This window comes from Magnolia sinica, chromosome 10 (assembly GCF_029962835.1).
Source record: "Magnolia sinica isolate HGM2019 chromosome 10, MsV1, whole genome shotgun sequence".
NCBI classification, from domain to species: domain Eukaryota; kingdom Viridiplantae; phylum Streptophyta; class Magnoliopsida; order Magnoliales; family Magnoliaceae; genus Magnolia; species Magnolia sinica.
This window is the reverse complement of record NC_080582.1, coordinates 41,377,887-41,522,065: the sequence shown is the minus strand read 5'-3', so window position 1 is coordinate 41,522,065 and position 144,179 is coordinate 41,377,887. Positions and strand designations below refer to the sequence as shown.

The window sequence follows — 144,179 nt, the reverse complement described above, 5'->3', positions numbered from 1 at the left end:
TATAACCCAAGTATACCATGGCCTTGGGGCCATTAACATCAGTTCTAAGCCTATATAAGGGCCTTAACCCACCCCTCTGAACGCCCTGAAATTCGGGGGTCGAGCATAACTCAGCTCTCGAGTTTCAAAACATCACTTATGCAACATATGCAAAGATGGATGTATGTTGTCTGTATGAGTGCATAAGACATGGAGTAGATTAAGACAAACTGCAAACATAATCCAGGGATAGGTGAAATCTGCAAGCGGAAGACTAAAGAAACATATATGTATATCTATATAAGTCCCTGTGATATGTATGCTCTACCAGGTCATAATTACAAGTATTTGTTTTCAAAATATAAGTATCAAAATGAAATCACCCATTACAAAAGAAACCCAGAATTCCCGTAGCTCAGGGCAAGGCTCACATGAACCCGCCTGAGAACTGCATAAAAGAAAACACGTCCTTGTCATCCTCATACTCCTGCGCTGCCTCAGGGGTCGAATCATCATCTGCATCTAAGACAGAGTCTAGTTGGTGTTAAAACATCGTCCCAGAATGTGGGAGTGAGTGATCAACTCAGTGAAACTATACAGTAAAAGTTAACATATTATCAAATCAATCAACAGTAATGATAAGGCAATACAATCAAACAAGTCCAAATTACTCGTGTTAATGCAAAGATGTATGTAGAAATGATGCATGCTCTCGCCTGCACTCCCTCAGCGTCTTCATCTTACGGTATGCATGACAACCTCCTGCAGTGCTCCACGATGCCAAAGCACATGCAATGCGGTGCATGAACATGATTACCAAGTTGTTATTAGTCCTTTTCATACAGCAGGATTGAGAAGCTAAGGTACCTTCCTCATATCAATTCCCAAACGGTGATCTATTCTAGGGTCGTTAGTCCTAGACAATCTCATCCGATCATATAGTTCTAGGTCGCTGCAAAGGGCTCGTCACTAATCAATGCATGCCTAGTCAAACCTTGGTTACTACCCTAAGGCTCGTCTCCTCAACGCAGTATCAAGGTATGGTCGAGGTCACTACAAAGGGCTCATCACCAATCAATGTAGGCCGACAGCGCGAATATAGTGTCCCATACCACCATAATCGGCTCACGAGTCTGGTGTGCTCACTGTCACTACGGGGAGGCTTGTCGCCCCAGCGTAGGCCGACAGCTCAACCACGGTGTCCCATACCACCATGCCCGGCTCATGAGTCTTAGGGGATTAAGGTACAATGGTTAACGGGATTGCATTGGTAAGTTTAGTATCTTAGATTCAAACAATAGCGTCCATACATGGTGCACATCCACCGGGACAATCGGGTAACTTGACGAGCTCGACTAGCATAAGCGCACGTTGAGTTGAACGACATAGAGTGCACAAACACTCCGTGTGGCCAAACCACTGCCAACAACCCTAATACGACTCGAGTTCGTCAAACACGTCCTTCGTGGTGAAAACAACCTCGGCCACGAACTCAAGGTTTGTTACCGATTCCCTGGACTATTTCATAGTCCCAAACACATTCAAGTATAACAGATATTCATACCAGCAATTCAGAACAGTAATGGATCAACAATTCTAATCATACAGTATGTGAGCATTTGATGAATATCAACTTAACATGGATTTACACATAAGTAGTGCCTGAATTTAAACAACAAAGAATGTAAATTACATGTAAGAAATCATATACACCAATAAGATAGTTGAGAATCTCTTCTCAACGCCCGTAAACAGGATAATATATTACACACTTGATCATTCAGACATTTCTACAAACACTTAGACTACATATTCCAACATACATGACGTATGTTGGTGATAACACACATTTGGACAATTCCTTTCGCCAAGGAGTTGATACACATACAACTAGCACAAATGCACGACAATTAATCATGGCAAACACATGTTCGTATTTCATACGTATACGATACTTTCTACATATACAAGGAATACACAAATCTCAATATAGCTCATATATATCAGGAACGCAATACAAACATCGCATTTGGCATGTGAAATTTCACCCACAACAATAATAAACCATTAACCGACATTGAAAGCCTTGAAAACCATAACCTATACGAATATAGTCCGCACCTTAAATCAGAAAGTGCGCAACAAATCTGATTCAGACGATAAGTCTTCGTCAACGGCGACTAGATAACTTAAGGCATGAATGAAATGAGCTACATCAACACTTAGACTATTCTAAGCTCCAAAATAGGCTAGGGTTTGATTGACTTACCCAAGAATGAACTTAGAATCGCTGGAATAACGATTCGGATGCGATGGTTTAGGTACGCAGAGTAACAGGGAAGAATCTCAAGATGATTCACCAACTTCTCTCTCACTTTCTCTCTCTCTCTTAGCTAGGGTTTAGAAAATTCATATGGAGTTGAGAGTGAGGGTTTTAAGGTCTTTATATAGGCCTAATATTGATGAAAATAGCCCCAGGGCGAAGGTATACTTAGGTTATAACGAATTTGGGTCTATTTCGGTCCAACGGAGCACTTCTAGAGGTCCTTTTTTCACGTGCGGTCGGACTTAAGCTCACTGACCATGGATCTTGGTTAGGCTGAGTTTTTGTACTGATCAGATTTACAGATCAGCCGTGGTGGACCAGTTTCAATTCAACGGTCACCGAAACTCGATCAGGTCCACCGGCACTATGACATGTGTGGGCCATCCTTCCTGATCTGAGGGTGAATTTGGGTCAGAATCCAACGGTCAGAATGCTTAAAATCGGCGCGCAAGCGACACGACTCAGATTTCATAAATTCATATTTAATTTCTCACATTTCTCACACTCTTTACTCCGGACTCAAGCAAATCGTCTCAGGACATCATCTGGACTTAATTTTTGAGGTGATTGTCAAGCCCAACAAGGTGATCATAATTGTCTAAGATCATCGCTATCGGACTTTCGACGCGTGGTTCAGGTTCGATACAAAGTTTCTAAGTACTCCCGAGAGCAACTGGATTTAGCGTTGAATCCTAGATTTCAGGGTAACATAGCGCTAACGATTCTACAGGTTTTGGGTCTTGCAGATCAAATTTAAAGTGATTGGTGCTAATTTCACAAGTAATCGAGTTTAGTGCTAGTTAACCCACATTTAACTTCTAAAGAATTTGAGGTAGTACTCGGGTCTTTGCATGAAATTTTTCAGGTCATTACAATCTACCCCCCTTAAAGAAAAATTTCATTCTCGAAATTCATACCTTCTCATACTCCTCAAGGATTGAGGGTAGTTCTTTCTGACATCAGCTTCAGTCTCCCAAGTAGCCTCTTCTTCACTGTGATGCGTCCACAGTACTTTCACAAGATGGATGACCTTGCTACGCAATACCTGCTCCTTCCTATCTAGGATACGCATCGGTCGAAGTACATATATGGCATCCTCGCTCAACTACACCTGCTCCCAACTGATAATATAAGAAGGATCAGGAACGTATTTCTTCAGCATAGAAACATGAAATACGTTATGCACGCCCGCAAGTGGTGTGGGCAAAGCAAGGCGGTACGCTACCGCTCCGACTCGATCCAGTATTTGAAATGGACCAATAAATCTCGGCGTGGGCTTCCCCTTTTTACCAAACCGCAAGACTCCCTTCATAGGAAAAACCTTAAGAAATACATGGTCTCTAACCTCGAACTCAAGCGGTCGCCGCCTCGTATCAGCATAACTCTTCTGCCTACTCTGGACTGTCAGCAGCCGGCGTCGAATAATGTCAACTTTCTCTGAAGTTGCCTGTACCAACTCTGGGCCAATCAAACTACACTCGCCAACTTCTGCCCAGCAATGCGGTACTCTACACGGGCAACCATACAATGCCTCGTAGGGAGCCATGCCAATACTCGCCTGGAAGCTGTTGTTATACGTGAACTCTGCATAAGAGAGACAGTCATCCCAACTATCCTTGAAATCCAAAACATAAGATCGCAACATGTCCTCTAGAATCTGATTCACACGTTCCGTTCCCCTGTCTGTCTGCAGATGAAACGCGGTGCTGAACTTCAATTTCACACCCATCGCTTCCTAGATACGAGTCCAGAAGATAAATGTGAATCGCATGTCTTTGTCAGACACAATCTCCAAGGGAACTCCGTGCAGACGTACAATCTCCTTGATGTATAACCTAGCCAACTCATCTGCAGAGTTCGTGACTCTGATCGGTAAGAAATGAGTCGATTTCGTCAATCGGTCGACGATCACCCAAATGGAGTCATGTCCCTTCCTCGTTTTCGGTAGCCCTGAAATAAAATCTATAGAGATGAAGTCCCACTTCCATTCTGCTATGGGCATGGGCTGAAGCAGTCCAGGAGGTCGGCGATGCTCTGCCTTGACCTGCTGGCACGTGAGACAACGAGATACAAACTCAGCAATGTGAACCTTCATGTTGTCCCACCAATAGGATCTCCTCATATCTTGATACATCTTCATGCTACCAGGATGCATTGCAAGCTTTGAATTATGGGCTGACTCGAGAACCTCTCGTCTCAAGTCAGGAATGTCTGGGACATATACGCGGCCACGATATCGTAGGCCCCCATCTGAACCAACACTCCACTCGGAGTCCTCATCTGTACGAACCTGCTCTCTCATCTTTGCCAATAGCTCATCATCTGCCTGAGCTGCAATGATCCTTTCGTCAATGAGGGGCTGTACTCGAATGTGTGCGATAACCTCATACGGCTCTTCCACCGTGAGTTTCTACTCAAAGTCTCGCACAAACTCCATCATGTCCCATTCTGCTATCATTAGCGGAGCCGCAAACTCTACAACCTTCTTGTGACTCAACATGTCTGCCACAAGATTTACCTTGCCCGGATGGTAAGAGACATCAAACTTAAAGTCCTTCAATGTTTCCATCCATCGGCGTTGCCTCATATTCAAGTCACGCTGAGTGAAGATATACTTAAGGCTCTTGTGGTCGCAAAAGAGCTCGAACTCCTCTCCATAGAGGTAATGTCTCCAGAGCTTTAATACGAAAATGACAGCTGCCAACTCCAGGTCGTGTGTAGGGTAATTCTCTTTGTGTTTCTTCAACTGTCTCGAGGCATATGCGATCACCCTGTCCTTCTGCATAAGGACACAACGCAGACCAATGCGATAGACATCAGTATATATCGTATACTTAACCCCTTGCTCTGGCAATACTAGCACAGGGGCGGACGTCAACTTGTCCTTCAGCTCCTGAAAAGCTATTTCCACCTTCTGATTCCAAGCAAACTACAAGTCTTTCTATGTCAACTGAGACAACGATCTGGCTATCTTCGAGAAGTCTCGTATGAAGCGTCGATAATAGCCTGCTAGACCTAGAAAGATTCTCACCTCAGTAACCGAACCAGGTTGCTTCCAGTCCTGAACTGTAGCTACCTTAGCGAGGTCGACAACTATCCCTTCCTTGGACACCACATGTCGAAGGAACTTGACTTCCTCCTTCCAGAAGTCACATTCTTGTACTGCGCAAAAAGCTGATTCTTCCTGAGAGCATCCAAGACCGCTTTTAGGTGATCCTTGTGCTCTCCCCGACTCGTAGAGTATATCAAAATGTCATCGATAAAGACTGACGAATCGGAACAAAAATGACCGAAACACCCTGTTCATCAGATCCATGAAACCGGCTGGTGCGTTCGTAAGACCGAACGACATCACAAGGAACTCATAATGGCCAAAACTAGTTCTGAATGCGGTCTTCTGCACGTCCTCATCCTTGACGCGCAACTGATGATACCCTGACTGCAGATCAATCTTCGAAAAGTACCGTGCCCCCTTCAACTGATCAAACAGATCATCGATCCTGGGCAAGGGATACTTGTTCTTCACTGTCACCTGATTTAACCTGCGATAATCTATACATAATCGCAAGGAACCATCCTTCTTCTTGGCAAATAGAACAGGTGCTCCTCAAGGGGACACACTAGGTCGAATAAAGCCCAACTTCAACAAGCCATCTATTTGCTTCCTCAATTTCTGTATTTCACTCGGAGGCATGCGATAGGTGGGTAATGAAATAGGTGTCGCACCAAGCATGAGATCGATACTAAAATCTATCTCGCACCGAGGGGGTAATCCAGGAATTGACTCGAATACATCTTCAAAATTCCGAACTACTGGCGTACTTTCAAGCGCCGAACCAATAATACTCTCCAACAGAGAAGTATAATAACCAAAACGGAAAGGGTAACTGACCTGAACAGGGAAAGTAAACGTCTCGCCCTCAGGTCCATGGACTGTCACCAGTCTAGCTTCACAATCAATCTCTGCTCGCATCCTCGTGAGCCAATCCATGCCCAAAATGACGATGTAATGATATAAAGGTGCGACAAACAGATCAACTAGAATCGATCTGCTCCCTAGATCAATCAAACAACCCATACAAATCTTGGTAATATCAGAGGAGGTCCCTATAGCGGCAATGAGTGTCACTCCCTTCATAGTAACAGTACCCAAACTCAGGCGTTTCACTGCCGCATACGATATAATAGAGGTAGTAGACCCGGTATCTACCAACAAGGAGACGGGAATACCTTGAATGTGAGCTGTAACCTCAAAAGATCTCGGTGCCAAGTCAGCCTCAGGCGCTTCAGCTGTAAGCGCGTGAACTCGAGCCTGCTGTAGGTAATTTGGCGGTGGTATTATGGGCCGTTGAGGTGGCCTGAAATGAGGTACAGAAGGCTTGAAGGATGGGTGAGCTGGCGCTGAACGAAGGGGTGGAGTTGATATGACCTGAGGCATCGGACGGCTGATCCTCTGCGGCAGCGTAAATCCACTGTCCCGCATTCACGTGAAGCAATTACGATCTGAATGCCCGATTTTTCCACAGTATGAACAGCGCAAGTCAGAACGCATCGGCTGAGCCGGCGACGCTACACGTCTCGGAGGAGAATCTGCCCGTGGCCTCTTGCCGAGAAATGGTGTACTCAGAAAGTCAGGTCGCGGTCTAGGAACAATAGGTGCTCACATATGGGGTGACTTGTCCCCATCCTGCTCAGCTCGCAGGGATATGCTCACCAACTCAGCATAAGAAGATATGCTAGCATAGCACATCTTCGATCGAATCTCAGGCCTCAGCCCCTCAGAAAAATGCCGCATTCGCATCGGCTGATCACCCAGAAGCAATGAAGCATATCTACCCAGCTCAGTAAAATGGTTCTCATACTCTATCACCGACATCCCTCCCTGATGGAGGTGAAGGAACTCACTCTCTTTCTTGTGTCAGTAAGTGACCGGAAAATACTTCTCATGGAAGCGAGCCTCAAATGCCTGCCACGTCTACTTAAAACCCTCCGCAACTGTGTGGAGAACACTGTCCCACCATAAACTGGCCTCCTTCTCAAACATGAAGGAGGCAAGCTCGACTTGCTCAACCTTAGAATAGTGAAGCGGCCTCAGCATCTTAGAGATGCGGTCAATCCAGTACTCGGCCTCCTCGGGTCTATGAGAACCCGCAAATGTGGGAGGTCGTAAGTGTTGGAATCGCTCAAATGTGCCGCTAGCACTAGTGTTCCCAGATGAGTGCATAAGTGAAGCAGGTGGAGTCGCCCCCATCGACTGAGCAAAGATACTAACCATGGAAGATAAAAACTACTGCTGGTGCTGCTGCTGGTGCTACTGCTGCTGGATCTGCTACTGCTGCATCAACAGCATCATCTGCTCAAGCCTATCATGAGGCAGAGAGGACGAAGATGCATAAGGCGTCGACGCAGATGCACGGTTTGGCTCAGGAACCGAAGGTATGACTGGTGGAGCCATGGGTGGTATCACAGGAGTCGGCCCAGTAGCGGGGCCAGTAGCTGGCTAAGAATCTGACCCACCACCAAAATGAGACGGGCCCGATTGTGGATCCGTCTGGCTATCACCTAGGGGGAAATCCCGGCAAGCGACTCGCCCAAAGAGAGACGAGCCGAAGTCTTCGGGCCCTTAGGAGGCATACCCTACATTCAACAGAGGATGCAACCTGTGAGATTCAACATCCACATAATCCACCCACACAGCATTTACATCACAACTTATGGAAAGACAACATGCATTTCATTTAACAAAATTGTCGCAATACAAGAAGTGCAGCATTACATGGATCGCGATAGAGAAAGCATGCGAGCTAATACATCTTAAGCTTTGAACCACAAAATAACTTCTAAACTACTACGCCTATAACGGCTACACATAATAACAAGCAACAAAACAGAGCAAGGGACGACTACATCTGTAACTACTCGTCGAAATCAGGAGATGGAGGAGGGGCACCCTTATCCTGCAGGCAACATAGGATAGACTTTAAAGTGCGAGACACCTTCTTGAACTTATGTTTTATGAGGCCCCGAAGATCCATAATGTCCTGCCGTAGAACAGCCTGACCCTCCTCAAGTCGAGCTATACGGGCATCCCTGGCAGCCTGATCTGAGCCCTGCTCTGGTGCCGCAGGAAGGGAACTCTCACTCGTGTCCTGGGCCTCCACTTCTTCCTCATCCTGCTCTTCTTCTTCTTCTATTTTAGCTCCACCTTCGCCATTACTCTCTTCCTCATCGCTCTCAGTCTCATCCTCACTTTCTTCAAGTAAGGCTTGTCGTCGACGAGGCCCGATATCCATCTGATTAAGAGTCGTCTCATTGATGTAACGGACAGGTACTGGCTTTTTCACCCCGAGTCTGTAGCCAAACTCATGTGCAATCTTACAGATGAGTCAGCCAAATGGGAGCGATTCGGTCCTCCTATTCGAACGAGCGATAAGGACAATCTGACGCAAGATGTACGTTGGCACACACAACTTCTCTCCTTGCCCCACCTAATACAGGAAATCTACCATCAGGCACGTACACTCACTGCGGATGCTCCACCTTGGATAAACATTGAATGTGCAGATGTGGTGAAGTAAGCGGAAGTCGTCCATCATGTTGGCCGCTAAGAGGCTTCTATTGGGCTGCCATTCAACCAAATGACCACACAGGAACCGCGTGCGGTGATCCCTTTCATGTGCACTACTCAGATTCTTCTCACTTGCATGAACCTTGCCAAGCGGCACGTTCAGAAGTTGGGATACTAAAGCGACGTTGATTGTGGCTCCCAATCTCTTCTGCAAGGGATCTTGAACTGCAATGGCTCCAGCGAAGGTTCTCAAATGTGGGCATAGAAAGCTCAGACAGTACCCACATTGGCGCGGTATTCGCCCTCGAATAGCGGACACCAATCGGCCCCTTCCAGGCGCTCAAATAAGAGATATTCTCCAAATAGCCACGGATCTACATGAGTTTCAAAAAGGACCCTATGACCCTCATAAACTCCATGAGATAGCTCCGCCAACAAAGTTCTTCCAATGGGAGACTGAGGATCGAGATCCCGCTTTGTCTGAAACTCTTGAGTGGCGGTCGTGCTCGCGGCGGCACCTCTCGGCCTCCGTGCACGGGTTGGGCGGTTAGGCCCGGCTTCATCAACGAGAGCTCTTTTCTTCCCTATGAAAGAGAGAATGGTGGAAATGGAAAATATGGCCGTGATAAGCTCAAATAGGGCCATGAAAAATGAGAGAAAAGAGGAGAAATGGGAGGAATGGTGAGGCTTCCACGAATTTGAGACTCAAAGGAAGGATTTGAGTACTCAAATGGAAAGAAAAGAGAGGGAAAACAGCAATGGAGGTAGGTTTTGAGATGGTTAGAATGGGGATGCACGAAAATGGAAGAAGAAAGGGTTTGGGAAGGGATTTTTGTGGGGTTTTAAGAGAAATTTTCAAAAAAGGGAAGCTTGGTGGGTAGCTTTGTGAAGGAAGGAGGGTTTTAGGGGATTTAAAAATGTACAACCGTGGAGGAGTGGGCCACACTAGTCCCCACATGCGTCGGCCCGAGCCGGCCCTCCCGGCCAGGCCCGCTGGGCGGCGAGGGCTCACCGAACCGGCGAGGTCATCGTCGGTCTCTGGACATTTCGGTGAGGACTCGCCATTTACGCAAGGTCCTCCTGCCCTCTAGGTCAGCAATTGATGTGGGTCCCACCCTAGGTCCCCCAATAAATGCCCCAATTGGGCCCTTAGCCCGATTCGACTCTTATCGGGTCACTTTGAATAGAATCTGGTACATATTCACCTTTACCAGATTTCTAATGGCTGGAAAGAGATGATACATAGTCTAAACCAGTCAATGGACGGTCTAGAAGAGATTTGGGGTCGCTGTGTGTGATCAAGAGTGTGCACGGACTCAATCTCGGCGATCATTTTCAGTCAACTTTTGTCGATAAGAGCAACTGGAAAACCTACACAAATTCTAGGTTAATCTTGCACCCTCCTACACTAAGGTGGTGTCAGCGTGCGTTGTGTGACCATAACCCAGGTCCGGTTTAATCCAAATCATGCTCTGATACCAACTTGTAACGCCCTGAAATTCGGGGATCGAGCATAACTCAGCTCCCGAGTTTCAAACCATCACTTATGCAACATATGCAAAGATAGATGTATGTTGTCTGTATGAGTGAATAAGACATGGAGTAGATTAAGCCAAACTACAAACATAATCCAGGGATAGGTGAAATATGCAAGCGGAAGACTGAAGAAACATATATGTATATCTATATAAGTCCCTGTGATATGTATGCTATGTCAGGTCATAATTACAAGTGTTTGTTTTCAAAATATAAGTATCAAAATGAAATCACCCATTACAAAAGAAACCCATAATCCCCGTAACTCAGGGCACGGCTCACATGAACCCGCCTGAGAACTGCATAAAAGAAAATGCGTCATCGTCATCCTCATACTCCTGCTCTGCCTCGGGGGTCGAATCATCATCTGCATCTAAGACAGAGTCTGGTTGGTGTTAAAACACCGTCCCAGAATGTGGGAGTGAGTGATCAACTCAGTGGAACTATATAGTAAAAGTTAACATATTATCAAATCAATCAAGCAGTAATGATAAGACAATACAATCAAACACATCCTAATTACTCTTGTTAATGCAAATATATATGTAGAAATGATGCATGCTCTCGCCTGCACTCCCTCAGCGTCTTCATCTTACGGTATGCATGACAACCTCCCGCAGTGCTCCACGACGCTAAAGCACATGCAATGCGGTGCATGAACATGATTACCAAGTTGTTATTAGTCCTTTTCATACAGCAGGATTGGGAAGCTAAGGTACCTTCCTCATATCAATTCCCAAACGGTGATCCATTCTTAGGTCATCAGTCCTAGACAATCTCATACGATCATATGGTTCTAGGTCGCTGCAAAGGGCTCGTCACTAATCAATGCATGCCTAGTCATACCTTAGTTACTATCCTAAGGCTCGTCGCCTCAACGCAGTATCAAGGTATGCTCGAGGTCACTACAAAGGGCTCGTCACTAATCAATGTGGGCCGATAACACGAATATAGTGTCCCATACCACCATAATCGGTTCACGAGTCTGTTGTGCTCACTGGTCACTACGGGGAGGCTTGTCACCCCAGCGTAGGCCGACAGCTCGACCACGGTGTCCCATACCACCATGCCCGGCTCATGAGTCTTAACGGATCAAGGTACAATGGTTAACAGGATTGTATTGGTAAGTTTGGTATCCTAGATTCAAACAATAGCGTCCATATATGGTGCACATCCATCGAGATAATCGGGTTACTTGACGAGCTCGAGAAGCACGAGCGCACGTTGAGTTGAACGACATAGAGTGCGCAAATACTCCGTGTGGCCAAACCACTGCCGACAACCCTAATACGACTCAGGTTCGTCAAACACGTCCTTCGTGGTAAAAACAACCTCGGCCACGAACTCAAGGTTTGTTATCGATTCCCTGGACTATTTCATAGTCTCAAACACATTCAAGTATAACAGATATTCATACCAGCAATTCAGAACAGTAATGGATCAACAATTCTAATCATACAGTATGTGAGCATTTGATGAATATCAACTTAACATGGATTTACACATAAGTAGTGCCTGAATTTAAACAACAAAGAATGTAAATTGCATGTAGGAAATCATATAAAGATAGTTGAGAATCTCTTCTCAACGCCCGTAAACAGGATAATATATTATACACTTGATTATTCAGACATTTCTACAAACACTTAGACTACATATTCCAACATACATGACGTATGTTGGTGATAACACACATTTGGACAATTCCTTTCGCCAAGGAGTTGATACACATACAACTAGCACAAATGCACGACAATTAATCATGGCAAACACATGTTCGTATTTCATATATATACGATACTTTCTACACAAACAAGGAATACACAAATCTCAATATAGCTCATATATATCAGGAACGCAATACAAACATCGCATTTGGCTTGTGAAATTTCACCCACAACAATAATAAACCATTAACCGACATTGAAAGCCTTGAAAACCATAACCTATACGAATATAGTCCGCACCTTAAATCAGAAAGTGCGCAACAAATCTGATTCAGACGATAAGTCTTCGTCAACGGCGACTAGATAACTTAAGGCATGAATGAAATGAGCTACATCAACACTTAGACTATTCTAAGCTCCAAAATAGGCTAGGGTTTAATTGACTTACCCAAGAATGAACTTAGAATCGCCAGAATAACGATTCGGATGCGATGGTTTAGGTACGCAAAGTAACAGGGAAGAATCTCAAGATGATTCACCAACTTCTCTCTCACTTTCTCTCTCTCTCTCTCTTAGCTAGGGTTTAGAAAATTCGTATGGAGTTGAGAGTGAGGGTTTTAAGGTCTTTATATAGGCCTAATATTGATGAAAATAGCCCCAGGGCCAAGGTATACTTAGGTTATAACCAATTTGGGTCTATTTCAGTCCAACGGAGCACTTCTGGAGGTCCTTTTTCCACGTGCGGTCGGACTTAAGCTCACTGACCATGGATCTAGGTCCGGATGAGTTTTTGTACTGATCGGATTTACAGATCAGTCGTGGCAGACCAGTTTTAATTCAACGGTCACTGAAACTCGATCAGGTCCACCGGCACTTTGACATGTGTGGGCCATCTTTCCTGATCTGAGGGTGAATTTGGGTCAGAATCCAATGGTTAGAATGCTTAAAATCGGCGCACAAGCGACACGACTCAGATTTCATAAATTCATATTTAATTTCTCACCTTTCTCACACTCTTTACTCCGGACTCAAGCAAATCGTCTCAGGACATCATCTGGACTTAATTTTTGAGGTGATTGTCAAGCCCAACAAGGTGATCATAATTGTCTAAGATCATCGCTATCAAACTTTCGACACGCGGTCCAGGTCCTATACCAAGTTTCCAAGTACTCCTGAGAGCAACTAGATTTAGCGTTGAATCCTAGATTTCAGGGTAACATAGCGCTAACGATTCTACAGGTTTTGGGTCTTGCAGATCAAATTTAAAGTGATTGGTGCTAATTTCACAAGTAATCGAGTTTAACGCTAGTTAACCCATATTTAACTTCTAAAGAATTTGAGGTAGTACTCGGGTCTTTGCATGAAATTTTTCAGGTCATTATACCCTCTCTCATTCCATACGAATTTCCTAACCCTAGGAGAGAGAAGAGAGAAGAGAAGGAAAGAGAGAGGAGAAGTGAGAGATAGTCGTGGTCTGTTGCTGGGATTCATACCCGCCACTCCACGTGCTAAATCACCTCTTCCGTGTCGCTATTTCGGTGATTTCGACTCCACTTTTGGGTAAGGAATCCTAGCCCTAATCTGCTTTAGGTATCCAGATAGGTAGATCGGTGAAATAGCTAACCTATTTCATGTTATAGGTTGCCGTTGTGCCATAGACAAAGGTGTACGATTCAAACTGAGTTCGATACGAGTATACCGACAGAAGGTGCGGACTATAAATGTTTAGGTTATGGTTTTCAAGGCTTTCAATGTCAGTAATGATTTATGACTAACTTGATTACTATCACATATGCTTAGATGCGATGTTTTCCCCGTATTACATATATATATGAATTATGTTGAAATTAATGCACTCCATGTGTTTATTAAAATGTTTGTATGAATATAGAATTATGATTTGTGCTTACCATGATCATTGTTTGGGAATACATGATTGTTGTACGTGTGGCAACTCCCTTGTGAAAGGATTTGCTATAATATACGTTATAACTATTTTATTACATGTATGTTGATATGTGTAGTCTAAGTGTTTGATAAAATGCCTAAATGAGAAAATGCTTGTTAAAATATATTTAATGATGGTGTTGAGATAGAATTCTCAATTACCTTATCTATAGCTACAGTTTCCTTTATGTAACCTCTCTTACTATTATGTGGTTTATGGATGAAATGCTTATGTATAGTAACATGTGCACTATGTGTTTGTTGAAAGTCTCAAATGAGATTTATATTTAAATTGGTTGTCACATGATGCTTGGACTATCACATATGATGCCTATTGTGTTTGAATATGATTGGGACTATTGCGTAGTCCAGGCAATCGGTAATGATTCCCGAACTAGTGGCCGAGGTCGTTTCACCATGCAAGACACGTTCGATGAATCTGAGTCGTACGTCGTTTGTTGATAGTGGTTAGGCCATGCGAAGTGCTTACGCGCTCCATGTCGATTAATTCAACGTACGCTCGTACTAGTTGAGCTTGTCAAGTAACCCGATTAGCCTAATGTATGTTCACCATGTATGGATGCTACTGTTTGAATCTAAGGTACCGCTTACAATTGAAAAACCTATTTAACCTTGGTACCACGATCCGCTAAGACTCATGAGCCGGGTATGGTGGTATGGGACATCGTGGTCGAGCTGTCGGCATACGCTGGGGTGACGACTTCCCCGTAGTGTCCAGTGAGCAAACCAAACTCGTGAGCCGAATACGGTGGTATGGGACACTGTATTCAAGCTATCGGCTTACGCTAAGGTGACGAGCCTTTGCCGTAGTAACCTCGAGTATAAAATAGGCCTATGACCGGGTGACGATCCCCTCGTAGTGACCTCGAGTGTGAATTAAGCCTACGCTGAGGTGACGAGCCTCCCGTAGCAACATATAGTATAAACTCGCGAACTTTCCTATCGTATGTGATTAACTAGGATTGACAACCCTAGATGGATCATTGTTTGGGTAAATGATATAAGGGGAGGTACCTTAGCTTCCCAAATCTGCTGTATGAATAGGTCTAATTAAGAACTTGGCTAACACGACCATGCATCGCATTGCATGTGCCTTTGGTGTGGGTGTTGAGCACAGTGGGAGTTTAGGATGCACGACCGTAGATGATGTCGCAGAGGGAGTGCAGGTAAGGGCATGTATCATTAATACATATCATCCTCGCATTAACCAGAGTACTTAGGAATGCTTGTTGTATTGCTTTATCATTACTGCTTGACTGAATTGATAACATTTTAACTTTTGCCTTATAACTCCACTGAGTTGATCACTCACTCCCACTCTGGGACGGTGTTTTAAAACACCAACTAGACTCTGTTGTAGTTTCAGATGATGGCGAGGCTTACGAGTTGGAGCCAACATTCTACGACGACAAGGAGGAGTTCTCTTACATGCAACTCTCTTGCGGGTCTATGTAGACCTGGAGTTGCGTCACCGGGGCTACAGGGATATGGATTAGATGACATTACACTTTATTATTTTGTACATTTTGGAACTATACATGTAATTATTTAACCTGGTATCATGTTCATAATCTGGGGACCTACAACCACTTATATGCTTTATATACTTATCATAGTCTTCCGCTTGTGTAATCTAATTGTCTCTGGAGTATGAGATGCTGATTTAGTGTAATCCCATTCATGTTTAATGTACTAATACGGACAACATTTAATCATCATTATCTATTTTGCATAAGTGATGCGTTGGAACTCAGGAGCCGAGCTTATGCTCAACCCCCAATTTTCAAGGCATTACAGCTGGGCTGATTAGAATACCAGGACGAACTTCCCAAGTTGATGAGGCACCAATAGTGAGACGAGCCCTGGGCCGACCCTGAGATGACTTACTTAAGGGTAGGTGTTCACAACCCCAAGTGTAGGGTCGTGATGTAGTAATAACTCGGTGAGACCGAGGTCAAATCCACAGGTACTAAACTTGTACGTATTTTGAAAATAACTAGAGCTAGAACTAGAAGAAGATCTAAACCTAAATCTGAAATAAAAGAGGATAATTGTGAATGGGATTTCTATAATCAAAAGGGAATTAGGGTGCTAAGGATCTACTTGTAGCTATCAAGATGTTACCTTGCTTGATTCCAGAGACACAATTGGAATTGGAGTCATATCCTGTCCAATTGGAAGATAAAGCAATTAAATCAAATATGAACTTTTCATTAACCTATCCACACATGAAGGACTATTGTGAGAGTTGGAAGGGATTCCATCACCCTACCATGCCCAAGAGACGATGGTGAACAACAGGATTTACCAATCTCACAATCTCAAAATAGGGAAAGAGGATATTCAAAGCTATCACAACATATTTTATAAGTTGAGTCACAATAAATCATAGAAAACTGAAAATATTCCTTTAATATCAAACTAAAAATCAATAAAGTTCAACAAGAACAAGAATCAAAGCAAAAAAATCATCCCAACATGCTACAAGCTTTACCTTTTAGCCCTAGCTAAGAGGTTTAGCCAACCATAGACATGATTGGATCTAAAACCATACAAGAAAACGTTAAAACTAGGAAAGAAAAGAAGAAAAACTCTTGGGAGGTTGCTCCACCCTTTTTCTCTGCTTCTCAAAACTATTCCCCCCTACAACTCCTAGGAAAACCCATATTTATAGCCTTGTCAATCTAAAATTGAAAAACTGCCTCAAATTTACATAGTCCGCGTAACTCTGCGTAACGCCTTCAATGTCATCGAACATAACTTGAATCCGGAAGTCGTGCCTTTTTTCACTGCCTAACGCCTTTCGCATTGCGTAACTTTTCATGTCACCGAAGGGTGTTCGATCCATCGAGAATGTGTCCAGAGTATTCTAGTGAGTTGCTCCAAAAATCTGCAAAAAGTTTGATGTCATCGAACAGGTCATCGAGCAATCGAACAGGGCTTCGATGTCATCGAGAACTGCATCCAATTAGTCCAGCAACCAAACTTGATTTTCTGTAATTCTTCGATGTCATCGAACTGCCTTCGATGTCATCGAGGACTGGCTTCGATGTCATCGAACAACCTTTAATGACATAGACAATGTGAATTGCTGCACTTTGCGTATTCTAAAAATAGCTAGAGCTAGAACTAGAAGAAGATCTAAACTTGTACGTATTATGAAAATAACTAGAGCTAGAACTAGAAGAAGATTTAAACTTAAATCTGGAATAAAAGAGGGTAAATGTGAATGGGATTTCAATAATCAAAAGGAAACTAGGGTGCCAAGGATCCACTTGTAGCTATCAAGATGCTACCTTACTTGATTCAAGAGACACAATTGGAATTGGAGTCCTTCCTATCCAATTGGAAGATAAAGTAATTAAATCAAATCTGAACTTTTCATTGACCTAGCCACACATGAAGGAGTATTTTGAGGGTTGGAAGGGATTTCATTATCCTACAATGCCCAGGAGACGATGGTGAACAACAAGATTTACCAATTTCACAATCTCAAAATAGGAAAAGAAGATATTCAAAGCTATCATAGCATCTATAATAATTTGAGTCACAATAAATCATAGAAAACTGAAAATATTCCTTTAATATCAAACTAAAAATTAATAAAGTTTAATAAGAATAAGAATCAAAGCAAGAAAATCATCCCAACATACTACAAGGTTCACCTCTTAGCCCTAGATAAGAGGTTTAGCCAATCATAAACATGATTGGATCTAAAACCATAAAAGAAAACATTAAAAGTAGGAAAGAAAAGAAGAAAAACTCTTGGGAGGCTGCTCCACCCTTTGGCGCTGCTTCTTAAAACCTAAATCATATTTAGAACTCCTCAAAGAACCCATATTTATAGCCTTTGTCCGACCATCTTTAAAAACCACCTCAAATTTATGCACTATACATAACGCTTTCAATGTCATCGAACATAACTTAAATCCAGAAGTCGCGCCTTTTCTCACCGCGTAATGCCTTCCGCACTGCGTAACTCTTCATGTCATCAAACATACCTTCGATGTCATCGAACTACCTTCGATAAATCGAGAATGTGCCCAGAGTGTTTCAACGAGTTGTTCCAAAAATCCACAAAAATCTCGATGTCATCGAATTGCCTTCGATGTCATCGAGCAGGTCTTCGAGCAATTGAAAAGGTCTTCGATGTCATCGAGAACTGCATCCAATTTATCTAGCAACCAACTTGATTTTTCTATAATTCTTCAATGTCATCGAACACTAACTTCGATGTCATCGACCAGTGGTCGATGACATAGACAACGAAGTTCAGATTCTCTGAATTTCTGCACTTTGCACTTTCGACTTCCTTCTCCACTTGGTTTCCTTGGATCTTGGGGTCTTGAAATCTTCAATCTTGGTCTCCTAAGATCTATTCCTTGCCTTGGTGATTCTTGAGTATCAAATCCATGCTTTTAACATTCTATTCCATCCAAGCTCTCAGATTCACCTTGCAATACAAACATGTATAAAATATACCCATTAAGTGTCATCATGTTCATAAAATCAAGAAATAAATTGGGGGAAATATGTAATATTTGACACTCAATAGCAGGGTTCAGTAATGGGGCTGACCTCTCGAGCCGTGAGCAGATCGACCCCGATCTGAGAGGTGAAAAACCTTGAGAGAATTCCACCTCGAACAAAGAAATGAAAGATTTGGCGCGATGCTAACTGAAGATCATGCTGACCGAGGTGGGCTCGACAATACTTTCAGAAGTAGATCCCCATCCAAATGCCCTCTAGCGAATCCAGCATATCCCACCAAGATATGCAAGTCCAAAAGCCACCTAAGAATACTATAAATACACCCACTGCCATTAGAGAAAGGTAAGCACCAAAAACCTTAACTCAAGTCCCACTTCTACTTTTAGACTGCTCGCCTGACTTAGGCATTAGAGGGTCCTCGGCCATAACTACCACCCCTATTGTCCTTTACATATTGTGAATATAGCTGGTGTACGTACGTAAGCACTTCTACTTAAGGACCCTCTAGCAAATCCAACATATCCTATCAAGATACGCAAGTCAAAAAGCTGTCTAAGCATATGATGAATACACCCACTACCATTAGAGAAACGTAATCACCAAAAACCCTAACTCAAGTCCCACTTATACTTTCAGACTGCTCACCTGACTTAGGCATCGGAGGGTCCCAGGCTACAATTGCCACCTCTGTTGTCCTTTACATATTGTGGATATAGTAGGTGTACGTATGTCTACAGGCGTGTCACTCGTCCATCCAGATTCAAGCAACAATAGTTTGACGCCGTCTATGAGAACAATAACAAAGCCATTAAGTTCCTATCAACATCAATGTGGCTCTCCATTCTTCTCCTCTTCTCCCTCAATGGCTAAAAAGAAGGGAAGGGCATTGATTGCATCCGAGCCCGTCCATGGGGAGCAGCCTGAGAACCTCCAGCTTTCACAGTGAGCCCCCTAGTCTCAGCCACCATCACCAATAATAGCATAAAGATCTTAAAACTGGGGAAGCCGACTTGTCTCCCTCGAAAACCAAGTGGGAGCATTGAATGGCAACATTGACCACATTATAAGACTGTGAGAAAGGCAACATGCACTCCCTGTTGATCAACACATAGAGTTAGAAACAACAACTAAACAATCCCGCCCAATACCTATGCACCTTGAGCTGCACGCCGCGAAGGCCCAACTAAGAGGAAGTATGCATGTTCCAACACAAACCCTGGGAACTACTGAGCTCGCCGATTTAGATTTGCGGTATACATTAGAAAAAAGAAGGCGAGCTTGGGGAAAGGCCCCAGAGATCACGACTAAAAATGAAGTTCCCTAGGGGGTAGAAATGAAAGAAATTCGGGATCAGTTCGAGGATATTTAACAAGCCTGTCGAGCAAAATTCCTCGCCTCCATCGACGCCTTTCTTGAAAAAATAAAACCACCATTTACAGATGACATCATGCAAGCCCAATTACTATCCAAATTTCGGATGCCTCAAATATCATCCTATTTAGGTTTGAGGGATCTGGCCGAACATTTGGAATCCTTTAGAGCATGAATGGAGCTTCATGGTGCCTTTAGACCTGTGATGTGCAGGGCGTTCTCCCTTATGCTAATTGGAGCTGCTCGGAAGTGGTACATGCACTTGAAGCTAAAATCCATTGGTTCATTAACCCAACTTAGTAGGGCGTTCGTTAACCAATTCATTGGGGGGAAAAGACACAAGGAAACCCTTGACCCACCTCCTTATGATAAACACAAAGAGAGGACGAACTCCTAAAAGATTATATTGTTTGATTCAATGCTGAGGCTGTCCAAGTAAATGACTACTCTGACCAAGTCATTCTCACAATTATGATGGCCGGTCTCAAGCGAGGGAAGTTCCTTTTTTCGATTGGGAAGAATCCCCCAACAACTCTTGTCGACCTCCTCAATCAAGCTTAAAAGTATTCTAATGCAGAGGAGTTATTCAGGGCGCGCAAAACTACTTAAGGTGAGAATAACTTGGCAAGAGACTGGAAAAGAAATGAAGGAAGGAGGCACCCAACATGAGCTCCAAAAGGGAAAGGACGGCGACTAGAGTAGTGTCCCCCGATCTAGCTGGCCCCCAGAAAGTCGGTTCTGCAGATATACCCCATTGAATACCACACCAAAACAAGTACTCATGGAAGTTAGAGACAAGAGGATTCTGATGTGGCCAAATAAGATGAGGGATGACCCAGAAAAGAGTGACAAGAAGAAATATTGCAATTTTTACTAGGATCATGGTCATAATACGACTGAATATTTCAACCTCAAGGAGGAGATCGAATCCCTCATTCGGAAGGGGTATTTACGTGAGTTTGTTGATAGAGGCAGAGAGGATCAACTAGCTAGGCAACAAAAACGACGTGACGAGCAGACTAACTACGAACCAATAGCCGAAATATGCACCATCTTTGGGGGACTTGCAGGGGGTGGAGATTCAAATCGTGTGAGTCGAGCTCATGCGCAAAATGCGAACGATATTGGAGAAGAGCATCAGGTAAACCTCGTCAAGCGACCTAGGAAGGAACCCAAGATGGATTCATGCAACGTTACCTTTACTGTAAAAGACGCACGAAGGATTCGACATCCCCATGCGTTGTCATGACCATTGCTAACCACAGAGTGCATCAGATATTGGTCGACATCGGAAGCTCGACGAACATTCTATTCGCGACCGCCTTCAATAAAATGGGAGTCAGGAGGTCAATATTACAATCTGTACGAATCCCTTTGCTCGGCTTCTGAAGGTGTTGTGCGGGTTCTGAAAGTGTTGTATGGGTTTTGAAGGAGTTGTATGAGTTCTAAAGGTGTTGTGCCGATTCTGAAGGTGTTGTGAGACCGCACAAAAAGGCAGTATTGTGTGACCACACATTAAGGCAGTGTTGTGCATTTGCATAAAGGAAAGTTGTGCAACCGTGCAATAGTTTTAATTCAAGGATGTTTTGTGCGACCACGCAACAAGATTGAGTTATGCAAAAATAGAGTGCCACACGTGCGGATGCCAATAAATACCCCCTCCCCCTCTCATTTGCAGACAAAGAATATTTGAGAGCTCTTGGAGTAGAAAAATCACAGAATGCAGCTATTGAGAAGTTTGTGAAGTCAAGGAAGAAAGAGAGAGGAGAAGTGTAGGAATTGACCTTGTTGTGCGACCGCGCAATAGGGCTGCCTTGCATGACCGTGCAACAGAGCTTCCTTGCGTGACCACACAGCAGTGGTCCCGTACAAATCATTCATCAAAGTCATTGTTGGTCGCGTAATCAAGGCTATGGATTATCAATTCAAGTCTTTTAGCTCGCGTCTTAGTATGAAGCTAGGGTTTCAAACCTACCCAACTCTTCTGTCATTTCAACGGACACTTTGTACGGTCGTAATGCTGTCAAAATTACTATTCTTAATTACCACTTAATGTTGTAAAATTAACTATATCATATTTTAGAATAAAGGGCAATGTAAGGAATGTAATAAGAACTCAGATTAACAAAATCCTAGATGATGAGCATTCTTTCATTTGATCTTTCTTAGTTATGTTAGAATATAGATATTCCAACTTCAAAAACAAAATAAAACAACATTTTATTTTAACAGTAGCTATGACATTATTATTAGACATGAATGTTCTAAAGAGTTTTGTAGGTGGTACCGTTTTAGCTGCATGTTATCTTATAAATCAGATGCCCTCTTCTGTATTAGGAGGTCAAAGTCCTTTGTCTGTCTTATATCCCCAGTGTCCTTCATTTTCTCTTCCACTTAAATTTTTGGATACGTATGTTTTGTACATCAATTTGATCATGTCTCCGATAAGTTTGAACCTAAATTTGTAAAGTGTGTATTTATGAGGTACTCAATTGCTCGGCATGGCTACAAATGTTATAATCCTATCACTCATAGAAGATATGTGTCTATGGATGTCACTTTTTTTTAAACTACTCCATATTTCTCATATAATGGGAAGACATTGTAATATTCTAAAAACTCTACAACCCTTCTTGTGATGACAGACACAAATTTACCTGGAAAGTAAGTCATAGAGTCGCATCCAAATTCTCACCACTGCAAGTCTATTCCAAATGTTCTAAGAGAGGTATTGAAGTGCCTAGAAATGTGCCCTCCACGAGTTCTATCAATCCGTTTGAAGATTCTCCTAATAACAAGCATCCAACAAACTTGTTAAATGAAGTTGATCAACTTATTGTTTTCGAAATGTTGTATGTTCTTGTACTCTTCATTTTATTTTTATTTTTATTTCCTTGAATGATTTATCACCTTCATTTCGACAATTTGCTTTGTCCTTGTCCTTCTGTGCCTATCCCTCAATTGTTTTAGGAAGCTCTATGTTCTGATGGGTGGAAAAGAGCTATGGAAGAAGAAATGATTGCGCTTCATAAAAATCAAACTTGAACTTTGGCTAACTTGCACGCAGGAAAATGTGCAACAGGATGTAGATGGGTATATACCATGAAGTACAAGTCTAATGGCATTATGGATCATTTAAAGGCCCATTTGGTGGCGAGGGGATATACTCAAACTTTTAAAGTTGACTACCCTAAAACATTTTCCCTGGTAGCCAAGTTTCATTCAATTCATGTGGTGATCTCTATTGCTGTAAATTTGGATTGGCCCCTATATCAACTGGATGTAAATAACGTGTTTCTTCATAGTGATTTACTTGAAGAAGTGTACATGGAGCAACCGCCTGGCTTTGTTGCTCAAGGGGAGTTTGATAAAGTCTACCGGCTAAGAAAATTGATTTATGGGTTAAAGCAGCTACACGTGCATGGTTTGACAAATTTAGTACAATAATAATGCAATTTGGGATGAAGCACACAGTCATGTTGATCACCCGATCTTTGTTAGGCAGAGTGCGACTGACACTCTAGTTCTTGTTGTTTACATAAATGATATCATCATTACTGGAAAGATAATAAAGGCATATCTGAGTTGAAGAAGTTTTTGCAGCAACACTTATGTACAAGGATTTAGGCTATCTTCGATACTTTCTGAGTATTGAGTTAGCTCAATTAAAGTTGGGAATTAATTTGTCGCAAAGGAAATATGTTATGGACTTGTTACAAGAGACATGTTTACTGGGGACTAAGCCGGTTACAACTTCCATGGTCGCAAACTCTAGGTTAGGTACATGTGGAGGAGACTTGTTTGATGATCTAGGCAGATATCGCCATTTGGTTGGTTAATTGATCTATTTAACTATTACATGACCGGATATTACTTATCCAGTTAGTGTAGTTAGTCAGTTTATGCAAGCCCCTCGTGTATCTCATATAGAAGTTTTGGTTTACATACTTGAAATTTTGAAGGGCGCCCCAAGCCATTGAATTCTCTACAAGAGAAATGGACATCTCATAGTGGAAGGATTCTCTGATGTAGACTGGGTTGGATTTCCTTAAAATAGGCGATCCACCACAGGTTATTGTACCTTTGTAGGAGGTAATCTTGTTACTTGGAAAAACAAGAATTAACAAATTGTCGCCCATTCTAGTGTAGAAGTAGAGTATAAGGCCATGGCCCATACCACGTGTGAACTTGTGCGACTGAAGACATTGATGTGTTAGTTATATTTTTTGGTTGATACTCCCATGAATTTATATTATGATAATCAAGTTGTGTCACATATCACCAATAATCCAATTTATCATGAGAGGACCAAGCATATTGAACCGGATTGTCACTTCATCAAAGAGAAGGTCGCAAACAAGGAAATATCCACATCGTTCACCTGAAGATCATGTTATGACATAGTCACAAAAGCTTTAAGTTGAGCTCATCTTGACATGTTTTTTGACAAGTTGGGCATTTATAATATATACGCTCTCTAGCTTGAGGGGGAGTGTTAGAATGGTCACACATGTGACGTGATGATACGTGTGTGATGTGTCCATACGTGTGACATGGCCATCTTGTTGGGATTCAGTCCTTACGCTTCCAGTATTGACTGTGCCCCTTATGTACCTGAGGATCAACTTAACAACATTCCAATGCTCCTTTCCTGTATTCGCCATGTACCCGTTGATCACATTGACTACCTATGAGATGTATGGCCTCATGCAAACCATTGCATACATCAGACTCCCTACTGCACTAGCATATGACACCCGTGACATTTCTGAAATCTTTTCTTCTATACTTGGACACGACCTGGGTGACAACTTGAAGTGACCCGCTAGAGGTGTGCTAACTGGCTTTGTACTTTTCATGTAAAACCTCCTAACACCTTCTGCACATAACCCTTTTGAGAAAACCATAGTTTCCCAGGCTCTCTGTCTTTGCTAATCTCCATGCTTAGGATCTTCTTCACAATGCCCAAATCCTTCATGCCAAACTCCTTGCTTAATAGATATTTAAGCAAGTGTATCTCTGTCTTGTCTTTTGTAGCAATCAGCATGTCATCTATGTAAAGTATCAGAAGAACGTAGGGTCCGTCCTTAAGTACCCTGTAGTATACGCACAATAATCATACTCGCACCTCGTTTACCCAATCTCAACCATGTAGGAATCGAACCGCTTGTACCACTGCCTTAAAGACTGCTTAAGCCTATACAATGACTTCTTCAGCCAGCACACGTATCATTCCTTACCACACTCAGGCTGCCTCATGTAAATGACTTCCTTCAAGTTCCTATGAACAAATGCCGTCTTCACATCGAGCTGCTCCAATTCCAAATTGGATTCTGCTATCATTGCCAATAGCACCTTGATTGAGGTATGTTTCACAACCGGAGAGAAAACTTCATTGTAATCTACTCATTCCCTTTGTGAGTACCCCTTTGCTTCGAGCCTTGCCTTGTAATTTTCACCATCCTTTTCTGTTAATGCTTCTTTCTTCCTGTGGACCCATTTGCACCCTATAGCCCTCTGACCTTTAGAAAGTTCCACCAACTCCCATGTTTGATTCCTGTAGAACGATTCTATTTCCTTTGCCATGGTCGACAACCACTTGTCGCCATCCTTTCTAGATTTTACTTATTGAAAGGTGGAGGGATCTCCACTCCCTATGAACAAGGCAAAAGAGAACACGTTCTCTAACCTGTATCGAACCGGGGCTCTAATGGTTCATTTCTCCCTATTCCCAACTATACTTTCCTATGAATCGTACTGTTTATTTTGCTCAGTGTTTTGCTCCTGCTGATTTTGACCTTTAGTAACCTGCTCAACTGGATGCACCTGCACTGACAATCTCTCGATCTCATTTGACTTCTCGACTACAACTTCCTTATTGGTTCTCAACATTAACGCCTTATTGAAGATGCCATCTCTTCTAATAATCATATTCTGAGTAATTAGATCTCAAAGTTTATAGCCCTTCACACCTTTCTCATACCCAACAAAGATACACTTCCTAGACTTTAGATCAAATTTCGTCCTCTGCCATTCTGCACGTGGACATATGCTAGACATCCAAAGATTCTCAGTCATCAGTAAGCGATGTCCTTGCCTATCCAAACTTCCTCTGTAACCTTAGAGTCTAGCACTATAGATGATGATTGATTTACTACATAGCATGCCATATTCACCACTTCAGCCCAGAAGCTTTTAGGCAGCCGTGCATATAACCGCATACTTCTCACCCTCTCCAACAAAATTTTATTCATCTTCTCTGTCACCCCATTCTGCCGTGGGGTCCCTGGAATTGAGAAGTGCCTTGTGATGCCTTGATCCTTGCAAAATTCCATGAATTCCGCTTCAATGTACTCTGCGCCATCGTCTGACCTGAAACACTTGACCTATCTCTCGGTTTGCTTCTCTACTTCTGCCTTCCATTGCTTGAACCTGGCGAATACTTCAGTCTTGTGCCACTCTCTTAGACGGTTCTGTCACTGGCCCCTAGACATCAGAATGAATATAGTCGAGCACCTCGCTGCTAGTGTGTGTAGCAATTTTGAACCTTACTCACACTGCTTGCCTAGGATGCAATGCTTACAAAAATCCATCTTACATGCCTTAAATCCTTTCAATAGTTTTCATTTATGGAGTTCCTTTCTGCCCATCTCGTTCATATGCCTAACCGCATATGCCATAAATTTGTATCATCTGTGCTGGATTCTGCATGTGAGGTGGTAGCGGCCTCAACCATAACCGTGCTCCCGACCAACTTGTATAAATTTCTAACCTTATGTCTATTCATCAACACCATTGCACCTCTGGTTACCTTTAATACACCGTCAGATGCGGTGAATGTGCAACCATTTGTATAGAAAACTCCCATGGATATTAATTTTTTTCTTCAGATATAGGACATGCTTAACATCACCAAGAGTCCAAATGACTCCCTCAAACATCCATACCTTGGTGGTTCCTATTCTGATGGTCTTGCATGCTGCATCATTTCTCATCAGAACACTTTTACCATCATAGGACTTGTAGGATTTGAACCGAGTCCTATCCGGACACATGTGATACAAACATTCTGAGTTTAGAATTCAAGTGTCTGAGAGACGACTCGCACCTGAAGAGACTGAGAGAAGGTCTCCTTCTAAGTTCTCTTCTGCTACACTCGTTGATTCATGTGTGTTCCATTTTTCTTTGCTTTTGCTTTCCATGTCATCCTTCCGTTTCTGGTAGTATCTCTTAAAATACCCCTTAATGCTGTAATAAAAGCATCCGTCCTTTGCCTTCAACTTCAATTTGGATTTTTATTCTTATTTGACCAAGATCGCTCCACAAATTGCCCACATCCTTGACTCCCTTTCATGAATAGCCCATCAGCCTAAGAATCCTTATCACTTGACTTCTTCCTCAACTCGTTGGAAATAAGCACCATAGTGATTTCTCCAAGCTTCATTGTATTCTTCCCATACAACGGAGTAGTGATGAGATGGTCGTATGACAAGGGAAGCGATGCTAGAAGTAACACCACTTTGTCTTCTTCCTTGACCGTCTCTTCAAGCCTTACTAACTCACTATATAGCTTTGTAAACAAGTTCATGTGCTCCAAGAGATTTGATCATTCCTTCAATTTTAGCATGAAAAGTTGTTTCTTCACAAACAACTTATTTATGAGGGACTTCAACATGTATAGGTCTTCTAGCTTCTTCCACATCATCAGGGATGATTCCTCATCCAGGATGTTGTACATAATGTCATCTGATAGATAAACGAATGGTGCTCATAGCTTTCTCATCGAGATCGCTCCAGTCATCATCCGACATCTTCTCCGATTTTGTTTCCAACAGTGCCTTGCTCAACCCTTGTGAAACTAAAATGTCATTGACCTTTTGTTGCAATAAACTGAAATTGTTCTTCCCATCAAACTTTTGTATATCAAATTTTAATCCTGACATCTTCGTTCAAACCCAAACGTCCAATCTGACTCTCTGATACCACTTTGTTGCGAATGAACCTGCTCTATATCACACCACAATGATGTAAACCTAAGCCAACAACAAACTCGAATCAAACCCTAAATGTTATAAATTCGGATCTAACACTACTGTCAATCTGTGTGCTTTGCAGAAGCACGATAAACGAAGATAGAACAATATAATGATGCTGAATAATGAAACTAAAAGTAAACAATAACAAATATGGTGATTTTTTATGTGGAAAAACCTTTGCGGGAAAAAAACATGGCACAAAGCGACAAAGATCCACTATAATCAAAACCTTAGAGTTGTACAGACTCATTTTCTTTGATTACAGATGCACCCGATCTCCTTTTGCGATGCGCACCTCTAGGACACTCCTAAATCCCTTAAGAAATCCTTCCCAAATCCCTTTACGAGTGTAGAAAACCCTCTCCCTTCATAGCCCATTGAGAAAACGCTTGTATTAGCTTTTAATAAACCGGGCTTAAATACCTTGTTTCACTCAAAATTGTGAAACCCAATGGTCGCACCCACGATCGACCATGAACCATTACAGAGAGTCATGGTCAACCGTGGGATTCCACGGTCGACTGTGAACATCACAGTGAGTTACTATCGACCGCAAATCCTCACGGTGAACTTTGACCTGACCTGCAGAATGCAAGGCAGCTGCGCAACATGTTTGACAAAATTTTGAGAGTATTTCATGCAAAGGCAGAAAAAGTCGGAAACGCTCCAACTTTCATTTTTCTGCTGCGCTGTCTTCTAAAGGATGTTTGTCATGTTTATTCACATGGATATGGTGCAATAGAGTGTTTTCCAACTAAGAAACAACTTTCGTGACTTGGATAGATTTAACAGAGAGATGAAGATTTTTTTTTTTTTTTTGTATGGTCCTATTTTGGGGATCACTCTGCTGATTTTGTGGATTTCAGTACTTGGATGTGAAAATGTGTGATGGATTGTATGTAAGCTCATTCTTGGAGTGGTGTAGATTGAATTGGTGCATGCACGGGTAGCAGTGCATGTTTATCTGGTATGCGCTGAGTGTTGTTTAGTGTAGAATAGACACGTAGCATTGAAGTTTATAATCTGTAGTGCTCTACTAAAATAACTGCGGATTTTTTACATGCATGGTGATAGTGGTGATTGTATTTGGTAATTCCCTTGTAGGTGTTGAAGACAAGCTTGCTTGCATTCACTGAGGTCAACCTAGGCATATGAGAAAGATGTGTTAGAATCTATCCGCTCATCCTCAAAAGAAAGATGTCTATTCTACCAATGCAGGTATTGAGAGACAAATTTGCATGCTATTGATTCTTCAGGTGTTTCTCATATATGAAATTTCTCAACTCAATAATCAGTTGCTTCATCTCTCCACCCTGCCCCAGATCAGTCAGGTATCTCTCTGCTGATCAAATGTCCAAATGTTTTCTACTATTTCATCCATCATGGATCATTGATTCAATAAAGGGCATATGTTGACTGACAACAAAAACAGAGTTTCGCATAGCCAAGAATTGGCACAAAATAGCATAACGCCATCTAGCACTAACAGCCAAGAGCTGGTGCGACACCACATCTTCAGCAACATTCTTTAGAGAATGGACTACGTCCTGTCCGCCTAGTGCCACAGTTAGAGTGGAGCAGGATCATCTTCGACCTAGCATGCGACCATGCTTTCCATCTCACTCTGGCGCAAGATGACCCTCCCCAGTCTTCTTCAAGGGCACTCAGAACCAATCAAGTACCAAAGCTGGCATGAGATGCCAGCTCATGTTCATATCACTATTTGAGCAGGAATAACTGCCTAACTGTCATTTGGGTGGGATAGAACGTCTACTGACTTTTGGTGGGGATCCAAGACTCCCAAGGCTATCTAACTACTCCATTGGGTCCTCATTTCCAACATCACTCCCGTTTCCCTCTCTCTTGCTGCAAGCACCGAGACAGGTAAAATCAGCAGTTCATGGCCTCAATTCTAAGGATTCATTCCTTCCCCTTCTCAAGAGTGACGTCACACCTCCAGTAGCTCAGCTTCATGCCAACTGTTGTGTGGATGAAAGGCTTTAAATCTGCAGGGGTGTGCATTTACTTATCTTTTAGTAAAAAGAAAAAGAAAAGAAAGAGAGAGAGAGAGAGAGAGAGAGAGAGAGAGAGAGAGAGAGAGATTGAAATCCATCAAATACACCTCACAGGTGCAGCAGCTTATCCACTGTACAGGTAGAATGAATGAATGCCAATTGAGACAATCCTAACCATCCAATTGCTGACCAGAAAATGGATGGTTTGAAAGTGAACAGTTGGTGGTCCAAATTCAATGGGCCAGGCCAAACATTAGTATCAACAATGAAGTCCAAAAAACAATGAAGTCAAACCAAATCTAAAATACTTGAAAAGATAAGCTATCACAAACTGAAAACAGTCATCTTACTCTTCTCAACATATCTATGATTAATTTTGAGTTTCTAAGCTCATGGTTTTCTTGCAAATCTGTCCTTTGTCGAACAAAATCCACATTCTTGTATGTCCCATCACAATCCCTCCCCCTTTCCTGGGGTGCCGCTCTCACCTCCATTGATGTCGATTTCAATCTCTTCTGATTCTTATTACCAAGAGATGCAACATCAACACACTCAATATGATTATAGCTATCTTGCATGAATTCTACTCTCTTTAAGTTCCTTTTCTGTGATCTATGCAGCACATCAAGGGCTCTTCCAACTGCAGAATTAACGTTATGTCCACTATCATCCAAAGAAGATGGTGAGTTTGCCCGGTGGAATCTTATCCTTCCTTCCCTTGATAGCTTGTCTAGGACTGGAAGCAAGCACTGTGGGTATAATAACGTAATCTGTGCACCATATGAAGACTTCCAGAATGAAATGGTGGCATCTGCAATGGGCAAGTATGGGTGATCAAGCGTTGTTTGTAGGAGGGGTGCTTGGATGCCAAGGAAGGAGGAATCAAAGCTGAGAGGCGGCTGGATCCGCCTCAAACAGTCGAGTGTTTGGGTCCACAAGAATCCAAGTTGGTAAATGATGTCTCCTTCCAGTATTTCTTGGGATAAGGAAAGCCAATGAACCAGTGGGTTGGAGATTTTCTGCAAGAAACGGAATATATGCCATCAGAAATGAACTGCCCATTCATGCATCTAGTTGTGGAGTTGTGTTCATAAATGTGAAATTATGCATCAACTCTGCCAAAATGAATTACAATTAATTACCAGTACATTATGAACATGAATAATTGGAGAATGGAAATGCTATTTATGCAATTCATAGACGTTCTGTGATGTCCATTCTCACCAATTATACCATGATACTTGTATACCCCCAATGTATCATGTGGGCGTGACATAATGACGATACCAATATTGGATACACATATGGTACTTGTGGGATATGATTTGACTGAGTCCTAATTTATTAGATTGATTAATTTTGAAATCCTGACAATGTTCTTGCATTCCTATCCTAGCATATGTATGCACGTGTGTGCGCACATGGGCATGTATTTCAAATAGACACATTGTTTAAAAAAGCTACATATTAATGGAGAAAGCTAGAGTAAGTCCAATAGTTCCTGCAAAACACCATAGACTATATATGAATATAATGTTATAAATGTGATACCTTTATTGGTTTCCGCCCTTCACCCTTGAGAAATGTAGTACCCATTCTCATATCAATGTCCATATTAGCAGTGTTCGAAATATTGGCATCATGTTACATATCACATCCTTGGGATACAGATACGTATCAGTTATTGCATGTGATATATCGTTTGTATTAGGTAATTTATCGCATCTTTTGGGAAACATGGGGAAACATTGGGGAAATGGTTGAATTTTTCAATGAAACTTCAGGGGATTGTTAAAAAAGACCTTAATGCACACTTTTAAATCATAACATCTCAAAAAAGAAGTGCACATAGCAAGTTTCCTTTGTATTGGGTCCTGAGCTATGCGATGTCTGATTGAACTAATGCAATATTCAAATTGAACGCATAACATTTAGAGTGTATGTGATGATCATTTCATCAAGCACTTCTAAATACTTCAAAATTTGTCTCAATTGACAGTTGGTGTAAGGGAAATTTCGAAAAAAAATTAATATTTTAATAAAAATTTTATTAATTTTAGTTAAAAATGAATTTTAATTTTCAAAAATTGACAAGGACTTAACAAATTAGTAGATCAGCCCTCATACATGCTTGATTTCATGTTTGGAGTACAACATTGTAAGCAATTTGGAAGAAATTGGGGAAATTTAGAATTTTCCCCAAGTGGCACCGCCTACACTCAAATTTCGAAATTAGAGTGTATGCGATGACAATTTCATCAAATACTCCAAGATACTTCAAAATTTGTCTCAATTGATAGCTGGTTGAAGGAAAATTTTGTAAAAAACATAGAGAACGTGAATAACCAATGGATATCGAAATCAAAGCTCTAACTCCATGATTTTTCATGTCAAACATGAAGAACCAATGGATTTATAACCATTTGACACTGATTTAACATAATTACAAAAAATAAAAATAAAAAATGCTCACCGGATCAAACATTTGGTATATATCGGCACTACCTGTGTGTTTCGTATCGCACAGGTGGGATACAAGATATATCGTGGGATATATCGGCCGATATTGTCGATAATTAAAACATTGCATATTAGTATCTATAGTCTCTAAGTATCATCGATTCCACGTAACATGTCGTGAACAAATGGTGATCATCAATGTAGCTGAAATGGGGATTTGAGGAAGGTTAAAATTTGAAACAAATGAGTTCGAGGGAGCCTAGGTGTAGCGCCAATAGGTAATAAGATAAGGGAAAGTAGACTTAGATGGAGGCCAATAACTCTGATGGTCAGAAGAAGTGAATTGATTCAATTTGAGAGCTATAAAAAGGGCTAAAGAAAAAGGATCCAGGGGAAAGAAGTAAGTTTATTCAAATTGAAAGCTATAAAAGGGCAAAGGGAAGTCCCGAAAATACGTAGGGGAAGGTAGTAAGAATATACTAAATGACCTATGGTTTACCTGAGGATATGGTCCTCGATTGAGTGGAATGGTGGAACAGGATTCATATAGACGAACCCAAGTAGTTGGGAGAAGGCTCAGATGATGATGACTATTGATATGCAAGGCCACTACTTGGTCAGGGTATAGCCTAAAATTGTAGTGATTGGAGAACTGCAACCATCCAATTGGATTTATTAATATAATGTGGATTGTTACTCATAATTTATCTATCCCCTATTCAGCCTTTTTGACTGTATGGCTACTACAACTGGATTGCCTACTTTTTTGGTAACATGACCCATCAACATGTTAGCCTGCCAAAGCAATGTCCAATGATTGTACATAACTGCCACATGTAAAATATAGATTTTTTGGTGCCATGCCATGGAACTCCTGTAGATGTGTGTCATAGTAGCATTCCTCAACAAATCAAGATATACCCATATTCTGTTTCTTCCATAAAATAGGAATTAAGTGAATCAAAATACGAACCTCCATGAACAAAAGCACATCTTGCTTCACGAAAAGATGCTCTAAAAAGCAGGCCACAGCTGCAAAGACCCTGCAACTCATCCACACAATTGAAATAAATATGCAACACACTCAGACTGTCATTGTGCATATACAGAACACGGCCATAAATACCCACAAATACAGCATGGACGTCTAGGTGGACAGATACACGGAATGACATAGAAGAAGAATTACAATTGAGCAACTAACCTTGAAACCATAGAAAGCTCAGCCTGAAGGTTTGTTTTCGCACTTGTCACAGACAGCTCCAGAAATCTGCAAGATATTACAGAACGAAACCTGAGCAAGGCTACCTAGAAAGCAGGACACAAATAAAGAAAAAGAAGAAGAAGAGAACACCAAAAAGATGAAAGTTAATGAAGAATCAAAACCCGTGTATGAATTTTATCTCGCACAATATCCACACCTTGCGACAAGCTCCAAGATATGCTCCATATCGCTGCATTCTTTGTAATTGCCATCCTCTTGGTTAGACCTTGCTCTTGATTGTAAATCCTCAACAGCTGAAAACTTTATCTGTTTCAATAGATTTATAGCAACTTCGCCAAACACAAAGAGGAACTCGAAGTTCAGTTTGTTCTCCTTCAAACCGGAAATGATGTTCTTGCCAAACATTGTAATTAAAAGTTCAGACAGACCCTCACTGAAACTATTCATGTGGGAGCACCATAACTTCGAGGTACGATTTGCAGAATCATAAAGTAACTTCCACACTTCTATAACAAGTTCAAGCTCGACTACTGTGTGTGATAAGACCAAACATATTCCTGTAAAGCCACTAGTTGTCATTGCTGGCGTTGATAGCCTCTGTGAAGAATAACAAATAAAAAATGGATAGCACAAGAACCAGTAGACCATTACATGACCAGTGCTATCAGACTCAGTTTTTAGAAAGTTCAGACTGCTTACAGCATCTATGCGCTCTTTCAGGCCCACCGAGACCACTTTCCATATCTTCAACCAGTAAAATCCCTCATGAATGAGTCTCTTCCCATGCATATACAATAAAGAGATGGCAGCATGCAGATTTTCCGAAGAGTCACTTAAGGAAAAGATAAATTTTGAGTACTGCATTTCAAATGGAATTCTCTGTGCTTTTGACAAAAATAGGACAGACTGGGCCACCACATATAGATATATTGTGGTTAAGTAAACCATTGGACAAACCATATCCATGCGAGCAGGAAAGCTGATGCCCAGTACAATCAGATATTCAATATCATTGGCAGATTGCAAGTCGTCAATGTACTTGAGGTCTAAAAGAACCCTATAAAGAGGGGATGCCAGTATTGAAGGTTCTAATTCATCTTTGACAGCCTCCACGAACTGGAGGGCAGTAAATAGCAAGTCGTCAGTGCCAACCGTAATGAATTTCGAAGTCATCTCTTCAGAAGCCCACCTTACGAACTCCAAAACTGTGTTTATACAAAGAAAAATCTCATTGAAACCATTGGATGCCGTTGTCAACTCAACTTGAACACCCTCCAAAACAGCTACGAATATCCTCAAAGAAGCATCAAGTGCTAATTTTCTGATTTCAGGGCTTGCAGTTGTTGTCAACCCTTGAGTGACGAGAAAGCGGACCATCCTTAGATGGAAGTCTAATTTATGAAGATCCCAAGGCAACCATCTAATGCGATAGTCCTTCCATGAGCCATTATAAATAGCGGGCCCAAGGGAAGTGGTTTTAGTTGGCATGTTATCTGAACTCACCTGGTCTTGAACTTTTGATGAAATAAACTCATGAAGCAGATCTACACAGGAGTTCCATATTCCAATGCACTTATCATTGGGTCCCAATCGGAAGATTACTTCAAGGATAGGCTCCAGCACAGTCTTTACAACAGAAGCATAATTAACTGAGAGATGAAGCTTATGTAACAAATAACGCCATGTATTCAAGCATGATGAACGGACAGATATATCACATTTACTCGAGATGACTCCTAAAATGGGCACCATTATGAGCTTTAATCTTTTTGAAAGGCCATTGACTTGTTTTTCACAATTTCCTGCAGGCATGGCAGACAAGAAAGGTCCATTTTGTTGAATACAATGCCCATGGGCTGTATTTGCTCCGAGAACAAGTAGTTGAGGTTGAGTAAGTGCATCAATCAAACCTTCCCAGGCAACCTGCATTTTCAAGGTCCAAAATCATTTTATTATTCTGGAAATAAAATAGATAATACTTACACCAGATGCCAATTGTCTCTTTAGGTAGCACTTGATTTTACATCCGCATCCCAGTTGGTGGGACTTCGATGCATACCTAATGTGCTCAGCATTTGGGAGACTCCCACTTTTCTGCCCAAATTATGGTTGAGACAAGAACGGGACCTTCCTGTTCTTGTCTCAGCAAATGATCTGGCTGTAGTGCAACCTGTTGATCTTGGGAACAGCCAAACACCTAAACATTCCCTAATAGAATATCACGCATGACATGGTCTTTTAAAAAAATACGCATTAGAATTAAATTAGTTTCATAGGAACTGAAATTAAATACCTGTGTTGCAATCTGGACTTGTGGGTCAGGATCAGAAAATGTCTGCTCCGGGATTTTCAACATCTCATTAACCAAATGTCTGTTTTTTACAGCAATCAGCCCAAGTAAGCGAATATACCACCCCCATGCTTGGATAGCATGAAGCTTCTTCCCATGGCCTTGTAGTATGTATTTCATCCTTGGAAGTAGTGTTTTCTTAAGGTCCACAGCAAGTGCCTGTTCAAGAATAATAAAAGCATTCCTAGAGCTCAAAGATAATTCAAGAATCTAGTGAATTATATTTCTTATTTTCTTCAACCCAAAGGTGGGTTTAAATAACCACACTACAAGGCTATACAAGGAAGCTTATTTAGAGCTTCTCTATACATGGTATTTTACACCTAATAACCCATATATACAATATTCTAGTTACTCATATACATGATATTCACGTCCCCCCTCAAACTGATGTACGATAATGAACCAACATCAGTTTGCCACGAAGTAACCTATGACGAGATGAGGTCATAGTTTTGGTAAATAAATCAGCAAGTTGCAGCTCTGATGTCACACGAGGAAGAGAAATGATTCCAGTTGTGTATTTTTCTCTCACAAAGTGGCAGTCAACTTCAATGTGTTTAGTGCGCTCATGAAATACTGGATTCAAAGCCAACTGAATTGCACTAAAATTGTCAACATAATGGAGTCGCCACAGACAAATGGATCCCAAGTTCTGTCAACAATCCCCGGAACCAAGTAATTTCACTACATGCCTCTGCCATTGCACGGTATTCGGCTTCTGTGTTGGATTTAGATACCGTGGTTTGCTTCTTACACTTCCAGCTAACCAATGATTGTCCCAAGAAAACACAATAACCAGTGGTGGACCATCAGGAAACGGGACAACCTGCCCAATCTGCATCAGAGTAAGCAGATAATTGTAGATCATGCGATGATGGAAAGAGAAGCGCCTGGTTGAGGGTACCTCGAAGGTATTGAACAATGCGATGAACTGCTGTCATACGCAATGTGCAAGGTGCCTCAACAAACTGGCTAACAACATGAACTGCATATGAGATATCGGGACGAGACACAATGAGATAGACTAATCTCCCCACTAGTTGCCTATAGGATGTAACATTGGAGAGAAGGTCTCCATCATCTTTCCCATACTTGATATTCAATTCCAGAGGAGTCTCATGGGTCTTGTTATCTATAAGGTTTGCTAACTTGATAAAATCACAGGTATACTTCCGTTGACTCATGAGATAACCTTGAGTATTACGAGAAATTTCAAGACCCAAAAAATATGTTAACGGCCCCATATCCTTCATATGAAATGAGGAGTGAAGTAATGATTTGAGATCGGCAATTCCTTGAGCATCACTTCCTGTGATGAGAATATCATCAACATAGACCAATAAAGCAACAAGACCTGAATCAGACTTGAGAATAAACAGTGAGGAGTCATATTGGCTTTGAGAATAGCCCGCCGTGGTTAACACCCCATGGAATTTTTCAAACTATGCTCTTGGTGCTTGTTTGAGTCCATATAAAGCTTTAGATAGCTTGCAAACTAAGCGTGGATCCTTGGATTTGTAACCGGGAGGTTGCTTCAAGTAAACTTCTTCTTTGAGATTTTCATGGAGGAAAGCATTTTTGACATCGAGTTGACTGAGTTGCCAAGCTTTAGAAGCACTTATAGCGATCAAGGAACGGATCGTTTTCATTTTTCCCACTAGAGCGAATGTCTCATCATAATCAACTCCATACTCTTGTTTATAGCCCTGGGCCACGAGCTTAGCTTTGTATCAATCTAAGCTCCCATTAGATTTTAATTTCACAGTAAATACCCATTTACTTCCTATCACTTGCTTCCCCTTAGGTAATGGAACCAGCGTCCAGGTAGCATTCTCCTCGAGTGCCTGAATCTCATCATCCATGGCCTTTACCCAACATGGTTGTGTATATGCCTGAGAATAAGAAGCAGGGACAACCAAAGAATCTAATCCAGAAAACAAGGCATGATGAGGGACAAAAAGATTTAATTGACAAGGAGGAACAGACGGACGATTGGAACGACGTAATTGGATCTCAATGGAAGATGGGACAGTTACTTGCACTATAGGAGAAGAAGACACCTGATCGAAAGCAGGAGCAGCTAAGGGAGAGGACCCAAGAGAGATAGGCTTCACATGGCGTTGGTAAACTTGCAAAGGAGGAGTGGGAGAAGGAAGCATAGAATGATTTTCTTCAAAGGACGACATATGAGAAATGGAAGATGAAACAATGGTAATGGAAGGAGATGCATGGACAACTTTGTAGTATATTAAATTTTCAAAGAATGTGACATGTCTAGACACACAAACACGATGAGAAAATGGATCATAACAATGATACCCTTTCTAATGCTCCCCATATCCAAGACATACACATTTAGCTGCCCTGGGACTAAGTTTATCCCGTTCTCGTTCTGGAGGATGAACAAAAGCAATGCATACAAACACTCGTAATCGACTATAATCTGGATCTTTATCATGAAGGAAGAACGTGGGAGTTTTCTGGTTGGCCAAAACACTGGAAGGTAATCGATTGATCAAATACATAGCTGTTGATTTTGCTTCAGCCCAAAGAAATTTTGGAATACTTGCATACTCCATCATGGTGGTTGCTACCTCAGTAATGTGCCGATTCTTTCGTTCTGCGACTCCATTTTGCTCCGGTGTGTGAGGACACGTTCACTGATGTATAGTTCCATTTGAACTTAGAAAAGTCTCAAACTCGGAAGACATATATTCTCCCCCAGAGTCAGACCGCAGAACTTTAATTTTCTTTGCAAATTGGGTCTCCACATATGATGAAAATTGTCTGTAACATGAAAATGCTTCAGACTTGTGTTTCATGAAATAAATCCAAGTGTGTCTTGAAAAGTCATCCACAAAGATGATGTAATATGAACCACCAGGAGCCATGATGGGAGATGGACCCCAAACATCAGTGTGAACGAGATCAAACAGATTTTGAGTATGAGTGTTACTCAACGAAAAAAGGGCAATGCAGTAGATTTACACACTTTGCAACTAACACGGTTCATATAAATGGAAATGGGACTAATATTGATTTCATCATTCAAAAGACCAGATCTAAATAAGAAGAGCATGTTTTTAGAATTTGGATGCCCTAAACGACTATGCCAAAGTTTCCAGCATTTATTAGCACAAGAAATATCATGAGAAGATGGAAGAAAAAAACAACGCGATGAGACAACTCCAGGATCGATCTCCAAAGTAAATAACCTTCCTCTCTTATGGCCCTTCCCAATCAGCTTCCCTGTTTTCAGATCCTGTATGAAACAACCAGACCGCGAAAAGAAAACCAAACAATTATTCTCCACTAGTTGAGCAACCCAAATCAAGTTGGCAGATAGTTTAGGAACATAAAACACTTTGCGAAGGAAGAAATTGCGAGATGATAAAGGTGAGACTTTCAAGGACCCGATATGAGAGAGGTAAATGGTTCCCATCCGCAGTGCTGATGGAATCCACTCCTCTAGATGGAACACAATCAGTTAGACAAGAAAGATCCCCAGTCATATGATTAGATATACCAAAGATTTCTAGGATCAATATTACCTATCGAACCTGAAGAACCCATCGCGTGAAGGATTTGTTGAATTTGTTATGGGGAAAGTAGATTAGGCTGCACCGATGGGGCCATAGATGATGAGTCAGGCTTCTCAACAGAGGAAGCCAGAAATGCACGTCCACGTCGCTGGTGGTGAGGAGGTAGAGGAGGGCGAGTCGGGCAATTGGCTATATCATGTCCTTCTTGTTTGCAGTATCGACAAATCATAGTACTTGGTCCAGAGGAATTCATATTTGCTTTCTTGTTAGGATAACGAGCAGCCACATGACCAAATCCATTACACTCAAAACATTTAACTTTCGACATGTCTCGTGACTTTCCTAAAAAATTGCGAGTAATTAAGGCAACATCAGGAACAACCTCTCTCACGGAAGCAAGGGTTTTCAAACGTGTTTCTTCTGCCATCAAATCAGATAGAGTTGCCTCAAGAGATGGAAGTTGAGGCCGGTTCATCAGAGCGGCTCGGGTTGGTTCAAACTCCGGATGGAGTTTATACAGAAATTGCATCAATTTACTTGTGTCGCGAAGTATTTTTACTGTCTCGACCACCGCAGCGGGAATAACTGGATCCATAAGTTGAATCTCATGCCAAAGGGAGGTAAGTTTAGAATAGAAATCTTGTATACTCAGAGCTCCTTGTTCTAATTTTGACAGCTCATACTCTACTTGATAGCGCCGGGCATGATTCGATTGTTGATAACACATTTTTAAGTAAGCCCATATTTCAAATGCAGTCTCGAATGACGTAAGGTTATTTGCAATGTTGCTCTCAACACTGTTAAGGATCCATGTGACCACCTTCAAATTATTTGTGGTCCAAGATAGTTCTTTTTCATCATTTGGTTTGCCCATCGAACCATCCACATAGCCGTAGAGGCTCTTTCATGCTAAAAAAATGCTTGAATTGAAACTGCCACGGGGAAAAATTTTTCCCATCCAACCTAACATGAATAGTTTCGATCTTATCGGAGGGATTCATGGATGCCATAAGAAAGAAAAACCACGAAGAAGAAATGTACCACTGATTTTTGGGTGAGCAGGACTGGATCTGACGAGTAGGACCAAATTGTCAATGGAGAGGTAGAGACACTCTGATGGGTTGATGATGGGTTGGTGTAATCTGATGCGGATCTAGAGGTTTTTGGGGTCGTGCGGCAGGTATGGGCCGCCGGATCTGGAGATGGCAAAGACTGGCAGCAACGACCGCTGGATCTGGAGATTGTAGAGACTGGTCGCCAAATCTGGAGATGGGTTTTGACGGCGAGCACGTTGACAGAGCTTTGGGATAGAGCACGCTAACAGAGCATGATGGAGGAGATGGCAGCAATTAGAACAAAACAGAGCTTTGGGGCAGCATGCTCTGTTTTTAGGCAGCAATCGATTTGGGCAGATTGTTACAGAGATTTGGGATCTAAGGAAGATCGGTAGTGATGGTAGCAGCGAGAGGAGATCTCTGGACTTGCTGCTACAATGAGGACTGTGATGGCAGAGGACTGAAGGATCGATGCTCAAAGTTGCAGCTCTGATACCATGATAATTCAAGAATCTAGTGAATTACTCCTTTTGTATTTCTTATTTTCTTCAACCCAAAGGTGGGTTTAATTAACCACACCACAAGGCTATACAAGGAAGCTTATTTAGAGCTTCTTTATACATGGTATTTTACACCTAATAACCCATATATACAATATTCTAGTAACTCATATACATGATATTCACACTCAAGACTTATGAAATGAACATATTGCATGTAAATGCAGCAGCAAGATCATTTGAGGCAGAAATCAAGCAAGAAAACTATTATGAGTTTATTGCAAAAATATACCACTTGTTACTAGATTTTCTGAATCAAGGAATGAAGTGTTTCACTTTTTCTTTTTATTTTTTCTCCAGTCCAAAAAATGAAAAACAACTAATACTTTAAAGAACGACTTTCTTATGGAGCATGGCAAACAAAGTAACTCATATTTTAAATTCCATCACTAGATAATACAACTCGTCCATGCAATTAGCATGTGGAGATCCTAAACCGTCAATTGGCCCATTACTTGCTTTTGGGAACAAGGGAGGTTGCTCCGGGGTGACTTTTATGGGCTTTCTTCCTCCTATAAATTACCACAAAAAGAAGAAAATCATACAAGAAATTAATACCCCTTTTTGAGAAAATTGGGTGCAATAGACCAAAAGAAAGGAACTACTTGATTAAGTACATATAGATTGTATTTTTTGTCTTTGATACTTAACTCTACACAAATCCGATTACAAATTTTACAAGGGTTTGACTATATCAGCAACTTGGTTACTAGGATTTTATTTATTTATTTTTTGGTTAAGGTTTCTAGGACTTCAATGGTGGCCTGCTGCTTGAATAGAAGGCTCAGCAGAGTGTCAGAAAAATTGGTGTATATAGAGGTTGATTGGCCTGATTGTGGGCAGCCAACTATCGCATGTTCTTGAATGTAATAAACACGGATAACCGCATTTTGGTGAGTGCAACTGGCAAGTTGGTTCAACAGAATTGGTCGTGGGACCAGGGCTGGCCGTGCCTGTGTACAGTTTCATTGCAACACCGCGAAAAGAAAACCAAACAATTATTCTCCACTAGTTGAGCAACCCAAATCAAGTTGGCAGATAGTTTAGGAACATAAAACACTTTGCGAAGGAAGAAATTGCGAGATGATAAAGGTGAGACTTTCAAGGACCCGATATGAGAGAGGTAAATGGTTCCCATCCGCAGTGCAGATGGAATCCACTCCTCTAGATGGAACACAATCAGTTAGACAAGAAAGATCCCCAGTCATATGATTAGATATACCAAAGATTTCTAGGATCAATATTACCTATCGAACCTGAAGAACCCATCGCTTGAAGGATTTGCTGAATTTGTTCTGGGGAAAGTAGATTAGGCTGCACTGATGGGGCCATAGATGATGAGTCAGGCTTCTCAGCAGAGGAAGCCAGAAATGCACGTCCACGTCGCTGGTAGTGAGGAGGTAGAAGAGGGCGAGTCGGGCAATTGGCTATATCATGTCCTTCTTGTTTGCGGAATCGACAAAACAGAGTACTTGGTCAAGAGGAATTCATATTTGCTTTCTTGTTGGGACAACGAGCAGCCACATGACCAAATCCATTACACTCAAAACATTTAACTTTCGACATGTCTCGTGACTTTCCTGAAAAATTGCGAGTAATAAAGGCAGCATCATGAACAACCTCTCTCATGGAAGCAAGGGTTTTCAAACGTGTTTCTTCTGCCATCAAATAAGATAGAGCTGCCTCAATAGATGGAAGTTGAGGCCGGTTCATCAGAGCGGCTCGGGTTGGTTCAAACTCCGGATGGAGTTTATACAGAAATTGCATCAATTTACTTGTGTCGAGAAGTATTTTTACTGTCTCAACCACCGCAGCGGGAATAACTGGATCCATAAGTTGAATCTCATGCCAAAGGGAGGTAAGTTTAGAATAGAAATCTTGTATACTCAGAGCTCCTTGTTCTCATACTCTACTTGATAGCGCCGGGCATGATTCGATTGTTGATAACACATTTTTAAGTAAGCCCATATTTCAGATGTAGTCTCGAATGACGTAAGGTTATTTGCAATGTTGCTCTCAACACTGCTAAGGATCCATGTGACCACCTTCAAATTATTTGTGGTCCAAGATAGTTCTTTTTCATCATTTGGTTTGCCCATCGAACCATCCACATAGCCGTAGAGGCTCTTTCATGCTAAAAAAATGCTTGAATTGAAACTGCCACGGGGAAAAAATTTTCCCATCCAACCTAACATGAATAGTTTCGATCTTATCGGAGGGATTCATGGATGCCATAAGAAAGAAAAACCACGAAGAAGAAATGTACCACTGATTTCTGGGCGAGCAGGACCGGATCTGACGAGTAGGACCAAATTGTCAATGGAGAGGTAGAGACACTCTGATGGGTTGATGATGGGTTGGTGTAATCTGATGCGGATCTGGAGGTTTTTGGGGTCGTGCGGCAGGTATGGGCCGCCGGATCTGGAGATGGCAAAGACTGGCAGCAACGACCGCTGGATCTGGAGATTGTAGAGACTGGTCGCCAGATCTGGAGATGGGTTTTGACGGCGAGCACGTTGACAAAGCTTTGGGATAGAGCACGCTAACAGAGCATGATGGAGGAGATGGCAGCAATTAGAACAAAACAGAGCTTTGGGGCAGCATGCTCTGTTTTTAGGCAGCAATCGATTTGGGCAGATTGTTACAGAGATTTGGGATCTACGGAAGATCGGTAGAGATGGTAGCAGCGAGAGGAGATCTCTGGACTTGCTGCTACAATGAGGACTGTGATGGCAGAGGACTGAAGGATCGATGCTCAAAGTTGCAGCTCTGATACCATGATAATTCAAGAATCTAGTGAATTACTCCTTTTGTATTTCTTATTTTCTTCAACCCAAAGGTGGGTTTAATTAACCACACCACAAGGCTATACAAGGAAGCTTATTTAGAGCTTCTTTATACATTGTATTTTACACCTAATAACCCATATATACAATATTCTAGTAACTCATATACATGATATTCACACTCAAGACTTATGAAATGAACATATTGCATGTAAATGCAGCAGCAAGATCATTTGAGGCAGAAATCAAGCAAGAAAACTATTATGAGTTTATTGCAAAAATATACCACTTGTTACTAGATTTTCTGAATCAAGGAATGAAGTGTTTCACTTTTTCTTTTCATTTTTTCTCCAGTCCAAAAAATGAAAAACAACTAATACTTTAAAGAACGACTTTCTTAAGGAGCATGGTGAACAAAGTAACTTATATTTTAAATACCATCACTAGATAATACAACTCATCCATGCAATTAGCATGTGGAGATCCTTAACTGTCAACTGGCCCATTACTTGGTTTTGGGAACAAGGGAGGTTGCTCCAAGGTGACTTTTATGGACTTTCTTCCTCCTATAAATTACCACAAAAAGAAGAAAATCATACAAGAAATTAATATCCCTTTTCCAGAAAATTGGGTGCAATAGACCAAAAGAAAGGAACTACTTGATTAAGTACATATAGATTGTATTTTTTGTCTTTGATACTTTACACAAATCCGATTACAAATTTTACAAGGATTTGAGTACATCAGCAACTTGGTTACTAGGATTTTATTTTTTTTATTTTTTGGTTAAGGTTTCTAGGACTTCAATGGTGGCCTGCTGCTTGAATAGAAGGCTTAGCAGAGTGTCAGAAAAATTGGTGTATATAGAGGTTGATTGGCATGATTGTGGGCAGCCAACTATGGCATGTTCTTAAATGTAATAAACACGGATAACCGCATTTTGGTGAGTGCAACTGGCAAGTTGGTTCAACAGAATTGGTCGTGGGACCAGGGCTGGCCGTGCCTGTGTACAGTTTCATTGCAACCATTGTTTCAAGTGTCAAACAATCTTAAAATTTTAGGAAATTAGGTCATTTGAAAGCTCATTGTGTTATCCTTACACAAAACCCAGGATCGTGCCATTTGTACTTCAAATGACCAAGTTATGGCCAGTTTAGCGGGAGGGTATCAGGCTGGCTGGGGTTGAGAGTTGAGGGCTAGGCCGCAAGGCTGTTACAATACAATCGACACCAACTTTTACAGCCTAAAATGATATCGTAATTCCAAGAAATAAATCTTATATGAAAGCTCACCATGTTAGATTTATAACAAGCCCAAGATCACGAAATTTGGACATGAGCATGTTATGGAAGATTTAGTGAAAGGCTATCAGCTTCGAAACTGGTTGCATGGACTTTGGTTGGGAGATCAAATATGGTTTGCCTGGCCAATTTTAGTACTGTTTGGAGTTTGATCATCCTCCAAGAGCCATCAGAAGATGATTACTGCATGCGAGCGCTGCCATATGCCCTTGTGTGTAGATATGTATCTGCAGAGATGATATTGTTGCCTAAAGTTGACTTTGACCTTCCATTGACTTGATCAGCTGCCTTCAGGGGAGATCCACTGCTGAAATCTTCAGATAGCCCATGCTTTGATCTGTTGTGGTCCTTGTTGTACTTTAGAACCATAGGATTGACTATTTGGGCAGCGCATACATTAGGATGGCATTGAGGATTCTGACTACATCTTTAGCCGTGAGATTCTTGTAGGATCGTCTGGGATGATCCAAACCTTTCAGAGGGTCGGGGTAGCTATTTTGATGTACTTTTAGCGACCATGACAGGTATTGATCTTAATATAAGATGTTGGTCACTTCTTAGCTGAATATTCCAATGAGGTCACAGGAAAACGATATCATTGTAGTAAGGATTCAATAAATTGCAAGAACAATACGAGAGGTGATAGACCGGATGACTGAAAATGTATTAACAATACATGATGATCATACTTTGTAACTGAACTGTAATTCAGCTACCACAGAATCTTGTTTATCACGCTTGAACTAAACAACTTGAGGTAGCAATGCATCTTTGGCAAACACAATAGCTTAAGAAATCAACCATATGATGTAAACGGAGTAGATTCTCCAAATGATCAAAACAAGCTATACAATTGAAGATGCAGAACTGTTGGAATGCTCCAAATAATCTAGCAAGTACGCTAAATGACATCACTCATGCTAAAAATCCAAGCAACTACACGCGCTGGAAATTTTATATATATAAAAAAACCTCTCACAATAATCAACCTGATGCAAACATGAAAATTAAATAAGATATGCAAGATCTCAAGCTTTAGATCATACCAATTTTAAACAATCACAATATTCTATGCCCCACATATGTTCAAACATTCAACAAGGGGAATCTATGGGGTCCAAGCCTACACATGTTTAGGGCTGGATCAAGTAAAATTATAAACCAAACAATGCCCAAAGGAGTGTAAGATTCATCCATCCTTGCAAAGGATTGTTCCCCAATTCAAGAGATTCACCATGTTTCAATTTGGGGAAAATCTAGGGTTTGAAAAAGTTGGAAAAACTTGGAATTGGGATTATCTAGGGTTAGGGTTATGGATTTAAGGCGGGAGAGGAGAGGAAATAGAAGAAAACCTGAACCCAAGATGTTCCGCGCGTACAGACAGCAGCCCGGCCCAGACGCACATGTGTGGGGCCCGCGAAACTGGAAAAGGTCAACTAGGGCTTGGTCGACCAGGGGAGGTCCACTCTCACGCCAATTTACATGTCGATCTGCGGTCCGGTGTGTGCATGGTGCTCCACTGAAGTTTCGGCCCCCTGGTGGGGCAGAATCTAAAAATCTGTTGTAGAGGAGAATTTGGGTGCAAAGAAAAGATAAATCTGAAGATGGGAAGGCTTTGGGAGATGATGGATGTGGGGTGTAGGAGGTGGGGACGATTTGGGATGGTTGTGGCTTCGCACCACGGTAGTTAGCCCTTCGAGAAAGGGAGGGTTTCGCACCCAATTAGATTCTTCAACTCCGAGGAATAGAAAAGAAAAAACGCAAAATTTTATTTAAAAACTTCAATGGAAAAAAAAAAACTACATGGGTTTGCCTATTTAGAAGAAAAACCCTAAACCCCAAAAGCCGCGCCATGTGCGCACACTATTACTTAGAGACGAAGTAACAAAAATAACAACTAATCAACGCAATCAAAACCGTTCATAATGTTTCTAATAATGATAATAACCAAACCTGAAAATCCTCGATCATCTAGGGTAGTGGGCCACAATCATGAGATCCAATGGTGGAATCTCTATGATGATCGGGTCCACTCCAATGCTCCATAGCACAGCCCCCTAACTAAAGAGGTCTTCCATAGATGTCGTCGTTGATCTGGATCAATAGTGGGGTCTTCCTCCTCCTCGAGTAGGTGCGTAGGGTGAGGGCGTGCGCGTGCGCATGATGTCCCCATCAACTCTCCTCGACTATGAAGATTTCGCCACTGGCGAAACAAAACTCCTGAACCGCTCCAAGAAGTCAGGATCAAGTCTCTGAAGCTCCTCTTAGTGAGCCACACACTGCCTGAAGTTGGGCGTGACTTCCGCTTTCCCAGGAACTTTTGAAATCCGTCGTCTGACGTCGATACTATCTGATGGTTCAGAATATCTTCTATCGCCTCTCTGGGTGTAGGAAGGGTAGGTATGGGAGGTAGAGGCTGGGAACATGGGTCGGGAAGAAGCCATGAATCAAGGGAAAGGTCTGGGGAATCAGGATGTTCGGTGCAAGGCTGGACAATGTATCGGTGGTCCCCTGAAATGCAACTAAATCCTCCATATTGAATGTGGAACTAATTCCCATGGAAGGTGGAAGATCTACAACATACGCATTGAAACCGTTTCGTTTTATAATTTTGAATGGTCCAGCGCTATTCACGTGTAATTTACGAATGGCTCTCTGAAGGTACCGCTCTGGCCTGATGTGGACCATCACAGAGTCCCCTAATTGAATTCCTTGAATCGTTTATGTTAGTCTGCAGAAATTTTGTAATGTTCATTACTAGTATTGATCTTTCGCCTGAGTTCTTGATGCAATGAATGAATGTGATGTGCAAGGGACTCTGTACCTAAACGCTGTTTTTGGTACATCATCCAAGGCTATATATATTTGATTATACCTTAAATGCCTGTTCAAGAATTGACACAATCCCGTGCCCAGCAGCTAGATCAATTAATTGGTCGGCCATAGGCATAGGATACTCGTCTTTGGGAGTGGCTAGATTTAAATTTCTGAAATCTACACACACTCTTATCTTACCGGTCCTCTTCATTACTGGGACCTCATTTGACATCCATTCTGCATATTTGATCAGTCGGATAAACCCAGCTTTCAAAAGCCGTTCGATTTCTTCTTTGACATTGAGAGTGACTTCGGCCATCATCCTCCTTAGGGGCTGTTTATGCGGCCGATATCCTTCCTTGGTTGGTAACTTGTGCTTAACCAAAGATCTGTCTAATACTGGCATGTCGTGATAGTCCCATACAAAACGGTCTATGAATTCTTGGAATAACTTTATTATCTTGTCCCGCTCGGGCTTTCGTAATAGGTTGCTTATGAACACAAGCCTCGGATCTTAATCTGTCCCTAGATTTACTTCATCCAGCGGGTCTTGGACCTACGGTCAACGTTCTTTTACTTCCTCTAGTAAATCTTTTATATCAAAACCATCTTCCTTGGTCAATCTATCCAATTCGACCAAGTTCATAAAAATTCCCTCATCGCTTTTTTACAGGCTCTCTTCGAGCCTTTTTATCCTGCCCATGAAATCAGCCAGGCACACCACACCATCAGTTGTCACGATCATGGTAACTCTTTGATGATGCAACTTGCTGCCGGCCGATAGAGGGTTAGGCCCCTTTGATGGGTTTCGTCTTCTTGGACTGTCATAGCCTGAATTATACTGCCTAAGTTCTTTTTTACTGAAATACCCGTCAGTTGTCCATACTTATTCCTTCCAATGAACCCGATGGGCCCTATTTCCTCACCATAGTAATAAGCTTCATTGCCGTTTGATGTGGCCAAAAAGGGCTTATTATCGACTAACACGAGCTCGGCCCTATTCTGATTCCAAAAGATGACAAACTAGTGAAGAGAGGAGGGAATGCATGCAAAAGAATGAATACAATCTCTCCCTAACAGGGCATTGTAGCTTGACTAAGTGTCAACTACAAAGAACGGTAATAAAACAGACTTGGTGCCTACTATAAGATCGACCAGTATAACACCATGTGTGTTGGTAACATGGTCGGCGAAATTGCTAGCAGTTACCTTGGAAGGGATCAAATCAGCTGCAGTCTTCCCCAATTTAGCCATCATTCTCTTTGGCAACAAGTTCACCATGGCCTCGTTGTCCACTAAAATTCTGGCAACAGGACATCCATCTAAATGAGCTAAAATATATAATGGCTTAAGGTGTCGCGTCATATCAATGGTTGGTCTATCGATAATTACTCCGTCAGCAGCCCCATCGGTCGCTACGGTGACCGTGTTGGTGTGTAATACCTTGCCTTGTTTCCCTTCGTTGTAAGGGAAAGAAGCGTACTGAATAACAACATGGGAAACATGTTCTTCCACATCGCCTGGTATTGTGTTTGGTTGAGTAGCTCTTGCCTGAAAATCGGACGGCAAAGTAAGTACTATATTACAATGAAATACCGTCACTGGCAGTGAACCAAACACAATACTACTACTGAAACCTTGCCCCCCTAGTGTATCAGACTTGATCTCATCGGTCTAATTAGGGGTTCTATTCTTAGTGGGGCCAGTTGGCGAATCGGTTATCACATCCCCTGGCTTATTCGCAGTAGTCGTGAATTCACCAGGCAACCATTCTTCTGTTGGGAAGAAATCTTCGCTAAGAAAATCCGACAAGTTGTCGGTATTGTCTTCTTCTTTAAATTCACCCGATGCTTCGGCATTTTTAAGAATAGTTCTGCTCTCCTGATCGACAGGTAGAGCAATTGCTTCGACCGCATTTACCGCTATATGTTCCTCTGACGGAGGAACTTGCCAAAATGGACAGGGCAGCTTGGGTTCTAGTCGAAGAAGATCTTTGTTCTCTTCCTTTCCCCTTCTCATTGCGGCCCTATTCCTCTGCCGATGGTGTTTCTGAGTTATGGTCAGATTTTCCGGTACCGTGGAGAATTTTGGATGCATAAGCCACTTCCATACCCCTTCTCATGTAGTGGGTGGCTTAACCATTCAAGTCGAGGGCAATCTCCAATGCGGCTAGCAGTTAGACATTAACTACTCCAGCCGCTGGTGATCTCGACTATTGTCACGATTGTGATTTTCGGGACGGTCTTTAAGACGGCAAGTAAGCTTTCGGGCACAACGATCGCATAACTGATGGTTCTTATGCTCATATGTGTCCTGATACTGCGGTGTCCACTATTGTTTAGGTACGTATCGGCCACTCGTCCTGTGCAAACTTCCTAAACCGAGTTCTACTTTCGATCGAGGACGATCCCTCAAGTCGGCTACAATCGTATTTATCTGCAGGCTAGCCGGAAATAGGTCGGATCGAAAGCCAGCTGATGTTCTTCTTCCCATAAAAATTCGCCCCCCTGCTTTAATATTAACAATGGAGAGAAAATGTTAGTCTTACCGGCACAATTAGATATGAATCGCTGTAAGAAATTAAGATGGCCTAAAAACTTTTGTAACTCGGCCTTATTCCTTGGTGGCCTTGCATTGATCACGGCTTGAGCTTTATTTTGATTGATTTTGATTCCTCTCTAATGTACGGGGAATCCTAAAAAATTACCGGTCGACACCCCAAAGGCACATTTCATTGGGTTCATTTTTAATTTATGGGCTCGCGTTCGCTCAAACGATTTACATAAATGGGCCAAATGATCTTCCACATCGACCGACTTAACTACCACATCATCAATGTAGACTTCCATAAATTGGCTAATTATATCATGAAAGATGGCGTTCATCGCTCTTTGATATGTTGCTCTAGCGGTTTTCAAGCCGAAGGGAATGACTACCCAGCAATAAGTATCCAAGGGTCCTGGGCACCTAAACGCTGTTTTTGGTACATCATCCAAGGCTATATATATTTGATTATACCTTAAATGCCTGTCCAAGAATTGACACAATCCCGTGCCCAGCAGCTCGATCAATTAATTGGTCGGCCATAGGCATAGGATACTCGTCTTTGGGAGTGGCTAGATTTAAATTTCTGAAATCTACACACACTCTTATCTTACCGGTCCTCTTCATTACTGGGACCACATTTGACATCCATTCTGCATATTTGATCAGTCGGATAAACCCAGCTTTCAAAAGCCGTTCGATTTCTTCTTTGACATTGAGAGTGACTTCGGCCATCATCCTCCTTAGGGGCTGTTTATGCGGCCGATATCCTTCCTTGGTTGGTAACTTGTGCTTAACCAAAGATCTGTCTAATACTGGCATGTCGTGATAGTCCCATACAAAACGGTCTATGAATTCTTGGAATAACTTTATTATCTTGTCCCGCTCGGGCTTTCGTAATAGGTTGCTTATGAACACAGGCCTCGGATCTTAATCTGTCCCTAGATTTACTTCATCCAGCGGGTCTTGGACCTACGGTCAACGTTCTTTTACTTCCTGTAGTAAATCTTTTATATCAAAACCATCTTCCTTGGTCAATCTATCCAATTCGACCAAGTTCATAAAAATTCCCTCATCGCTTTTTTATAGGCTCTCTTCGAGCCTTTTTATCCTGCCCATGAAATCAGCCAGGCACACCACACCATCAGTTGTCACGATCATGGTAACTCTTTGATGATGCAACTTGCTGCCGGCCGATAGAGGGTTAGGCCCCTTTGATGGGTTTCGTCTTCTTGGACTGTCATAGATTATACTGCCTAAGTTCTTTTTTACTGAAATACCCGTCAGTTGTCCATACTTATTCCTTCCAATGAACCCGATGGGTCCTATTTCCTCACCATAGTAATAAGCTTCATTGCCGTTTGATGTGGCCAAAAAGGGCTTATTATCGGCTAACACGAGCTCGGCCCTATTCTGATTCCAAAAGATGACAAACTAGTGAAGAGAGGAGGGAATGCATGCAAAAGAATGAATACAATCTCTCCCTAACAGGGCATTGTAGCTTGACTAAGTGTCAACTACAAAGAACGGTAATAAAACAGACTTGGTGCCTACTATAAGATCGACCAGTATAACACCATGTGTGTTGGTAACATGGTCGGCGAAATTGCTAGCAGTTACCTTGGAAGGGATCAAATCAGCTGCAATCTTCCCCAATTTAGCCATCATTCTCTTTGGCAACAAGTTCACCATGGCCTCGTTGTCCACTAAAATTCTGGCAACAGGACATCCATCTAAATGAGCTAAAATATATAATGGCTTAAGGTGTCGTGTCATATCAATGGTTGGTCTATCGATAATTACTCCGTCAGCAGCCCCATCGGTCGCTACGGTGACCGTGTTGGTGTGTAATACCTTGCCTTGTTTCCCTTCATTGTAAGGGAAAGAAGCGTACTGAATAACAACATGGGAAACATGTTCTTCCACATTGCCTGGTATTGTGTTTGGTTGAGTAGCTCTTGCCTGAAAATCGGACGGCAAAGTAAGTACCATATTACAATGAAATACCGTCAGTGGCAGTGAACCAAACACAATACTACTACTGAAACCTTGCCCCCCTAGTGTATCAGACTTGATCTCATCGGTCTAATTAGGGGTTCTATTCTTAGTGGGGCCAGTTGGCGAATCGGTTATCACATCCCCTGGCTTATTCGCAGTAGTCGTGAATTCACCAGGCAACCATTCTTCTGTTGGGAAGAAATCTTCGCTAAGATAATCCGACAAGTTGTCGGTATTGTCTTCTTCTTTAAATTCACCCGATGCTTCGGCATTTTTAAGAATAGTTCTGCTCTCCTGATCGACAGGTAGAGCAATTGCTTCGACCGCATTTACGGCTATATGTTCCTCTGACGGAGGAACTTGCCAAAATGGACAGGGCAGCTTGGGTTCTAGTCGAAGAAGATCTTTGTTCTCTTCCTTTCCCCTTCTCATTGCGGCCCTATTCCTCTGCCGATGGTGTTTCTGAGTTATGGTCAGATTTTCCGGTACCGTGGAGAATTTTGGATGCATAAGCCACTTCCATACCCCTTCTCATGTAGTGGGTGGCTTGACCATTCAAGTCGAGGGCAATCTCCAATGCGGCTGGCAGTTAGACATTAACTACTCCAGCTGCTGGTGATCTCGACTATTGTCACGACTGTGATTTTCGGGACGGTCTTTAAGACGGCAAGTAAGCTTTCGGGCACAACGATCGCATAACCGATGGTTCTTATGCTCGTATGTGTCCTGATACTGCGGTGTCCACTATTGTTTAGGTACGTATCGGCCGCTCGTCCTGTGCAAACTTCCTAAACCGAGTTCTACTTTCGATCGAGGATGATCCCTCAAGTCGGCTGCAATCGTATTTATCTGCAGGCTAGCCGGAAATAGGTCGGTATCAATCAACATGACTTTTCTTTTTCTGAAAATTTCAACAATCCGCGGTTGATGTATTCCTGAATTAGATTCCTGAAAATGACGCATTTGTTAGTGAAATGGGAATGAGATCCATGCCATTTACAATAGTCAACCTTCTTGAGTTCTTCGACTAAAGGTATCCTGTGATTAATAGGAACTTTGATGAACTTTGTTTCTAACATGAAGTCAAAAATTTCCTCGGCCCAAGTAATATCAAAGGTGTATACTTTCTGAGTCTTTCGGGTCGTTGGAGTGGCTGACTCTGCCTTAACCAACGCGGAGCAAACTAGTGGTTTCTTAGCCACTACTTCAACGATTGCAATTTCGGAATTAGGATCATTGTAATATGTTCCAATAGACGAGTTTGCTTGCCTAGCCCCTTCTTGAAGCAATTCTTCATATCGAGAGACCTTAGTGAGGTTGTATAAATCAGCAAACTCCGTGCTTACAAACTTTTTGCGGACTTTGTACTCCAAACCGTCTTGTGCGAGTTGCACAAATTCAGTTTCGGTCACAACCACCTTATAGCAGCTCTTTGCTCGCTTAAATCGCATGATATAGCTTTCGCAGGATTCGCCGGGCAACTGTCGGAATCGTGCGAGATCGGCCATAGTGATGTCTCTATTTTTAGAGAATAATTGAGCATGAAACCTTTCTTCCAATTCTTGCCAGTTATGTATTGAATCTGGTAACAAATTGGAATACCATGTGAAGGCCGCAGTGGTTAGCGAGTAACCGAATAACTGCAATTTATAATAATCATTATTGGCTAGTTCACCACATTGCATGGTGAATCGGCCAACATGTTAGATAGTCGATTAACTGTGTTCCCCTAAGAACAGGGTGAAATCTAGTCGATAATTTATCAGCAACACTACCCATTCTAGTTAAGGTTTATGATAAGTAGGAATGGCATTGTGGCCCAACACCTAGCCCGCAACCTCTTGCACGAGTTGCAATATCTAGTCACGATCAATCCGTGGAGGTTCCATGGCTGGCGGATGATCTGAACCAAATCTATTAAAATTCTCTTAAAACCTAAGACCTTGTGAAGGGTAGAATCCCATTGGCGGTCCTTGATTACTATTATCATAATTTCTAGCATCCTACTCCGGTCATCTAACCTCTGCAGGAGGCGGGATATTTTTGACCTCTTGAGGAGTAGGCAGCGTATTACACTGCAATGGTGGCGTCGGCGGAAAAGGGACAGCATTACTAACCAAATTACCATTATTTTGTTGCGCAGGTTGCGTTCGCTCCGTTAAAACGGCTAATAATCATTTCATGGCCTCGGTCTGACTGGCCATATAACGATTAGTGCTCTCGGCCTGCTGATGAAGTTGTTCCATTTGAATTCTTGCATTTTCTTGCACCTACTGGATGCTTGTATGTACATCCCTTAATACCATTAATACCTCATTTGGCAGAATAAGGCGAGCCGTTGACGGGCTTGCTTGGTTTCTGGTCGGGTTAACATTCAAATTAATTTCACTTGGAGGTGCCTGAACCTGCACGTCATCCACTAGGGGTGGTGCGGTTGGCGTTACGAGTTCGTTCCCAACAATTCTACCACTCCTCCGTTGCATTCTGGCAATAACTAATTCGGTGACTTGCAATAGAGTCCCACCGGGCATGCCAGGAAATTGTTCGCCATTGTTTTGATGTTCCTTTCTCCAGCACGAGTGACAAGTGCGTTGGCGTGCTAGAATTGGGATTACGGTTCCAATTTAAACCGAACGGCACCTACCTAAACAGTTTTTAGGTGATACTCTTCTAATTGCTACTTTTCTTATTAATCATATACCCTCACGTATCCTGTCTTACAAATGTTCATTTACTATATCGTATTCTCATGATAATCTATTTCCTCTACCACCTAAAGTTTTTGGTTGCACATGCTTTGTTCAAATTTTGGATGGAAGTAATGATAAACTTAGCCCCAAGGCAATTAAATGTGTCTTCTTAGGGTACACTCGGAGTTAGAAAGGGTATAAATGTAATGACCCCTTGACTCGCAAGAAATGTCTCTGCTGATGTAACCTTCTTTGAGGATATTTCTTTTTCTTCAACTCCAAGTCAATCTCTCTATGATCCTCTTGTGAGTCAGGGGGAGCATGACTCTTATCCTCTTTCTCTTTCCACTAGTGACCACGGTGAGACTCCTCTCTCCTTCGTTCAGCATCCTGTTGGTGATTTGGGTGACCCTAAGCCTCTACGAGTGTATCATCGTCGAGATAAATCTTCACACGCTCAGCCATCCACCCTTCCCCTCACTTTGGATGTTGGCTCGGGTGACTCTCATACCTCAAGTTTAGATCTCCCCATTGCCTTGTGCAAAGGGTCATGATCTTGTACTCAATACCCCATTGGTAATTTTCTTTCATATGATCATCTTTCACCGTCTTTTCAGTCGTTTGCAGCTTCCCTTATATCACATATTATTCCTCAGTCTCTCTCACATGCTCTTCAAAGTCCTAATTGGATGAAAGTGATGATAGACGAAATGTCTACTCTTGAGAAGAATCATACTTGAGAGCTTGTCTCTTCCTTTAGGGCATAAATATGTTGGATGTCGATGGGATTATACGATCAAGTTTCTTCCAGACGGCTCCATTGATCGCTATAAAGCTCATCTTGTTGCTAAGGGTTACACAGACTCATGGTGTGGATTATTTCGAGACATTCTCTCCAATGGATAAGCTAAATTTGACTCGCGTTGTGATATCCTTGGTCGTTAATTTATCATGGCTCTTGTTTCAACTTAATGTTAAGAATGCATTTATCCATGGGGACCTTGCAGAGGAAGTCTATATGCATCAACCTCCTGGCTTTGTTGCTTCCCACAACCCTATGCTTGTATGTCAGTTGAAGAAGGCTCTTTATAGACTCAAACAATCCCCGCGTGCATGGTTCGAAAAATTTAGTCTGGCTCTCTTGGAGTTCGGCTTTGTTCGTAGTCATGTCGATCATTCCCTCTTTATATGTATCAATCGACGGGCATCATGGTTCTCATTGTGTATGCGGATGATATTGTTCCGTCTGGTAGTTATTCGGTTGGAATGTGGGAGGTCAAAGAATTCTTGAAGACAGAATTTGAGATTAAGGATCTTGGTCCTCTTCAATACTTCCTAAGAATTGAAGTTGGTCGCTCCTCAACCCGGTTGGTCTTGTCACAACGAAAATATGCGCTTGATCTTCTCATGGAGACTGGCATGTTAGGGTGCAAATCCGCTAGTACCCCATGGATACTTCGCAAAAGCTTCGACCAGATGATGGTGCTCTCTTTTTTTTTTTTATCCCGGGATGTATGGACGACTTGTAGGCCAGCTTATTTACCTGACTATTACTCGCCCAGATCTCTCCTTTGCGGTGGGTATTGTTAGCCAATTCATGCAAGCTCCTCGTGCTTCAAATCTCACGGTTGTATTCCGCATTCTTTGGTATCTAAAATCAGCCCCGAATCTTGGCCTCAGCTTTCAGTCGCACGGTCATTTTCATCTTTCTGGCTATTCTGATGTTGATTGTGCAGGTAATACTTAAGATCGCTGCTTTACATCCGGCTTTTGTACCTTCTTAGGTGGCCATCTTTCACATGGAAGAGCAAGAAGCAACCAGTTGTTGCTCAGTCCTTGCCTGAAGCAGAATATCGTGCTATGGCTCATGCGACGTGTGAGCTCGTGTGGCTTCACAACCTTCTTGAAGAACTTGGCTATCCTCCTTCACCTCCTATTCCCTCTTCATTGTGACAACCAAACTGCCATCCATGTTGCTCGTAACCTGGTTTTCCACGAGCGAACAAAGCATATTGAGGTCGACTGTCACTTTATTCGAGAGAGAGTAGCCTCTTAGGAAATCATCACCCCTTTTGTTCGATCTGAGGATCAGCTTGCAGATGTTCTTACAAAGTCCTTGAGCCGACATGCTCTTCATCGTGTTCGTGACAAGTTAGGCATGATCAACATCTATGATCCAACTTGTGGGGGAGTCTAGAGAGTGTAGATGTATAGTGTGTGTGGTTAGTGTGTGGTTAGTGGCTCTTTTAATGTAAGTGCATGTGCACACTTTCCTCCTCCTGCAGTGTACTAAATGCTCTATTCTAATAAAACATTATGTGTTAAGGCATGTTGGCTAACACAACATTTCCCCAAACTCTCACCTTTCTTCTTCTCTCTCACTCCTCTTTTCTCCACACTATAATCATCAAATCATCTTCTACTAGTGATACATTGCCGATACCTAGAATTTCTAATACTACTGGTGTTATCGGTATCGCTGAGCTGGAGATACAGATAATATTGGGTATATTTCAATAATATCGGAGATCCTCCGAACAATGCTCACAATTGATGGAGTTAAATTTATGTTGCATCATAAAGAAGCACCAAGTCCTACTCAAATCAAGTTAAGGACGTTAAGTTCTGCAAGAAAAATATAGAAGAGAATAAAATGTCACACTGCCTTATACCTCAAAGTAGTACATATCTACACGAGTTGAATATGTCATAGTTGAATTTTTTCTAACCGGGAAACGATGATTTTTACAATCTGAATAACAAGAAAGTTTGAAGTTGAAACAATCCCATAATCAAATAGATTCGAAAGTTTGAGACGAGTTCAGAAAATAAAAGGTACAAAGGGGGCTGTAGTCAACCATTGGTCAAATCAGGTAAACAAATGGTCAATGCCAATAGTAGGGCTGAAATATAGTTTACTGAGGTCATGGGAAGGTGCATAAGATGACAGCATAATTGAGGAAATGTTGGGTTGAAAGGCAACGACAGATGTCATCTGAGGGGCGCACACACCCAGGGATTCCACGAAGGATAACATTGAACAGTGATTGTCCATTTGGGCCAATCAGTAGCTTGTTCTGAGGATCTCTTCAAGGTCTACAATGGCTATTTCTACACATTTTACAAGACATCATTGTTTCCTGACTAAGAAATGACCATGAAAATTAGTGAAAATTTTCTGTATTTTTGTATTTTCAAGGCTCTTTTGGACATCATCAAAAATTTAATGGTTAGGAATCTTAGGATTGTAGATGATAGCAAAACTTGGGGTGTTTAACATAAACATTTCAGGACAAAATTTTGAATCATGCCCATGGTCAAAATGAGAGATTGAATCCAAAATAAATAAGTCTCAAGAAATGATGAGGATCTACGGGGACTGTTAAGAGTGCACATGTGCGAGTGTCACACAAGCGTGTGAGATCCAGACAACTCATCAGGTGGGCTAATTGTGAATATCCCCTCAGTATGTTACTCATTGGGTAGCACTTACATGCATGTTTGGTGTACATTGTTGGTCATCCTTTTTCTAGTTGTCCATTTCCGTCATACATGCGGACCACCTAATGAGTTGTCTGGACTGATCTCAGGTTAGACCTTGTTCACAGAAAGCCCATGAAGGGCCCAATCTAGCACATAGTAACAGAACACATGCCATGTTTGCATTTAATCTCTCAAATTCTGTTACCGCTTCTTTTCTGTGGATCCTCATCCATCCCTTGCCCTGTGTGGAAAGTGCATGCCACCTTATAACTACATTATTAGTTTAATAATCAGTGATTGAGATATTGTAAGTTCTTTGGATTATGTGAATGTCGGTAGGTTCTGTGCCAAAGTGAAGAAACACTCTTTTATTATTCCTTTCACTCTATATTTTGTGTGAATTTTTTTCGAAAGAATCATCTGTCCTTCTTGCTAATCAGGTTTGTTGGAGTCAGATTCACACTCCATCGAGCTACATTTTGTTTAATATTCAAAACCAAAAGTTCTTGACTGATTGTAGCAGCAATCTCCAATCAAAATATAAATACTGAGCACTGTTCCACAGATATCAGATCAATCAACTACAAAACATGTTTCTTTGTGACATTCTCAAATGAGAATAGAAATCCCAAATTTCAGAAGTACCTTAGAAAGATTCAGGGTTGGAGGAAATATACTTGACTTTATCTTCAAAAGGCATCTTTCTGACATATCCCTCTCTTTCTTGTCAGTGCTAAGAAGTCTTCTATATAATGGAGGAGCCCAAACATTTGACATATCTCTCATCATTTCGCTAAGCTGAACTCCGAGCTTCATTATAGCCTGTGAAAGTTACATAACAATAGTTAAAAGGGAAGCCAAGGCTGTCCAAATCACAATAAACATTATCTAGAAATCTACTAATTTTAGTGACACAAACATCAAATGATTAAAACAGCTTGGTTGATCATCAAAATGCGATAGGAGAGTAGTAGTATTTAGAAAATGCTCAAAGCAATAGAAACATGGAAGACTATGTTCCTTGACAAAGATAATGTCAAAATGAACATATTGCTAGTCACGTACATTTGAACATGCCAATTTCAATGAAATTTAGTTGTTCCCACATTTCATATGATGATTATTGACCCAATGCGCAAAGTACCAGTATCACACTCTGTATCATACCCTTGGGATACAGATATAGTGGGAAACATTGGGAAATATCACCTGACTTGTGTAATGTATGACAAAGTCGTGTACATTTCATGCCTGTTTTAATGAAACTTAGTTGTTTCCACATGTCAAATGTTGATGATTGATGTATCACAGAGCCATGTACACTAGAGCATGCCTATTTCAAACAAGGATATACCGTGGGAAACATGGGGAAACATCACGTGAATACTATCATGTATCACAGAGTCATGTACACTTGAGCATGTCTATTTCAATGAAGTAGTTCCCACATTTGGAATGATGATGATGTAAGTATTGTGTGCCCTGGAAAGCCAATGTTTTATGTATGACCTCAATTATTCATTAATGGAATGTTTTTCTTTTGCCTCAATTAATTGTGTGTAGAATTGATGAAAAATGTGGATATTTTATGGGTTAAAGGAGAGGGTTTCCTTTGATGTCCTGGGGAAGATGAGTTTAGAAACAATGGCTGCTGGACAAGGGAGAGTTGTGTTTCATGGATCACAATACCCTAAATTTTTTTCTAATTTTTTTAAATATCCAAAAAAATGGAAAATATAAGTATATTATATTTTATTATAAGAAAAAAAAAAGATTAAAACACTCATCAATCATTGGCCATTCAGAGCTCTGTCAAAATCAAATTGCCACAACTTCTCTCTCTTCTTCTATTGCAAACAACGTTCATCTAGGAAATCAGTTTCTAAGGGAGAAGGCAAAGGGTGGCCAGCTAAGTGATCTGTGCTTGACCTTTCATTTAATTAATGGCTTTCTAGGTTACATAGGAAATCTCAAACTCTGAAAAATTCAAAGCAATTGTCAAGGTCAATGCTGGCTTCTCAAATAGTCCCATCAACATGTACCAATAAAAGTAATACCTATCATGATATTATCAGCTAAGAAAATGTATATGGTACACATATCATGATGGTAAAAGATTCTCGTCTCTTTCCTTCTTTTTTTTCCCTTTTGTTGTCTTTCAAAAAAGTTTACCTTACAACATACAAGTGTCCTTTGATAATTATGTTCTTTTGTACATTCTTGAGTGTAGAATGATGTTAGGAAAAAAAAAATGGCATTCAATTCCATTGAGTAAATAAAAAGACATCTTGATTTCGTTGATTTAGGTTTTCGAATATCAAAATCCCCAAACTCCTATTTCCTCTCTCAAAAGAAACAATTAGGATAATTTTAATATGGGAGTGTCTTGTTCATGTTTTATAAGCAAAAGGGTAAACAGGTGGGCTGCGCCGATTTTCCTGTGGCTAGGCGAATACCTGTGATCGTGCTGAAGACCCCATGTGCATGTGCGAGCATCTGGAAGACCCCACACTGGGAAGATACACATGGGTTGCTTTATGGAGTGATCCAGACCGTTGGATAGGAGGGACGCGACAATCGGGCCATTGGATCACATGATCGGGCCATTGATCATTGATCGTCCACATCAGTTCTAGACTTTATCATATTTTAGGATTTAGTTTTTTTTTAATTTTATATTTTGACACATTATGAGTGTTTTAGTTGATTTTATTTAGACTATAGCTATTTTCGTTAAAGTTTACAAGACAGGGATTTTTGTAATTTTTAAAACTTCTTGGATCTATAAAAAGAGCAGGGCGTGTGACCTCTCTCTCAATGAATTTCGTGATTAGAGAGAGAGAGAGAGAGAGAGGCTCTTGTTTTCTTCTCTCCCATCTTCATGCGATTTGAAGATACTTACATGTGATTTGTAAGGAAGATTGGTGCGAGGCTAATCTTCATCAACGGAGGTGTGAGGCCTCCATCTATCCACACACCATCTTTTCTTTTCTCCGCCATCCAAGTATTTTCTTCAGGTTTTTAATTCTCTCATTCCAGATCTTCGTCTTCTACCAAATCCAACTTTCCCATACCCATTCACAATCCAAATCCTAACTAACCTAAACCCATCCTGCCACGCCACACGTGTGACCGTACGGCCACACGAGTGAATCCCACCTACCCCTTTTGGTTTCCCACCATCATTATCAAAACCCCTTTCTTCCATCCCCGAAACCCTAAACCTAAACCTAAACTTCCTAATTTTCCTACTTTCCCAAATTACTCAAACCCTAATTTTCACCCTAGGTTGTATTAGGTTTCCTATTTTGAAATAGACTATACCCTATGCTAATTGGATGTCCTTACATCCATTAGATCCTAGTTTCTTTTTATTTAATGATTTTGTGTTACGATGTTGGTAGCTTAGGTAAGGATTATGCATGACTCTCTTTTGATTTTCATGATATGTGTGATGACTATAGCGATGTTTGTTTTTTTTTATTAAATACTTAATTCGGTTATTTGATCTCACATATTACTTAGTTCATGCATCGATCCTGCATCAAAGGGTTTAAGAAGGCAGAAGGCAGCTCCGACCAAATCCCATCCTTAGATTCTAGGCGAGGCAACTCTTCGAAAATACTCGGTTTTTCTATAATATAGCTAGTGTAAGAGTGAGATGCAACATAATTATTTTAGGGGAGTGGGAAGAATGCCAGCTCTCGAGAGTGAAAGATCGCCAACTCCTGAGCAGTATTCACAATATCAATACTATTGGCCCATATTATCGATATCGTGGTCTAGCGATACAAAACTGCCCAGGAGTATCTCAAAAAAAAAAATTCCCTGATATTGCACGATATATGGACGATCTCGCAATTTATTGGCGATATATCGCACGATGTCGTGCATTTTTCTTTGTTTATGATCCAGATATCAATCGATATCTTCGCCTCTTCGGCGACACTCCTCTCTATCATTCTAGAAATTCGAAAAACACAAATATATATATATATATATGAAAAAAAAAATAAAATCACTTACCTTGTTATTCAAGATCTACCTGGATTTCGTGGGCCAATCGCGATCAACAACATCAGATCATGTAAGAAAACCTAAAACCCTTTTTTTTCTTTGAAGAGAATTGAGAAACCAGATTTCCACCAAGGCTTATGGGGATTTGGGCTAGGTTTTGAAAAGAAGATGAAATTAGGGAGAGATTTTTGGGATTTTAACAGATTTGAATTCTCAAGATGAGGCATGAGGGCTTGTGAGTTTGCAGCTTTAACGGAGACGATAAAAGTAAGAGTTTCGAAGAACTCTCTCACTCTTTGCCTTAATTAAGGGAGTGGATTTGGTGCGACTCACATTAATGTATGTATTGTATATCCATGTCATTCATACGTTTCGTTAGATCATTCTATAACATGAGATAAAAAAATGAATTAGATCCAAATCTTAGGTGGATCATACTCTAAGAGAGTGGTATTTGAACCTCCACCACTAAAAACTTGGTAAGGCCCACCGTAATGTTTATTTGTCATCCAACCTGTTGATAAGGTCACAGAAACGTGGATTAAGGGAAAATAACGAATATGAGGTCGATCCAAAACTTTAGTGACCCATTTGCAAGTTTCAATGAGTAATCACCATTGTTTCCTACGGTATGGTCCACCTGAGATTTGAATTTGCTTCATTTTTGGGCACATGCCCTAAAATGATTTGTAAAAATGTATGGACCACTACGATATACAATAAATATACCAAGGTAGGCCCCACCATAAGTGTCGAACCGTCTTAGATCGGGCTAGGGCCGCACCTAATTCTCTCCCTTCAAAGGTAATCAAATGACATCACCAAGTTCTATGCAATGTTCGAATTATCTCCGATATTATCTTTATCTCCAGCTCAGTGATACCGATAACACAGGTAGCGATACCGAGAACACTGGTAGTATCAGAAATTTCAGGTATTAGTAATGTATAGCTAAGTATCGCCAACGTATCAATATCGCTAATGTAATTGTTAATATTTCCAACCATGTAAATTCTAGGTGTTGCTTGTATTGCCAATGCATCAATATTGCCAATGTATCGCCAATATTTTCTACTATGTAAATTAATGCTTGTTATAGAGAATGTTAGTGTATAATAGTGGCCCTCGGCCCTTTTAGTGTAAGTTCATTTGCACACTTTCCTCTTCTCCTGCGGTGTACTATATGCTCTATTATAATAAAATATTGTGTTAGGGCAAGCAAGCCTAACACAACATCTTTCCCAAACTCTCCGCATTCTCTCTCAATATTCTCGTCTTTTCTTCAATTATAATCATCAAACCATTCTTTACTTGGTATCAGAGCATAGATCCAGGCATTCTGCATCCAACAGATTGAGACGTGACATGTCACCTAGCTGACGTCAGCAGCTGTACGGCTGATGTTAGCATTGTATGAACGCATGGACTCCATTTGAGCTAAAAGTTTTGGGGTTTGATAGATCTTAATTTTAGAAGATTTGTCATGATTATTTCAGAATTTTTTGGACCTCCTTTCGTGGTCTTTTGGGCGAAATAGAGAAATTCGAAAATCGGGCCCATCTTCTGTTTTTCTTCGATTTATCTCAAATCGGTAAGCTTTTCTTTGGTTTCTTTGCTCAAGATGGACCGAAATCTTCCTCCCAAGCTACCCATGGAGGATTTTTCACCTAAGATCCATGTTTGAGAGGGTTTTCACCTCAAATGGACGTGCGGCTGGGCCGTTTTTCACTCGGTTGGGTCGTTTTTTTACTGAGTTTCGTGTTATTTTGGATGATTGCTATTTGTTTGAGGTTTATCTCTTATTACCTTGAAGGATTGAGTGAGATAGATTTGTTTGAATCAATCCTTCTGAGCATAGGGTCTCTCTTTGCATAGGTTTATCTCTCTTGGACTCTCCTATGGCTGACAAAGGGCCCTCATCTCTTGGCATAGGGTCTCTTGAATCCAACCCCTTGCAGATTACCTCCACTAAGTTGAATGGTGATAACTATCTTCAATGGGCACAATCTATAAAAGTGTTCTTAGGAGCCCGTGAGAAGTAGTCGTATATTTTGGATGATCCCTCCAAGCTTTACAGATGTAACCTACATGTCTTGGACAAAGGAGAATTATCAAGTTATTGCATGGTTGTTGAATAGTATGGATTCCTTGATTAGCCACTTAGTGATGTTTTTATCCTCGGCTAAAGGCATTTGGAATACTCTCCATGATATGTTCTCGGAATCTCAGAATTTTTCACGAGTAGTCGATTCCAACAAAACTCAAGATCATTAAAAGATTATTATTCAACGCTTCGAGGTATGTCGGATGAGCTAGACCTGTATCAGCCTCTTCCTTCCAAATGTAAAGAGGATCATGAACATGCCCATAGGCAGCAGGATGATACTTGTATCATATAGTTCCTAGCTAGGATGAATTTCGATTATTTTTGTGTTCGAGATCAGGTTGTTGTGCAAGATCATCTTCCCCCATTGATGACAATCTATGCTCTGTGTTAGAGCACTACTGTCTCTACTCTTCCTTCTCAATCATTTGTATCACCAGAGCGTTCGGCACATGTTGCTGGCGATCAGTCTTCTTTTGGCCTTCGGGTACCATCCTTGAGTTCAAGGTGCATTTCTGGTTTTGGTGGTCGTGGTAGAGGCAGCGAGGGCAATCGCAGTCATGGCGGTGTAGTCTTCGTGGTCGTGGTGGACATGGACGAGGACGTGATGGTTTCCGCATTTGTTCACATTGTGGTGGAACTAATTACACCGTTGATTATTGCTGGCAGCTCCATGGTCGTCCTACGTATGCTGCTGCTTCTGTTGCATCCACAGTTGCTCCTAAGACAGTCTTCCACCTCGACAGTTGAGCAGTCTACTTCAGGGGAGTCTCTCATCATTTCTCCAGCTGCATATGATGCCCTTATGCGGCTTCACATTCGTGATATTCCTGAGCCATCTTACGCAGCTTTGGCCCAATCAGGTACTGCTCTTCTTGCGTCATCCTCTCCTACCTCCTGGGTCATAGACTCTAGAGCTTCCTCCCATATGAGTGGTAAGTCTCAATTCTTTTCCTCTTATTCTCCTTCTCTTCACACTCAGTATGTCATAGTCGCAGATGGAACCCAAACTCCCATCTCTAGGATTGGTTCCATCCCCCTTTCTTCTTCCTTGTCTCTGTCCTTAGTCTTGCATGTGCCTCGTTTTCCATTAAACTTATTATCTGCTAGCTCTCTTACTAAATCATTACATTGTTCCATTACCTTCTTCCCTTCTTATTGTTTGTTTCAGGACGTACAGACGAAGAGAGTGATTGATGGGGGGCATGAGCGAGGAGGCGTTTATCTTCTCGATGATACACCCGTTGCTGCTTCTAGTACCCTTTCTCTGGATCGAGAATCCATGACTCGATGGCACTGCCGCCAGTGTTTTAAATAGCGGTAGCGTGTTGTGTAGTGTTCAACCCTCCGTAGCGTGTAGCGAAATAGTGTAGCGTGTAGCGTGTAGCGTAAGCTACACAATACTTCTATTTTTTAATTTTAAAAAAAATATATATGATAAATATTAAATAGTAAGAAAAAAGCAAAATATATAAATGTCACATTCTTCAAAATAAAAATCCCAAAGTTAAGAGCATTAAGTACAATACAAATGTCACATTCCTCAAAATCAACATATCAAATTCTCAATAATTAGTCTCTAGAATCTAGTGTCTAAACTCTAAAGGTCATCTATATCTAATAGGTCATCGTCGTTGTCGTCATCCTCATTCACTTCGTCACCAGGTCTAGGCCTTTCATCATCAGCATCAGCACCTACATCTGCATGTACATCATCCACACCATGAACACTCGTTCCTATATCTCCTTCCTCTCTTATAGGAGTAAGAAATCTTCCCATGGGACCACCTACACATTTAAAAAAAAAAAAAGAGATTCATTGGTCTTTTACTTTCTTTGTTAAAAATGTTCATGTAACTTAGTCTATAACTATAAACACTTACTTAAAGTAGTTGCCTTTCCTTTCTTTGAGGAAGGTGGGGGGCAAACCCCTTCAGAAATATTAGATGTTGATGGTGCATTGCTGTCAACTGGATCATCAGACTCCGGAATAGTTGTAATGGCACTAATATCAAAGGCCATATTTTGATCTTTGAGCCACGATGGATCAGTTGGGAGAACAGGGCCTTCTTTCTCAGCAATCCATTCATCATCTGATTCAATGTGGTCCACCAATATTGGATCCATTGCCACCCTTCTCTTCATGCTTCTTTCTCTCAGTTTCATATTATACATCACATATATTAGAGAGTTGAGTTTTTGTTGCTCTAGCCGATTTCTCTTCTTTGTGTGGATCTGATCATGTGATGATCTATGTCAGTCAATTATCAAAGACTTGCTAATCTACTAAATAAAAATTAGCCAATTTAGAATATTGAATAGTACAAAAGTCACCTGCTCAAAAGTACTCCAATTTCTCTCACAGCCAAAAGCACTGCATGTGAGGCTTAAAACTCGTACTGCAAACTTCGTAAGCTGTGGAGTTCTATCTCCAAAGCATTCCCACCAATCAGCTACATAAATTAGTTATAATTTATAAATTAATTAAATACTTTCACCAATTATAAAAATATAATTTACATAACAATGAAAATATCAAAATATAAAATTATAAATTACCTGGGGAATGCTTTGTCATGGTTTCGAGTGCAAGGCGAGAGCCAAAATCCCCTCTTCTCTTGTCATATTCATCCAACTGAATATCAGCATCAGCATGCTCTTCATGGGGGATCATCCTATCCATGCACTCAAACAACCCCCTATTTATCTCAGGGTGTGTAGAGAACTTATCTGAGTACCGTATTTGAGGATTCAAATAGTACCCGGCTGCATGTAGAGGACGATGAAGCTGAGGAGTCCATCTTTCATCTATTTTGTTCCAAATTGGAACATATCTATTTTTTACATCTTGCAATTAAATGCAATTTTCTCCTTCGCTGAGTCCATCAATTCATAAATGAACCCCATTGCTGGCCTCTCTTCCGAATCTACTTCTCTTAAAACGCTTACCAATGGCATGGTGCTCTTAACACATAAGGCAACATGAGGCCAAAACTTCGGATCAAACATTATAATAGCCCGTGCCTTTATTCCTTCAGGGTTTTTAGCCCAAGAACATGAGCACCATTGTTCCGATGCAAACATGGCTACAAGACCATTCTTTTGCTTGTAAATACTTCGAAGGGTGAGGTATGATGTTGCAAAGCGTGTTACTGCCGGCCGTAGAAGCTCATGGTTATTCGTAAAGCTTCTCATCATGCTCAATACAATTCCATGCCCATAAATAAACTTGGTCACTGTCCTTGCCTTTTCAAGCGTTTCAGAATATATTTTCATTTTTCCAATATCCTCCAACATCAGATCTATGCAATGTGCAGCACACGGAGTCCAATATATCCTTTTCCTCTTATCCATCAACTTCTTCCCAGCACTCACATAGCTTGAATGGTTATCCGTGATAACCTGGACCACATTTTCTTCCCCAATTTCTTCCACAATTTCATCAAGATATTTGAATAACAAATTCTCATCTTTTATTGAATTGGAAGCATCAACAGATTTGTAAAACATTGTTCCGATCGGAGAATTAATCAAAAAATTAATGATGCTTCTATTCTTTCCATCCGTCCAACCATCAGACATAATTGAACATCCATAAGTTTTCCAGGAAGCTTTGTATGCTTTCATTAAACTATCAGTATTAGCAACCTCTTCTTTTAGTATCCATGTTCTCATCTCATGCATGGATGGTGGCTTCAATCCCAGTCCAAACTTGCCAATAGCCTCACACAATGCTGAAAAGTATGGGCTATTACACAAGTTGAATGACAAAGCATTCTCAAAAAAAAATCTTCCTATCACCCTGCATACTTCTTTTCTTTCTTCCTTCTTCCACCTTGAATTCAATGTGGATTGACGTTGCTCACTACTAACAAATTGATCCATAGGATCCCTTGCTCTTGCCATTGGTTGATTACCAGAAGATCCACTACCAAGTTGGCTGCCAATGAAAGCATCATTACCCACACTAGCGCTATCACTTGCAGAGCCAGAACCAGAAAGATATGTCGATCCTCCTCTCCCAATATCTTGAAACACCTCATTTCTTTTATTTTTTCCATCATGATATTCCTTTAAAGCCTTTCTACACTCCTCCTTGGCTTCTTCCGTCACTTTTGGGCACGGCTTTATCCCATTGTGGGTTCCGGCCAATTGATGCTTTAGGCGAGTCACGCCTCTCGTACATCTTTGACCGCAAAATTTGCATAGCACATAATTTCTATGAGATTGTCCAAGTGGATTATCAGCCACATATTTCCATGCAAAATCTCTCTCTCTCTCTCTCTCTCTCTCTCTCTCTCTTTTTCTTCAAACATTCTTCTCTCTTTAGTTCACTACTTGACCAAAAAAAAAAACACGTCACAAATAAATCAGTGAATCACAAAAATCAACATACGCATACCACTTACACTCACACGCACATCGCAGTGGGCCCACCATACAAAATAATGCAAATCCACCCCTTCACGCACCTCAGTGGGCCCCACGTGGGCCACACCATAGAAAATAATGCACATCCCACCCCTTCACGCACCTCAGTGGAAAAAAAGTATAAAAACAAAAAACCGACAGCAACTAGCATTTTAAAAGGGAAAAAATGAAAAAAAAAAACTGAAAATACCAAGTTATTTTCATTTTACATCGAAAAAATTCAAAAAAAAGGAGCGTACCTATTTTTGTTTCAAGATGAGATTGAATTAGTGAAAACTGCAAATGTTGAAGCTCCACAGCAATCGGTTCGTGACTGGTAGCAGTTTTTCCAACGCAAGATTGAAAAGTGGGGAGAGGAGCAACGTCAGTAGCGTCGGTTTGCGCCTGGAAACAGATTTTCGACTTCAACGTTGAAGGGTGGAGAGAGGACCAGCGTCGGATTGGGCCTGTGAGATGATTTTTGGCCTCCAAATGGAAAGGTGGGGAGAGCAGCTGTGTCGGCTGCTTCGGTTTGGGTGGGGAAGCCCTTTGAGATAGGGTTTTTTCTTTTTTAACTTATGTTTGGCTTGTGGTGTGAGTTCACCACTATTTCCTGCACTGGAAAAAAAAATACCACGCAGGTAGTGTACGCTACTTGCGCTACGCACTACGAAGCCGTAGCGTACACTACAACCCCTGTAGTGGGGATTTACGCTACCTGATGCGCTACGTAGCGTACGCTACGAGTGCTACTGAAAACACTGACTGCCGCTTAGGCCACCCATCAATAGCTAGATTGAGAATTGTGTTTCCCTCTTTATCTGTCACTAAACCGTTATGCTATGATATTTGTGAATTGTCTAAACATCATCGTGCTACGTTTCCTCCTAGCTCTTTTGGAAGGAAATCTCAACCTTTTGTTTAGGTTCACTCGGATGTCTGGGGACCAGATTCGGCTACCTCCACTTTTGGATTTAGATATTTTGTTACCTTTATTGATGATTATTCACACATGACTTGGATTTATCTTTTGAAATCTAAAAGTGAAGTGTTTGATGTAATTAAAGTGTTTTATCATGAAGTGTGCACTCAATTTCAATGTTCCATCAAAAGCCTCCACTCTGATAATGGGGGAATACACGTCTACTGCCTTTCTGTCCTTCTTGTAGGAACATGGTATTTTGTTTAGGACATCGTGCGCTCACACACCTCAACAAAATGGTATTGCAGAACGAAAGAATTGTTATCTTCTTGAAATTGCTCGCACCCTTCTGCTTGGTATGCACCTCCCTAAACATTTTTGGGGTGATGCTCTTCTGACTACTACTTTTCTTATTAATCATGTATCCTCCCGTATCCTGTCTTACAAATCTTCATTTACTATATTGTATCCTCATGATAATCTATTTCCTCCACCACTTAAAGTTTTTGGTTGCACATGCTTTGTTCAAATTTTGGATTGAAGTAATGATAAACTTAGCCCCGAGGTAATTAAATGTGTCTTTCTAGGGTATACTCGAAATCAGAAAGGGTATAAATGTTTTGACCCATTGACTCAAAAGAAATATGTCTCTGCCGATGTAACCTTCTTTGAGAATATTTCTTTTTTCTCAGCTCCAGGCCGATCCCTCTGTGATCCTCTTGCGAGTCAGGGGGAGTATGACTTATATCCTCTTCCTCTTTCCACTAGTGAACACGGGGAAACTCCTCTCCCCTCCGTTCATCATCCTGTTGGTGATTTAGGTGACCCTAAGCCTCTGCGGGTGTGTCATCGTCGAGATAAATCTTTACACGCTTAGCCATCCACCCTTCCCCTCACTTTGGATGTTGGCTCAGGTGACTCTCCTACCTCGAGTTTAGATCTCCTCATTGCCTTGCGCAAAGGGTCACAATCTTGTACTTAATACCTCATTAGTAATTTCATTTCATATGATCATCTTTCTCCGTCTTTTCAGTCGTTTGCAGCTTCCCTTTCATCACAGACTATTCATTGGTCTCTCTTACATGCTCTTCAAAGTCCTGACTGGACGAAGGCGATGATAGAAGAAATGTCTGCTCTTGAGAAGAATCATACTTGGGACCAAGTACCACTTCCTTTAAGGCATAAACCTGTTGGATGTCAATGGGTTTATATGATCAAATTTCTTCCAGACAGCTCCATTGATCATTATAAAGCCCGTCTTGTTGCTAAAGGTTATACCCAGACTCATGGTGTGGATTACTTCGAGACATTCTCTCCAATGGCTAAGCTTAATTCGATTCGCGTTGTGATCTCATTGGCTGTTAATTTATCATGGCCCTTGTTTAAACTTGATGTTAAGAATGCATTTCTCCATGGGGACCTTGCAGAGGAAGTCTACATGCATCAACCTCCTAGCTTTGTTGCTTCTTACAACCCTACGCTTGTTTGTCGATTGAAGAAGGCTCGTTATGGACTCAAACAATCCCCACGTGCATGGTTCGAAAAATTTAGTCAGACTCTCTTGGAGTTTCGCTTTGTTCATAGTCATGCCAATCATTCTCTTTATATGTCATCGATCGACAGGCATAATGGTTCTCATTGTCTATGTGGATGATATTATTCTGTCCGGTAGTGATTCTGTTGGAATGAGGGAGGTCAAAGTATTTTTGAAGATCAAGTTTGAGATCAAGGATCTTGGTCCTCTTCACTACTTCCTCGGAATTGAAGTTGGTCACTCATCATCCGGATTGGTCTTGTCACAACAAAAATATGGGCTCAATCTTCTCATGGAGATTGGCATGTTAGGGTACGAGCGCACTACCACTCCCATAGATATTTCGCAGAAGCTTCAACTAGATGATGGTGCTCTCCTTACTGATCCCGGGATGTATCGACAGCTTGTAGGCCGGCTTATTTACCTAACGATTACTCGCCCAGATCTCTCATTTGCGGTGGGCGTTGTTAGCCAATTCATGCAAGCTCCCCATACTTCCCATCTCACGGCTGTCTATTGCATACTTCGGTATCTAAAATCAGCCCCGGGTCTTAGCCTCCTCTTTCAGTTACATGGTCATCTTCATCTTTCTGGCTATTCTGATGTTGATTGTGCAGGTAATACTTATGATCGCCGCTCTACATCCGGCTTCTGTACCTTCCTAGGTGGCAATCTTATAACATGGAAGAGCAAAAAGCAACCAGTTGTTGCTCGGTCCTTGGCTGAAGCAGAATATCGTGTTATGGCTCATGCAACGTGTGAGCTCATGTGGCTTCGCGACCTTCTTGAATAACTTGGCTATCCTCCTTCGGATCCTGTTCCTCTTCACTGTGACAACCAAGCGGCCATCCATATTGCTCGTAACCCAGTTTTCCACAAGCGAACCAAGCATATTGAAGTCGACTGTCACTTTATTCGAGAAAAAGTAGCTTCTAAGGAAATCGCCACCCCTTTTGTTCGATCTGGGGATCAACTTGGTAATGTTCTTATAAAGTCCTTGAGTCGAGATGCTCTTCATCGTGTTCGTGACAAGCAAGGTGTCCCATATCGGTATCGGTTGGCGTAACGGTGCCCTCCGAAACCGATACGGATATGGGGGCGTAACGGCGATACGGAGGCGTAACGGCCCGTAACGGCGCAAATTTTTTTTTTTTTGCCAAAAAAATATGAAAAAATATTGATTAAATCCGGAATATTCTAAGCATTCCAAATATGCATTCATTTATAAATTGGAACATGTTTATGGTGGTGTAACGGTCCACTCTTTGGTGAGAAGTTGTATCGGACTGTCTGATTAATTTTTTAACCAGGTAACTTGAATTTGACTACAAAATTCATATATTTAATTTTTTTTAAATATGTAATTTATATACTTAACAACTTGATATTATTTCTCCCAATAGTTCTTTTTAAAAAAATGAAATTAAATTCAGGTAGATGGCGTTACCAATTTGGGGCTGACTTGGAGGACCAATCTATTCTCCAAATCAGCCTCAAATTCATGTCATTTATTGTCATTATCCCACTTATAAATTGGTGGACATTTATTGGATAGTGAATCATAAAAAAAATAAAATCAAATCAAAAGGCCCTATTTTAAAAAATAAAAACTCACAAATTAATAATTAAAACTATTTAAGTAATTTGATTTTGGCATTGTGAGTTAGCAATTGCAGTCCATAATTTAATTGTCAAATTTTAAGTTAATATATGTCTCGTGTACAATTTTTTAAGGCTTGAATTAGGAGGGACTCAGATGTAAAGTGCAACACGTGTCAAAGTTTTTTGGGCCCCACCCGTGATGAATGTGTTATATCCATAACGTCCATTCATTTTGCCAAATAATTTTAGGGCATGAGCCCAAAAATGAGGCACATCCAAAGCTCAGGTGGATTGCACCATAAAAAACAACAATAATTAAATGTTCACCGTTAAAAATTTATTGGGGGCTAGAAAAGTTTTAGATCAAGCTGACATGTGTGTTTTCCCTTCATTTACGTCAATGTGACCCAATTAATAGGTTAGATTGAAAATAAACATTACAGTGGACTTTAAGAAAATTTTAATAGTGAGCATTCTATAACCATTTTTTCCTATGGTGTGGTCCACCTAAGATTTGGATATTACTAATTTTTTGAATTCTGACCTAAAATGATGTGGCAAAATGGATGGACGATATGGATAGAAAATATACATCATAGTGGGCCCACTCGGGTCTGATCACATTGGATGGAAAATAAACGTTATTGTGCGCCTACGAATTATTTAACGTGAAAATCATTATCTTTGTTGCTATTTTTGGTGTGGTCCAGATGATCTCTGAATATAAGTCATTTTTTGGGTGGTGCTCTAAAATGATCTCTGAAAATAGACGAACGGTGTAGATGTAATAAATACATCACTGTGGAGCCCATATAACTTTGATCTCCTTTGAACCGTTCGTACAACTCGGAGCTCGAGGAGTGTCAGCGCTCGTCTTTGCGTGACACGTACCTACGGCAGTATTTAAAAAAAAATGGGGAGAGAGGGAAACGAAAAGAAAAAAAGAGGTAAAGAAGAGAAAAGAAAAAAAGAGGGAAAGGGGGAGAGAATAGATTGAGAGAGAGAGAGAGTGAGTGAGAGAGAGAGAGGAAGAAGAAGAAGAAGAGGAAGAAGCAGCCGCAGCCGCAGCTGCTCGAGAAGAAGAAGAAGAAGAAGAAGAAGAAGAAAGAGAAGAAGAAGAAGAAAAGAGAGGAAAAAAGGGTGAGTTTTTTTGTTTGTTTTTTGTTTTTTTGTTTTGACCCCGTATCGGGTAACGGGTCCCACCGTTACCGTTACGTATCGGCCGTTACGGCCGATACGTAACCGATTTGGGATACCCTGGTGACAAGTTGGGCATGATCAACATCTATGCTCCAACTTGAGGGGGAGAATAAAGAATGTTAGTGTATAGTATTTGCCCTCAACCCTTTTAGTGTAAGTGCATTTACACACTTTCCTCTTCTCCTGCGGTGTACTATATGCTCTATTATAATAAAATAGTGTGTTTGGGCACGCAAGCCTAACACAACATCTTTACCAAACTCTCTTCCTCCTCCTCTCTCAATCTTCTCCTCTTTTCTTCACATTATAATCATCAAACCATTCTCTACTCTGTATCAAAAGTGTATCAATGATATTTCAATAATATCGTGAACGTATTGATATCATCAAAATTTTGTTTATTAGAAAAAATTTTAATTTAAATTTTTTTTTTCATGGGCACATGGTTGTATGCAGTGTTCAATTTGTTATTGATAAGATCTCAATATTATCGATATTGCAACATGTGCGATATTAAGACCACAATCTTTCATTTCCTTACCAATTATTGATGATTTCTTGGTGAAATATCATGTGTTGTTGATATTTTGCAATATCGATGGATGTTTGGATGGAACATTAGATGGTTAAATAGGCCGTATGGAATGGTTGGACTGATTTCTGACAACAGCACATGCTTTTAAAGCCCCATTAAATGGAAACTTGTTATATATGCATTCTTTTTGCAATTCTTTTATTTCTAAATATGCAAATATGTGCATTTTAACATTTCTTGAAGTTTCATTGAAAATTCCACTGTTTTTCCCATGTTTCCCCGCATTTCCAGTTATCAGCGATATTACCAACGATATCGATATTGTTTCCGTTTCCCTGGCCAACAAAACTTGTAGCGATACCGATACTTCCAACACTGGTTCTATGGGCCCCACCATGGTGTATGTGTTGTATCCACACCATCCATCCATTTGGAGAGATCATCTTAGGGCATGAGCCAAAGAATGAGGTAGATCCAAAGCTCTAAGTGAACCCCACCACAGAAAACAGTGGGGATTAAATGCCTACCATTAAAATTTTCTTGGGGGCCACAGAAGTTTTTGATCTAGCTGATATTTGTGTTTTCCCTTCATCCATATATGTGAGTTTATGAACATGTTGGATCTCAAATAAACATCATGGTTAGCATTTTGAAGGGCTTTCTTTATTCGTCCAAAGGGCCAGATTTGGTCCTGAAAAGGTGCAGGAGAAAGGTTTTAAGAAGGCGTAAGTCAACTCCGACCAAATCCCATCCTCAGATTCTAGGCGAGGCAGCTCTCTAAAATTTATGAAGAATTGAAGATTGATTTGAAGGTTGTTAGACCCTTGCAGTGGGAAAAGGGATTGGGTATCCAGGAGGATGGAATCTCTCCTAAGGATAGTTCGAGTAAGAAGGGCAATGAGATAAGCGCAGGGGTGGCATCATTTCATGATGTTCTCGTTAAGGAAAAGGGGGAGAAACGATTAGGTAAGGAGACCGAAACACCTAGGGTAGAGATTCCGACTGATCCTACAAATCAGTGGCGTGGGGAGAGGGATCGAAGGAGAATCCCATGATCTGATTCCATCGGATGATTCTAGAGAATGCTAGGGAAGTCCTAAAATGGTGTTGGGTGGCCACGGTCTACAAAGGTTCTTACTAAGAGGATCTTAGGGGATGTCTGCTTACTTCATCTAAGACTAGCAGATATTAATATTGAAAGCATGAAAGCGCTGGATGAAGACAAATTCTGGTTTGCGATCTCGTCTCAGGAGGATTTTGACAGACTGCTCTCCTTAGGCATGAATGCATTGGGTGGACCTCTGCTAGGGCTGGTAAGATGCTCCGAGTGCTCCTCATTCGCAGTAGAGGAATGCTGGATTCATATTAAAGGAGTTCCCATCCATCTATGGTTTCCAGATACATTCAAGCTTATTGGAAAGTGTGATGCAGGACAACTAACCACTTGCTCTAAAAGCTTGAACTGATAGAGCATGGCGAATCAATCCCTTTATCTCATAGCCCAAGCCCCACATCCCATGGGTTAGATCCTCGGCCGAACCCCCCTCGTGGGCCCCACATCACATGGGTTCTGCCTCACACGAGCCACCCGCCTCAAACGGGCCACCCACCCCAAGTGTGCCCCTACATCCCATAGGCCACTTCACTCGAGCCCGGTGTGAAAATGCCCTTGCATTAATCACCCCGGTGAGGAGTCTCAAACACTAGACCTCCTGCTCTGATACCACTTTGATGCATGACAACTAACCACTTGCTCAAAAAGAGTGCCTAGGGAAGTGGTTCTTATCGACCCCGATACAGCTGCAGGTTCTAAGATTCGTTGGGGCCGCATATGTATTAGGAAAAGTTGTAGATAGTGGATCCCAGAGAAGATTACCCTCGCAGTCGGGGTAGAATCGGTGGAGGTTCGAGTTTATTTTGAGAAGTCGGAGCCTAGTGGTAGAGACATCAACACATCTTCTCTAGCCACTCTCGACCCTTCGGCCATGGCAGTTCACGAAGTGTTAGATGAAGGCTCTCTATTTCCATGCTCATGTGTTCCATGAAAAGAGAGAATGGCTAGATCTAAATAAGAAAAGCATGTTTTTAGAATTTGGATGCCCTAAATGACTATGCCAAAGTTTCCAGCATTTATTAGCAAAAGAAATATCATGAGAAGATGGAAGAAAAAACAACGCGATGAGACAACTCCGGGATCGAACTCCAAAGTGAACAACCTTCCTCTCTTATGGCCCTTCCCAATCAGCTTCCCTGTTTCCAGATCCTGTATGAAACAACCAGACCAAGAAAACAAAACCAAACAGTTATTTTTCCACTAGTTGAGCAACTGAAACCAAGTTGGCAGATAATTTAGGAATATAAAACACTTTGCGAAGGAAGAAATTGCGAGATGATAAAGGTGAGACTTTCAAGGCCCGATATGAGAGATAGATAAATGGTTCCCATCCGCAATGTAGATGGAACCCACTCCTCTATAGGGGACACAATCAATCAGACAAGAAAGGTCACCAGTCATATGATTAGATGCCCCTGAGTCAATATACCAAAGATTTCTAGGATCAATATTACCTATCGAACCTGAAGAACCCATCGCTTGGAGGATTTGCTGAATTTGTTCGAGGGAAAGTAGATTAGGCTGCACCGATAAGGCCATAGATGATGAGTTAGGCTTCTCAGCAGAGGAAGCCAGAAATGTACGTCCACGTCACTGGTAATGAGGGGGTAGAGGAGGGCTAGTTGGGCAATTGGCTATATCATGTCCTTCTTGTTTGCAGTATCGACAAAACAAAGTACTTGGTCCAGAGGATTTCAGACTTGCTTTCTTGTTGGGACAATGAGTAGCCACATGACCAAATCCATTACACTTTAACACATTTAACTTTCGACATGTCTCGTGACTTTCCTAAAAAATTACAAGTAATGAGGGCAGCATCAAGAACGACCTCTCTCAAGGAAGCAAGAGTTTTCAAACGTGTCTCTTCTACCATCAAATCAGATAGAGCTGCCTCAAGAGATGAAAGTTGAGGCTGGTTCATCAGAGCTGCTCGGGTTGGCTCAAACTCCGGATAGAGTTTATATAGAAATTGCATCAATTTACTTGTGTCACCAAGTATCTTCACTGTTTCTACTGCTGCAGTGGGAATAATTGGATCCATAAGTTGAATCTCATGCCAAAGGGAGGTAAGTTTAGAATAGAAATCTTGTATACTCAAAGCTCCTTATTCTAATTTTGACAGCTCATACTCTACTTGATAGCGATGGACATGATTTGATTATTGATAACACATTTTCAAGTAAACCCATAATTCGGATGCTGTCTCGAATGATGTGAGGTTAATTGCAATGTTGCTCTCAACACTGTTAAGGATCCACGTGACCAACTTCGAATTATTGGTGGTCCAAGGTAGGAGTTCCTTTTCATCATTTGGTTTGCTCATAGAACCATCCACATAGCTGTAGAGGCTCTTTCCTGCTAGAAAATGTTTGAATTGAAATTGCCATAGGGAAAAAAATTTCCCATCCAACCTAACATGGATAGTTTCGATCTTATCGGAGGGATTCATGGATGCCATAAAAAAACCGCGGAGAAGAAGTGTACCGCTGATTTCTGGTGATGCAAAGATGGGTGCAGGACGGGATCTGGCGAGCAGAGGTAGTGTGTGCAACGGTTGAGTTGTTGAAATTTCTTGTTGCAGATGATTGCTGGAAACAAGGGCAGATTAGGAGGTTGTCGGCGACAGGTACGCCTACAGTGGCAAGGATAGTGACGCCGGATCGGGACGCTTGTTGGTCAAATCCTTCTATTCGCTTATCTGTGAGAATGCTACCCATTATGGGGGAGGGGCAACTCCTTGTGTGTGGCGTTATCAAGCTCTGCCTAAATTTGTGGCGTTTGGGTGGCTTGTGGGTAGAAAGAGTGTGTTGACCATTGATAACCTCCATAATAGGGGCATGGTGTTGCCCAACATGTGCCTGACGTGCATGCATGAAGAGGAATTGGTTTATCACCTCTTTGTGATATGTCCATTTGCGGGGTTGATTTAGGCTGATCTCTCGAGTCATTTTAGCATCTTCTGGACTTCACCAAGGTGTGTTGCCACCTTCATGCATGCTTGGCACAGGTGAGGGCTAATCATGTCAAGACGAGGCTTTGGAGGTTGGCTTTGCTTGCCAGTTGGCGGGCAATTTGGGAAGAGAGGAATGCTAGTAACTCGGAAGGTCAAGTTGCTAAAAGAGCAAGGTTGCTTATTATCGAATGGGCCTCTTGTGTTTCTAACTTGAAGGATTGTAATTTGGAATTCCTTGGGTAGTGGTTGGGTCGCCCCCTTGGCTTCCCCCTATATCCTTTCCTTTTTTGTTTAATAAAATTTTCATCATCTTTCAAAAAAAAAAAAAAAAAGAAGGAAAAGGATGTTAGAAAAGGATAAGGTGTATGAAGTGATCATCAATTTCTACCAAATCTTGCTTAAAAGAGATAAAAGGCCAAGATTGGGTCTAGATTATTTGGATTTTCCTCAAATATCGGCAATGGATGTTGATTATCTTGAACAGTCGTTTCTAGAGGAGGAGATTAAGGTAGTTGTAGATTCTTTGGGTAGGGACAAGGCACCGGGGCCTGCTAGCTTTCCTATGGCATTTTTTTCAAAAATTTGGGCCTCTTATCAAATTTTATATAATTGAATTCTTCATTGAATTTTATGAGAGGTTGCCTTTCTCATGAGTTGGGTGTTTCATTCATTGCTTTAATCCCTAAGAAAGTAGGCGTGAAGGACCATAAGGACTTCAGACCCATTGGTCTCATTGAGGGACCCAACAAAATCCTTTCCAAAGCTCTAGCTCGACGATTTCAGAATGTTTTATCAAGCATCATCTCTGAAAAGCAAGGTGCCTTCACTTAAGGCAGTCATATTCTTGACAATGCTCTCATTGCTCACGAGTGTATCGACTTCAGACACAAAGATGGCAAGGGCGGGATAGTGTTCAAGCTGGATATGGAGAAGGCATACGATCATGTGGATTGGGCTTTCCTTGATTATATGTTGAGAAGATTGGGTTGTGGTCAGAAATGGAAGGGTTGGGTGCAAGCTTGCATCGATTCAGAGGCTTTTTCAATTTTGGTTAACGGATCACCAAAAGGATTCTTCAAATCCTCTGGGGGCATAAGACAAGGAGATCCCCTATCTCCTTACCTTTTCGTGATAGTAGTTGGGGCTCTCAACAAGATGTTGAAAAAACGTAAGGAGGGGTTAATCTCAAGATTTCAAGTCAAAGAAGCAGGTCTGAAGGTCAGTCATCTACAATATGCGGATGACACGTTATTATTTTGTGATGCAATTAAAGAGGAGGTCAATAATCTTCGTAGATTATTTCTTGTTTTGAGTTGGTCTCCGATCTGAAGATAAATTTAGAAAAAATTGAAATCCTTGGAATCGGGTTAAGTGGCCAGGAGGTGGGTGATTTGGCGCGAGTGTTTGGTTGCAAAGTGAGATTGTTTCCTTCAAAGTATCTAGGGTTACCTCTGTGCATCGGGAAACCACCCAAACATCTTTGGGATAGGGTGGCGGAGAGAATTGAAAGAACTGTCAATTTGGAGAAGCCTCCGTCCGTCTTTGAGAGGTCGAATCACCCTCATCAAAATTGCCTTCTCCAACATGTTGTTGTATTTCATTTCTCTTTTCAAATGTCCAAAGTCGATGTTGGCCAAGCTGGAAAGGCTAAGAAGAGACTTCCTTAGTAGGGAGCAGAAAATAAGCATAAGTGTCATTTACTCAAGTGATCATAGGTGTGGAAGCTGGTTAAAGACGATGGGGTGGGAATAAGGGTTTTGGAGTTGATGAATCTAGCTATTTTGGGTAAATGGTTGTGGCGGTTTGGCGCCGAAGAAGGTAGGTTGTGGAGAGAGCTCGTTGTGTGCAAGTATGGCACCAATACAGGACGATGGAAGATAAAGAGGTCATCAATCTATCGTGCATCTTTGATATGGAAAGCGGTGGATTCAGTGGCAACCTCACTTAATGAGGGTGTCTCTTTTGCGTTAGGTGATGTAACCCATATTTGTTTCAGGGAAGATCCATTGTGCGGGGGAAGAATACTTGGCGACGCTTTCCTAAGGGTGGCCAATGTAGCTACAAAAAGGGTATCATGGTGGCTAGGTGCTTCTCCTGCACCGGCATTTCTAGCGTGTGGCTTCCTCCATGTGGAAGGTATCTTTTGGATGAGGAAATACTAGAGTTAGAGTCATTGTTAGATAGTCTTCGGCTTCTCTCCATCTCTTGGGGAAAGTGACTATTTAATGAAACACGCACACACTTCCGGCCGCTTCTGTGTGCAGTCTTTTTATAGCATACTTTATGAATTGTTTTTGGCAACTAGTTCTCCCTTTCCCTCCCAATTCTGGTCTTACGGGGCTTCTCCAAGAGTAATGGCTTTTGTTTGGTTGTTGGATAGGAAAAGGATGCTAACAATTGATAACCTTCAGAAGAGATCCATAATCATCCCTAATATTTGTATCATGCGCATAGCTAATGCAGAATCAATAGATCACCTCTTCATCCATTGTACTTCCGCTCGAAAGGTTTGGGATTTCTTCCTGAAGATTTTTAGTATGGAAAGGATCATGCATAAATTGGTGGATAGCTTGCTTTGGGCTTGGCACAAACAGGTCCCCAGTAAAGAAGTCAGAGTTTTATGGCAATTACTGATGGTTGAGGTTTTGTGGGGCATTTGGGGGAAAGGAACGGTGGTTGCTTTCACAATAGATGCTCAATTGAGGCGGTTAGGAAATTTTCCTTTTTAGTGAGAGATTGGGCCTCCAATGTTATGGGGCAAGATTTGCCTCCCTATTTGCGCTTTTTTTTTTCTTAGCTACAATTGCCTTGCTCTCTTAGTAGCCATCTAATAAAAATTCTTGTTATCTCTATAAAAATAAAAAATAAAAAAATAAAAAATAAAAAAAATCATACAATTAAATGGTACACCCAAATCACAAATCTTAAATAATCATTCAATTATCGTATTAATCGTATGATAATCGCATCGAATCGTACGATAATCATAGACTATAAAAATGGTCAAAAAATACTTTAAAAAATAATAATTTTTATCAATATTTTCTAATAATTTTTATCAATATTTTCTTTTTTCCTTTTACCCTTCTGCTTATAAAACATGAAAAGCAACTCCCCTATTAACATTATCCTCATTTTTTTCTTTTGAGAGAGAATAGGAGATTTAGGGATTTTTTATATTCAAAAACCCAACCAATGAAATCACATCTTTTTATTCACGCGATGGAATCGAATGTCATTTTTCTAACATGTTTCTACACTTAATAAATGTACATAAGAACAAAATTATTAAAGAACATGTTTTTGAGGTAAAAATTTTTGAAAGACAACAAAAGAAAACAAGGGAAAAAGACAATAATCCTTTGCTATTGATAAATATGTCAAATTATATAGTGATTGTGTGTGGAGTGTTATTAGGCCTTATTGTATGGGTTTTAGTGGTGTTTGGGCCCATTGCTTAAGACTTAGAAGTCATTATTTAAGAAAAAGAGGCATACTTGTAATTTTACTCGTTATTTTGTGAAGCCCTAATAAAAGAATGGAGAGGGGTACGTGTGGAGGCTCTCAATAGTCCAGCCATCCATAACTCTTCTTTCTCCTTTTCCTTTCTCTTTTCTTTCCTTTCCTCTTATTCTCTCATCTCTCTTCTGTATTTTCTTTAATAATCTTTCTCTTTAGACTGTTCACATGGTATAAAAGCATGTTTGGGAGTGATTTGGGTGAGATTTGAAGACCCCTAAACCCTAGAGTGATTCGTGTTGAAAACATGTTTTCTGCATTGTTCGTCAAGTAAAAGGGAGCATAGAAGCTTCATCATGAAGATGAAGACTTGCTAATTTTTCTGCTAAGGTGATGTTAAGTTGCTTTTCCTTCCATTACTTTGTGTTGGAAGCAGTTTTTTGATATTTTCATATATCCGTTATATTATGTGGAATGAATGAATGACGTAGAAGTGGATACTAGTTGATGAGAGGATGGGAATTTCTATGTGGTATATTTAAATAGTGTGGTTGTGTATGAATCAAGTTATAGATCAATGTTTTTTAGTATAAATTGAAGTAAATCAGTTCCAAGGTGGCCATGGAGCCGAAAAGTGTGATTAGTGGTCCCTCATCACTAGGAGAAGTGTCCAGACCGTTGCTTAAATCGTCCATAACATCCATGAAGTTAAATGGGAAGAACTATCTTCGTTGGGCTAAATCAGTTGAAGTATTCTCTTAGCTCGAAAAAGAAAAAGGATCAATTCCTCACGGAGTCTCACCCAGAGGAATATGATTCAAGATATAAATAGTGGATGTGATGATGGCTAGATCAGATCATCGCTATGGAATAGCATGGAACCCAAGGTGAGCTCTAATTTGGTGTTCTTAAACACAACAAAAGATGTTTGGGATACCGTAAAAAGGATGCACTCCTCGAAGAAGAATATCTCAGGGGTCTATCGGTTGTATGAGGAGATTTTCTCATTCCAAGAGAGATAAGTCCCTCGATGAATATTTCGCTAAACTAACTAGCATGTGGGAAGAACTCTCAATATAAAATCCCATCACCTTAGATGTTTCTCTAATAAAGATGCGGTGGGAGGATATGAAGGTAGTGAAACTTTTGTGAGGCTTGCCAAAAGAATATCAGTCCACTAAAGATCAAATTTTGAGTGGTGTATCAATCCCATTGGTGGTTGAAGTCTATGCTAGGCTTCAAAGAGTCTCTCTTGCAAATGACTCTAACAGTGTTCCTGGGAATGTGTCCGATAAAGCTGCATTGGCTTCTTCATCTATTTTCATTGGTATGCATGGAGGTTGTGGTGGTCGGTCAGATCGTGGTATGTATCGTGTTGGCAGAAGTGGTACGTTGACGGGAGAGGTACAGGTGGCCATGATAGTAGAGGAGATGGCATATGCACTTACTGCAGTTTAACGAATCACATCGTGGACTGTTATTGGGATCTTTATGGAAAGAATCTGAAAGCTAATCAAGCTCTTGTGGTGGAAGATGTTTCTACTAATAGTGGACCCACTACTTTTATTGCATCAAATGTTGGCGGTGATCAAATTAGTGTCACACTATCACAAGAAGAATATGCACAGTTTCTCTCTTTCAATGGCTCGATGTCCAACAATGCTCCTTCCACTTTTACAACCATGTTAGGTCAATCAAGTAAAACATGCCTCTTGTCATATCATCCTTCTCCCTGGATCATCAACTTTGGTGAATCCGATCATATCTCTGGTAATCGCAATTCCTTTCCTTCTTTTGATCATGTCTTGTCAAATATGCATGTTACTTTAGTGGATGGGACCTTGTCTAATGTTGTTAGACAGGGTACTGTTCAACCTAATGCGTTTGTGTCCTTATCTTCTGTCTTATATGCCTTAAAATTTCTTTTCAATATGTTGTCTATAAGTAAACTAACAAAGTCTCTAAATTGTTCCGTCTCTTTATTTCCTTCCGTGTTTTTCAAGACCTCAAGACGGGCATGAAGATTGGTGGAAATCGTGAGAGGAATGGTTTATATTATTTGTGGAGGGAATTAGTAGGTGCTATAGTGCTCCCTAAGGATCAACCAATCCAGTGGCATCATCATTTGGGTCATCCATCTCTCTAGAAACTGCAGACTCTTCCATCCCTTCAGAAGATGTTAAATTTAGAATATGAATCATGCCGTCTGAAGTCGATATTAGAAGTGATTCCATTTAAATAAGTTCATTGTGATAGGTGGGGACGAGCTCGAGTCCCCAATTTATTAGGTTTTAAGTACTTTATTCTCTTTTATTGATGAATTTTCTAGAATGATGCAGTTATTTCTCATGACACAAGTCAAAACTCTTTCATGTATTCTATGATTTTCATAATGAAATAAAAACAATGTTGGTTCAAATTTGTGTATGCATAGTGTTAAAATGGTCACACATGTGGACACATGTGACATGTCCACACGTGTATTCACACGTGTGATCATGGGTTGAGTATACATGAGCTTTTGAATCTATGGTATATTTATATGTATATGTGTGTGTGTGCACGTGTGTGTGTGTACATGTATATGTACATGTACACACACACACACACACACAGCTCTATGGGCCCTATTGTGATGTGTGACGGACATCCATCCTATTAATCAGATGCATCCTTCCATAGTGAGCCATGGTCCTAAAAATCAGGCCAATCCTAAAAATCAGGCCAATCCATGATTTAGACGGGCCACACCACACACAATAGTTGAGAGTGGATGCCTGCCCATTTAAACCTTCCTTATTGCATATAGGGCCATTGAGATGTGGTTTAGACATCCAGCCCATCCATTATGTGTGTCCCAATTGGATGAGGTGTCATACCATTTTAGCCCATTCCAAAACTCAAGTGGCCCCCACCAAAAGCTTTTAGAAGTTTTAGGCATAATTTCCCATGATTTCAGATGGTGTGGCCCACTTGAGTTCCGGATACGGCTGATTTTTGGCACATCCCATAACCTAGAGGGGAGCTACCAAATGCACGGCTCGGATGTCCATCACACATTACAGCGGGGCCCATAGAGCTCGACCTCATAGTAGCATTCCCCCACGCACATATATATAAACACGCGCGCGCGCGCACACAACAGAGGTCTACAATCATATAAGTACACAACCACTCATAACACAAAGGACTAGTAAAGTACATCAAATACAATAACCACTAGCTGTTTAGGAGAAAACAACCAAACTAGAGAGTGATGATGAGAGGCCAGACTAGATATGATTGATTAAGTAAATGAAAAGTTAGCAAGAATGGAACAGCTATGAGCAAGTAATAATACCTGAATTGCCTCAAATGTTGTGGATAGAGAGCCAAGATGATTGTCGAGGGCATGAATAAGAGCCCTCAATAAAGAATGCAAGTTGGTAGCTATAAAGGATGCTTTGAATTGCTGAATAGAAATACACCACACTCCTAAATTACAAATGACCTGCAAGAAAGAAATCTGATCACTCAGGATAAAGAAAATAGTTGGTATAAGGAAAACCCCATAATTAAAATAGAATGCAATTAAATGACGCTCACCTTCATTTCTGTTGTTGTAATTAGTTTCACCAAGCATTCCATAACCAAATTAGCAAGACCCTCTACAGTGTCCAGCAAAAAAACAAAATCTTAATTTTACATCCACTCATATTTTACTTTGAGAGCAATATACCACATTTAGACATTTGTACATCTTCTAAAATTAAATGATCTAAGTTGACCCTTCTATAAGATGCTGAGATGACAATTCAACAGCAGGATGCCTGAAACTTGAGATGATGAAATCTATAAGATGCCCAAGTCATCTGTCTTTTTTTTCTTTTTTTTTAATATCAATAGCAGCTTTATTAATCAAAGAATAGTATCTAAGATATCATTTTTATGAGCATGAAAGTGATACATGCCAAAGAATCAATAGTTACCGAGCCGAAATATCATTTTTTACCAACAGACACTAATGTGGGTGGGATCAGCTGAATGTTAAGTAAAATGAGACCATGTCGTCAATTGGTGATGTTAGTGACAACACGAGGACAGCTAGTGTACCTCCGTCACATGAGATGGAGGAGAGCTTTTCAGCACACAGCCAATGTGGCACACATGTGAGAGATCCAAGACATTCGTTGGCTGGTTGACCATGAAAATTTGCTGCTGAAAATTGACAATCATCCACTTGAATATGGGTGTTTCGTGATTTCCTTCTAACCATTCAGTTCCCATATAGATTCGTGGCCCATTTGATAATTGGACCAGCCTGATTTTCAGCCCAAGGAATGCTCAAAGTGGGGCCCACCTGATGAATGGTCCTGGCATCAAAAAGGTGTGCCACATTGCCACGTGCTGTGAAGTGCCCCCTCCATCTCAAGCGAGAGGTTGCTTCAAGCATTCTCATCTGACAGGAAACAAGAGCAGGAAACCAAAAACATGGGTACCACTCACTGATGCCATGAAATAGATGCAAGTAGAATGTGAACATACAAATGCAAGAGAAGAAAGAACATTCACAAAAGATAACAAATGAACTTACAAAACTGATACGAGGTTGAAGCACTCTTGGTATAATTCACAGGTACAGAAAATTTGATTTTGTAGCTCCCCCAAGAAGAGCTGGGAATAGGGGTGCCAACGGGTAGGGTTTGGGTCAGGACAGGGTCAGCCCTAACCTGAGCCCAAGCCGTTTACTAAACAAGCCAAGAATTCTGATGCAAACCAAATCGACAAACCATAACCCTCCGGCCCAACCCGACACACTTAAAATTTAGCAAGCCCAAGCACAAACAGATCCGACCTATTTAATTGTAATAGAGTTGGGCTCAACCAACTCAGCACGACTGCACTCCAGTTTTAAATGGAACAAGGCACTAAAAATATACCCAGCCCTGCTGAAGTTGTGGATACATACAAAAATACATGCATCAGATGTATGTCTCTCTACTCATCATCTATTAATTTGTTTTGGGTTTTGGGCCGGGTTGGGTTGAATCGTCTGGCCCTACTCATTGATAAGCTATATGGGCAGATCAGGTTGGGTAGGGCTCAACTCACTACCCATTAAGCCTGACCTAAACCTGATTAAAAGTAGGTCAGGCTAGTTGACCCATGGGGCAACCCAACCCTTTTCATTGCAAGCTCCTGTTGTCATGTTTAGACCCATCTGTTTTCAGTTAGGTTGTGGCCTATGCAATGCCTAGTAAGGTCACATCACTTCGCAGGAGGTTCCCACCACTTGGTGCACTTCAGCCAATAGGATACTTTAATATGGTGCACAATGGAAGCCAAAAGCACTAGTAATGAAATGGCCAGATCAAATATCATCTAGAACAATATTTCCATTTACCATTATCTCAATAAGGAATATCTTGGTGCCCTCTCTCGTGTCGCACTGGTGGGCAAAGTGACCAAACCCCTAACACTTAAAACACCCAGTTGCCCCACTTTCATGCGAGCTAGACCCGACAATTTCTTTACCCTTATCATCCTTGGGCCTGGGCTAAAAACTATTGGAAGGTTTGTTTTAGTACCCAGTGTTAGGTTTAGCCCCAGAGGGGTTGGCCTTAGTACTAGAATCGCGAAAGTTAAGCCGCCTTCCCGCAAATGCTTTGAGGTATTGTTCGACGTCTAACTATACTTGATACAACTGTTCCATATTGTCTATGTCTTTGGCGAGCAATTCTCTCCTAATGTGAGAACAGAGGCCCGTTTTAAAACGAGCAAGGGTGAGTACGGGGTCCTCATCAACCTCGCAACGGGTCAAGTACTCTTCGAACTTCTAAATATATTCAACAACACTCATGGAACCTTGTCGAAGAGACTGTCATTCCTCAATTAACCGTAAGCGATAAGAGAAAGAGAGGTACTTCTTCTTAAGCGTTTCTTTCATTTCTCCCCAATGGACTATTGGGAGCCCCTTCGTTCTTTCTTTCTTTCGTTTTACCGTCGTCCAAAACCTCTTTGCTTGGCCCACAAGCTTCATCTTGGCGAATCGGACTCGACGAGCATCCGACATGTCATACCATTCAAAATAGTGGTCTATATCCGCCAACCAATCTAAAAAGGCTTTAAGATCCAAGTGGCCATCAAATGTAGGGGCATCTACTCTAACTCCCTTGAGGAGTTGTGCATCTGGGTCATATTGATCATGATGTCCCTCGCAGGGTGGGTGCACAAGTGTGTGCCCATGACCAATTCATTGGCCACCTCCATTCTTTGGTTTAACCTCCTGACCACCTACCTGAGATTGAGCATCTTCCCCAATGGTGGGGTTTGCCCCGAGGGAGGTCTTTAGTTGGGTAACGCGCACATTAAACAGCTTAAGGCGTCGGTCCATACGTTGTTCCACGCGCTTACCCAAAGACTCGAACTGCTAGGTCAACTTGTTCACTGATTCTCGCAATTGCTTCATGTTTAGTGTAGGATACAAGTCAAAACCACGACCCGTACATGTGGGCATACAACTACTAACTCAACCTAAGGACCTTCTACTACGACTATATGCGTCTAAATGAGACTAAATGATCCTATGAGACTCTATATGAGGGAAACTGCCCAACGCTACCAAAATTCAGCAATATAGCTATCAAAATAAAGGGTTAACAGAAAATTTCAGCAATGTGAATTGCTAACTTTCTGATAACAGAAATTTCAGCAGCTTATATCAGGAATTATGGACCTCTAAATAGCTATATATGATGAGACTTGATACATAATGGACATAGAGAAACTAAACCCTAAACATGTAATGCATTCCCCTATAAGAACCCTAAGCTCTGATACCAAATTTGATGCAGGACATGAAATTCAAATATGATGTGCAAGATTTTCAGGCTTAAGATCATGTTAGTTCAGAAACAATTACACAAATTTCTTATCCCGCACAAACGTTCAAACATTCAATCAAGGGGAATCTATGCGAGTCCAGACCTACACATGTTAGGGTTGCATCAATAAAAATTATGGACCAAATGATACTCAAAGGGAAGTAAATTCATCCACACAAGCACAACAATATGTCCCTAATCCAAGGGATTCACAGGTTTCAGTTCAGAGAACCTTAGGATTAGAAAAGGGGGGCAAACAAATTGAAAATAACGCAATCTAGGGTTAGGGTTATGGAAAGTAAGTACGAGATGGATAAAAGAGGTGGAAAACTGAACCTGGAGACAATCCACACGCGCGGACAGCGGGCTAGACCTGAAGCACGTGCGCAGGGGCCTAGCCGCACGTGCAAGGGGGCCCCGAACCCAGAAACCAACTCCTTGAGTCTGGTCGGCCAGGGGTGGGCTCCAAAACCCCTGATTTTCGGGTCGATCCGATATGCGGTCTATGCGTGGTGCACCGCCAAAGTTTCAGCCCTCCTGCAGGGCCAGATTCTAGAATTCTGCTGTAGAGAGAAAAATTGCTGCAATAGAGGACGGATTTGAAGCGTAGATGATTGTAGGAGAAGAGGATTATGGATGGTAGAAGATGGGAGCGAATCGAGATAGGTGTGGCTTCGCACCATGGTATTCAACCCTTTGAGGAAAGGAGGGTTTCACACCCAATTGGATTTCCACAACTCAGAAACTAAAAGGAGTAGAAACGCAGAAATTTTTATTAATCTTCAATGAATCAAAAAGACTACAAAGGGTGCCTACTTATAATAAAACTATATACCCCAAAACTCGCACCATGTGCGCAACCTGTTACTTGGCGATGACGTAATAAAAAATAACAACTAATTAGAGTAATCTAAACCGTCCATGATACTCTTAATAACAATAATAAGCAAAACCTAAAATACGAGATTAATTAGAATAGTGGGCCACAATCATGAGAACCCACTCTAACAAACCAAAACGCAGTCCTCTAACTAGGAGGCCCTCCCTGGACGTCGTCATTGATCCAAATCGATGGTGGGGCCCTCCTCCTTACGTACGTGCGTAGGGGGGGTGTGCGTGTGCGCATGATGTCCCCATCATGTGGGTCCATGCTAAGTATATTAGCACAAATTCCATTTGGTGCATCAAATTCCCCCAAACGCACCATGGTCATGGCGAAGTATTCTCAATGTTCACGACATTGCTACGAATCATACCAGATTTCTTGTAGGAAATGGTCAACATACTAACTTTCGGAATGATCCATAATATAGCCTATACGAGCGTTTTGGAACTCAACCTATCCAAGATCTTGGCTTAGGTGCAAACATTACTGTTAGTACTCTGATCCAAGATATTGAGTGGTGGTTCCCTTATCCAAATTTTCCAACTTTAGCTGGAATCTTTCAGGAAATTAGGAAGCGCCAAATTATTCCGATTAATGATGAAATAGTTTGGGCTCTTTACCCCATGGGATCTCTTTACTTTGCTTCGGCCTTAGGGCTTGCAGGATTGCAGGCAGGATCTGCCTTGCATTGACCTTGGTTGTTTTGAAGGGTCTATCACTAGGCATTCCACCATTGCTTGGATAATCTTCCCGGGGCGCCTTAAAACAAAGGACATGCTTTATAATCTTTATATTATTAATGATACTAGCTGCATCTTTTGCTCGCATAAGATTGAAACTTGACCATCTCTTTTTCTCTTGTAGGTTTATTTATTAGATCTGGGAGAATCTACACTCTGAACTCTTTATCCCTTTTGTTTCTTTTCCCTTTATTTGTCAATTGGTCAATTATAAATTCTACAAATCAAGTTCCTAAAATCCTTAATAGGCTTTCTTTCCCAACCCTTACATGGCATATATGGACCGCATCTTTAATTCCAAATTCCTTCCAAAGGAAGTCATCTCTAGACATTATCTTTAGACTTGAGAGCTAGAATCATCGTACTTTATCCCAATTATTGCAGCCAAGGCCTCCAGTTCTCTTTCCGCAGCTTGGGACCTCCGTACATCATATTCCACAGCTTCTCCTCTAGCTCCTCGGATTTATCAATCCATTGTAGCTGAGCCGCGTTGACCTCTTTCCTGTGCTAAAATTAGTGCCTCCGGAATTGGCCTCCTTTGTTTTCCTCCTTCCTCTAAAGCCGTCTGAGGAATTATCTCTAAAGTTGGCATGCATGGGCCAAGGTATACATGCCTCCAAACTCTCTTTCTTGGCACTTCTAAGCTTAACTTGCCCATATTCAGGTGCTAGCGTCCAAATCCACAATGGCGAGAGCCTTTCCGGCTTATCAGATCCTTCTTCTTCCTAGGAGATGTGCCTTTATGCCCTTGGTTTGCACGCTTTCATCATCCGATCCAAGAGCCATGACAGTGTTGTCTCGAGGCATTATAAAGGCCTTCTCTTAAAGTTGGCTAATGCTTCATTGAGTACTCCATCTCGCCTTATCTCTACAACCAAGCTAGCCTCGCTCCTTTGATGCTTGGCCTAGGTTGTGGGTTTTATCTAGCCCATGGTCCAATGTTGGGCAGCTTTTCTTCTTTTATTTTCTTTTCTTCTATTCCCTCAGGCCCAAGTGTGGGCTCCTCTTCTTCTTTTTTCAGATAAGCACTCTTTATGTGTGAGGACCATCTATCAGTGTACAGGTTCTAGATTGTGCACATGGAGAACACCAATGTGGGTAGACATTGAAAGAAAAGAATGCTCCAGCCAAACATTTGACTAATGAACTTTTTCATATTCCATATGAACCATCCACTCCATTTCCTTTCTAACCATCCACTTGCAAGCTAGAAGTCAAATCACCGGGATTGTCTAAAAGATTAGTTTCACAACATAGCCTATTGACTGTACAGCTCCACAAATGAGTTTGGTTTATAGAAAAAGTTAGACCCACTAGAACAAAATGTTGATAACCCAAATATGGACCAACTCGTAAAGACACAACCATGAAAATGGGGAGATGCAGGATATAAAATTAAATATGACATGCAAGATTTCAAGCTTTAGATCATACCAACTTTAAACAATCACAAAATTCCACGTCCCACATACGATCAAACATTCAACAAGGGGAATCTATGGAGGTCCAAGCCTATACAAGTTTAAGGCTGGATCAAATAAAATTATAAACCAAACAATGCCCAAAGGAGTGTAAGATTCATCCATTCTTGTAAAGAATTGTTCCCCAATTCAAGAGATTCACCATGTTTCAATTTGAGGGAAAATCTAGGGTTTGCAAATTTGGGAATACTTGGGATTTGGGATTATCTAGGGTTAAGGCCTTGGATTTAAGGCGAGAGAGGAGAGATTGAGGAAAGATGGAACCTGAGGCGATCCACGCGCGTGGACAGCAACCAGGCGTGGGTGCACGTGCATGATTCCTTGTCCGCACGTGTGTGGGGCCCACGAAATCAGAAAATGATTCCTAGGGTAGGATCGGCCAGGGGAGGCCCACTTCCATACCAAATTTTGTGTCGATCCGCTGTCCAGTTTGTGCGTGGTGCTCCACCGAAGTTTCAGCCCCTCTGATGGGCCAAAATCTGAAAATTTGTTGTGAAAGAGAACTTGGGTATTAGAAAGGGTGAATCTAAAGATGAGAGGGATGTAGAAGATGATGGATGTGGGGTGAAGTGGGGATGATTTGGGATGGTTGTGGCTTCGCACCACGGTAGTTAGCCCTTCGAAGAAGGGAAGGTTTTGCACATAATTCGATTCTTCAACTCAGAGAGAGAGAAGAAGAAAAATGCATAATTTTATTCATAAACTTCATAGAAAAAAAATACCTACATGGGGTTGCTTATTTATAAGAAAACCCTAAACCCCAAAAGCCAATTTTATCCTCACCCCATGTGTGCAAACTAATACTTAGAGATGAAGTAACTAAAATAATAACTAATCTACGCAATCAAAACCGTTCATGATGTTTCTAATAACGATAATAGCCAAAATTCAAAATCCTAGATCATCTAAGGCAGTGGGCCATGATCATGAGATCCAATGGTGGAATCCATATGATGATCGGGTCCACCCCAATGATCCATAGCACAGCCCCCTAACTAAGAGCTCCATAGATGTCATCGTCGTTCCAGATCGATAGTGGGGCCCTCCTCCTTGAGTACGTGCATAGGGTGGGGGGCATGCGCATGCACCTGATGTCCCCATCAACTCTCCTCGGCTGTGAAGGTTTCGCCACTGGCGAAACAAAACTCTTGAACCGCTCCAAGATATCAGGATCAAATCTCTGAAGCTCCTCCTCAGTGAGCCACGTACTGTCTGAAGCTGGGCGTGACTTCCACTTGACAAGGAACTTTTGAAAGCCACCGTCCGACGTCGATACTATCTGATGGTCCAAAATATCCTCTATCTCCTCTCTGGGTGTGGGAAGGATAGGTATGGGAGGTAGAGACTGGGAAGATGGGTCCGGAAGGGGCGATAGATAAAGGGAAAGGTCTAAGGAATCAGGACGGTTAGGTGAAAGGCTGAACAATGTATCAGTGGTCCCCTGAAATGCAACTAGATCTTCCACATTGAATGTGGAACTAATTCCCATGGAAGGTGAAAGATCTACCACATACACATTAAGATCGTTTCGTTTTATAATTTTGAATGGTCCAGCGCTACGCGCGTGTAATTTACGAACGGCTCCCTGAGGGTACCGCTCTATCCTGATGTGGACCATCACAGAGTCCCCTTACATTGAATTCCTTGAATTGTTTATGTTGATCTGCAGAAATTTTGTAATTTTCATTACTAGTATTGATCATTCGCCTGATTTCTTAATACAATGAATGAATGTGATATGCAAAGGACTCTGCAGACTCTGATGGCCTATGGGACAGGGACATAGGGACAAGATCAATAGGCTTCCTAGGTTTATAAGTAGTAACAACTTCAAAAGGACTTAAACCTATGGATCTATTGACAGAACTATTAAATGCAAACTCAACGATAGGTAGTGCAGTGTCCCACGTCCCAATGTGCTCCCCCACTAAACACCTGAGCAAATTTCCTAGGCTCCTATTGACCACCTCAGTCTAACCATCGGTCTAAGGGTGGTAGGCAGAAGAAAATTAGAGCCTAATACTCATTATATGCCAAATGTCTTCCAAAAATAACTCATGAATTGCATGTCACAGTCAGACACTATGGTTTTGGGTAATCCATGAAGTTTGACAACCTCACTAAAGAACAACTTGGCAACATGAGATGCATCAGAGGTCTTCGAACAAGGAATGAAGTGGGCCATTTTAGAAAAACGGTCCACGACAACAAATATGGAATTGTGTTTCTGAGTAGTCTTGGGGAGCCCAAGCATGAAGTCCATACCGATGTCCTGTCAAGGGGCGAATGGAACTGGCAAAGGTGTGTATAGCCCCGTATTCTGCCTTTTCTGCTTTGCCAGTTGACAAGTACGACACTGTCCTATAATTTTGGTCACGTCTCACTTGAGGCTTGGCTAATAGAATCTATCCTCCACTAGGGCAATGGTCTTGTCTCGACCAAAATGACCTGCGACCCCTCCTGAATGTAACTCCCAGACAAGAAAATCGCGTAAGGAGTTGCGAGGTATGCACAAACGGTCACTCCTAAAAATCCGTCCAATATCAAATAATCACTGCTAGCCCCTGACGGACTCTCTAACGATGATACGTACACAACTCCAAAATCTAGGTACTCGGAATAATCCTCTCTGACACGCTCTAGCCTTGTGACTTTGACACTCATGGAATTGAGTAACGCGACTCGACAACTTAACGCGTCGGCAGGCTTATTCTTTACACCGACCTTGTGCTTAAACACAAAAGTATTCTCTTGAAGGAACTGGACCCACTTGGCATGCCCAGGGTTTAATTTCTTCTAAGAGTTCAGATATCTTAAGGCCTCGTGATCTAAGAACAAGACAAATTCTTATGGCAAAAGATAATGACGCCAGTAGCGCAACGATTACACTACCGCATAGAACTCTGTCATGGTGGAGTATTTTTGCTTCGCCTCATTCAATTTCTCACTAAAGAAGGCGACAGGGTGCCCTTCCTGACTAAGTACTCCTATGCCAACTCCTGACGCGTCGCAAGCGACTTCAAAAACTTTCAAAAATCCGGAAGTCACGTGACTGGAGCTTCGATGATCTTGACCTTTATCTCCTTGAAGGCCTTCGAGGCTGCCTTCGTCCATTGAAACTCTTTTTTTTTTTTATGCAATCCGTGATGGGAGCCATAATGGAACTGAAGCCTCGAATGAACCGTCTATAGAAAGTGGCCAAGCCGTGAAAGTTGCGCACCTCATGAATACTACGCGGTTCAGGCCAATTGATGATGGTCTTGACCTTCTTGGGATCCGCTGACACACTCTCAACTGACATAACAAAACTTAAGAAGATAACACTGCTAGACATAAACGCATACTTCTTTAGGTTGGCGTACAATTTTTCAGCTCTAAGGATCCCACAAACCTGCCTCAAATGGTTGAAGTGTTGTTCCTTGGTCATGCTAAAAATCAGGATATTATCAAATTAAACGACCAGGAACTTCCCCATGAAGGGCCTCAACACTTGGGTCATCACACGCATGAAGGTACTTGGGGCATTAGTCAGCCCAAAAGGCATGACTAGCCACTCATATAGCCCATCCTTCGTCTTGAAGGCCATCTTCCACTCGTCGCCATGGTGTACACAGATTTGGTGATAACCACTTTTGAGGTCAATTTTCAAGAAGATATTAGCGTTGGCCATCATATCTAACATGTCATCAAGACGCGGTATGGAAAACCAATACTTGATTGTGATTTTGTTGATGGCCCTACTATCAATAGACATCCTCCATGTGTCATCCTTCTTAGGTGTAAGAAGGGCGGGCACGGCACACGGGCTCATGCTCTCTCGAATGAAACCCTTTTCTAGGAGCTCATCAACCTGCCTCTTCAACTCTGCATGCTCCTTTGGATTCATTCTATAATGAGGGAGGTTTGGTAGAGTCGCCACAAGGACTAAATCAATGACATGTTGTATATCCCTCATAGGGGGAAGATCATCCGGTAGATCATCAGAAAAGACATCACGAAACTCATCCACTACCGGAATGGCCTCAGTGGGTAAACTCTACACTAGACTCTAGTGCACTCTCCCTAACCACAAGGGCATACACCATCGAGTCCGACTCAGTCTCTCGCTCAAAGTCTTTGGCATTTAGAATATGGAGAGGCTTAGACTTGGACTTCGATTCCTTCAATTCCTTTGAGCCGCTCACACCACTCTTTGTGATGAACTCCTTTCCGGTCGTGTTCTTGGGTGGGAGAGGATTTAGCTTGACTTTCGTGCCCTCAAACCAGAATGTACACACAATCGAACCACCAAATATAGTGACATCCCTGTCATAGAGTCAGGGCCTACCCAAAATGATATGACCAACATCCATGGGAACAACATCACACCAAACTGTCTTTATATGATCCAAACTAAATAGGAACAAGACAATGGTGTGAGACTGGAATGAAAGTCTCATCAACCTAAGACACTTAATAGGGTTGAGGATAGGCTTCAAGTTTCAAGCCCAAACGGCTCACAGTGCCAGTTGATATTACGTTGGCATAACTACCACTATCCCCGATCATCTTGCAACACTTATCACCATATTTTGCGTAAGTATAGAAGATCGTATTGTGACGCCAATCATCGGTGTTCTTTGATTGTGCAAACGCACAACGCACAACCGCAAGGGCCGCAAACTCTTGCGCTCCCTCTTCCTCATCACTAGGGATTTCTGCTAGCTCATATTCTTCCTCCTCACCGTCACTTTCTGGGGGCTCTACTTCTACTTGCCCATCAATAAGGAATACCTTGGTGCCCTCTTTCGTGTCACAGTGGAGGGGAAAGTGACCAAACCCCTGACATCTAAAACACCTAGTCGCATCGCTTCTGCGCGAGCTAGACCCAAAAACTCCTTTACCCTGATCATCATTGGGCCTAAATTGAGAACTACTAGAAGGCTTGTATTGATATCCAGTGCCAGGCTTAGCCCCAGAAGGGTTAGACTTAGCGCCAGAATCACGAGACTCAAACCGCCTTCCCACAGATGCTTTGAGGTATTGCTCAACCTCCAACACTACTTGATATATCTGTTCAAGAGTGTCCATGTCCTTGGCGAGCAACTCTCTCCTAATATCAGAACGGAGGCCCGTCTTAAATCGAGCAAGAGTGACTACAGGATCCTCTTCAACTTCACACCGAGTCAAATACTCTTCAAACTTCTCAATGTATTCAGCCACACTCATGGAACCTTGTCAAAGAGACTGCCAATCTTCAACCAACCTCAAGTGATAAGAGAAAGCGAGGTACTTCTCCTTTAGAATTTCTTTCATTTCTCCCCAATGGACTATTGGGGGCTCCTTCAACCTTTCTTTCTTTCGCTTCATAGTAGCCCAAAACCTCTTTACTTGGCCCACGAGCTTCATCTTATCAAATTGGACTCGATAAACATCCGACATGTCATCCGACTCAAAATAATGGTCCATGTCCGCCAACAAATCTAGAAAAGCTTTAGGGTTCAAGTGGTCATTAAATGTAGGGGCCTCTACTCTAACTCCCTTGAGGAGTTGCGCATCTAGGTCGTAATGATCATGATGCCCCTCGTGGGGTAGGTGCACGGGTGCGCGCCTATGACCATTTCCTTAGTCACCCCCATTCCCTTGTCTATCCTTTTGACTACCTGCCTGAGATTGGGCATCTTCCCCAATGGCGGGGTTTGCCCGGGTGGAGGTCTCTAGTTGGGTAACGTGCATATTAAGTTGATCCAAGTGTTGGTTAATACATTGTTCCAAGCGCCTACCCAAAGACTCAAACTGCTAGGTTATGTTGTTCATAGACTCTTGTAATTGCTCCATATTTAGCATAGGGTACAAACCAAAACCACGACCAGTACGTGTGGGCATACAACCACTCACTCAACTCAAAAACCCTCTAATGCAACTATATACGTCTAAATGAGACTAAATGATCCTATAGGACCATATGAAGGAAATTACAAAATGCTACTAAAATTTCAGCTATATAACTGCCCAAATAATTTGTTAACGGAAAATTCAGCCATAAAATTTGTGGATTTTCTGACAACAGAAAATTCAGCAGCCCATATTGTGAATTATGGGTCCTAAACAGCCCTATATGAGAAGACTTGATGCATAATGGACATAAATAAACTGAACCCTAAACATGCAATGCATTCCCCTATAAAAACATAAGCTTTGATACCAAATTTGATGCAGGACATGAAATTAAATATAACATGCAAGATTTCAAGCTTTAAATCATACCAATTTTAAACAATCACAAAATTCCATGTCCCACATACGTTCAAACATTCAACAAGGGGAATCTATGGGGCTTCAAGCCTACACAAGTTTAGGGCTGGATCAAATAAAATTATAAACCAAACAATGCCTAAAGGAGTGAAAGATTCATCCATTCTTGCAATGAATTGTTCCCCAATTCAAGAGATTCACCATGTTTCAATTCGGGAGAAAATCTAGGGTTTGCAAATTTGGGAATACTTGGGATTTGGGATTATCTAGGGTTAAGGCCTTGGATTTAAGGCGAGAGAGGAGAGAAATTGAGGAAAGATCGAACCTGAGGCGATCCACGCGCGTGGACAGCAACTAGGCCTAGGTGCACGTGCGTGATTCCTTGTCCGCACGTGTGTGGGGCCAATGAAATCGAAAAACGATTCCTAAGGTAGGATCGGCCAGGGGAGGCCCACTTCCATACCAAATTTTGTGTCGATCCGCTGTTCAATTTGTGCGTGGTGCTCCGCCGAAGTTTCAGCCCCTCTAATGGGCCAGAATCTGAAAATCTGCTGTAAAAGAGAACTTGGGTATTAGAAATGGTGAATCTGAAGATGGGAGGGATGTAGAAGATGATGGATGTGGGGTGTAAGAAGTGGGGATGATTTAAGAAGGTTGCGGCTTCGTACCACGGTAGTTAGCCCTTCGAGGAAAGGAGGGTTTTGCACCCAATTCGATTCTTCAACTCAGAGAGATAGAGAAAAAGAAAAACGCAAAATTTTATTCATAAACTTAATTGGAAAAAAAAATACCTACATGGGGTTGCTTATTTATAAGAAAACCCTAAACCCTAAAAGCCAATTTTATCCTCGCGCCATGTGCGCACACTAATACTTAGAGATGAAGTAACTAAAATAATAACTAATCTACACAATCAAAACCGTTCATGATGTTTTCAATAACGATAATAGCCAAAACTCAAAATCCTAGATCATCTAGGATAGTGGGCCACGATCATGAGATCCAATAGTGGAATCCATATGATGATCGGGTCCACCCCAATGCTCTATAGCACAGCCCCCTAACTAAGAGGTCCTCCATAGATGCCGTCGTCGATCCAGATTGATAGTGGAGCCCTCCTCCTCCCTGAGTACGTGCGTAGGGTGGGGGGCGTGCGCGTGCGCATGATGTCCCCATTATGGGGTTTATGAATTATTAGAACTCATCGACTCACATTTTACCAAGATCTTCGGTTTCTATTCCGAAGCAAGTAATGGGAAACCTTATATATACTACAGGAATTTTCTATGAATGATGTACCAATCCGACATAGATCCAAGATATTTCATCGAATCATGTGATGAAGGATTCAACTCGTACCCTGAACCGAATTCTTATAGGAAAAAAAAAAAATAGAAAGAAAGAAAGAAACAGCAAACCTTGAATGGAAGAGACCAGAGAAGGGTGATAGATCATGAAGCCTAGACACTTCAATGCCTGAGCAGCTCTGCGAGAAAAGGGGGGGGAAAGGATTAAATAGAAATGTACCATAATAGGGAAAGGATCCAATGCTAACTCCAATATCCAAATATATGTGGCAGTGTGTTCGAGATCTGGACAAATCATGATTGGGCCCTATCGTGGATGGAGTAATATGCCGAAAACCACATAGCTGATTATTCTACTAAAATGAACATAGACCTTTGCTTGAACTTCTTTTCTAACTGTTCAGCTGTCATACTCATAAGTCAGAAAACCAGTGGGTAGGATTACCTGATTTGTGAGTTTCATGAACACCCCATACACAGTAGAGACCAATAACTGAGTAGTCTGAACCTCATACATGCTCACCCCAGGTACAAAGGTTGATACTTGATAGCTAACATTAATGATGTAGCATGGAAAACCTCTTAATTAAGGTTCTCTTGATTAATCAAGAAAACCAATCTTATAAACTAGGGTGAGATTCCCAAATGGGACAGAGAAGAAGGATTCTCTTGCAATGCCAATTTAGCTGGTAACATGAATGCGCGATCATGCATTAAGGGCCCGATGCACGTGTGCTAAAGGACACCTCAGGCATGAAACGGCTTTCTTTCTTGCATGAGGTGGCATGCTCATGGACCAGAATCCCCTACAACACCTGTTTTACGGGTGTGGAAAGCTGAATCTCTTTGAGGGCGCAAAGTGTTGCATATGTGAAATCAACTGTCCATGAAGTGCAGCTCTTGATGCTAGTCCCTGGACTAAAAGTCAGACAGCTCAACAACTCAGGTGGGCCACACCACAGGGAACACTGGGGATGGGACAATAACCACAGGTTCTTGAGTGGGGCCACCATGGTATCTTTCATTAAACCTGTTCATCAGGTATGACTCTTGAGGGTTAAGGGAAGATACAGAAATCGACCTGATCCAAAACTCAGGAGGCCACAACTTGTTAACTTAGAGGTTTTAGGTGCAATTTTACATGGTTTCCATTGGAATGGACCATCTGAGCTTTTTATTGGGTTGATCTTTTGTACGTACAGTGAACATGAGGATTCTGACCCGTTGGAAGGAGTGGATTTCACATAGAGACTATGGTGGGGACCAAAGTTCATGGGTTTTTACACGGCATCACGCTGCTTTAGGTGTTATAGACAATTCCATTGCCATGCAAATGCATGAAACGGCATGCTTATGCTTATAAGTATGAGGTGTATCCTTGCATGTGTGAGAATGTGATCTCATAGAATGAGAATGCTATCAAGAATGTTATATCATAAAGTGAAAGTGCTAGCTCTAATCCTCTAAACAGGTGTCTCTTTTATGTACTCTCTCACGCTATCCATGCGGGTGCTCCGAATGTGAAAATAAAAACAAATAAATGAAAAGGAGCATCTCCTCTCTTGCTTGAGAACTTCACAGATAGCTATCTCTATCATAAGGGATTTGTCTCTCTAATCTTGTTTAATTAAGGAAAACATTAATTAAGAGATCTACTACTCTACAAGCATTATCAGATCCCTATCTACCGGGAATTATCCACACTATGATTCAGAAATGTTGTGCTATGTTGGGATTAACGAACATACTGTTGACAAAGCAGATCACAATGCTACCAGTGGATAGTGTTGACTGACCACTTTTTAGTGTGACATTGGTAGAAGTGGATATAGTATCAACATATCCACAAATCAGTTTGGGGACGAGAAGCAAGTAGGGTCACACAATTTCGTGTTCACGGAAAGTGCAATAGCTCATTGTGTTTGTCAAGTCTCGATTGGAAAATTGAGACCCATGTACTCGATTAGGGATCATCATGTGTCACTGGTTCAGTGATAAGGGAGCCTCAATTGTTGACCTGCTTCAAGGAGAGAATCTAAAGTGAATATTGCAAATAGCTGTTCTGGATAGTTTGTTGAGCAAGATTGGAAAAATCAGCAAAAGTAGCATGGTTACAGGAATCCCATATGGATTCTTATCTCCAAGGCCAAGAACTACAGAAAACCATCACTGGTTAGATGCCAATCCACCAGAAAACACTCCGACAAATGCAGCACTATGGAAGTGGAAAATGGAAGGCCATGTTTATCATCAAAGAATCATTACAAAAGTTTTTAGAGGACATTTAGATATTTAGGAAGCTATGATGCTCCGTGCTCGGGACCAATCTGTTGTAATGTTCTAACAAGAAAATGATGCATATAGGTAGATCCTACAAAAAAAGATTGGCACAATAATGTGGGTTCAAGCTGTAGCTCAATGGAAGCTGTTGATGCAGTTTTCCGGCAGACCCTTCGCGGTTGACCCTCCTAAACCTGCACAGGTGCAAAAGAGAAACAAAGGAAACCCTGGCTAGTGCAAGGGACTCTCCGATGCCTAAGTCAGGAACGGGGTCTTTTTTGTAGGGTAGGGTCTTCAGAAAAGAGACACCAGTCGAGTGCTAAGGTAAGAATAAGCGTACCTCCTCTCACTGTTGAGGGAAAAACTGACAAGTCGATAAGTCGGTTTATAGAATGGACCAACTCCACTTAACCAGCACGGGCCCAGTAAAACCCGAGCTTGATAAAGCGTCTACGTCCAAAAACAAGCCGACCTTCAAGGAGGTCGATGTAGCTGTAAGGACACACAAAGAACACGACTACGAGCCCATTCGAATAAACCATGTTCTGACCTAATAGGTCGATTACAGATCGACCATAGGTCGGTCATAGGTCGGATATAGGTCGACCATAGATCGACCCCAGATCGGTTACTACCCGGGCATAGCTCAGTCATAGCTCGGCCATTGGACGGCCATAGATCGGCCAACGTCCGGTTACAGGTCGGCGACATCCCGTGACAAGGTCAAAGACCATTAGCGTCCAGCTGAAGGGAAAACGGATCCCCTGACCCAACCATTGGTCAAAGATGATGAATGTTGATCTGTCAAGAAGATCGGAGTCGCTTATTCCCGAGTCGTCACCCGCCTATGGGAGCCAACCTAAATCCGAGCTAGAGATTCGAGGAATCTCCTAACATCCCAAAGATCTCTCCCCAGATCTTCGGGGGATAAGATCAGATCCCGATAATTTCGGAAGCCGGTAATCTCGCAAAAATCCCGGATCCGGACGGATCTCCAAGATATCAGAACGAGTCCTCGTGCAATTGGACTCCCTTCCCTATATATATAGGGGTATCCCCAGCCATCAGAGGTATGCTTATTCTTACTCTAGCACTCGATTGGTCTCTTTTCTAAAGACCCTACCCTAGAAAAAAGACCCCGTTCCTGACTAAGGCATCGGAGAGTCCCCTACACTAGCCAGGGTCTCCTATGTTTCTCTTTTGCACCTGTGCGGGTTCAGGAGGGTCAACCGCAGAGGGTCTACCGGAAAACTGCATCAACAGAAGCCATGGCATGTTTTAACATTGAGGTCTCAGGTTTAAGTTGAGCTTGCATGTCAAAAAAGAAAGAAAGAAAGAAAGACAGATCAGGACACAAACACGAGAAAGTATGCCGATCTTAATGAAGGTGGCAAATATCTACAATGAAATATCCCACTTTGTATGACGGGTCCAAGATCTGAGAAACTTGGATAATCATCACCACCACCACCAGCATCATCTAAGCCCTATCCTAACTACTTAAGGTCAGCATCAGTGAAACCCGGATGCATAGGATAATCAACCGAGGATCAAGGCATTTAGTGGCTTCATGACAGTTGTTGGTTGGACATAACCTACACCTAGAATTAGACCCTTAATCAGACCAAGCAGATGGTTGGACTCTCAATTAAGTAGAATGGGGATATTTTCTCTACAAAACAGAAGAAGCCCAACATCAATTAGTAGAAACAATTAGACTATAAGGCCGGAAATAGTGGCCCAGAAAAAAGAATATTCGGGCATTACCACAAAATAGATCGTGAACACCACCGTGTTAAAGGTATGAGTAGCCAAGTAACTTCACCCACAATTGTAGAGTGAATATTTCCTAAATAAATGTTACAGAGCATAGTTATCATGTTCGAAGAAGAAAATGGCAAGGACAAGAATGTAGACATCTCATTCACAGACAAGGATTTAAGTAGCAGTTTTCAAGTGCGACTTGCGAGGGGACTAAAACTGATACGACTTGCACTGTATCAGTTCATTTCAGTCTTATTTCAATTGCATATTGTATGGTGACTCATTTCATTTCGGACTAGAATGAATACATCTCGGATGATCCCGTATCATAGAGTCATATCGGATTATATTTAGAATCGTGTTCACAACTATGTCTTCTGTCAAAAATGCCAAGCACATTGCCTTGACAGCCTGTTTGGATAGTGGTTAAAGAAAAGGAAAGGTAGGAAATGAAAAGGGTTTTTCCATTGATGTGACTTTTGTGCTGTTTGGATAGGGGAAAAAAAGTGGATTGACAAAGCAAGCGCCTTTTCCATAGTCAAGATTCTATAGCACAAGATATGAGGTGATTATTGTGAGACATATGATATTTAAACGTGCCATGTAATCCATGGGAATCTATATTTCAAGTACTAATGGATATAATCATTGGATAAAACTATTACTATCTATTTTCTTTTCCCTTGGATTCCACATCCAAACAGGCCATGATGTCACATGTTCAAAGTGGTTCCTCCGGTAAAGAAGGAATCGGCGCATATCTAGCGTCTACATTCACTCTGAGAGGTGACACGAGTACGCAGAAGATCAACTATAGCATAGATAGGATAGTCGATATGGGTGTTCACATCACTCTGACAGGTGACATGAGTAAGTTCGTGAAACTGTATAAGTACCAAAAAATCACACGGTTGTGATGGTAGATAATTCAGTGAACCCCATGAAGCAAGTGGGTGATCTCACAATCTTACTCATCAAAAGGAATTCAAAAGTCTTAGAGAATGTGCAGCATGTTTCAGGACTAAAAAAGAACATAGCATCAATGCCTCAGACTACATAGATAAGACCGGTCAACATGAGATGAAAGATCTTCGGCATGCACAGGTGGGCTTGTGTCAACTCTGAAGACTGATGGTGATGATGTAAAAAAGAAATGGTTCATGCTCTCCCTTTCCTAGAAATGTGATAAGGAACCATTTGTGTTGGTTGTTAGTTTGGTAAGGTGCACATGCCGCCTTTTAAAGTATTAGAGGTATAGAGAGTGCAAGTGATGTATTTATAGTGATGTACTTTTATGTGCTTTTTGGTGTGTGCTTGTACAGTGTTGGATGCTCCTGTGGAGCATGTTTTTATATCTCTAGTATTGTAATAAAAGGTGTGTGTGTGTGTGTGTGTGTGTGTGTGTGTGTGTGTGGGTGGGTGGGGAGGGGGGGATTGTAGCCCTAACACACAACGAAGCTACTTTCTCAAATCTCTCTCTCTCCTCTCACACTTCTCCTTCTCTTTTCTTTTTCCCTTTCTCTTCCTTCCACTTCCTAAACTCACCCAAACCTACTTGAAATCAAAGCCTACACACTCACGTTGAAGTCTGTTGCAGAATTTTGCTAACATCAGCAACCGTACAGCCAATGTCAGCAAATGTCCCCTTTGTATGGATAGAACTAGATCGGGAAAGGCATGGTTTAATAGAGCATAATTTTAGAAGCTTTATCATATGTTTTGGGGAATTTTTAGAAAAGAGTTGAGGTGTGTTTGGACCCCTTCTTTCTTTTGGCCGTAAAACCCTTTAAAAAAACTCATTTTTGAGATTTCTCCCAACTCGAATGATTTTTCTCAGATTTGACTCTGTAGGTAGGGTCAGTTTTACCCTATCAAGCTATCCATAGCCTTATTTCTGGTTGTTTAGGGGTGTCAACAATCTATCAATGAGGTTTGTGGACTAGGAGTGCCTTTTTTTTGGGTCCTAGGGTCTGATTATACACTGGAGCTCTTGGTGTATGGGCCGGTGGCTGATCTTCCTTGTGAGGGGCTTGATTCAAGTCCTCCTTGCCCTCGGTTGCTGGATTTACCTTCTGTAGTGGTTTCTAGACCCCCCAAGCCATCATCTAGAACCCAAATTTACATAAATCCGGTGTTTCTTCCTATTGTGTGTACACTTCTTTGAGTTGTTTGTTGCTTAGGGTTTGTGTTTGTGGCCCCTTGTGGAGGACAAAATCCCGTCTGGATCTGGTGTGGGATCTTTGGAATCCTTTGTTGATGACAATTGTTAAGTTGAATGGTAACAATTATTTATGATGTGCTCAATCAGTTAAGTTGTTTTTAGGAGGAAGAGACAAACTCTCCTATATATTGGATAAAGCCATGGATCTTACAAATGGAAATTTCAAGACTTGGACCAAGGAGAACTACCAAGTCATAGCTTAGCTACTTAACAATATGGATTCTACTGTGACTAATTCCATCATGTTTCTGACGTCTACCAAAAGGATATGGGACACCCTTCATAATATCTATTCAGAAGCCCAAAATGTATCCAAAATTTTCCAGTTGATCTCTGATATCGGGAAATTTCAACAAAATTCAAAATCCCTGAAGGAGTTTTTTTTTTTTTAGCTCTTCAAGGTATGTGAGATGATTTGGATCTGTCTCCTCCCCTCCCCTCCCATTGTAAAATGGACTATGAACATGCATTGAAGCAGCGTGAAGAAACTAGAATTATGCAATTTCTCTCAAGCCTCAACTCTGAGTATTACGGTGTTCGAAAACATATTATAGTCAAGGACCTTCATCCTTTAACAGTTATCAATGCCATATGTCAAAGGGTCTATACATCATCCACCTCTACTTCTGTTTCGTTTGATCAATTTGCATATGCTCCTTGGGATCGGCATTCCTTTAGCCATGGTTCTAAAGCTCCAGTTTGGAGTGCTCAGGAACGTCGATATGATAGTGGATTAAGTAACCAAGGCAGGGTCGTGACACTGATCGCGATGACCATGGGAGTTGTGGCCACAGTGGATGAAGATGTGGACGTGATGACGTGATGGACCTCGCCTCTGTACACATTGTTGGGGCAAAAATCACTCTGCTAATAGATGTTGGGATCTTTTTGCACATCTATCTTGGGTCGGTGTATCTGAGTAGTGCCTTTACTAGTTTCGAGAAGACTTCATAGCCGACTGGAATAAAGAAGTCCTCCTCAGGCGATTTTGTTCTTTTGTCTCATGAAGCCTATTGTTGAGTGTGAAATATTGTATACTTCCCCCTTATTGTGCATTGGTTTTATAAGCATATATGTGTTTAATTGATCTAATTACATATGTTTTGCTATGCAAGGTGATTTGGAGAGCTAAGATGAAAAGAATGATTAAAAAGAAGATTTAATGCTCAAAGAATGAGCAAGCGAAGAATTGGAGATTTAGAGGTCATTAATGAAGAATTCAAGTGCCAAAGATCAAAGAAAACCAAATACAAAATAGAGAGAGAAGACTGAAAAAATCACAAAGTACATCAACAGAAATAACAAATTGTTCAGTCCCACCTAAGGTTGGTTCGGTCCGACAAAATGTGCATAGAATAGTCCAACGATAAATTGTAATTTTCAAAGATAATTCGGCTTGACACTTAGGTCCGACCGAAGACATGTTCGATGCCATCGAAGGAGTGTTCAGTGTGACCTAAGGGAGACATAGACTTCAGGCATACTTTGGAGAAATTAGGCTATAGCCGAAGAAATATTCTGTTGGACTCGGTGCAATTTCATTGCAACCGAAGGCTATCGTCGGTGCAATCGAAGCGTAACATAAGTTTGTATAATTAAAGTCGGTTCCAAGTCAGTGCGAATTTTTCCTATTTAAAGGGGTGTTCTAAACCATCCTAGATCCAAATTAGACCAGATGAGAGAAAGCAAGGAATTGCAAAGCTTTTACAGAGTCCTTCTTCAATCCTTCGGTTCTTCTTCGATTTTTATGTTTTTGTTTGAGTTTAGTTCAATCATGCCTATGGTTGGCTAAATCTCTTAGCTAGAGCTAAGAAGTGAAGCTTGTAGTTGTTTTTAATGTCTTAATTTATTTTGATTCAAGTATTTGGTTTAATTGTTGAACAATTCATTGATATTAGTTTGAATGAAGATTTATTTTTAGTTTACTTTGAACCATTGTTAACTCCGACCAGATTGGATGCTTAGGAAGGCTAAGAGTGATTGCTTATCTATTTTGCAAGGGATTGATCTGTAAAATCCATTGATCAAATCTATTTTGGTTTGTGAATGATGATTTAACCGCTCTATTATCCAGCTAGATAGGATAGGACTTCGATTCCAGTTGAATAATCTAATTGAATCAAATGAATTAGATATTAAAAATGGCTATAAGTGGATCCTTAGTGCTCTAGTGCTTTGCTTTATTGAATTTTCCTTTAAATTATCTAACTTTCAATCATACTTCTTTCTTAAAAGCCATTCTCATACTTAGTTTTAGTTCCAATTCTAATTCTAAAGTATTCTATAAAACGCACAAATATAAGTCATTGTGGGTTCGACCTCAGTCTCATCGAGTAAAACTACATCACAGCCCTGCACTTGGGGTTTGCATCGATCACCTATGATGCATTGATGCAACTTCATGTTATGAGGTTCCTGACACTTCCAGAGTTACTATAGCCCAGTCAAGTACTGATCTCCATGTGTCCTCTTCTCCTTCTTCCTGAGTCATGGACTCAGGAGTCACCTCTCATATGACTGGTAAGGCTCATCTTTTTAGTCCTTATCTTTCTTTTAGTCAGTCACATTTTGCCACTGTTGCGGATGGAAACCAAACTCCTGTATCTGGAACTGGTTCCATCGAGCTTCCTTCCTCCTTAGATTTGTCGTCAATTCTACATGTTAGTTCTATTATTTGTTAGATCTCTTACGAAATAATTAAATTGTTTAGTAACATTCTTTCCTTCTTATTGTGTGTTTCAGGACCTCCAGACAAAACAGCTGATTGGTGGAGGCCATGAACATGAAAGCATTTACTTCTTAGATGATGCACTTGTGATAGGAACTAGTGCCTTGTCCTTAGATAAGGAGTCAAGTGTCTAAATGGTATAGACGCTTAGAGCACCCATCCTTGTCTAGGTTAAAACCCTTATTTCCTTCATTTTTTGTATTTAAATCTTTATGTAATGAAATTTGTAAGTTCTTCAAACATCGCCAGACCATCTTTCCTCCTAGTTCATCTGAGAGGAAACCCAGACCATTCGAGCTAGTCCACTCTAATGTTGGGGGTCCTACTCCTGGTATCTCTCTTTTTTTTTAATCAATATTTGTTACCTTTATTAATGATTGCATTCGAATGACATGGGTTTATCTTCTAAAATCTAAGCATGAAATGTTTGATTATGTTTAAAATATTTTATGAGGTAGTTATCCAATTTCAATGTCCTAACAAAGTTTTGCATTCTAACAATGGGGGCGAATACCTGTCACATGCATTTCTGTCCTTTTTGTAGGAGCATGGTATTTTATCCTATATTTCATGTCCACAAACCCCTCAACAAAACAGTGTGCCTGAACGAAAGAACTGTCACCTTCTTGAAGTCACCCATGCCATCTTACTTGGTATGAAATCTTCCTAAATATTTTTTGGATGATGCCTTACAACAATATTTCTAATTAATCACATTCCACCTCGAATATTGTCACAAAAGTCTTCATCTAAAATTTTGCATCCGCACGATAAATATTTTTCTTTATTTTTGGATGTACATATTTTGTTCAAATCCTTAATGGTAGTAATGAAGAGTTGAGTCCATGGACCACAAAGTGTGTCTTCTTAGGTTACTCTAAATCACAAAAGGGGTATGAATGTTATAACCCTTTGACCAATAGGAGACATGTATTCGTCGTCATCAATGTGACCTTCGTTGAAGACATTCCTCACTTTTCTGGTGAATGGAGATCTTTACATAATTCGCTTATGAGTCAGGGGGGCATGTGCAATCTAACTCTACACCCCTAACAATCTCGTCTTAGTGATGCTCTCACTCCTGTCTAAAAGCCCATCCTTGTGTATCATCAACGAACTAAATCCTCTACTGATAAACCGCTCCTCATTTCATTTGCTTCTGCTGGTGGTTCAGGTATAAGCTCTATATCTCCTAATGATCTTTCCATTGCCTTACACAAGCCTCCTCGCTCATGAACTAAGTATCCCATTAACAATTTTGTTTCATATCACCATCTTTCACCTTCATTCCAGTCTTTTGCAGCCAATGTTCTAATTATCTCCGATATTATCTTTATCTCCAGCTCAGCGATACCGATAACACTGGTAGCATCAAAAATTCTAAGTATTAGCAATGTATCGCTAAGAATCGACAACGTATCAATATCGCTAATGTAATCGTCAATATTTTCAACTATATAAATTCTAGGTGTCGCTTGTATTGCCAATGCATCAATATCGCCAATGTATCGTCAATATTTTCGACAATGTAATTTCTAGGTAATGCTTGTATCATAAGTGTATTGATGATATTTCAATAATATCGCCAACGTATTGATATCATCAAAATTTTGTTTATTAGAAAAAAATTTATTTCAAATTTTTTTCGTGGGCACATGTATGTGGTGTTCAATTTGTCATTGATAATATTGATAATATCTCAATATTATCGATATCGCAACATGCGAGATATTGAGATCACAATCTTTCATTTCATTTCCAATTGTTGATGATTTCTTGGTGAAATATGATGTGTTGTTGATATTTTCCAATATCGATGGACGTTTAGATGGAAGGATGGATGGTTAAATAGGCCGGAGGGGATGGTTGGACTAATTTCTTACAACAAAACGTGATATTAAGGCCTCATTAAATGAAAACTTGTTATGTACGGAGTCTTTTTGCAATTTTTTTATTTCTAAATATGCGAATATGTACATTTTAACATCTCCTGAAGTTTTGCTGAAAATTCCACCATTTTTCCCATGTTTCCCCGCATTTCCAGTTATTAGCGATATTATCAACGATATCGATATTGTTTCCGTATCCCTGGCCACCGAAACCTGTAGCGATACCGATACTTTGAACACTGTTTGCAGCTTTCATATCCTCCTCGGTTACCCCACATAATTTGAAAGAAGCTATGAGTAGTCCTGAGTGGACTAAGGCTATGATGGACGAAATGTAGGCACTGGAGAAGAACAATACCTGAGATTTAGTTCCCTTACCTGAAGGCAAACAAACTATTGGATGTCAATGGATTTATACCATTGCGTATCTTCCAAATAGTTCTATTGATCATTATAACACACAGTTAATTCCAAAGGGTCATACTCAAATATATGGCGCAGACTACTTTGAGACTTTCTCTTGTGGTTAAGTTTAACTATGTTCAGGTAGTTATATCCATGGCGGTAAATTTCTCTTGGCCCTTATTTCAACTAGATGTGAAAAATGCGTTCTTACATGGTGATCTTGCCGAGGAGCTTTATGTGGCTCAGCCCCCAAGTTTTTTTATGCCTCTTAACTCACGCCTTGTTTGTCATTTAAAGAACATTTACCATCTCAAATAGTTCCCACGTGCCTAGTTTGATAAATTTACTTGTGCTCTTCTAGATTTTGGATTTGTTCGCAACCAAGCCGATCGCTCACCATTCATCTGTCGTCAGCCTACAGGGATTATGGTGTTGATTATCTATGTGGATGACATTGTATTATCATGTGATGATACTGAGGGAATGGTGCAAATTAAATCTTTTCTCAAAACTCGATTTGAGATCAAAGATCGTGGGACTCTTCGGTATTTTTGGGGTATTGAAGTTGCTCAGTCTAAATTTAGAGTTATGCTCTCTCAAAGGAAATATGCCCTTGATCTTCTCTCCAATACTGGAAAGCTAGGATGTAAGTCTTCTACCACACCTATGGATATTATTTACAAAATCAGTCATGATGATGGTGAGCTCCTCTCTGATCCTTAGATGTATCGGTGGTTGATTGGCCAATTTATCTATTCACTATTACTCGGCCAAATCTTTCGTATGTTGTGGGTGTTGTGAGTAAATTCATACATGCCCCTCACACCGCACACCTGGCAGTAGTGTATTTGTGGGATCTTGGTCCTTTATAACACCGCTTGTGCACACATGTGTCCAACCCGCTTCGTTGATTGACTGTTCACCACATCCTGGTGTACCTAACAACCCCACCCAAGTGATTTGTGTAGGATGCCTTCAAAGCCCCTGTCATGTTGACCATGTTGTCTCTACAGTTGCAACAGTGAAAACCATGCGTTAATTCGACGCTCCGTTAGTGAGATATGACCCGTTTAATCCACAGCCCAAATTATGTATCTTGTAAGACAAGCAAACTTCATTGTGCTAAGCCCATGTGGGCCTAAAGCCCACTTTCTAGAATATATAAATTATTACAAGATAGGACAATCACTACATGACAAATGAAGAGCCAGCACATACGAGACAATGCACTACAAGACAAAAATGGGTTCTACCCTAAAATCCATCATTAGCCCTCTCCCCATGCCTAAGAAACTAATCATGGCCCATGTCCACCTCATCCTATATGTGTATTTAATGCATGCCTTGTTTTGTATCACATCACTTCAAACAACCAATTGAAACACTCCACTCAATCATCCACTATGCATTACCTACAACCCGCAATCCTTATCCATCCACTAGCCAATGCATGCCTAGATTTCATCCACCTTAGCCAATGCATGCTTAGCTCCATCCACCTCATCCATCCACTACCCACAACATACACCACCTTCCACCTCACTTTTAGCACCAATAATTTGCTGCATCATCTTGCCACCTCAACCCCCATTCTTTATAAAAGAGTATAGCCTCTCTTACACATACTTCTGTTGCACTTAGAAATTTCTGGAATTTTGAAAAAGAGTGAGAGAGAGTGGGGCCAAGGTGTGGCTAACCATCAAACCTAGAGGGAGTGGATCACTCATCATCATCCAGCCATCCATCCATTTGAGGTGAGTATACACCCCCTCCTCCCATCCTCCTCTTTCCTTCTTCCTTTTGTATTTTCTTGATGTGTGTGGGGCCCACTGGTGTGGAGCCCCTATGTGCATGTATGGCTGGCAATGGTGGTCAATAAAGTAGCCCACGTTAGTATGGTCCACCAGGATGAATGTTATATCCACACCTTTCACATGTAATCCCATTTTTCTATCTGGACAGCCAATTTTAAAAATTGTATAAAATCAATCGTGTTAAGATCTGAAGTGAAACTTGGTGGTAGTATGTATCACACTATGAGGTAACTCTGGACCAAATTTTGTGGCAATCTGACGATCCAATCTCCCATAGCATCAATTTTACTTGGTTGTTGTCCAACAGCGCATAGATGGCCCCGATTTATAGAAAACGGACCCATTTTTTGTCCCTTTATTGAACCCAATAGAAATATTTATTTTGCTGGGTTTGTAGTAAATCAGAGTAGCTTTCCAACAGTGTATAATACGCCTCAATCGGAGTATGGACGATTGAGATCTTGGCCTGTATGAAAATGTATCTAAGGGCTTGTTGTGGCTACATATTATGTGGGTGATTCCAACGGTCAGATCTTAAGATTTTTCCTTAGCTTACTCGAGTTAGTTAATGATCATGTGTATGGTCCCTATGGTCAGATTCTTTATTGATAAAATTTAGGAAATTCTGGACCGACAGATACTTCCATAAGGATAAATCTTGAATTGTTATGTATGATCCAGATCGATCCAAGACCCAGTATGGTTGGAAACCTCTATGTATACTGAATGATGTATTTAAAAACCATCCGTCGGCTCAAATTTTTCAACAGAGAATCTGATCATAGAGAATTGAGAGCACTAGTGATTTATTTGTTTTATTAGTTTATCCAATCTGGACAGCCATGTGCATTGATGTGTGTGTTTTATCTATGATTTGCTAGCATGTGGGCCCCACTTGCCATTGGATCTATTTCCTTTCTTTTGCACTTTTTCTGTTTGCTGAAATTTTTCTAGGCACCTAACTGTATGTTAGCCATCGTGTTGGTCCTTGTGCATGGGTAGAAGTCCAAAGGAGTTGGGGTATGTATATGCCTTTGCGATTTTGTATTTGGTTATGTGGGATCTCATGGTGACGTATTTCATGAGTGGATGTTTTGTATGGTGGCCACGTGATGGCCAGTTGGGTGAGATGGTTTATGTTGAAGCCTTGTGATGGCCAAGTTGTTGATATTATTAAGAAGGTTTGAGAATGATGTGTTATGGCCACCCCGGGCTTAGATCTTGAGATTGGAGATGCCTATCCTCCAATAAACCCGCTACGCTTGGCCAATTGGGTCATCTTTTGTCGTGTGTCGAGTGGGGGTGAGCACTGTAGGATATTTGCAAGAGTCATTTCCATTGTCGGGACCGGGAAAGGAAGAGGGTGACAAGCCTACCTACCATCATGCGTCGGGTCATGGTGGGTGGTATTCCGACTGCCGAGGCCGGGTAGGGTGAAACAAATCAAGGTCCCTCATCTCTCTTTTCTTGTCTTTGTCCTCAGTCTTGCATGTGCCTCGTTTTCCATTAAACTTACTGTCTGTTAGCTCTCTTACTAAATCAATATATTGTTTCATTACCTTCTTCCCTTCTCATTGTTTGTTCCAGGACCTACGGATGAAAAGAGTGATTGGTGGGGGGCATGAGTGAGGAGGTGTTTGTCTTCTCAGTAATAAACTCATTGCCGCTTCTAGTACCCTTTCTCTAGATCGAAAGTCCATGACACGGTGGCACTGCCACTTAGGCAACCCATCAATAGCTAGATTGAGAATTTTGTTTCCCTCCTTATCTGTCACTAAACCGTTATGCTGTGATCAATGTTGTCGTGTGCGATCGCATATGCGTATATCCATATGCAAATGCATATGCGATCATGGCGCATATGTGGCATATGCAAAAATATGCAATCGCATATACAATGTATTGGCCATGGCACAATAAATTTTTTTATTTTATTTTTTTGCAAAAAAAAAACAAAAAAACAAAAAAACTAAAAACTAAAAAACAAAAAAACAAAACAAAAAAAAACAACAACATTTTGCCTTAAAAAGGCTTCTAAATCTCCTCCATTTGCAATATTCTCACTCCAAAACCCTCTTACTCTCTTCTTCTCTTACATTTCTTAATTACAAGTGGTGTCTCTCTCTCTCTCTCTCTCTCTCTCTCTCCTACATTGACTCTCTCTTGGAAGTTGGAAGATCAAGATTCAAGCACTTTTAAGTTTCAAGGAAGATAGCTTGTTGATTTTCTACAATAATAAATAAATAGCTTGTTGATTTTGTTATTACTTCTTGTCAACTATATTGTTGAATGTCGATGATTTGATGTTTAATTCATTGTTTAATTGATTTTTTCTCTCTGAAATGTATTTTAAATATGTAAAATTAGTAATCTGTTAACTTAGAAAAAATTTTACGGAAAAAAATATATGCGATTGTGCGATCGCACAAGATCGCATATGCGATTCGACAACATTGGTTGTGATATTTGTGAATTGTCTAAACATCATCGTGCTATATTTCCTCCCAGTTCTTCTGGGAGGAAACCTCAACATTTTGTTCTGGTTCACTCGGGATGTCTTGGGACCAACTCCAGTTACCTTCGTTTTGGATTTAGATATTTTGTCACCTTTATTGATGATTATTCACACATGACTTGGGTTTATCTTTTGAAATCTAAAAGTGAAGTGTTTGATGCATTTAAAGTGTTTTATCACGAAGTGTACACTCAGCTTCAATGTTTCATCAAAACCCTCCATTTTGATAATGGGGGGGAATACGTGTCTACTACCTTTCTATCCTTCTTGCAGGAGCATGGTATTTTGTCTCGAACATCGTGTGCTCGCACACCTCAACAAAATGGTATCGCAAAATGAAAGAATCATCATCTTCTTGAAGTTGCTCGCACCCTTCTCCTTGGTATGCACACACCTGAACATTTTTGGGGTGATGCTCTTCTAACTGCTACTTTTCTTATTAATAGTATGTCATCACGTATCCTATCTTACAAATCTTCATTTACTATATCATATCCTCACAACAATCAATTTCCTCTACCACCTAAAGTTTTTGGTTGCACATGCTTTGTTCAAATTTTGGATGAACGTAATGAGAAACTTAGCCCCAGGGCAATTAAATGTGTCTTCTTAGGGTACACTCAGAAATGGTATAAATGTTATGACCCCTTAACTTGCAAGAAATATGTTTCTGCCGATGTAACCTTTTTCGAGGATGTCTCTTTTTTTCTCAGCTCCAAGATGATCCATCTGTGATCCTCTTGTGAGTCAACGGGAGCATGACTCTTATCATCTACCTCTTTCAACTAGTGATCACGATGAAACTCATCTCCCCTTCGTTCAGCATCTTGTTGGTGATTTGAGTGACCCTAAGCCTTTGCAAGTATATCATCGTCGAGATAAATCTTCACACGCTCAGCCATCCACCCTTCCCTTCACTTTGGATGTTGGCTCAGGTTACTTTCCTACCTCAAGTTTAGATCTCCCATTTGCCTTGCGCAAAGGGTCATGATCTTGTACACAACACCCCATTAGTAATTTAGTTTCATATGATCATCTTTCACCGTCTTTTCAGTCATTTGCAGCTTCCCTTTTATCACAGACTATTCCTCGGTCTCTCTCACATGCTCTTTAAAATCCTGACTGGACGAAGGCGATGATAGAAGAAATGTTTGTTCTTAAGAAGAATCATACTTAGGAGCTTATGTCTCTTCCTTTAGGGCATAAACATGTTGGATGTCGATGGGTTTATACAATCAAGTTTCTTCCAGATGGCTCCATTGATTGTTATAAAGCCCGTCTTATTGCTAGGGGCTACAAGCAAACTCACGGTATGGATTACTTCGAGACATTCTCTCCAGTGGCTAAGCTTAATTTTATTCGTGTTGTGATCTCCTTGGCCATCAATTTATCCTAGCCCTTGCTTCAACTTGATGTTAAGAATGCATTTCTCCATGGAGACCTTGCAAAGGAAGTCTACATGCATTAACTTCATGACTTTGTTGTTTCCCACAACCCTACACTTGTATGTCAGTTTAAGAAGGCTCTTTATGGACTCAAATAATCCCCGTGTTCATGGTTTGAAAATTTTAGTCAGGCTCTCATGGAGTTCGGCTTTGTTTGTAGTCATACCAATCATTCCCTATTTATATATCGCCAATCGACGGGCATCATGGTTCTCATTGTATGTGAATAATATTGTTCTATCCAGTAGTGATTCGGTTTAAATGTGGGAGGTCAAAGAATTTAAATGTGGGAGGTCAAAGAATTTTTGAAGACTAAGTTTGAGATCATGAATCTTGGTCCTCTTCGCTACTTCCTATGAATTAAAGTTGGTCGCTCCTCATCCGGGTTGGTCTGTCACAACGAAAATATGTGCTTGATCTTCTCATGGAGACCGGCATGTTAGGATGCAAACCTACTACCACCCCCATGGATACTTCGCAAAAGCTTTGGCCAAATGATGGTGCTCTCCTTTCTAATCCTGGAATGTATCGACGACCTGTAGGTCGGCTCATTTATTTGACTATTACTCGCCAAAATCTCTCCTTTGGGGTGGGTGTTGTTAGCCAATTCATGCAAGCTCCCCGTGCTTCACATTTCACGGCTGTATACCGCATACTTCGGTATCTAAAATCAGCCTCAGGTCCTGGCCTCTGCTTTCAGTCGCATGGTCATCTTCATCTTTCTGACTATTCTGATGTCGATTGTGGAAGTAGTACTTATAATCACCGCTCTGCATCTAGCTTTTATACCTTCCTAGGTAGAAATCTTATCACATGGAAGAGCAAGAAGCAACTAGTTGTTGCTCGATCCTCGCCTGAAGCAGAATATCGTACTATGGCTCATGCGACGTGTGAGCTCGTGTCGCTTCACACCCTTCTTAAAGAACTTGGCTATCCTCCTTCGGCTCTTATTCCTCTTCATTGTGACAACCAAGCGGCCATCCATATTGCTCGTAACCCGGTTTTCCACTAGCGCACCAAGCATATTGAGGTCAATTGTCACTTTATTCGGGAGAAAGTTGCCTCTAAAGAAATCATCACCCCTTTTGTTCGATCCGGGGATCAGCTTGTTGATGTTCTTACAAAGTCCTTGAGTCAAGATGCTCTTCATCATGTTCGTGACAAGTTGGGCATGATCAACATCTATGCTCCAACTTGAGGGGGAGTCTAGAGAGTGTTAGTGTATAGTGTGTGTGGTTAGTAGCTCTTTTAATGTAAGTTCATGTGCACACTTTCTTCTTCTCCTGCAGTGTACTATATGCTCTATTCTAATAAAACATTGTGTTAGGGCATGTTTGAATACACACAACATTTTCCCCAAACTCTCTTCTTTCCTCTTCTTCTCTCTCACTCTTCTCCTCTTTTCTCCATACTATAATAATCAAATCATCTTCTACTATCTCTTTGATTTTCCTTAATTGCATTTTTCCAATACAGTTTGGTGGTGTATATATATACAAATGGGATAGCCCCAAATATGGAAAATACAATGAAAGAAAATCAAAGAGATTACTTCAAATCTCAGCAACGATGGAAAGAAATTATCTGTAATTAAAACATTCCTAATATAAAGAAAGATCAGAGAAACTAACCCCTCATGATAACTATTAATTATTTGTGAAGGAGTTCTCAAGCAAGATAAGAAATACTCTTTCTTTCATTCATTTATATTCTCATCCATTTGCAACACCCATTTATGCAGCATGAAAGAGAACACAAACATAGAGACACATGTACATACAAGGGTCAAATGTAGAGAATAATTTTACACTCCATGACACTCCTAATGACATAAACATGACAGATAACATACAAATGCAAGGATATGCCTCATGCTTACATGCATGAGCAGGCCACTTCATGCATGAACTGCCTCTAACATATGCATGTTATAATATTATACTACAAACAAACTTCCTCATGCATGAGCAAGCTACTATGTTTGAGAGGTGCCTCTAACATATGCACCTTATATTATACTACAAACAAACCTCCTCGTGCATTAGGCATCTTTTAGTACAAAGCCAATTCACAGTTGTCAAAATCTTACAATTTACAATTTACGATTTGAGATTAATCTTAGGCAGAACAATTTGAATCCCACCTTGAATCCCTTTTTAGATGAATCATATGATTCTACGATTTGAATCCTACGCTTTACGATTTAAATCTCAATTTACAATTCAAATTCTATTTTTTCTCTTCTTTTTAAATTTATTTGGATTTCATTTTATCTTTTTAAATTGGTGGGGGCTTTAAGAATCATTTAAAAAAGGTCAATTATTTCTTTTATTTTATTATTTATAAGAGAGAGAAGATTTCTGGATTTTGATATTCAAAATTCCAAACCAAAGATATAAAAATATCTTTTTCAACATAATCAAAATGTAATTCTACAATCAATAAAGGTAAAATTAATAAAGAACACTTGTATATCTTTTAAGGTAAATATCTTGAAACAAAAATCATAAAGGAGAAACAAGAGTCCTTCAACCCTATCAAAATAAGTAGACAGTATACAAGTTCTCAATTGCCAATAACATGACATGTATTACTTTTCTTGGAACAATTGATGGGAAATGATGTTTGATGAGTTTTTTTTTTCTAATTTATTTGTGTTTTTCATATTTTTGATATCTTCAACAAATAAGAAAAATCTTACAATTTACAATTAGATGCGATTCAACACCTACTACAATTTGCGACACGATAATGATTTGGACAGTATTTGGGAATGGAGACATGCATGATCATGTACATATAACCATTCTAAGTTGGTAGTGCATGCCAAGGTGATTGGTAGGTGAAGACATTGAAGAGGTGAATCGCAGCTCTATCCCAACTTGAAAATGCCCTCTACCAAAAGTCAAGCTTGCCACCCATAAATGTTCCACATGCATGAGAAAAAACAAAGGTTAGAAGTGATTGACAAACAACAATAACATTGGGGGTATCGGGAGGTTCCCGAGGGCAAAAATGCTTCTAGTGGTTTCGTGGTTGCACAATGGTGCATTTTTCTCCAATTCATTCTTTCATTTTGTTGTACACGATCCTTGGCAGAGTTGGTGATCATCGGTTGTGCACACAAGGTTTTTGTAGGTTTGCTTAAATCACCGACCGGTTGTGGGTGGCAGTGTTTGGAAGCTATAGGTGGCATTCGAGCTTCATGGTGGTGTGTATGGTCTTGATCTTGTTATTTTTCTGTTGGAAGAACAAGGGTGAGGATTTTCATTATAAGTTTGAAGTGGAGTTGCAAATGGTGAAAATAGACAGTTCAAGATATGAGAGCATGGTGGAGTTCTTAATATCTTGATCCCTTTCAAAGAAGCGATCTCTCTAGGCTTCTCTAGAGGTTTTCTAGAATGGATAGTTCAAGATGTGAGAGCTTTGTGAGAGCTTGGGGCTGCAAGGTGCTCATGTTTTGCCTATGATGGTGTAGTCATAAGACATTTCTCTTACGGTGGGCTAATCGGGGAAAGGAGAAAATCTACAAGGTCTTTGCCTACATTAGTAAGTCATGGAAAGCTTGTTCTCTTGCTGCATGTTAGTCACGAAAAGGAGAACCGGTGTTTCTGATGGAGAGAAGATTGGCAGTATTGCCATGTGTTTTAGAGGGATGGATTTGCAGGAAGGAAAGGTGATTGTTGGGGGTAATGGCCAGTCACCTTGGCTTTAAGTAAGGGGCATTTTCCCAAGGGCAAAAATGTATCTTTTGGTTTTGTAGTTGTGTGTAGGTGCATTTTTCTCCAATTCATTTTCTTCCATTTCGTTGCACACGTTAAAAAGCGGAGTTGGTGGTTGTTGGTTGTGCACACAAGGTGTTCGTGAGTTTGCTTGGATTGGCAACCTGTTATGGGTGACGGTGTTTGGCTGCTACATGTCCATTTTCAGCATAATGGTCTGTCCCACCAAATGAGTGGGCTGGCCAATTTTTGGGCCGTAATGCGACCCACCTAATGAGTGGCATGGATCCCACACACATGTGCCTTGAATGACCTTTACATTATCTTACTCATTCTCAGCATAAACGTTAGTGTTAGCAATTGGATAATACTTTCTCAGATAAGAATCGGAGGAAGCTTACAATTCTTCATCGTGGTGTGATGCATCAGAGCAGATGAGAAGGAGGAAACGTGAGGAGCGATGGGCGAGGGCTTGGATTGCCAAAGGTTCGTTGGCAGAGAGTTCTTGGAAGTGGAGAAGAGCCGAGTAGGCGGATGATGCCCTGGCGCCGCGGGAGTGGTCAGAAGAAAGGAGTAAAGACTCGATTTCTTCGATCTGGAGAGCGGCGTCTGCCATTTTCTGAGGGGAGGATGGCAAGAACTGGGGGATGTATTTTTCGCGCCAAATCCAGCACACAGTCGTAAAGAAGCCCCGAAGTATTTCAAATCCACTGGTTGTTTGGCAGCATAAAGTATCAAACCCCCTCGAAAAGGGACGCGGATTGCGTACTACCCCCGCCCGTCCCTAGCTCCGAACGGGCAGTTCTGTGGGCGGGCCCACCGTGATGTATCTGTACATCCAAGCCGTCAATCCCTTTTCTCATATTATTTTAAGGCCTGAGCTAAAAAATGAGGCAGATTCAGCGCTCTAGTGGACCACACCAAATAATAAGCTTGGTTGCATTAAAATGCACAAAGCATTAAATGTCAGTTGCATTAAATGCAACAGTAATCTGGTCCATTTGACCGTTAGATCTGCTTCATTTTTGTTTTGATGCCTTAAAATAATACGAGAAAAGGGATAGACGGCTTGGATGTACAGATACAGCCCACACACATAACTGCCCAGTCGGAGATAGGGACAGCGGGGGTAGTACGCAATCCGCCTCCCTCGAGGAGGGAAGCGGATTGGCTGGTGTACCACACACCAGCGATATAGCTTATGTGTTGACATCAGCAAGTGATGTGGGTTCCATCATGAGGCATTTTTTACATCCAAACCGTCCATCCATTTGGCAAACTCGCCATGAGGCTTGAGCTAAAAAATAAGAAAGATCTAAATATCAAGTGGACTACACTGCAAAAAGCAGTGGGGATTTAAACATCTATCATTGAAACTTTTTTGGGGATCACAAAAGTTTTGGATCAATATGATATTTGTTTTTCCTCTTCATCAAGGTCTTTCTGACCTTATAAATTATGGCGAGCCCTACTACCTGCACTGTTATTTGTAGTTTAGTCCATTTGAGTTTTGGATATGATTATTTTTTGTGCCCATGCTTTAAATTGACATGAAAAAATGGATGAGCAATGTGGATATAATAAATATGTCACTTTGGGGCCATGTACCGTTGGTACAACTCAAGTTCAACGAGCGTACGAGCATCAGCGCTTGTCTCCCATCTCCCTTAGGAGCGGATTGGATACTAGACGCTTCAGTAGCCAAAAGGCTACTGAAGTGACGTGGAAGAAACAGCATTGGTGGATACTAATTGGTTGTTTCCTTCCAATAAATGCTCTTCCCACGGCGATCCGCTGGCGGATGTTTTCCGTTTATGCTATGAATGCACTCGGCCACGCACAGGTAATTGTTTATCTTAAGAAAAAAAAAAGGACACGGATTTCCTTTGTTGGGAACCTAGGTGAGGCCCACTGTGATGTTTATGAGAAGTCCTACCCGTCTATCCATTTTTCGAGTTCAATTCAGGACATGAAGCCAAAAATGAATCGTTTCCATATCTTAAGTGGGCCAAAAAGGTGATAATTGAATGTCCACAGTTGAAATATTCGTGGGCCACAAAAGTTTTGAGTCATGCTAATATTTATGATTTCAGTTCATCCCAGTAGGAATGAAGTTATTAACTGTATGGATGGCTTGTAAACATCACTGTCGAACCCAAGTAGATTTTAATGGTAGGAATTTCCCTAACCACATTTTCCTTTAGTACGACTCACTTGAGCTTTGGATACGGTTCATTTTTGGCATCATGTCCTGAAATAAACTCAAAAAACGGATGGAAGGGGAGGATTTCTCACAAACATCACAGTGGGCCCCACCTGGTTCTAGCATAGGAACTTCCTACCAAAGCCTTCCCGAAGAAATCCACGTCTAGAGAAAACCGAAACGGATTGGCTACTCCCCTGTCACCAGGCCCGTGGCTGGTGGTCGGTGCTATGTAGGCCCCACCATGATGTATGTGTTTCATCTATTCCGTTCATCCATTTTTACAGATCATTTTAGGGCTTTATTCCAAAAATGAGAGGGATATAAATCTCAGGTGGACCACACCACAGGAAAACAATATTGATTGGATATCCACCATTAAAATCATCCTAAGGCCCATTGTATCGTTTATTTGACATCCAATCTGTTGATTAGGTCATTCAGGCCCAAATGAATGGAAAAAACAAAGATCAGCTTGATCCAAAACTTTTATGGCCTCCAAAAGGTTTTTAATGGTCGACACTCATTCAACATTGTTTCATGTAATGTGGTCCACTTGAGATTGGGATATATCTCATTTTTCGTTACATACCATAAAATGATATAGAAAAATAGACAGATGGCATGGATGAAACACATACATCATGGTGGAGCCCACATAGCACCGACCACCAGCCATTGTCTGGTGGCAGGGGGAGTAGCAAGCTTTAGCGTGCTGAGTTAGTACGCAATCTGCTTCTGGAGAATGGGCTACTCCCATGGCTGGTGGTCAGTGCTCTGTGGGCCCCACCATGATGTATGTGTTTCATCCATTCCATTCATCCATTTTTAAAGATCATTTTATTGCTTGATTCCAAAAATGAGAGGGATATAAATCTCAAGTGGACCACACCACTTGAAAACAATAGTGATTGGATATTAACCATTAAAATCCTCCTATGGCCCACTATACTGTTTATTTGACATCCAATCTGTTGATTAGGTCATACAGGCCCAGATGAAGAGAAAAAACAAATATCAGCTTGATCCAAAACTTTTATGGCCCCCAAAATGTTTTTAATGGTCAACCCTCATTCAACATTGTTTCTTGTAATGTGATCCACTTGAGATTTGGATATACCTCATTTTTGGACTTATACCGTAAAATGATCTGTAAAAACATATGGATGGCATGGATGAAACACATACATCATGGTGTGGCCCACATAGTACTGACCACCAGCCATTAGCTGATGTCACGAGGAGTAGCCAATCTGTTCCAAGTTTACCGGTATGTGGGCAAGGGAAGCGGATTGCGTGCTGAGTAAACTCTTTGGGGTCCATCGTGATTTATGTATTTTATCCAGTTTGTCTATTCATTTTATAAGATAATTTTAGGGCCTTAGCTCAAAACCTAAGCATATAAAAGGCTAAAATTGACCACACCAAAGGAAACAACGTGAATTGAATTTATACCGTTGAAAAATTCTTAGTGGCCACAGAAGTTTTGGATCAAGATTATATTTGTTTTTTACCTTCATCCATGTTTTTTGATCCTTTGAACAGTTTGGATGAAAAATAAACATCACTGTGGGGCCTGGAAAGGTTTCAACTTCCACTGTTTCACTTGAGATTTTTATAAGCTTCAATTTTGGGTTCAACGCCTAAAATTAGATGGAAAAACAGATGGAAGGTGTGGATAAATTACATAAATTCACAGTGAGCCCAACTGAATTTTCTCAATATGACAATCTGATTTCAAGCCAAGTGGGTGCACGATGGAAATCGAGAAACATCCGTTAACGGATGTAATGGAGTAGCATTCATACCAAGGGAACATACCATTGATATCTAACCCATGGCGTTTTCCGCTCCTGTCTCCCTCCCGACATGTACCCACATCGGTTATATCGCTAATGTGTGGTACACCATCCAATCCGCTTCCCTCAAAGAGGGGTTTCAAATGCATGGTGAGAGCTTGGATTATACTTAAAATCCTTTCAATAGTTTCATGTGTAACATGTGTGTCACTGGACTATTATTTTACTAGGCACATGACCCACTAATGATATCTAAAAACAATTTAGATTATCAATTGCATCACTATAATTACTTTAATATGATGATCAACACCGTCCAAACATTGTCCATCTAAATCAATGGTTAAAATCGTTAGTTTAGACACTCAGACATGATCTTGTGCTTGTGGCCCATCCAAGACTTAGAATTAGATAGGGAATTTCATCATTTTTAGGCAAAGCATATATTTCAGTAGGTTTATTACAACCATTGTGTCAAACATTACATATGTCACTGATTAGATATATTAAAGTTGATTTACTAATTAAATTCAAACCCCCTAAATATACCATGCATGGCTAATTTTGGATTAAAGTTGATTCCCAATCCACGGTGCCAAACACAATAGGAGGATTTCAAATCCAGGGGTTCCCATGGGGTTCCAAATCCAGGCTCCCAAATAGGCTTATGGGTGCGGCTTTGGGGATTCCCCTGATCCACCGAGGAGGGTGGATCCCTGGCTGCGCGGCCCACCTTGATATATTTTCCCCAAGTCCATGCTGCCCATTGGTTTTGAAAGCTTATTTTAGGGAATGATCACAAACATTATGCAGATCCAAATCTTACGTGGACCACACCCCTGGAAGCAGCAGTGATTGAATACCCATCATTAAAGATTTCTTAGGGCCATTAGAATGTTTATTTGCCACCCAGCCTATTGATAATGTCACTAAAACTTGGACGAAGGGACGACACAAATATCAGCTCGATCCATTACTTTTAGGGGGTGTTTGGCACATGGTATTAGATGGAATTAGGTGGGATGGATTTTAAAAAACCACATTATTGTGGTTTGTCAAATATTGTCCTGGAATTGCAAGAGAGTTGGGTGGCTTGGGTTTAATAGGGTCAGTGTTTAGATGGCTTGGGATCAGAAAACACATGCTACATAACCATCGACAGGGCATGTTTGGAAGGTGGTTTCCACAAACCCATCCAATGGTATCACCCACTTGTCCTGTTTGGGTGGTTGTATGAGCTACATGGTGGTTTTGAAAAGGCCTAGCTATATGTCCTAGAGGGTGGGGGGTGAATAGGACAATGCCAAATAAAACTTATAACAGCGGAATTAAAAAGAATATGATAGCCAAAATAAATCACAATGCAAGAAAGTAAAACAGCCTCAAAATTTAGATCTTGAGAGGTTGATACAAATGTTGTTCTAAGGACAACCTTTCACCAAAAACCAGAGTTTATGGTAGGACAACCTTATTTCTAGAAAGATCTTTGTATCAAATCTCAAACCAAAGAGGAATACAGAAATAAATACAAACTAAATTGAAATAAATTGTAATCACAAATGTATTGTTTTAGGGACAGCCATACACCATAAAAATGGCAGGGCAACCTTGCTGGAACAACTTTTAAAGGAAATTGAATATCAAGATGATAAAGGAATATCAGAAAATAAATTCTAAACTATTACAAAATTCTCACAATGCTTGAATTAAATGATTACAACATTCACCACCATACATACATCCCACAAAAGAATAATTAAAGATTAGAAGTATAAATCATTCAACCACAACACAAGGGATTATAGTGGTTCACCTGTGTGTTCACCAACTGTTAAACAACAGCCACAAAGAATGCTACTCCACTCCTAATATCCTCACACAGGGGATATCAGCGTTCACTAACAAAATAGGTTTTCCCAGGTTCACCCAAAACCTTTCCAATTGTGTTTCTGTCTGTGGGCTTACACAATTAAAAAACCCCACTTTTGAGTTTTCCTGGCTCTCCTCAGATAACCAATATAACAAGATTTTTCTGGCAAATCTTGAAAGAAATCAAAACAGAAAGGAGTTTACAATTAAATGTAAAATACCTAATTATCTTCTTCGTTATAGCAGCCCGGTAGAACCAAATCAGAGTAGATGATTGAATGTCCAAGTTCAATGTCCAGTACTCAATTACAATGGTTCTAATTCTAATAGATTTTAAATTAAACCAAATAGGGCTTGCCTTAATTGATTTTGATTCCAAAGAAAGGGAATAACAATTCCTCTTATCAAATTAGATTGGAATAGCAGAAACAAAATCAATTAAATAAAGCTAAGGAAAGAGAATATTAAATAAGCACACTTAGCTTAGATGGAGCACATAATTATCTCTCAGAAGTTTGACGAAGATTGGCTTGAATGGATTAATTAATTCGATAATTTCTTCTGAGATTCGTGCACTATTTATAGGTGAGCAGATCGCGTCTACGACTGGTCTAGGGAGCTCTTCGACTAGTCGAAGCAATAACAGATATTTGAAAAATCAGGCGCGATAAGCTTTGACCGTTCTACGACTGGTCGAAGGTCTCCTTCGACTGGTCGTAGGTCACCTTCGACTGGTCGAAGAACCTGAAAAACATCGCTGGATTTTGAGTCAAAGATTTTCGACTGGTCGAAGATGCAGTCGACACTGTTCCTTCGACTGGGTCGAACAGATTCCTGGACTAGTCGAAGCCTAACAGAAATTATCCGATAAACATTCGATTTATGTATCCAAAGTGACCTACTTCTAAGGTCAACCTAAGGTCAGTCAAATCTCAACCATGAAGTAAGGACATTGAAACATTAGAAACTAGTGACCTTGAAGTATGAGCCTTGAAGTCTTGATGTAGTTCAATCTTGAAAGTGTCTTGAGTTCTTTACAAACTGCCTTGTACTCTTCTTGAAGTCTTGCAGCTTGAGTCTTGTCTTGTGAGCAGTTCTTGCATTCAAGATTGATCCTTGTACTTGTGAGCTTTGCTTGTTGTGAGCTTAGCTTGTTTATGAATGTTGATCCTTGAGAGAGCTTTACTTATGCAAGTTATATATAACAGTGATTTTGGCACCACAAATTTGACAACAGACAGGGATATAAACTATAGCACTTACAATCTCCCCCTTTGTCAAATTAGTGACAAAACACATAACCAAGATAAACATAAAGTAAAACAACTGGTTAAAGAGTTATGAACCAGGTCATATAAACTGGCTTACCTGCAAATCAATATTCAATATTCAATATTCAACATTCAACCAGTTTCATTCAACTAGTTCAAACATACTCCCAGTTTCATTCAACTAGTTCAAACATACTCCCCCTAAAAAGACCTAGCTATATGTCCTAGAGGGGGGGTGAATAGGACAATGCCAAATAAAACTTATAACAGCGGAATAAAAAAGAATATGATAGCCAAAATAAATCACAATGTAAGAAAGTAAAATAACCTCAAAATTCAGATCTTGAGAGGTTGATACAAATGTAGTTTTAAGGACAATCTTACACCAAAAACCAGAGTTTATGGTAGGACAACCTTATTTCTAGAAAGATCTTTGTATCAAATTTCAAACCAAAGAGGAATACAAAAATAAATACAAACTGAATTGAAATAAATTGTAATCACAAATGTATTGTTCTAGGGACAACCATACACCATAAAAATGGCAGGGCAACCTTACTGGAACAACTTTTAAAGGAAATTGAATATCAAGCTGATAAAGGAATAGCAGAAAATAAATTCTAAACTATTACAAAATTCTCACAATGCTTGAATTAAATGATTACAACATTCACCACCATACATACATCCCACAAAAGAATAATTAAAGATCAGAGGTATAAATCATTCAACCACAACACAAGGGATTATAGTGGTTCGCCTGTGTGTTCACCAACTGTTAAACAACAGCCACACAAAATGCTACTCCACTCCTAATATCCTCTCACAGGGGATATTAGCGTTCACTAACAAAATAGGTTTTCCCAGGTTCACCCAAAACCTTTACAATTGTGTTTTTGTCTGTGGGCTTACACAATTAAAAAACTCCACTTCTGAGTTTTCCTGGCTCTCCTCAGATAACCAATACAACAAGATTTTTCTGGCAAATCTTGAAAGAAATCAAAACAGAAAGGAATTTACAATTAAATGTAAAATACCTGATTATCTCCTTCGTCGTAGCAGCCCGGTAGAACCAAATCAAAGTAGATGATTGAATGTCTAAGTTCAATGTCCAGTACTCAATTACAATGGTTCTAATTCTAATAGATTTTAAATTAAACCAAATAGGGCTTACCTTAATTGATTTTGATTCCAAAGAAAGGGAATCACAATTCCTCTTATCAAATTAGATTGGAATAGCAGAAACAAAATCAATTAAATAAAGCTAAGGAAAGGGAATATTAAATAAGCACACTTAGCTTAGATGAAGCACAGAATTATCTCTCAGAAGTTCGACGAAGATTGGCTTGAATGGATTAATTAATTCGATGATTTCTTCTGAGATTCATGCACTATTTATAGGTGAGCAGATCGCGTCTTCGACTGGTCTAGGGAGCTCTTCGACTAGTCGAAGCAATAAAAGACATTTGAAAAATCAGGCGCGATAAGCTTTGACCATTCTACGACTGGTCGAAGGTCTCCTTCGACTAGTAGAAGAACCTGAAAAACATCGCTAGATTTTGAGTCTAAGATTTTCGACTGGTCGAAGATGCAGTCGACACTGTTCCTTCGACTGGTCGAACAGATTCCTGGACTAGTCGAAGCCTAACAGATTTTATCCGAAATTTGTAACAACACGACTGATCGAGAAATTTCTTAGACTGGTCGAAGCAACTCTAGGACTAGTCGAAGAAGGCCTAAGACTAGTCGAAGAACAGACTAAACTTATGTAAAATAAACATTCGATTTATGTATCCAAAGTGACCTACTTCTAAGGTCAACCTAAGGTCAGTCAAACCTCAACCATAAAGTAAGGACATTGAAACATTAGGAACTAGTGACCTTGAAGTATGAGCCTTGAAGTCTTGATGTAGTTCAATCTTAAAATCTTGATGTAGCTCAATCTAGATAGAGTCTTGAGTTCTTTACAAACTGCCTTGTACTCTTCTTGAAGTCTTACAGCTTGAGTCTTGTCTTGTGAGTAGTTCTTGCATTCAAGATTGATCCTCGTACTTGTGAGCTTTGCTTGTTGTGAGCTTAGCTTGTTTATGAATGTTGATCCTTGAGAGAGCTTCACTTATGCAAGTTATATATAACAGTGATTTTGGCACCACAAATTTGACAACAGACACAGAAATCAATATTCAATATTCAACATTCACAAGACAGGAAATCAATATTCAATATTCAACATTCAACATTCAACCAGTTTCATTCAACTAGTTCAAACATACTCCCCCTGAGTAACATAACCAATGCTACTCCTCTCACAATCACATCGTTAAGAACAAACCATTCTCCCCCTTTTTGTCACAATATGATAAAGGAAACAATAATAAAGGAGAACTAAATAAAGGGATATATGAGAGTAAACATGAGGAGTTATGAGAGTATAGCAAAACAGAGATAGAGATACTCATCATAGCGTCACATAGAATAAATATCCAGCATAAAACATAGATAGTGTCCAACTCAAAATCAGTCAACCAAGTGCTAAGTTATAAAGTTATTACAGACCAGAAGTCTCATATAAACTAGTCAGAACCAGAATCAGATGACGGAGGAGGAATAGAGGGATCAAGTTGGTGCATACCTTTGTTCAATCGCCTAAGATATTTGCGCATGTACTTGAATTGTAAATCATGAGCAACAGACATGTTTTCCATCTTTACATTTATATTCTCAACTTTATCCTCTACTGCACTCAGACGAGCATCAACATCAGATGGTTCAAAATCTGGATCATTTGTTGAGTCAGAATCCAGTTCCTCAAAAATGTCATCCATATTAATGTCATCACCAGCTTCTTCATGACCACCACCACCACCACCACCACCACTACCTTGTTCAGGAAGTAGATCTAACTTCATCTTATTGATATTAGTATTGTTGAAGATCAGATGATGGATTGGTGCCTCATCAACCGGCATATCGACTAACATATGTGTAGCTAATACAGTCATTAAATAGGCAAAAAGAGTATCACTATGACCAGAATGGAGTCTAAACTGAAGAATGAAATGACAGATTAAGGATGGTAAATAAATCTGAGTACTATTGGAAATAGCATGGATAATACGAACCATAAACGAAGTCAAGTCAGTTTTATTACCCGAACGAGGATACAGATTAGACACAAAGATTTTGTGGAGAATTCTGTACTTGGGTAACAAATACCTTGCGGGAAGCGCATTCCCTTTTTGTGTCCATTGAACATCCATGTTGCACAAGTCTCTAGTGAGCATGCGTTTTTCAGACATTGAGGGTTTATCAGTTAAGTTATGGATAGGAATACCCTCATCATTCACAGGAATGTCCATAAGGGCTGAAATTAAATGACGATCAATGTCAAAAGGCCCTTCTCTAGTAGATATTTTAAAAGTTAAATTATCCTGTGAGAAAGCACTAATACATGTAAACATGGATTGGGCAATGGACCGGTATGCAGGCCCACCCCAATGTAATAAGTTAACCCAACCTACAGCTTCAAGCATAAGAAGGATGTCAAAAGGTGCAATATGATTAACATCAACAGGATGTTCAACAATAACATTACGTAATCTAATGTCCCTAACATATGATGGATCATCATTGGGAACAAGAAGATGACGCTTAGAGATAATGGACGATCTGGAGGAAGAAGAAGGACCACGGGAAGTAGTTTTTCTACCTCTAGAAGCCATTTGCAACAAGGATATCAAGGAAATAAGAAGTTGCAAAGGATTGAGAAGTGGATTTACTCAAAACAGATTTTTCAAAATCCAAACCCCAAATCTCAATGAAATTCAAAATAGAAAGCTTCAAGCTAGAAAAGTAAACAATTTATACACAAATCTGCAAGAAAAACGTAATCGGAACACTAACCTTGAAGAACATGAACAGTGGGTTCGACAAGTCGAAGCTCAGCTCCTTAGAGAGAAAAAAAAGGGAATGAGGAAGAAAGCAAAAATTTCCAAATTTTAAGTGATTCCCGAGTTCTATGATTGGTCGTGGATATCTATGACCGGTCGAAGGTCGACTGGTCGAGTATACTCACGACTGGTCGAAGAATGTCCAAAAATTCATATTTCTTGCAAATTATACAAAAATTAGAATTCAATCTAGCAAATATATACGCTATAATACAAGTAGGGATAAATAATCATTTTAAAATGCACATGCCAAGATCAAATTTCATCTTTTTGAACCTGCTTTTATCGAGAAGTTTTGTGAAAATGTCAGTTCGTTGATCTTCAGTAGGAATATATTCTAGAGATATAACTTTTTCTTCTACTAATTCCCTTATATAATGAAATTTAATGTCAATGTGCTTAGTACGAGAATGCTGAATAGGATTTTTTGAAATATTTATCGCACTGGAATTATCACAATGTAATAACATAGAATCCTGTTTAATTCCATAATCACTTAGCATTCGTTGCATCCAAACAAGTTGTGTACATGCATTACCAGCTGCGATATACTCAGCTTCAGCTGTTGAAAGTGATATAGAATTTTGTTTCTTACTAAACCAGGAAACTAGACAATTTCCAATGTAAAAACAACCACCACTGGTTGATTTTCTATCATCTAGATTACTAGCCCAGTCAGCATCCGAGTACCCAGCTAATTGAGGATACCAGAGACCGAGATTTACAGTACTTGCGACATATCTAATAATTCGCTTGACAGCAATCAAGTGAGATTCTTTTGGATCAGATTGATATCTTGCACAAATACCAACACTTAGAGAAATATCAGGTCTACTAGCAGTTAAATATAACAAACTACCAATCATACTCCGATAAAGTTTTGAGTCAACATTTTTACCATTAGAGTCTTTTGAGAGTTTCAGGGTAGTACTCATAGGAGTATCGAAATTCTTGCCATTCTCAAATCCAAATCTCTTGATTAGATTCAAAGCATACTTAGATTGAGAAATGAATATTCCTTCAGGTTGTTGCTTTACTTACAATCCAAGGAAATAAGTCAATTCCCCAACCATGCTCATTTCGAACTATGATTTCATCAAATTTACAAACTCAGTAGTCAAGTCAGTACAAGTTGATCCATAAATGATATCATCAATATAAATCTGCACCATTAAGATATAATCATTATGTTTTTTAACAAACAGAGTTTTATCAACAGATCCCATTTGAAAATTATGACTTAAAAGAAATTTCGTTAGTTTCTCATACCATGCCCTAGGTGCTTGTTTTAATCCATAAAGTGCCTTTTTAAGCCGATATACATAATTAGTATTTTTGGAATCTTCAAAACCCATTGGCTGTTCAACATAGGCTTCTTCATGTAAATCGCCATTTAGAAAAGCACTTTTCACATCCATCTGATAGATCTTTATCTTTCTAAAACATGCAATGGATATAAATAGTCTGATAGATTCAAGACGTGCTACTGGTGCAAAAGTTTCATCGAAATCAATCCCTTCAATTTGAGTATAACCTTGTACCACTAGTCTAGCCTTGTTTCTAATTATATTTCCACACTCGTCAGACTTATTTTTGAAAATCCATTTTGTTCCAATGATGTGTTTATCTTTAGGTCTTGGTACGAGATACCAAACTCATTTCTTACGAATTGGTTAAGGTCTTCTTGCATCGCAACAATCCAGTTCTCATCAGCAAGAGCTTCTTTTACGTTAGATGGTTCTATTTGGGATGTAAAACATACATAATTACATATATCCTCAAGTTGTCTACGGGTGCGAACACCGGTGAGAGGGTTTCCAAGAATTTGTGTGGTTGGATGATCTTTAATAGTCCTCAACTCAGAATCAGTCTGATTCGATGAAGTATCAGGTTTATCAATGATTAGTACTTCATCATTATCTGAATTAGAAATTGGTGTGTTTAAGTGATCATCAATGACAACATCAATGGATTCTTAATCACACCAATCCTTTTGTTCAGAACCCTATAAGCTCGACTGTTTAAGGAATATCCTAGAAAAATACCTTCATCACTCTTCGTATCGAATTTTTCCAAATTTTCACGATCACGTAAAATATAGCGCTTGCTGCCAAAAACTCGAAAGTATTTAATAGTAGGCTTTTTATTGAACCACAATTCGTAAGCCGTTTTATTTTTATCGTTGTTAGTGTAGACTCGGTTAATAATATAGCAAGCTGTGTTGACTGCTTCAGCCCAAAGATTTTTAGAGAGCTTCATGCTATTCAACATGACATTAGCCATTTCTTGAAGCACCTTATTCTTTCTTTCTACAATTCCATTTTGTTGTGGAGTTTTGTGAGCAGAGAATTCATGTAATATTCCTTGGTTGGTACAGAACTTCTCAAAATTGCTATTCTCAAATTCAGATCCATGATCACTGCGAATTTTACTGATTTGAGAAGATTTTTCAGTTTGAATCCTTTTGAAAACTTTTCTTACTTCTTCAAGAGTTTCAGATTTATCCCTTAAGAAGACTACCCAAGTGAATCTGGTAAAGTCATCAACTATTACCAGGATATACTTTTTCCCACCACGACTTTCTGTTCTGGTAGGTCCTATCAGATCCATGTGGAGAAGTTCGAGTGGTCTTGATGTGGTATATGAATTCACCTTTTTGTGTGAGTTCTTTGTTTGTTTGCCTATCTGGCACTCACCACATATTTTATCTAATTTCTGAAGTTTGGGTAAACCTCTTATAAGTTCTCGTTTGCTCAATCTATATAAATTTCGATAATGTACATGTCCAAGACGTTTGTGCCATAAATCAGTCTCGTCTGTATGGACCATGTAACATGTTTGATTAGATGAGCTGGATTCGCTAATAATATAGCAATTGCAATTTTTAGACGTTCTACGTCCAGTTAATATTACAGAACCCTTATTGTTTAGTATCTCACAGCTTTGATTAGAAAACCGAACACTATGGTTATTATCACATATTTGAGATATACTAAGCAAGTTATGTTTTAAGCCTTCAACATATAAAATATTTTTAAACATACGAAGATTAAAAAGTTGAACCGTACCTTGGCCTATAATCTTGCAGTTGCTACCATCACCAAATGTGACTGAACCATCAGTCATATCTTTCAGATCCGTGAATAAAGTTTTGTCACCTGTCATAAGCCTAGAGCATCCATTGTCTAGGTACCACTTTGAATGACTTGTTGCTTTGAAAGCAGTGTGAGCAACCAAGCAGGTAACTTTAGGAACCTATTTCATAACTGTTTTGGGTTTAGGAACATAGTTGGTCTTCTTTTGTGTATATTTGTAAGAATGACCTATAGAGTTAGATTTTAAGAGCTCCTTGAGTAAATCAGCTATCTTTTCAGCTAGTGGATTTCGTTTCTGATTAAAGTTGACATGGCTGCTTCTAGGTTTTTGAAAAGTTTTTGAATTTCTAGAAAAATCTTGATAAGTATTTTTCCCTTTTGAGTTTGAGGACTCTCCTTTAACAAACATAGGAGGAGTATACTTTTGTTTAGGAGGTAGATTTTTATCATAGCCCAACCCGGATAGATCACCACATTTTCTTGATTCGGATAAAAGTTTCTCTAACTTTGGATCACCTTGGGCATATTTCCATGTGTCCTTTAGACTTAGAAGAGAAGATACTTCAGTTTTAAGTTCTCAATTTCAGATTTTAAATCAATAATTAGGAAGTTTTTGAATTCCAAATCGCATTTTGATTTTTCAAAACAATCTGAAATTTGTGATTTTTCTAAAACAAGTGATTCAAAACATTTTTTGAGTTTAGAAAACTTTTCTTTTTGAAGTTTAAGTTTGACAGCAATTTTACAACTTTCCTTATATAGGGCATTGTAAGCGTCTTGAAGATCATCTTCATTTTCACATTCACTACTCAGATTTTCTTCACTTGTTGAGTCATTATCTGAAAATGTGAATTTGGCTAGAGTTATAAGAGCTTTAACCTCATTGCCCGACTCAGTTTCAGAATCTTCTGATTCAGAAGAACTTTCAGAATCAGATGATTCATCCCATGTAGCCAACATACCCTTCTTCTTGGGTTTGTCCCTTTTAGGACATCTATTTGCTAAGTGCCCATATTCTTGACAGTTGTAACATTGACTATCTTTCAAAGATTTTCGAGAATTGGGTCTAAACTTCTTTTTATCATTTGATTTTTGAAAATCAACCCTTTTCTTGCTTTTGAAAATCTTGTAAAATTTCTTAGTTAAAAGAGCCATATTATCTTCTGAATCAGAATTTTCTTCTGAATTACATTTAGAAGATTTTAGTGTGATAGATTTACCTTTAGGAGCTTTAAAGTTTAACTCGTATGTTTGTAGAGAACCAACTAGTTCTTTTACCCTCATATTATCCGTATCACGAAGTTCCTGGATCGCGGTTACTTTAGAATTGAACCGTTCAGGAAGTGAGCATAATATTTTTGCACACACTTTACTTTCTGGGATTTTATCGCCAAGACCCTATATTGAGTTTACAATGTCATTCAATCTAGTGTAAAAGTCCATAAACATTTCATTTTCCTCCATATGAATTTCTTCAAATCTGGTTGTGAGGAGTTGGACTTTAGATTTTTTGACAATTGTAGTACCCTCGTGTGTCATTTCTAATATATTCCAAGCTTGCTTTGCAGTATCACAGGAAATGATTCTTTTGAACTCATCCGGTGATAGTGCGCAAGTAATTGCATTTAGTGCTTTAGCATTTGCACTACTCTCACTTTTCTGAAGAGTGGTCCATTGGTAATATAGTGTGACTTTCATAGATTTTGAACCATTAACCCCAGTAACTTCCATGATAGGAGGTTTCCATTCAGTCACTGTGGCTTGCCACACATTTTCATCCATTGATTTGAGGAAGATCCTCATTCTGGCTTTCTAATAGACATAGTTGGAGCCATCAAAGGGTGGAGGCCTTGTTACTGAAAGGCTATCAAAATTTGACATCTTAAATAGCTTAAATCGTTAGCTCAGGAATTAAATCCAAGAATTAAAAAAGAGTTATTAGGCTTTGATACCACTTGAAAAGTCCTAGCTATATGTCCTAGAAAGGGGGGGGGGGGGTGAATAGGACAATGCCAAATAAAACTTATAACAGCGGAATTAAAAAGAATATGATAGCCAAAATAAATCACAATGCAAGAAAGTAAAACAGCCTCAAAATTTAGATCTTGAGAGGTTGATACAAATGTTGTTCTAAGGACAACCTTTCACCAAAAATCAGAGTTTATGGTAGGACAACCTTATTTCTAGAAAGATCTTTGTATCAAATCTCAAACCAAAGAGGAATACAGAAATAAATACAAACTGAATTGAAATAAATTGTAATCACAAATGTATTGTTCTAGGGACAGCCATACACCATAAAAATGGCAGGGCAACCTTGCTGGAACAACTTTTAAAGGAAATTAAATATCAAGCTGATAAAGGAATAGTAGAAAATAAATTCTAAACTATTACAAAATTCTCACAATGCTTGAATTAAATGATTACAACATTCACCACCATACATACATCCCACAAAAGAATAATTAAAGATCAGAAGTATAAATCATTCAACCACAACACAAGGGATTATAGTGGTTCGCCTGTGTGTTCACCAACTGTTAAACAACAGCCACACAGAATGCTACTCCACTCCTAATATCCTCACACAGGGGATATTAGCGTTCACTAACAAAATAAGTTTTCCTAGGTTCACCCAAAACTTTTACAATTGTGTTTTTGTCTGTGGGCTTACACAATTAAAAAACCTCACTTCTGAGTTTCTGGCTCTCCTCGGATAACCAATACAACAAGATTTTTCGCAAATTTTGAAAGAAACCAAAACAGAAAGGAAGTTTACAATTAAATGTAAAATACCGATTATCTCTTTCGTTGTAGCAGCCTAGAACCAAATCGAAGTAGATGATTGAATGTCCAAGTTCAATGTCCAAGACTCAATTACAATGGTTCTAATTCTAATAGATTTTAAATTAAACCAAATAGGGCTTGCCTTAATTGATTTTGATTCCAAAGAAAGGGAATAACAATTCCTCTTATCAAATTAGATTGGAATAGAAAAAACAAAATCAATTAAATAAAGCTAAGGAAAGAGAATATTAAATAAGCACACTTAGCTTAGATGGAGCACATAATTATCTCTCGAAAGTTCGACGAAGATTGGCTTGAATGGATTAATTAATTCGATGATTTCTTCCGAGATTCGTGCACTATTTATAGGTGAGCGGATCGCGTCTTGGTCTAAGGAGCTCTTCGACTAGTCGAAGCAATAATAGATATTTGAAAAATCGCGCGATAAGCTTTGACCATTCTACGAGTCGAAGGTCTCTTCGACTAGTCGTAGTCACTGATCTACGACTCGTCGAAGAACCTGAAAAACATCGCTCGATTTTGAGTCGAAGATTTTCGATTGGTCGAAGATGCAATCGACACTGTTCCTTCGATTGGTCGAGCAGATTCTGGACTAGTCGAAGCCTAAGAGATTTCCGGATTTTGTAACAAACTCACGACTGATCGAGGAATTTCTTAGGCTGGTCGAAGCAACTTTAGGACTAGTCGAAGAAAGCCTAGGACTAGTCGAAGAACAGACTAAACTTATGTAAAATAAACATTCGATTTATGTATCCAAAGTGACCTACTTCTAAGGTCAACCTAAGGTCAATCAAACCTCAACCATGAAGTAAGGACATTGAAACATTAGGAACTAGTGACCTTGAAGTATGAGCCTTGAAGTCTTGATGTAGTTCAATCTTGAAAGTGTCTTGAGTTCTTTACAAACTGCCTTATACTCTTCTTGAAGTCTTGCAGCTTGAGTCTTGTCTTGTGAGCAATTCTTGCATTCAAGATTGATCCTTGTACTTGTGAGCTTTGCTTGTTGTGAGCTCAGCTTGTTTATGAATGTTGATCCTTGAGAGAGCTTCACTTATGCAAGTTATATATAACAGTGATTTTGGCACCACAAATTTGACAACAGACAGGGATATAAACTATAGTACTTACAGGTTTGCACAAACCCATGCAAGAATCATCTCCAACCCCTGTTTGGCAACCCATCCTGTGTGGTCCATTCTGTTCGAGCGGGCAGTTAAAAACCAATGCAAGAATCTGATGGTCCTATATACATGCCGGCCCAGCCGTACATATTTAATCTGATGAAGGGAGCTGATATTGCGGACCCAGAAAGAAACGTAATATGGTAGGACCATCTCTCCACAGGATAAGCGGCAATATGATGTTGCAATCAGATCCACCCATATGAAGGACCATATCATGGATGGTTTACATCTCATAAGTTACCCTATTAGACAAGCTTATCCATCCATCTGTGGTCACTAAAGTTACGGTTTAAAACAAAAACTGTTAGGGGGTGTTTGGTGCATGGTATTGGGAAGGATTAGGTGAGATGGGATTCAAAAAGTGTAATTATTACATATGTAAGGAATTGTCCCATGTTACCATGGAATAAGCTTAATTTCGTGATATTTTTGTAATACGATAGTATATTGAATAGATATATCCACCATCATTTAAAACTATTGAGAATAACACATGTGTTATATCCAAACTGTTCATTTGTTTTGTAATCTCATTTTATGGCATGAGCTTAAAAATGAGGCACATCTAAAACTTATGTGGCCCCATAGAAGTTTTCAACGGTAGGTATTCAATCTCCGCTGCTTGCTGTGGTGGGGTCCACTTGAGCTTTAGATCTACCTGATTTTTTGGCCCATGCTCTAAAATAATCTCAAAAAATGGGTGGACGGTGTGTATGTAGTCCACACATCATAGTGGGACCTACACAACTTACTAACATTGAGTGGAATTGGCACAAGACGAAATGCAATTCCATCTAATCAAATTCCAAGCTTTTCCATTCTTCCTGAACAACGTGTAGAATTGGCACGGACCAAATGCAATTCCATCCGACCTAATCCCATCTAATACCATGTGCCAAATGCCCCCTTAATGGTTAAACATTCATTGGAGTAAACTGTAGAAAAGTTAGTAGAAAGGATTGTCGAGTGGGTTTTCTTTGAGAATTTTGGGACCGTGGACCGCACCTTTTATCCAACTGTTTTTATGTAACAATACAAACTTAGTTTAGGAACTTAGACTTGCTCGTACAGACAGCGAATTTCAGGATGAAAATACCCCTCCCTTCCTTTCGAAGACGAGCGCTGACGCTCCTCCAACCGAGAGTTGTACGAACGGCTCAAAAGAGATCAAAGTTACATGGCCCCACAGCTATGTATTTATTATATCCACAACGTTCATCCATATTTCGAGATCATTTCAGAGCATTATCCAAAAAAAAAAAATTCATATCCAAAGATCAACTGGATCACACGACAAAAGAGCAGCAGGAAAACTGATTTTCACCGTTAAAAATTTTGTAGCGCCCACCATAACATTTATTTTCCATCCAATCTATTCATAAGGTCACAAAGGTCTGGATGAAGAGGAAAAAAAAATCATAATGATCCAAAACTTCTGTAACCGCTAAAAGGGTTTCAATGGTAGACGTTCAATTCCCCATTGCCTTTTACAGTGTGGTCCACTTGATAGTTAGATCTGTCTTATTTTACGTCTCAAGCTTAATATGAGCTCGCCAAATAGATGGACGGTTTGGATATAACACAGACCTCATGATGGGACCCACAAAAGGCGGTGGGGATTACAACAACAAAAAAAAATTAAAAATAAAAAAAACTAGGAACCTATGGCTACGAATTATAATCGTAGCCATAGCCGTAGCCCTGCTTTTTCGATATGTATCGAAGGTCTTTCGATATATCGAAAAAGGTCCAGAACTGTCCAACGAGTTTGCCTCAAAAATCCTGCAGTTTTCCCTATGGCTACGGATTATAACCATAGCTATAACTGTAGTCCGTTGCAGTCTGTGCATTTTTTAAAAAAAATTTTAAATTTTTTTTTACATGGAGAACTTTATTCTACCTACATTTTTCTCTAATACATATTTATATAAATATGTATATATAAGCATATAAATTTTTTTTTTCTCTCTTTTAATTCATTTCTTTGTCTATTTATTCAACAAGCATATCTCCTAAACTAGAATGATTTACTTAACATACCACATATGATTTTGGGGTAGGAGAAGCTAATTTAGCCAACAAACCTAGTTATTTTCCAATATTTCATCGGGTCGATGGTCGAAAATCCATTTCATTCACTTTGTGGTCAATTTCAATCACTTCGCGGTTAAACTAGAAATTCAATGGGGCAAAAATGAAATTGAGTGGGGCAAACTAGAAATTGAATGGGGCAAACATGAAATTGAGTGGGGCAAACTAGAAATTCAGCGGAGCAAACATGAAATTCAGCGGGGCAAACTAGAAATTGAGCGGGGCAAACATGAAATTGAGCGGGGCAAACTAGAAATTGAGCGGGGCAAACATGAAATTGAGCGAGGCCAACGAGAAATTCAGTGGGGCAAACATGAAATTGAGCGGGGCAAACTAGAAATTGAGCGAGGCAAACATGAAATTGAGAGGGGCAAACATGAAATTGAGCGGGGCTAATTAGAAATTGAGCGGGGCAAACATGAATTTCAGTGGGGCAAACACGGAATTGAGTGGGGCAAACACGAAATTGAGCAGGGCAAACGGTGTGAAACAAAATATATTTGTGTTTTCCCTTCATTAATGTTTAAGAGACCTTATGAACCAGTTAAATGGCAAATAAACATGTTAGGCCTAGGAGCACTAGTCTGTCTGGAGCTTAGAACTGGCAGGGCAGTACCTAATCCACCGTTAGGTTTTCTTAACATGTCAGCGCCTCAAATGATCAAAGTAGGTACGTGTTATGTTGCAGAGGGAAGCTGATTGACTGGTGTACAACTGCTGTAGGTACGTGTCGTTGGAAGAGGAGCACTGACGCTCCTTGATCTCTAAGTTGTACGAACGGTTCAAAAGAGATCAAAGTTACATAGCCACACAGTGATATATTTATTATATCTACATTATTTCAGAGCATTATCCAAAAACTGAATCATATCCAAAGATCATCTGGACCACACCATAAATAGTAGCAGCAATAATGATTTTCATCGTTAAACAATTTGTAGGGCCCACCGTAATGTTTATTTTACATCCAATCTTTTCATAAGGTCACAAACACTTGAATGAAGAGTAAAAACAAATTTCATATTGATCCAAAACTTCTGTGACCCCAAAAAGGGTTTTAATGGTAAACGTTCAATCCTCTACTAGTTTTTGCAGTGTGGTCCACTTGATAGTTAGATCTGTCTTATTTTTCATCTCAAGCCTTAAGACAAGCTTCCCAAATGGATGTACGATCTGGATATAATACATACCCCGTGATAAGACCCACAGAACTCTCTCCCATAGCCACTCCCCTATATAAAATGTATTCGGTCCCTAACACAGACCTCATGTTTACCCCGCTCAATTTCATGTTTGCCCCGCTCAATTTCATGTTTGCCCTGCTGAATTTCTAGTTTGCTCCACTTAATTTTTAGTTTGCCCCGCTCAATTTCATGTTTGCCTTGCTGAATTTCTAGTTTTCCCCGCCTAATTTCATGTTTGCCCCACTGAAATTCATGTTTGCCCTGCTCAATTTCATGTTTGCGCAGCTGATATTCTCGTTGGCCCCGCTTAATTTCATGTTTGCCACGCTCAATTTCATGTTTGCCACACTCAATTTCTAGTTTGCCCTGCTCAATTTCTAGTTGCCCCGCTAATTTTCGACGATCGACCTGATGGAATCGTGAAAAATAACCAGGTTGGTTGGCTAAAGTAGCTTCTCCTACCCCAAAATCATATGGGTATGTCAAGTAACTAATTTTGGTTTAGAAGATATTCTTGTTAAATGAATAAAGAAAGTAATGAAAAAAAAAAGAGAGAATTTTTTTTTATATGCTTATATATACATATTTATATGAATATGTATTAGAGAAAATTGTAAGTAGAATAAAGTTCTCCACGTAAAAAAATAAAATAAAAAAAATTTGCATAGACTAGTTATGGCTACGGTTATAATCCGTAGCTATAGGTAAAATCACCTTTGATCGATATCGAATACTCTTCGATATGTATCGAAAATTGCAGGATTTTTGAGGCAAACTCGCTGTACAATTCTGGACCTTTTTCGATAATATCGAAAGACCTTCGATATATCAAAGTACATATCGAAATACCTTTGATATATATCGAAGGACATATCGAAAAAGCAGGGGCTATGGCTATGGCTATGGTTATAATCCGTAGCAATAGGGAAACCCAGCTTTTCGAAATCACATTTCTTTTGTGGGTCCTATCATGAGGTCTGTGTTATATCCAAACTGTCCATCTATTTGGCGAGCTCATATTAAGGCTTGAGACGAAAAATAAGATAGATCTAGCTATCAAGTAGACCACACTGTAAAAGGCAATGGGGAATTGAACGTCTACCATTGAAGCCCTTTTAGGGGTTATAGAAGTTTTGGATCATTATGAAATTTGTTTTTCCTCTTCATCCAGGTCTTTGTGACCCTATGAATGAACTTAGATGGGGAGGATTTCTCACAAACATCACAGTGGGCCCCCTAAAGGTTTCTAATGGTTGACGCTCATTCAACCCTGTTTCCTGTAATGTGGTACACTTGAGATTTGGATATACCTCATTTTTGGTCTCATATCATAAGATGATGTGGAAAAACATTTGGACAACATGGATGAAAAGCATACATCATGGTGGGGCCCACAGACCACCGACCATCTGCCATCGGCTGGTGGCAGGCGGAGTACCCAATCCGTTTCCGTGAAAGGAGGGGTATTTTCATCCTCAAATTCGTTGTCCGTACGAGCAGGTCTAAGTTCCCAAACGAAGTCTGTATTGCTTCATAAAACCTGCTGGATAAAAGGTGGGGTCCACAGTCCCAAATTTCTCGTTTTCTTTTGTATTTGTCTCATGGGTGGACCTGATTGGTAAATTACCTTGCCAAGTGTCCTACAGAGATATCACACCATTCTTCCGTCTGTACGGTATCATTCCTTATTTGATCTAGCATGATCCAGGGATTGAAAGCGGGCTAAGCATATCAATGAGTAAAGAGCTCGCAGTCTCGGCGATTTGGTAATCTACAGCATGGCCCATCGTATCAATGGTTTGGATTACTA

The 144,179-nt window shown here is 40.6% G+C and overlaps 2 protein-coding genes across 6 annotated transcripts; both read right to left on the bottom strand.

The window, feature by feature from the left end:
- Positions 1-30,044: 30,044 nt before the first annotated feature.
- LOC131258329 (uncharacterized) lies at positions 30,045-121,616 on the bottom strand. Of its 4 annotated transcripts, none has more exons than XM_058259576.1 (10): positions 121,317-121,616; positions 100,244-100,311; positions 86,207-86,268; positions 85,962-86,126; positions 59,417-59,593; positions 35,936-36,151; positions 33,839-35,565; positions 33,622-33,687; positions 33,391-33,460; positions 30,045-30,976 (listed from the first exon to the last, which is right to left on the bottom strand). In XM_058259576.1, the coding sequence occupies exons 1-10, from the start codon at positions 121,529-121,531 to the stop codon at positions 30,299-30,301; spliced, it is 3,444 nt and encodes a 1,147-aa protein (XP_058115559.1). In that variant the 5' UTR covers positions 121,532-121,616; the 3' UTR covers positions 30,045-30,298. The 4 variants fall into 4 exon arrangements, with proteins under 4 accessions (XP_058115559.1, XP_058115560.1, XP_058115561.1 ...); XM_058259577.1 differs by having other exon boundaries at positions 85,962-86,111; XM_058259578.1 differs by lacking the exon at positions 100,244-100,311 and having other exon boundaries at positions 121,317-121,457.
- Positions 66,275-67,691, bottom strand: LOC131258330 (uncharacterized). Of its 2 annotated transcripts, XM_058259581.1 has the most exons (3): positions 67,452-67,691; positions 66,776-67,345; positions 66,275-66,680 (listed from the first exon to the last, which is right to left on the bottom strand). In XM_058259581.1, exons 2-3 carry the CDS (start codon positions 67,065-67,067, stop codon positions 66,493-66,495), a joined length of 480 nt encoding a protein of 159 aa, XP_058115564.1. In that variant the 5' UTR covers positions 67,068-67,345; positions 67,452-67,691; the 3' UTR covers positions 66,275-66,492. The 2 variants fall into 2 exon arrangements, with proteins under 2 accessions (XP_058115564.1, XP_058115563.1); XM_058259580.1 differs by having other exon boundaries at positions 66,776-67,691.
- Positions 121,617-144,179: the final 22,563 nt, after the last annotated feature.

Excerpts from the sequence above, each read along its gene's own strand:
- LOC131258329 (XM_058259576.1), bottom strand. The coding sequence starts at position 121,531 with ATGGCAGACGCCGCTCTCCAGATCGAAGAAATCGAGTCTTTACTCCTT. Across the intron at positions 59,594-85,961 it reads CAACATTTGAGGCAATTCAG|GCTATAATGAAGCTCGGAGT; the intron begins GTATTATTACTT and ends TAACTTTCACAG. Across the intron at positions 33,461-33,621 it reads GAGCTTTCTATGGTTTCAAG|GGTCTTTGCAGCTGTGGCCT; the intron begins GTTAGTTGCTCA and ends GATGAGTTGCAG.
- LOC131258330 (XM_058259580.1), bottom strand. The coding sequence starts at position 67,067 with ATGTATAATATGAAACTGAGAGAAAGAAGCATGAAGAGAAGGGTGGCA. Across the intron at positions 66,681-66,775 it reads AGGAAAGGCAACTACTTTAA|GTGGTCCCATGGGAAGATTT; the intron begins GTAAGTGTTTAT and ends TTAAATGTGTAG.